Source organism: Juglans microcarpa x Juglans regia, chromosome 3D, assembly GCF_004785595.1.
Source record: "Juglans microcarpa x Juglans regia isolate MS1-56 chromosome 3D, Jm3101_v1.0, whole genome shotgun sequence".
Lineage (NCBI taxonomy): Eukaryota > Viridiplantae > Streptophyta > Magnoliopsida > Fagales > Juglandaceae > Juglans > Juglans microcarpa x Juglans regia.
Window position 1 is genome coordinate 4446952 of NC_054598.1, and position 142326 is coordinate 4589277.

The window sequence follows — 142326 nt, forward strand, 5'->3', positions numbered from 1 at the left end:
TATTGGGAATCTCAAAACCTTACGTGTATGCATCAACTGAAACAAGTAACTATGGAGCTTTTATCTGATGGGGAAAATGAATTAGAACTCATGAAGTACTTACTCAAGAATTGAAAAGAATTACATGCGCTTGCCCTCTTATATCCCTCAGCACTTCCATCAAACATCATTACCGAGTTCATAAAGCACGAAAAACCTTCCACAAAATTGCAACATGGTCTGATAACATTAGATTCTCTAGGTCATGATCTAAGAGCTTTTGATGTAGGAGGATCCAAGTCAGATGATACTGAGTTGTCAGATTGCAAGTTGATTGCACTAAAATACCTTGAGGTGGCAGATCAGTGCAAAGATGGTAGGAAATCGTGATCTTTTCTTGATTGGGGCAGTTTTGGGCACGTTTCCAAATTCGGGTCATATGCGAGATTTCCTTGATAGGGGCAGGAAATCATGAGTTGAGACTCACATGCTTGGACTCTTTCTGAAGATGGAAATAATGAGCTCTCAAGGAAATAAGGGCTGGTAAAGAAGCCGTCTTTTAACATAGAGATGGATGAACACAAACATACAACTGAAGTAATTATTGCCCTTCCCGGTATTCGATCAAGAAAGATATTTATTAAATTATAATTGGACCCTCGAAAATTATGAGTGTGAGGGACGACTCTCTCCAACAAAATAGAAAACTTTTCATCCTGCAACAAAAAATTAAATGAATTTGACAATTCCATAGATTATTACTAAATTAAGCAGGAAAAAAATAGGCAGTATATATACATCAAACAATGCGTGTGCAATCCTTGGTCGAACCCAAAACATAGCAAGATCAAGAATCTCTTTTCGGTCAAGAAAGAGAGAGTCCTCCCAAAAGTTCTTACTTATATAAAGAGAGTAAGCCAAGAGAATAATTGGCACCTTGAGAACTTATTGCAGCACCTTGAGAACTTCTTGCATAGAACGTTTCCCTTTTACTGTATTTAGCAACATGCAAAATTTTTAGCAGGATACAGATGAAAGATTCAGCAAGCTTCCAATTTCAATTCTTAATCACATTGTCTTGCTTCTTGACATCAAGAAACTTGCACGACTCAACTTGGCAACAAGAAGATGTCGAGAAATATGCAGATCTTGCTTGAGGTTGAGTTTCTGCAATAAAAATTTGAAGAATGGCATGTCACATTAACTACGCTTCAGCAGTTTTCTTGACAGGCTCATGCTTTACCGCAGCATGAACGGGGTGAAAGTGAGAAGCCTTAACCTGTGCTAGTCATTGCAAGGAACCTTCGAGAAAGAAGAATACAAGATTGAGATGTGGTTAACAGACAGTGAAATCCATTCTTGAAGAACTTGAGATCGACGTCATCATCAAAGGGGGTAAACCCTTTTTCTTGCCACCTTGTGTTCTTGCTTGTGGATACCTGAGGTCCCTCTTACTGAGATGCAACGAAAGCATCCTCAGATTTCCTTTTACATTATCTGATAGTCATGCTGCTGCTTTAAAGCTTCAAACACTATGTTTTTCACTTGTTCGAATAGAAAACAACCACATGGGAGAATGGTTTTCATCTTTCAAGTCCCTCAAGGTATTGGATCTTTGACACATAAGAGGGATACAGAGTCTGACCATCATCTATTGAACAGTTACGAATTCGAGGCCTCATAACCTCTATGATATTAATATTCATCTAGAAAAACTCAATCAACTTTAGATAGTCTGGCTTACAACATCTCCTTCTTTTTGCAAATCATTGAAAATCTATGCTCTTAATCTCCAAGACTTTCGTTGGATGGGACATGCTGTGGATTTTTATCAAGGTATGGAGGATCTTTTGAGTCATGAGTTGCAGGTCTCAATTTGCCTTTTGCTATCCACTCAATACAGGAAGAATAAAGTTCAAACCTTCCATAAGGTTCTTTCCAAAATACGAAGTGCCATATAGCTCAAGCTATGCATGGATTTCGTTGAGGAACAAAGTTATACTAATTCTCTCATTTCCCATATTTGGTTCTTGAAAGTTAATTAGGATTCAGAATTTCCAGCCTCATAATATAATAATTTGACAATATTGAAAAACAAGATGATCGATTGGAAGATGGATGAATTGCAACTCGAAATAGTCCTAAGCTGGAGCTATGGCGAATTGAGATGTTTTGTTTGTTTGTTTAATAGTCTTGTTCTCTTATATTTTTCATGCACTCCGGGTGGATTTTCACAAATCTATATATACTACACCATATTTAATGGTAACAATGATTGCATGTGGTTTTCCTTTGGATCTTGCACCCCAACAACTTTAAAACCCTATTTGAGATATGAGTGAATTTGACCTTTGTCTTGGTGGGCTCCTGCAATTCTTTCTTTACACTAAGTAGTGCACAAACTTTGATATGATCCTCATGCCAATATTGGAATCTAGTCGGGTTTTTATCGAGAGTCAGATTCAGGATACTCAAGATTTAACCCTGACTTTAGTATTGATTAAGTCAAACTTGGAAAATTCAAGTGGGATGTTATACCCTTTGCCATCCCCCCGTCCACACTCCGATAAGTCCTTCCTCAGAGATTTTGTTAAATGAACAATCAATCATTCCATGAATTAACAAGCATGGACTATTATTCCCTGTCTAAATTCAGCACATGACAGTTCGATCTTTTGTTTTCCATTAAAGTTAAACCTTTTATGTCAATTTCTGAATATACCACTCTATACTATTTCTTCAACAAATTTTCTTTTCTTCTTCTTTAAACTATCTCAAAATTTTAGTTGGCATTTGGGGTGGATCAACTTTTATGCTAAGATGAGCCTTGTAAAGGTTGTGGGCTTTGCTTAAGCATGGTTGCTTGCCTTTCTTATTTGACAACTTAGAGTACTTAACAGTAGAAAGTATGACTGCTTTAAGTGGAAACTAGGTCCAAGCATTATCCTCCCAGCTCAAAGGAACAACTAATCTGAAGCACCTCATTATACTTGGACCCTGGTACTTTTCCTTGATCGATGTAAGTAAAACAACAATTTGCTTTCTCAGACTATCGTTAGTACTTCTCCATCTTTTTAATAGAGTCGATTTCACGCTCAGCCTTGTTTCTTTTTTAACAAGTGACAGACTTGTTGCCTTTAGACGAGCTTCCATTTAAAATGAAATATTGGGAATCTCTAAACCTTACATGTATTCATCAACTGAACAAGTAACTTCGGAGCTTTTATCTGATGAGGAAAATGAATTAGAACTGATGAAGTATTTACTCAAGAATTGAAAGCAATTGCATGTGATTGACCTATTATATCCCTCAACACTGCCATCAAACTTCATTACTGAGTTAATAAAGCACAAAAAACCTTCCACAAAATTACAACATGGTCCGATAACATAGGATTCTCTGGGTTATGATCAGAGAGCTTTTGATGCAGAAGGATCCAAATCAGATGATGCTGAGTTGTCAGATTGCACATTGATTGTGCTGAAATACCTTGAGGTGGCAGATCATCACAAAGATGGCAGGAAATCGTGATCTTTCATTGATTGCTGCAGTTTTAGGCACGTTTCCAAATTCGGGTCATATGCGCAATTTCCTTGATTGGGGCAAGAAATCGTGAATTGCGACTCACATGCTTGGACTCTTTCTGAAGATAAAAATAACGAGCTCTCAAGGAAACAAGGGCTGGTAAAGAAGCCATGACTTTTAACATAGAGATGGATGAACACAAACATACAACTGAAGTAATTATTGCCCTTCCCGGTAATCGATCAGAAAAGACATTTATTAAATTATAATTGGACCCTCGAACATTATGAGTGCGAGGGACGACTCTCTCCAACAAAATATAAAACTATTCATCCTGCAACAAAAAATTAAATGACTTTGAGAATCTCATAAATTATTACAAAAGTAAGTAGGAAAGAAATAGGTAGTATATATACATCAAACAATGTGTGTGCAATCATTGGTCAAAACCCAGAACATAAAAAGATCAATAATCCATCTTCGGTCAACAAAGAGAGAGTCCTCCCACAAGTTCTTACTTATATAAAGAGAGTAAGCCAAGAGAATAATTGGCACCTTGAGAACTTTTTGCAGCACCTTGAGAACTTCTTGCAGAGAATGTTTCCCTTTTACTGTATTTGGCAACATGCAAAACTTTTAGCAGGATAATGATGATAGATTCAACAAGCTTCCAATTTCAATTCTTGATCACATTGTCTCGCTTCTTGACATCAAGAACCTTACACGAATCAACTTGGCAATGAGAAGATGTCGAGAAATATGCAAATCTTGCTCGAGGTTGAGTTTTTGCAACAAAAATTTGAAGAATGGCATGTCACATTGACTGCGCTTCAGCAGCTTTCTTGATAGGCTCATGCTTCACTGTAGTATGAACGGGGTGAAAAGGAGAAGCCTTAACCTGTGGTGGTCATTGCAAGGAATTGTTGAGAAAGAAGAATACAGGATTGAGACGTGGCTGCAACAGACAGTGAAATCCGGTCTTGAAGAACTTGAGATCGACGTCACATCAAAGGGGGTAAACCCTTTTTCTTGCCACCTTGTGTTCTTGATTGTGGATCCCTGAGGTCCCTCCTACTGAGATGCAATGAAAGCATCCTCAGATTTCCCTCTACATTATCTGATAGTCATGCTGCTGCTTTAAAGCTTCAGATACTACGTTTTTCATTTGTTTGAATCGAAAACGACCACATGGGAGAATGGTTTTCATTTTTCAAGTCCCTCAAGGTATTGGATCTTTGACACATAAGAGGGATACAGAGTCTAACCATCATCTATTGAACAGTTACGAATTCGAGGCCTCATAACCTCTATGATATTAATAATCGTCTAGAAAAACTCAATCAACTTTAGATTGTCTGGCTTGCAACATCTCCTTCTTCTTGCAAATCATTGAAAATCTATGCTCCTAATCTCCAAGACTTTTGTTGGATGGGACATGCTGTGGATTTTTATCACGGTATGGAGGATCTTTTGAGTCATGAGTTGCAGGTCTCAATTTGTCTTCTGCTATCTGCTCAATATAGTAAGAATAAACTCAATATAGGAAGAATGAAGTTCAAACCTTCCATAAGGTTCTTTGCAGAATACGAAGTGCCATATCGCTCAAGCTACGTATGGATTTCGTTGAGGTACAAAGTTACACTAATTCTCTCCTTTCCCATATTGATTCTTGAAAGTTAATTAGGGTTCAGAATTTTGAGCCTCATATTATTGAAAGACAAGATGATCGATCAGAAGATAGATGAATTGCAGCTTGAAATAGTCTGAAGCTGGGGCTATGGAGAATTGATATGTTTTGCTTGTTTGTTTTATAGTCTTGTTCTCTTATATTTGTCATGAGCTCCGGGTGGATTTTCACAGATCTATATATACTAGACCAGATTTAATGTTAACAATGATTGCATGTGGTTTTCCTTTGGATCTTGCACCCAACAACTTCAAAACACCATTTGAGATGTGAGTGAATTTGACCTTTGTCTTGGAGGGCTCCTGCAATTCTTTCCTTACACTAAGTGGTGTTGATATGACCCTCATGCCAATATTGGAATCCAATTAGGTTTTTATCGAGAGTCAAATGTTGGATACTCAAGATTTAACCTTGACTTCAGTATTGATTTAGTCAAACTTGGACAATTCAAGTGGGATGTTATACCCTTGGCCATCCCCCTGTCCACACCCTAGGAAGCCCTTCCTCGGAGATTTTGTTAAATGAACAATCAATCATTCCTGGAATTAACAAGCATGGACTATTATTTCCTGTCTAAATTCAGCACATGACAGTTCAATCTTTTGTTTTCCTTTAAAGTTAAAACTTTTATGTCAAGTTCTAAATATACCACTCTATACTGTTTCTTCAACAAATTTTCTTTTGTTCTTCTCTAAACTATCTCAAAATTTTAGTTGGCATTTGGGATGGATCAACTTTTATGCTCAGATGTTCCTTGTAAATGTTGTAGGCTTTGCTTAAGCATGGTTGCTTGCCTTTCTTATTTGACAACTTAGAGTACTTAACAGTAGAAAGTAGGACTGCTTTAAGTGGAAACCAGGTCCAAGCATTATCCTCCATGCTCAAAGGAACAACTAATCTGAAGCACATCATCATACTTGGACCCTGGTACTTTTCCTTGATTGATGTAAGTAAAATAGCAATTTGCTTTCTCAGACTATCGTTAGTACTTCTCCATCTTTTTAACCGAATCAATTTCACACTCAACCTTGTTTCTTTTTTAACAGGTGACAGACTTGATGCCTTCAGACGAGCTTCCATTCAAGATGAAATATTGGGAATCTCAAAACCTTACGTGTATTCAGCAACTGAAACGAGTAACTATGGAGCTTTTATCTGATGGGGAAAATGAATTAGAACTCATGAAGTACTTACTCAAGAATAGAAAAGAATTGCATGTGCTGGCCCTCTTATATCCCTCAGCACTGCCATCAAACTTCATTACCGAGTTAATAAAGCACAAAAAACTTCCACAAAACTGCAACATGGTCCGATAGCATTGGATTCTTCAGGTCATGATCTAAGAGCTTTTGATGCAGGTGGATCCGAGTCAAATGATGCTGAGTTGTCAGATTGCCCGCTAATTGCGCTGAAATATCTTGAGGTGGCAGATCAATGCAAAGATGGCAGGAAATCGTGATCTTTCCTTGATTGGTGCAGTTTTGGGTATGTTTTCGTATTTTGGTCATAACTTTGGCTATGGGTATCAGAATCGTACATATGACTCCAATTCAGAAAGCTCTTTTTGTCGCGCACACCATGGTCATTGAGGCACGCTCGGTGTGCACCATTTTTGAGGCCAAAATCTACTATTTTCACCTTTGAATCCCTATTTTTGTTATTTTTACCTTTTATTGTAATATTTCCTTTATCGTTTAGGAAGTGATTCTAAACTCGATTTGAGCCAGATTTTTGGCAGATTAATTCTTTTTTTACTTATTTAATTTTGGTGTGATTATTGAGATTTTGCTATTTTTGGTAAAATTCTAATATGGTCGATTTTTTGCTATTACAACCCGGTTTGTGGGTTGATTTTGTCATTCTTGGATTTTGACAATTTGAATTGGACATTAGACTCGTTTTCTGTGTTTTAGGTAATTCTCTTGTCTTCCTTCTCTATAAATTATCTGTTAAAACTAGCCTATAGAATAATTACTATTTTGTTGGGCATCAGCTTTGCAGTTGGATTTTTCAACCCTCTAGCATATGAGAATTGATTGTACCAATTCTTTCTATTTTTCGTTCATTGATAAAATGAGTCTTGATTAATGTTTCGGGGTATGATGTTCAATGACCAGTCAATGACTGAGAAAATGCCCTCATCGATCTTTTAGTTTACTGCTCAGCTATGCAAGAAGAATATCCTGATAAATTGTACCATATTGTTTCTGTCAGCATCCAGTTCTGTAACGTAGATGGGTCAATCATTCTCTTCCCTTAGTGAAGCGAAGTGTAAGAGCATTGAGCTCCCTAAAACTTTTGCCAAAGTTTACTCGAAAATCATATTTCCCTATTTTAACTACACTCATTCCCAAACTTCCTAAATCCCACCCTCAATTCTTTCTCTATTCTATTAAAATAATCTTTCATTATTATTTTTTAACTCATTTATTGTCATACTTTTTTAACTAAATTATTTGTCTTCGTTGTGTTTTCCACAATTCATCTCTAATGAGATTTAAAAAAAAAAAAAAGAATTTAAACTATTTATCTTTGAACGGTAATGTTTTCAAAAATGTAATTTTGTAACAAGAATATTTTAAAAAATCTTATTTTTCCAACTGAGCATGTTTAAAAAAAAAAAAAAAAGGTTCTCCTCATAAGTAACATTTTTTTTTAATCAAATTCTAATTGTAGCAAAATCGGATATTTTTTAATAATGAGGTTTCTTTTTTCATTTTCTAACATTCATGTTTTCAACCCTAACAATTTTTGTCTGTTTTTACTGGTGAAAAATTTATGAGTGGACTTGCTCTTCTAATCACCATTTAGTTTATTTTTATTCATATAAATATATTGAGGATTAATAAAATGGTTTTGTACCAATCAAAAAATAAATAAATAATGGTTTTATTGAGGGTTAATAAATATTAATAAAATTGGGTTTGAGGAGCTGCAGTTACCGAGTAAATTTAGGGAGTTAGTGTTGGAAACTTAAAATCATTCCCTATTTTACTCAATCGGATGTGGAATGGTTTTTGGCCAAAGCTAGTCACTTTTCCTCGTATTTTGGCAAACTGATGCTTATGCCAAGCCAGATGCGAATGCTCCCAATCGAGGCTAACTGATTCTGAAACAAATTCGTGGAAGAGAATGTATATGGAAAATCCCCAATCAGAGAAAAGTCTAGGGCTTATTCGATTTTGATGCAAATATTTGTTAGTCGATGAAATAAGCTTTAGGTGGCCACGTAATGAGACATAATTGGTGGAACTTGTTTGTTGATTACAAGCTTTCAGTTTGATGCTTTATGTTTTTTAATTGGTTATCTTCGTCTATTGTTTCTTTCTATTTGACAAAATTAGAATAGAATCAATTAATTGTCTAAAGTTCTCATGATTTTTCAAGGAGGTGCCTAGTGACTTTAAGCTCTAGAGTGAGTGGCTGTGGCAGTGCTGGGCTGCATTGAGGGAGGGTCTGGAGGGTTTGGGAAAGGAAGCGGGGAAGGAGGGAGGAGTGGACGGGCACGAGGGGGAAAATGAAAAAAAAAAAACTAACTCGGAACACTGACACTGCTCCACGTCAGTTTGTGGGTTCTTTTTATGTCTCTAACAGCCTCGATAGATTACAACGATCATGCTTAAGCCAAATATGGGCTCAGGTGAGTGCCAAATAAGGAAAAAATAAAAATAGCATATCCTCAGAATTAATACATAAAATCTACTTCAAATGACTACATTATGATAAATGAAAATCTGGTATGTTAATATTGTTTGCATTACAACATATATTTTAAGATGCTATACCAGACCCAAAACGAGATTTGCTTATAATAGTCAGCAACAAAGCTTCCTGCAAGCATCCGTTCACACAGACAGGAACACACTCAGAGACCCTGTTAGTTTAGCAAACACGTCTAGCAATCAGCAAACCCAGCCTAAGCACCAACCTAACCAATCTTCTGACAGAAGCTGCTTCCTACTTTTATCTTCTCGATGAATGGCTTTTATAATCCTATCACTTATAATCTTCATTGATAAAGGACACCTGTATCAGATCAAAAGTGAGATCTAAAATTATTTCATCATCAGAACCTGAAACTTGGAGAGAGAGAGAGAGAGAGAGAGCAGCAGCAGCAGCAGCAGCAGCAGAAGAAGAAGCAACAAAACTTTCATAAAGAGAAAAAAAAAAAAAAAAATGGCCCAGGTAGAAGTGGGGGAATGGATTTTATGGCACACTGCCATACCAATGAGCTAACCCAAAATGCTAGTGTAAAGAAGCCTTACTCCGGCAGGATTCAAAGTTCAGCTATGTGCTCGTGTAAGCAGCTAGTTTCATCACAAGTCAACATTCCTATGACAAATATAAAACCAATCGACTTTTTAGCCAGCTGGTATATATTCCCCTCTCAGATGTGGGCATCGGCGTTTTACCACATGGCGCACTTAGGGAGCAGAACCCACTGTATAAAGTGAGATCGCAAGGTATGCCTAAACACCATAACTGTACCACTCGCATTTTTGCCTGTCCAAGTAACAATTACCTGATCCAAATATTCCGCCTGCTAGAATTAAAGCTTATTTAGCTCGGATTGGGTTCCGTTTCCAGAGTTCTCCTGCAATGTCTTTGTTGATTCCTTTTGGGGTCGTCTATAGTACAAAAGTGCAAACCACAGAGTCCTCCATAACCCCCCATTTGCAAAGTGTGGAATAAAAATTCGCCCCCAATAGGGGTAATAAGGTCCCAGCAATTTGAGAAATGTGAAGAAAGTCGCAATGGCAATCAGATGCCAGGGAACTTCTGCATCCTGAAAATCAAACAAAACGTTAACTATAACAAGAAGACAACCAACCAGAACTTCCAATTGTTTTGTCCCTAGAAAAAAGTTCTCTAGTCTGAAATCGCAAAAAATGAGGCTCATCCTACCGAAATCAGCTACTGACAAACTGTGCAACTTTTGCACCATAGGGTATCTGGCTTTCGATGACATTAAAAGATATGAGAAGTTTATATTGGTGGTAACAAAAGAAAAAAAATATAAATTAGAAAGAGAGAACTTGTTGAAGTCACTGTCATCAATCAGATTTCAATGGTCTCCTTTTTTTTTTTTTTAATGTAAAGTCACACATGCATCTTGTGGTTTGTAAACCAATAATCTCACGTAGGGCTGTAAATGAACCAGTCTATTCGATAGCCCGCTCGGTACTCGTCTTGTTAAACTCGAATAGAACTCGACTCATGAAAAAAAAAAACTCGCCCGTGAAAGCAGATACCCACTCGATTAGTAAATGACACATACCTGACAAAACTCGACTCGACTCGACTCGGCTAAGATTCGTTAAGGCTCGCTTGTTTATGTCCGAGTCGGCTTGTTAATTTGATTCGATTAAAACTCATTCATATATTGATAAATATATACATACACCTATGTATATATACATATATATATATATATGTATTAACTAATAATATAAGCATAGCCCTTTTATAATTAAATATATAATATGTAACCTAATTACTTATGTCTATATATTGAATATACTTCATAGCTATATTTTATAATTTGTACAATAATTAGTCGATAAGATTTAATAATTTCATATACTAGTATGTGGGAACCATATATGAAATAGATATATGCTATCATATTATGTGTATGTATTAATATTTATGTAGGCATATAATATATTGTTATTATGGATAAATATCAACTAGTTAGATATTAATTATTTATAAATTTTTAGAATCTTATAATTCAATAGAGGTTCTACTTGTTAGTTGTACAAATGCAATATTAGAATTTTTATTTTTTATCTATCTAATTTATTAATTATTAAATCTTATTTAAAAATAAATAAATAAATAAACAATTCGAGCCAAACTCGAGTTGGGAATTTAGCTTACCGAGTTGAACTCGAACAAAGAATAAATAAAAATCTCGAGCTCGAGTATTTTGAATTGAGCCAAGCTCGGCAAGCGAAAGACCGGCTCGGCTCGGCTTGATTACAGCCCTAATCTCACGCTACACCTTATTAGGGAAAAGAAGTGCCATTTGAGCTAGAGCTCATTGGACTGTCTCCAAAAATCTATGCAAGATCTATTGGATGGAACCAAAACAAATACCCCTCAAGAAACATTTTCCTCCATTCATGTCAGAAAATGCTGCAAATGTGGCAAAAACGCAGTTTTCCAGAACACGTAGCCAATTAATCACAACGACATAAGCAACAGATGGTGCCATTTTTCACCATGTGTATAAGCATAAGAAGATGTTTCAATTGAACACTCCCACGTTCTACCAACTGATGTAAGATAATCTAATGAGCCTATTGATGCTAGATAACAATTTTACCTTGAGAAGTGGAGATATATCTAGGGCTGTCTCTCGGAATACCCCAGCAACAGCAATCCCAATGAGAACTGGAACAGGTAAAAGAAAAAGCTTTCTTTCATGTGCACAGTATGACATCTCACTAAGAGAGGAAACCGCCAGTAAGGGAACACATAAGTATTTGACAACTGCCAAAATGAGGTCAAGGATGAGTTGAATGAAATTATCCAGTGCTCTGTTCCAAGGGAATCTCTTGACTGGTTGAGGACAACCGTCCCACAATTTTCTTGCCTTGTCAATAAGATGTTCCAAGTTTAATTTCCCAGGATCGTCTGACTGGCCTGCGGACATATTTATTGCACACGATATCGAGGACCTAGTATTCTGAAATGCCCTAAATTGTTTAACACTCAACTTGCAGCTTTTCTCTTTAACATTCCGCAATGACCCCTGCTACAAAAATTAAAATAAAATAAAATTATACAAGAACGAATGTAAACCCAACTCAACCCATTAAAGCATTCAGTCTGAACTAGTTCAGCTGTTTTTGAAAGAGCTACATGGCAGAAAATAAAAATTACAAACTTCATGAAGTATCAATGCAAGATGCGGACTCTATAAATTTATTTCCTCAGCCAACATGGACATACTTATCCACGCCATCACAAATGCAGCTGATTTATTGAAAGTTGAACCCAAGACTAGCAAATTCAGCTTCAATGAAACCCAGACTCGTTCGAATTACATATCACTTGCGCAAGTTTTTAAACTCATTCCTTTACAGAGACCCGAGTTGTACCCACTTCTAACGTAACCTCCCTTTCCCCCTCTCGCTCGCTCGCTCGTGGAACCAATAAAACACAGACCAATAAACAATCAAATACCCACTTTACTTTGCTATTTAACCCGGTTCTTAAACCCACCTTTTCAGGTAACCAAACGCATCCATTGGAAAAAATACGAAGAAATAAACCTTCAAAACTAAAACAACCAGGTAAATTTTAATGCAAAAATCGACGCATGAATTGGAATAAAGTTCATTCCATCAGATAATTATAGAAAAAAGCGTTACCTTGAACCCCTGAAGCCGAGGAGAGTGACTTCTGATGAGCATTTTAGTGGAAGCATGGAGATGATTGGAAGCAGACAACAAGTGAGAGGGATATGTGGTTGTCATTTCTGAATTGTGATAAGTATGAATCCTTCTCTTTTTTGGGGAGCTTTAAAGGAATTTGGGTGATGGGCTCGCACTAAAGCGCCATGTTTGAGCGTTGGGAGCGAGGATAAGCTCTTGAAACCCTTTTCGGATCTCCAAGTGTTCGAGGGAAAGCGTTTGGATTTTGGAGTCGGAGGGTTTAAGGAGTGGAGCCTTGATTCGGTACCGGCATCATTGGCTAAATACGCGTGCACCTGCACCTTACTCGGAAAGTACCGTCCCCACCACGTCCCACCTCTGGCGTAGGTTGGAATTGGATTATAACACAACGTCCGAATTAGAGCAGCAATTAGAGAACTTTTTTATCATCATATTTTCATATTGGCAGTTCAAAATTAACCCATAGTTTTCAAATAAATTTATAAATAAAAAGATGTAATCAAGAAGTAATCCTACTTGTAAGTTGATATGGACCCTTTTACAAGTTAAATTCTATCATATCAACAATGTGGAGTAAATAGAAGTTCTCTTTTTCTGCCTTAAAATTGATCGACTCCAAACTCCAAAGTGCCCCATTGTCCACTTGTGTCTGTCAATCCGCTCATTTTCTTCTTACTCAATATATCATCGATCTAATTATGTATATGTATGCATGCTCGAGTTGCAAAGTCAATGATTCAGATCGTAATTATCATGTGCTGATTATCATCCATCAGTCTCGTAGGGTAAAAGACTTGGTATCCAAACAATAATATCATGTGGCTCATCATGCACGCTCATGCATTCATTAGGTATGTTCACCCTCAAGTAGCAAACTACCGTGCATTAAATCGGGGCATCCTCCGTTCAAAGGAGAGTCTTAATCCCAAAAAATGCACATTATTTCCTACGTTCATCGAATAAACACACATTATTTCTAATATGAGATAACAATAGTCTTTGATCTTTGATCATTATTCTTATATGCACTTCAAAACTCAGAAACCGCGAGGAACTGCCAAGAGATGCTCCGCAACATAATTTCCTGCCACAAAATCAATGAAATGCCACCTGTTAGCCTCTCAAACAAACGGGTTGCATTACAAACTCCATGTTTAAGTGCAAAAGCTTCCACACATCATGGTTTTAAGAATAAATCCACTCTTTCCATTGAGCCTACACAATAGTTTATGCATGAATTGAGACTCACATGCTTGGACTCTTTCCGAATATGGAAATAACGAGTTCTCAAGGAAACAGGGGCTGGTAAAGAAGCCCGGTATTTTCTGGATATCCCAACATGATGTTGAGATTCTGTAAAGCTTGACCTGATGCTCCCTTTACAAGATTATCAATCTGCATATATGTTCTAAAGGCTTAGCCAATGATCATCCCTAGGATAACAATGACTGTACATAAGGAGTAATTTTAACATAGAGATGGATGAATACAAACATACAACTGAAGTAATTATTGCCCTTCCTGGTATTCGATCAGGAAAGACATTTATTAAATTATAATTGGATCCTCGAACATTATGAGTGTGAGGGGCAACTCCTCTCTCCAACAAAATAACAAATTCTTCATCCTGCAATAAAAAATTAAATGAATTTCAGAATCCCATAGATTACCAAAGCAAGCAGACAAGAAATAGGCAGTATATACATCAAACCATGTGTGTGAAATGCTTGTCAAAGGTCTGTGGCTTGGTTGGCATAACCCCAGCCTTCAAAATAGAGGTCTGGAGTTTGAAACACCCCCCCAAAAAAAAAAAAAAAAAAAAAATTGTGTGAAATGCTTGGTTGGAACCCAGTCCAAAAAAATGCCAGAGGAAATGCAGGATATCCATAGTTGATCCATCAAAATTCAAGTAGCCAGCTAGTTTAACAATAGTCCAAATGGTATACCTGATAAGATATCTTCAATTGTTGGTATAAATCCTCAGTTGTTACACCAGCAGCCATTTCCACATACATAGTTGATTGCATTCCGCGGTTCTAGAACACAAGAGGATTAACACAATTCCTTTCTGAGCAGAAAGAGTTACAAAGGACAGAGAAACACAATTAAATCAGGTGTAACCATTACCATTGGCATTAGGTGTGGAGTGAAACTGATTGTTATTTTTGAATGCGCAGCATCGGAGAGTCCCTGTTCAATTTCTGGAACTGAAAGCCATATAAAGGTTATTGCTTCGTTTTATCTGATAAAAGAGAATGCACTCACTCTAGACCTTGAAAAATCATGAGAACTTTAAAAAATTAATTGATTCTGATTTTGTCAAATAGAAAGAAACAGTACATGAAGATAAACCAATTCAAAAACATAAAGCATCAAACGGAAGCTTGTAATCAACAAACAAGTTCCACCAATTATGTCCCATTACGTGGCCACCTAAAGCTTATTTCATCGGCCAACAAACATTTGCTTCAAAATGGAATAAGCACTAGACTTTTCTCTGATTGGGAATTTTCCATATCTGTAACAGAACTGGATGCTGACAGAAACAATAATGGTTCAGTTTATCAGGATATTCTTCTTGCATAGCTGAGCAGTAAACTAAAAGATCGAAGAGGGCATTTTCTCAGTCATCGATTGGTCATTGAACATCCTGCCCCGAAACTTTAACTTGTCATTAAATATCATGGTCAAACACAGGCCACTTTCTCCTAGAAAATCATGAATGTCTCTAGATCAACCAGATAACATCTCTTTAATGTTTAACAAAGTACACTCAGATTGTTATTTGTAGACCAGTAATACCATTATTTTCAATCAGTAATTGATCTTTCCATTCAACTTCTTGAAAAAGGTGCAAAGCCTTCCAATTCTCTTTTTTAGGGCAAATAGATGCCTCCAATTCAATTTTTTATGAGTAATGCTAGATACAGTCATGAGTTTTGCAAGCGCCGTGCACTCCTTTTTCAAAAGGAGTGCACGGCGCTTGTGCACTCTATGACTACAAATATCATTTCTCTTTTTTATTTGTCCTTTAAGAATAATTGCTGAACATCTAAACACGTGGTCCTAGTACACATGCAAAGGCACGATGATCCATGAATAATAATAGTACTCCATATTCATATTCAAATTGAAGATCAAAATATTACCATGGCGATGCCTGGTCATCCCATAAGAATAAATGCCTTCAGAAATTTCAGTGTACAAATTTGCCTCCTTAGCACCGCGCCCTACATGGTAAACTAGTTAGCATATGTCATGAAACCATGCATTGAGAACATTTAACTAATAATTGTCAATTTTCTGAAGGTGAACAAACCCTAACCTGCTCCACTCACACCAGATTTTGAGTCAATAATAATATTTCTATATTGAATGAGATTAGCCTGCAAGCCAAAAAGTATGCAGAAAACCATCAAAACTGTAAAGCATAGAAGTTAGCAATGGGAGCCCTAGCCAGCATCAGGTTAGTGTGACCATGTAACTCACAAACCATGCACCTCCAAATTTGAAAAAAGAAAATCAAACGGTGTGCAGTTAAAGTACTTCAAGCACCTATATTATCAAAGTTTGGTTCTACTAGTTAGGTGTCTCTCTTGCATAATACATATGTGCTTGGGTTGCAGCTTTGGGCTTATTAATAAAGATCTTATAAAAATAATTCAAATACAAAATTTTCAAACATAATCATTATAACTCTCCCAAACTTTCAAACCAGAAATAAAAAATAATTCAACTTTTTCAAATCTCCAAACAAAAATAATATTATAAAACTATATTCTAACAATATTTTAACTTTATAATATTTTTTATTCAACTTTTTCTCTCTCATTTCCCAAAACCCAAAAAATACTCAACTCAAACTATCTCGCAAACTATCTTTACTACTATTCACAAAATTCTCATCTCATCTCACTCACCAAACGAGCCCTAAATATGTTCAACTCAGAAAACTGATTTCATATTAGAATTATAGAATGATTACAGCAGCTAAGGTTCCAACATTAATTAGTCAAATAAATCGATAAATTGATTATCATCAAATACCTTGTCTAAAGTTTAAACTGTATCAAGGTTATTCAATTCAAACTCTATTTTGAACATTAAGTGTTTAGTTCTTCCTTTGTTTTCTTGAGAAGCTTCTAAGCGTATATGTTTCCTCTCCCCTTGTTATCTTTGAAAGATCTCAGCATATATATATATGTACTAAATGGGCACAATGTTCATGATTTCTTGTCTTTAATTTATTGCTCTTAGAATGTATTTAGGTGTTCTTCTGTATACTTCATGTGTACACGGGCTATGTCTATTTCATTCATATCAATAATATTTATCTCTTACTTATAAAAAAAAAAATATATATATATATATATAAACGCGTGCGCATCTATTGAACTTATTGACGTATATTTTCAAGTCTTAATTCCTATTCAACCAATCTCAAGCACAACTTTCACAAGTTGCTTTCGAAGATGTAGTGGCCAACCAATCAAGACATGCAAAATTAATTTACCCAACCATCACGAGAGAAATCAATGACAACACAGAATGGTGAACACAAACCTTTATCAATGGAACAAGAGGAAGCTGAATGGATGTTGGATAACAACCAGGATTAGCAACTAGACGTGCACTTTTAATCTCCTCTCTCAAAATCTCTGTCAAACCATATACAGCTTCTTTCTGCATCCAGGTGATGAAATACTCAATTAGATGAAAAACAAGGGAGTACATAATGCCAAGGATGGGTATGTTCAATGTTTTAATACCCCAGCCCATCCCATCCCATCCCCGCCCGCCCACCCCCCCCCCCCCCCCCCCCCCCCCCCCCCCCCCCCCCCCCCCTCTCCAAGAAAAAAATTTTGGGATAAATTCTTGACACTGAGTTTGAGTGACACTTTTAAGAACACAGAATAACAGAGTAACCCACCTGCAAATCTGGTGCTCTGTGTGCCTGACCGTACCATTCTTCATATTCAGATATATCTCGCAGCCGGAAGTCCTGTGAAATCAAATCATCAAACTTTGACATAGGCAAAACAGCCAGTTTTGGATTTAATATGGGATGCATCTAAACAAAACTGTAACAATGCCAGACTTAAATAATGGTAATGCAAAGCTTACTGCAGAAAGATCAACAATCTTCAAACCCTTAGGAAGGCCTTTGATGATTTCCTGCGATTAACAGATAATCCTACAAATAATTAGTAAAAGGAGAGAAAGACTAAGAAATGAATTTCCACTTTAGAAACATTCATTAGGCCTCGGAACTTCTGGCCTATGGAACAACCAATGTAAGGGACTAAGAAAAACCTGAGTGGTCCCATGCGGCAAACAACAAAACACAGCATCAACATCAGAAAAGTCGGCATCCTTGATGGCAACCATATCCGGTAAATCCTGAAAACATGGAGGAAGTCAACCATTGAATTTTCATAATTAAGTATTGAAAACCAAGACATAAAAGAAGCACCATCATCAAATTATGTTGGACCTCCCCTATTCAACTAACACCCTTGGAAGTAAAAGTGCAACCAAATGAAATATACCACAGACACATTTTATTCAGTTATGGAAAGAGTCATACTTGTGAGACCAGATGAGGGAACACTGATCCAATCGATTGACCAGCCTTTCTATCAGCAGTCATCAGACTAATGCCAAAGTGTGGATGGTTTGCCAGCAACCGAACAATCTGCCAGAAATGATCACCCACATTTTTACATTTTAAAGGGAAAATAAGTTGGAAATGGCTTAACAGTAGTAAATTGTCTAACCTGTCACCAACAGGTAGACATCAAAGCAACAAGGTAAAGTTATCAAATTAAAAAAAAAAAAAAAAAAAATCTCCAACTTTTGTAACATCTTTCTTAAGGAATTCATAAGGCCCTCTTGGTAACTATTTATGTATGCACAACAGATTATGTTTTAAAATTTTACATTGACAGAAATTAATATCTTCTTTCAATGCCTTTTCCTTATTATTTCTGGACAAAATGGATGCCTACTTCATTTCCAATAATGACAATTCCTCAGGAAAAATAATATTTTTTTGATAGGTAATCAAGAAGTTTTGTTCATAAGAAAAGAAGGTATAGCCCAAGTACACAAAATGTATACATGAGAGGTTCCTAACTAGAGTTTACAACCAAGAATAGAAAATCATGGACATTTAGCCCATTAAAGTCAATGACCCCCCGCCATAATAACTCAGGAAAAATAATAGAAAGATAGGGGGGGAAAAGAGAAAGGAAATCCATATATCTAATGCAATGGCATTAATCCTAGAGTTAATATTCAATTATCAGCATATCTGAGCCAAAAAAATCAAAAGCAAGTTAGCCCCATGAATAATTTATCATGGTTTTAGCTTCAAATAGCTTCTATCCACCAACTCACACCAAAACGGACACAACATAGACCCAAAGAGGATCAAAAGAACCAGCATAAATATGTTTAGAAGGGGTTGTACATGAAGCACCATACCTCAGAACCAGTGTAACCACTAGCTCCAAGAACACCAATCCGAACTGCCTTGTCTGGTTTCTGGGTTTTGGTATTCACAGCACATTTGACAAATATCTTCCCTTCCTTTCGCTTATTAACCTTTGTAATAATTGCTCCGTCCTGCATTTCGATCATATAACTCATAAAACACTTAAGTCCCAACTTTGAAACTCCATGATCTCTCCATGTTATGTTTTTTCCAAGTAAAAAGGCTAAAACCCAGAAAATAAAAACTGAAATTTACAATTTCCCAGCTTGGTAGCTAAGAAAATGGAAAAAAGAAAAGCGAAGAAATTCTTAATTTCTTTTCTTGTTCTCGTCTCTGAAAATTAAAATTAGCTCATATAACCGATGTGCTTGCATCAGGCCCAATTCATTGTACTTCGATATTCAAAATACAAAACTATAACTCTCCTTTCTTCAACTACAATTTTTTTTTTTTTTTTTTTTTTTTTCCGGGGGTGGGAGGACAAACCTTCCCAAAGCATCCAGTGCCAAAAGAAATCGAACTGAAGTTTGCAGTCCACATGTCCTGTCAGAAGCAGCAAGAGTTTCAAAACCATAGAATCTCACAATCGTCGCCAAGACCCGCACACACACACACACACACACACACATATTTATACACAGAGCACGTATATGTCGGGATAAAGAGATCTCACCTTTATGGGGTGCTTAAGAACTTGATGCAAAAATCAATTTGCAGAATAGCGTTTGTTTTGGGAGACGGAATAAAATGTGCTTTTGGACTAGCGAAAGCCCAAGAGAATCTGGAAGTAGAAAATGGATCAAGGAGCAGGTGAAACCATGAAAGTGAGTTGGAGGACTCACCCTATCAAGAAGGCACAATCGTCTCGATTTAGAGGGAGGGGAAAGGGGGAAGGAGAGGGTAACACTTCGAGAGAATGGAACGAAAAGAGACAGTGGAGTCTGGGAAGAAAGTCAGAGGTGTTTGAGCTCTGACACTTTATTATTGAGAAAGAGTCACCTTCAAACAGCCAACAGGATGCGGCGTGAAGTTTGATTTTACCCTCTTCAATAGAAATCTGACACGTAAGTGATTTGTGCGGAACACGGTAGAACCGATTTGAGGAAATCATCCTCCCGCAAGAAGCCATCTCCCCTTCAGTCACTCTCTCTTTCTCCTGAAGCCCCCCCGCCCCTTCTCTCTCAAGACCGGAACCCTATTTAACTCAGATTTCTTGAATCATTACGACTTCTTCTTTTTAGTTCTTGTGCTCCAGTGTTTCCTGCTAACTAAAAATGAATTTTCAAGGAACTGCAGACTAGTGAAAGCATGGTCGTGGCACAGCAACGGCGGTGAGGTCGTGCGGGGGAATTGTCCGTACTCAAACTTCTAAAACAGTTAGGTTTGGCTCATAATTCCCAAAATTTTTAGGATATCTTTTTGTGTTGCCTAATAACATAAAATTACAAAAAAAAAAAAAAAAAATCTAAGAAAAATAAAGAAAATTCTTCCTTCGAAGATTCAAGAGGGAGAAGAAGACAAGAATCTTGTTCCTAATCCATATTAGCCTCGGATTACTTCTGTAGTCAATACACAAAATACACATGCACTCATACAGGTACAGGCATTGATGTAGACATAGATAAATATAGTATTAGATTTGTGGAGCTTGATTTGTTAGTGTGACGCTCCGATTTGATGACCTGATTCGATAATAATGCGTCATGATTTTTTTGACAGATTTTTTTTGTATTTCGATATATATGATGCAGAATCACCAGCAAGAGAGCAAGTCGCTGCCGGCTTCTTGGCACTGGACCCGAGTCTATGGACAAATTAAGAAAGTGTTAAAGATCAAGAATCCCAATAATCGCCGGAAGAGCAAATCCCATCAAGAAAGTGATAGCGCGAGAGAGAGAGAGAGAGAGAAACGGGGGAAAGAGATGCACTGGATTTATTATTATTATTATTATTTTTTTTGTTGTCGTCCTTTTAACGTTCCTTTGGGCGGGCTTCGAGATGAATGGTGGTTGGCTACTTGGGTCTATACGTTTTTCAGAGCCAATGTTAACTACTGGAGGGCAAATAACTGGATCCCATATTTGCCGGATAGCAAATCCGGTTAAGATAATAAAGTTTCTTTGAATTCGAAATCATCTCAATTCATCTTATTTTATCATTATAATTTTATCAAATTTTTATATAAAATATAATTAATAGTTCAACATTTTTAAATTTTAAAATAATAATAATATTAAAATTAATATTTTATTTAACTCATCTAAAATTATCTCAACTCATCTTTAAATACAAACGAGATCGTAAGAGCAACAAGCTTAGCCAAATGCCAGTTCAATCTTTAAAATTTAAAGAAATAGAGATGAAATCATTTGAAATGGAGTAGTCAAATACTAGTAGGTTCAACAATAAGTTACAGTATTAAGTATTTTTTTTATATTTGAAGATGTATTATTGATCTTTAAAAGTAATATTTTATTCTAAAATATCAGATCCAACTACTTTAATATTTCCCACGTTTTATTCTAAAATGTGTTTGTTTATTAATTAGATTGAGGAAAAAAATTAGTTGGGAAACAATAATTTCAATAAAAAATAAAATTATTAATTAATATATGGTTAGTGTAGGAACAAAAATTAATATTATATTAATATTTTGACTAATCCAATGTGGGGTTATGGCTTGAATATTTTGAATTTATGAAAACATATACTTTTAGCTAAATTTTAGAGATAACTTTGATGAAATCAATGATAATAACATTATCTCAAAGAAAAGTGTAGGACAAATAGGGAATCCAGTTAACAGATAATAAGTAAGAGCATTATTTTGGGGATGGCTTTTAGCATTGGCTTCATCAAAGTCATGTCCAAAATTTAACTAAAAGTATGTATTTTTATAAATTCAAAATCATTCAAGTCATAACCCCACATTGGATTAGTCAAAATAATAATATAATATTATTTTTTTAATAATAATATTTATAATTTTTTTTTCATATTTTGCAAATATACTAACCATATATTAATTAATAATTTAATTTTTATTTAAATTATTATTTTTCAACTAATTTATTTCCTCGACCTATTTTGCAATTACAATAACCATGGATTTGATATTTTAGAATAAAATATCACTTTTGAATATGAATAGTATATCTTCAAATATAAAGAAACATTTAGAAATATTGTAGCTCATATTTGAAACTATTTGTATTTGATTACTCCAATGCAGATGATGAAGCCAAAGTCAGTGCATATCCTCTATCCATTTTTTTTCCTAAAACAAACAAAATTAAAACATGACGGATCTATGCAGTACTACAACTGGTAAATTTATTTCTTGATCAGAATTACTACAATACTCGTTCCTTTTACATCAAGCGTACGTTGCCACAACTCGAATAGAGAAATTAAGGAAATGAGAGAGTACGTAAGGAATCGTCTTATTTCATTATACTTATTCAAATGACATTACAATAAAGGATACATATATAGAAAATTTCAGTTTATTAGAACTGTTTAATTAATGGTTCATTAATGTGATTATTATTTTATATATATCTATTTTCAGAATAGTTTCTGAAGATATTCAACCAGATTCTTGTCTACTTGGAAGGCCTTGGTGAGAACATCGGGATTGATGGGAGGCTCAGATCCGAAAATTGCATTGGCTACGGTGATAACCCCCGGATTCTGACTGCTGAGACCGGCAAAGGCAATGGCATTGGATTTTCCGATATTGAGCTGGAAGTGAACAAGACCAATTGGGAATACAAAGACATCTCCGGCATTTAGAACTTTGGTGAAGAGGCGGTTTCCATCTCCGTTAGAGGTGACAAAGCCAACGTACAGTATACCCTCCAAGACAAATAGAACTTCAGTGCCACGGGGATGTGTGTGTGGAGGATTCTGGCCGTATGGTGCAAAGTCAATGCGAGCCAATGATATGCCTAGGGTGTTGAGGCCTGGTAATTCATTCACAGTAACGGTGGTGACATTCGACCCCTGTCGACCTGAGGTGTCTCCGGCAACATTTAACCCCGAGCGGAAGAAGTCTTCGGCTTTGACATCCTTTGGATCCTTGCAGAACTTTCCATTCACAAATACTGCATGTAGAAACAAAAGTTCGTTACTATCACGAAGGAACAGTAGAACTTCCATCATAATTGAGAGTATTATGTTATGCAGTTAATATCGTCTCCAAGCATAATTACAGATAAGGAAATCAGTAAAGATGCTTAAAATGATTCCCAAAAGAATGTAGTAATAAGACAGTGTTCATACCGGCAGAATCGTACTTGTCGACTGCAACACAGAAGTCCTGAAGAGGACTAGGGTCAGCGGCAAAGGCGAGAGAGCAAGCCAAAGCCAACACGGCCACAGTTGCAAGCTGCAGGTACATGAGAACGCTACCTTTCATCATGTTGGAGGCTGTCTCTAACTTTTAGTAAAAATGTTGTGTAGAACTGCTCGGGTGAGGGTTGAGAGATACGTTGCATGGAAACATGTGATCTATTTATAGAGGGAAAAGCCACTGAACCAGTCTATGTTTTTGCTTGCACGGTAAGATTAGACTTGGAAAGTCTAGCTTGAGTAGTTATAATTAATTAATCAGGCTTTTATTTTGTTGATCTTTCTCTAACCACTACACATGATGTTGAAAACCGCAACTGCGTATTTGTTCGATCTCTTCCACGAAAATAAATTTATTACAAATAAAAAAGAAATATATAGTGATGGCAAAGGAGTACGTGGATTCGGAATGAGCCTAACAGCTAGGTTGTTGGGATGATCAACAGTACTCCGACATTGATCGGTTCATAAACAGATAAACTCAATTTCCCTTCTAGAATTGACAGTACGTACTAAATTCTCGCGTTGATCCTTTCCTCCCTTGACCTATATATCTCTATCTGCATCATCATATCGATCAAAATAAGTTGCCAGGATTGGCAAGTGGCAAATGGTACTTGCCATTTTTTCTCACCTGCTAATTTACTTGACCATGTAGCCTCTCAGGACCTCGCATTTTCTTAATTTTGTCATTTTCACTTCTTATTTTAGAATAGTAATGTGAGATAAGATAAGATAATTTTAGATAAATTTAATAAAATATTATTAGAATATTTTTTTAATATTATTATTATTTTAAGATTTAAAAAAATTAAATTATTTATTATATTTTATATGAAAATTTAAAAAAATTATAATAATGAAATGAAATAAATTGAGAGTGTTTCACTATCCAAACAAATTTTAAGCGAAGAAAAAAAAATGAGAGGGAGAAAGTGAGGCTAGCTGCTTCTTTTTTTTCTTTTTATTTTTACTTTTGAACGTACAAATGTACATATATCATGTCTGTCCGATAATTATAAGAAATTAGAAGGAAAATAAAGTTGGGTTATCTTGTCGACCTTTTACCTGCGGAACTTCATCAATCTATATCATAAAGACTTCGCCTCATCCTAAAAATATATTAAAAGAAAAACTCTAGATGCAGTCGCATGGTGTAAGTGCCGGGTAAGCGCCGCTTATGTGTCAAAATAAAATAAAAACCACTGTTTTGAAAAATTTTCATTTCCTCTCTATGTTTCCGTTTCGAATCCTCCCTCAAACCCGTAGTCCCCTCCCTCCCACCCTCTCTGAGTTTTTTTTTTTTTTTTTTCAGACACCTCTCTGAGTTTCCATTTCCTTCCATCGAAGTGTCCCTCCCTCGAAGCGTCCCTCAAAGCCTCTGTAGTTCGAAGCCGCCGCCCTCCCTCCCTCAGTGTCGGGATGAAAGTCTGAGACAACCCACACGGAGCCGCCTTCGAAACCTCCTTCTCTCAGTTTCGTCTCCCTCATAGCCTCCCTCCCTTCGTCATCCTCACTTTGTCTTCATCTTCTTCTTCCCACGAAGTCTCCCTTCGTCGTCGCCGTTAACCCTTCTTCAGGTATAGATTCCAAACCCTAACCCTAGAAGAAAGTGATCAAGGACTCTGGTAATCGAAGGCAATCATTTCTTCAAAGTGAAAAGTATGAGTTTCCATATATCTTGCATTTCTTTATTTGGGAATTTTTAGGTAATAGCATTTCTTCGACTATGATGTAATTTGTTTTTTATTTTTATTTTTTATTACATGAGCAGGACATTATTGAAGTATTCATTCAAGTTCTTGTGTATATTAATTTTTGTTATCCATATTACAGATTTTGAGTCTAGACTGGGAGGTACAAAGTGGCTTAGCCCCTGGCTCCTCTGGCTTCTGGGTTTGTCAATTAAGGTTTTGGATATGCCTTGTTCGAATCTGAGAGACACAAAATTCTTCTTTATTTATTTTGTTCCTAAACTCTTGGCACTTATCTTTGTGTAAATTATAGTATCTTATTGTTTCTTCTCTGTTTGTGCGTCTGTTTGGGGTCTAATAACTGGACTAGAATCTAGGAGAGTCCATATTGGGATGGTTGAAGGTTACCTCTAGGCAAGGGAACTTGTGATTGCTCAGTTAGAATCCTTTTTGGGCTTATTCATTAATCAAATAGAATGATCCAAAGCCCCTATTTCAATATTTGTATTTAGAGTTTGCTGAGCCTTAATTACGGGTTGATTAGGCTTTGTGGTAAGAGGTTTATAACTATATATTGGCACTGATAATCAACAAGCTACTTAGGAGTTCTGAAGATTTTACAATTCTAGATCATTATTTGGAAGAAGTCTGATATTGCTAACACTTTTTTTAAAAAAAAAAAAAAAAAAGTCTGATATCACTAATAGAGCTTAAAGACCTTTATATCAAACTTAAACAAGAAAAGTTTTAAGTAGAGCTTGGTATCACAATTGCATATCATCTTAAAACCATAGGCAATGTTGAGGTGATTTAAAAAATAAGCGAACACCAGTGAGGAGAGTGTTTCAGCTTGCCATCTGTTGGAATGCATCTCAAGCTCAATGTTTAGCTTCTACTTCTTATACCAGTTAGGTATAATTACCATCATGGAAAGTCTTACCACTAGTTTCTAATTTTTCTAATCATTTTAAAATCCTTCTTAAAAATTATTATGAGTTATGGTCTGAGTATGTTTCACTAGGATTTAATTTTCCATATTGAGGTTATGATATTTTTGTTGAATGTGTCTTTTGATACGTGTGTCTTTCCATTGTGATTATGGTTCATGTTAGAATGTTGTCATCATCACTGTCTTCTTCATCATTTGCTATACGTACTTTGGGTCAACCATTTGCTATAAATCTAACATTAACCCTTATGTATAAAATGATCAGGGATTACCATACTGAAAGTATTTCAAGTAGAAATGAGGAGGTTCTGAAGAATGAGTCGGTGCTTCTTGAGCAAGAAGCTGAAATAAGGCGTTCACGCATGCTACTCCAGGTGTATTGGGCTTTTGTAGTTGTTGTTTGTTGTTACTTAGTGACTTGGTAGTGGTTTTATGTTACAGCTTAGTCTGAATGTGTAGTTTAAGTGTTAGAAGTTATTTAGCTATTTAGTGAGTGCAATGTAATAGTTGGATTTGAGTTTGTTAATCTTTTTAGCTTGCAATTATATTTGTATAATTAAAATGTTTGTAGAGTTTAAATATTTAGATTATTTGTTTTAACATTAAAATGTCTGGAACTCTTTATATTATATTATTTCAGATTTCACTACTTTTCCTAGAAGATGGATTTTCTTTCTCCATGATGATTGTAAGAAATTTGAGCTTCTGAAAGGTGCTCGAGTTAGACAAGTGAATCACTTAATTAGCTAGAATGCCACTTTGCCGTGCTGCTTGTTGCAACTTGTAATTGAATGGCCCCTAGATTTGACATACAAATGAAATCTACCGCACTAACATACAAAAATCCAGATACATGCCATAAGATAATTCTCATATTTGTAGTTTCTACTTTCTATTGCAATCTGTTCTCCCAAATTTACAAACTTTTCAATTAAATGAAACACCCACAGACTTGTACATACTAGTTAAATTACATTATACAATTAAACATAAATGCATTTGTTCTCCCACTTCTATTCTGGCCAGTTTGGGAATGAAGCTAAATTACATTATACAATTTAACATAAATGCATTTGCTCAAAGTGCAGCTACTCTCCATTGCAGCTACTCTCCATTGCAGATTCAACATGTCCTAAGCAGCACAGCCTCCACAGACAATACTCCTACAGTTATTAAAATTCATCTAAATCCATAAAGTTTCAAAAAAAATTTGCAGAAATTAAAATTCAACCATATCATTGCAGCTTCCCCTTTTCCCATGCTGACAAACTGAATCCAACACAAAATGCTGTCAGCAATTAACATTCTTCAGCCGATATAAATATACACGCAAGACATCATCCAAGACTGCATGATAAGGGAAATTGTCAATGGGCTACAATTTCAAAGTGTGAATTTAAAAAACCTGGAAATGAAAAGCTTGGAGTTCGAAGTTTGTTGTAGCATCTGTACTCTTCTTCTTTCTTTTTTTTTTTTTTTTTGGCATTTATGAGACCTTACCCTTTCAATTTCATCTGAGCAAGAACATGACAGAATAATAATAATAATTTTCAACTTGTGAATTGCACATTCTAGCTTCCGAAAGAATCAGTTACAAAAGAATTTCCTAGTTAACACCAAGCATTCTAAATCAAGGTCTGTTCCAGAACTAGAAAAACATCATCCCCTAGAATTCTTTGCATTTCCTTGACTTCTGTTTCAAGATCTATATCTAAATTAGCCAAACTTGCAGCAGCAGAACTGAAGGAATTCAACTCTTTGTGCACTTATTCCTTACAAGGCCAAAAGCTTTCATCTTCAAGTGTAACCCTTTGAACATAAAAATCGAGGTTATAAAAAGTGTAATTTTCTCTAAAAAATTATATTGATAGCTATCAAAAAAAATGAATGCATCATTTTTTCAGCTATAATAGGAATGGTTTCCGGTCAAGCCAACATACTTTCTAGGGTGCACTGCTACAATAAGCCAACAATGTGAGAGGGATGAACATAAAGTCCACAGTTGCAAGGGGGTCTGTGAATGGGAAAGGAAACTCGTGGGTTGTCGACTTATTTCCTAATCTTACAACATAAGAACAACACCCACATTCATCACCAAACAATTGTGAGAAACCGAAACCCATTTTCAGAGAATTTCTTTAACCATTGAAAAAAAAAACTTCAAAACAGAACTTCAGACAATAGATTCAAAACAGAGCAAATTCATCCAATACATTAAAAGCACAACCCAAACTGTGATTTCTTACCACACGGTGAAGAAGCAGACTAAGACCCATATGGTAGAGCACTGTGAAGAAGAAGAAGAAGACCCACCGTGATTTCTTACTGGTTTATTTACAGATGACGACGCCGAAGACCAAACACAGATGACGCTTACCCCCCATGCGACTACTCAGCCTTTTTCCTAGTTTTTTTTTTTTTTTCCACTTTCTTTCTACAATCCAAGCAACAACAACAAAGTTTTTTCCAATTTAACCCAGAGCTTCTCAGAAGAACGGAAGAAAAGGAAAAGAAGCCAATAGCATTTTCCCGCATTTCTTGTTCTGGTTTTTCTTTCTTTTTCTTTTTTTAATTGACGTGGCATTGCCACGTCGAGCCGACTGCACACTGCTTGCAGGGGCTGATTGCCCATAGCAGAATTGATATTAAAATATCAATAAAGATTTTGTGAATCATAAACTTTGGTAACTTTTTACAAATTTCAGATTTAAATCGAATAAGGAAACAATATTTTTCAATTTTGTGTGATCTGCTTCTTCGATTTCTGTTTGGGCAACCTAACGCTTGGTTTTGCTCTCCTATTGATGTAATAGTTGCTTCACCAGTTGACTTTCTGGTTCTTGTTGTTGATTCCTTATTTGTTTTTTTTCACTATTATTGCTTTGTTCTTTGCAGCTTTAATTGTTGATATGTAAAGGTTGTCATTGGGGCTGTATGTGTAATGTAATTAGACTATGATAATGGTTAAATTGAATATGATAAATGTGTAAAATCGAAACTTCTGTGAATGAGGCGAGCTCGAAATGGCAGAGTAATCCGGATGGTCATTTTTTTTTGTGAAAGTTTCACAAAGGCAACCGTTTTGCAGTCATTCGAATTGTGTTATGTGCTTACCTATGCCTGAATTAAAAATCCATTATAAGCCTCTTCTCTCAATTTTTATAATACAGTTTTGTAATTTATGTGCTTTTTTGTAAGTTTTGTTGTTCTGCTTTGATTTAGGCATGCTATTTAGTTTTGTTGGTTGGATTTCTTTGTCATTTTTTATGTTCTCCTATTTAGTTATGTTGGTTGGATTAGTTTCATCTCTTTGCTGTTAAGTTGTGTTTAAAATTTTAGCTTGTTATTCTCAAAGTTATCCTATGACTTATCCTGCTTAACAATTTAGATCAAGATTGTTTAGCTGATTAGACATGCTATTATGGAAATTTTTTCATTGGATTTTTTTTTCTTCTTTAGTTTGATTTTGGTTGTGTATCCCTCTCGGCTGTGATGATAACAAAGTTGAGTAGGGACACAGAAAATTTGGCACATACTCTATGGGAGGGTAACCTGAACGACTAATCACTACTGCTAACTGATTGTTGCAGCCATGGAGGATGTTGTCACTTCCTATGTTTTACCAATCCTTTCTTAAGCCACTTTCTTGGGTTAATTGTTTGGATATTTTTGGGGGTTAAGGGAAACTTAAGTGTAGACAACGAAAATGGGCAAAACTTCATGGCAAGGTAACTCAGATGACCAATGAATATTGACAATCGATTGTTATAGCCATTAAGGACATTCTCGGCCAATCAAGGTTTTGTAAATTATAGTTAAATTTTTGGAATATAGTTTGTACTAGTTATGCTCACTGTTTGTGTACACATTTTAAGCAAAATAAAAGATAACACTACCCAATGCTTGGGTCACGTAGTAGCACTAGCAATATCTCATGCTCAACAAACTATTGACAAAATGAGTACCCAGTATGTTATTGTTGTATTAAAGCATGTCGAAGAACTATTCATACAAGGAATAATGAGGGGGGCCGATTTTCGGTTGCCAAAACTACGAAGTACTTTTCATTTGTTGGTGATCTTATTTGCTTATATGTGTTGGTAGTTTTGTTCTATATATTTCAATACTGGTCAATTTTGCAGGTTGTGCAGCCTTATGGGTTTTTCTGTTGGTATGATCCAGAAATATTAGTATATGGCCAAAAGACAATTAACCGATTAAAAATCAAACTTCAAAAGATACAAACATCAATGGATATCTAAACCAGTCGACATCGACTAGAAATTGCTTAAGATAGGCGTAAGAGAAAATCGGAGAAAACCAGTTTCATTATAGCAATTTCGATGTCATATTTATTTGTTTTGGCAATTTATTTTAAAAATTTCTGATTAATCTTGTGGTGACATGTACTAAACTTTTGGGCCGGTGTATGGGCACTTTTAGCACTCTTAATTATAATATAGTTTTATTGTGGACACATAATGAGCTTGTGGGGTTGGTCTATGGGCAATAGTAGTACTTGTACATAGAATTGAGAAAATATTATAGATGTACACATTCTCTTTTCATTAACTATTTCAATTTTTTGAGAATGAATCTGCAGTTTATGAAGTGTGTAATTTATCTTAACATGTGAAAAAAGCATATTTATCTATTTGTTTCGTTCGGGTGTGCCTAAAGCTTAAATCATTTCGATCACCATTAGATATGGGCAAAAACCATAATCGTGCTTTTTATTTATTCGTTGCAAATAAAATACCATTGGAAAAGACGAATATTTCTTATTTTTAAAACTATAATAATTTCAAAACTATTCTCGTATCCGGGGAAAAAATCAGCTTCATGTTTAAAATTTACGTTTAATGTGATATTTCTCAACATGAGGAAAAAGACAAAAGAGTGAGTAGTTAAAATTGTGAATGAAAGTGAGAAAAAAATAAAAGAAAAATATTATTTTAATATAATAGAGAAAGTATAGGGAATAAAGATGTAGGAGTTCTTGAAAGATTAGTAAAATTTAGGATAAAATCTTAGGAATTGTATTTTTTAGCTAAAATTTAGAAAAATTCATAAGAAATGGGATGTGAATGCTCTAAGATATATGAAAAATTCTTGGGATACAGGCAATATGTTAAGGAATCAGTAAAAAAATCTTTGCTGTTCACGCAAAGAGAATCACATGATTTAGAAACTTGTCAATTTCTTCCATGGTGCAATAACATTTGCTGGTTTGAAGGGATGTACGGATAGCGTTAAGTCTATGTTCAGAGTTGAGAAGTGTAAGAGTTTTTCCAAAGCGATTTGGGCAGCTACCATTTCAGCCTGCTTTCGATCAATTTCTTCCAACCATCTGGAAGATGAGCCCAACAAACTTAGGCATGGTAAAGACAACAAAATAACAAAAAACATAATTAAGTAGTTGTGAAGTGACAGTTGCCCACCCACGCCTCTCCTCGACGAATTCATTAAGCTGCTTCTTTAGCTTAACCACCTCCTGCTCCTGATTGAATGAAGAATTCAATTTGGGATAACAAAAACTGAAATTCAATTCAAGTGACTTCTGGTAATTTCAAAATATGAGATTCTAAACTATGAAACCTACGTTGGAGCCCTGCACTTGCTCATTATCCAACATTGACTGGGATTAGGGTTGGGCAATGGGGCCTCGCACCCCACCCCCTTCCGCCTACCTCTGCATGAGTAGATCTCCGTCCGTTAGATGTGGGTGACAAGGCAACCTATCCTGCATCTCGGCCTCCAGCGGGGGCAAGTTGGAGCCAATCCCGGCCTTCATCCCCACATTATATATAAATATATATTTATACAAATTGTAGATATTATAATTTATTATAGTCGTATTCACTTCATTACATTGCCTTGACCTTCTAGGCCAACTTTTATATAGGAGGTCAAGACATTACAACATTTATCTTTTCTTTTCTTTTTTTGGGTCTTAGAACATTCCTTTGAGATGAATGGTGGTCGACTACTTGGGTGTACACGTTTTTCAAAGCCAATGTTAATTACTAGGGGCAAATAACAGGATTCGATTTGCCCTACACTTGAGCGGATAGCGAATCCTAAGTAATATCTAAGGAAAAATATTGGGAGCAGCCATTTTTGCACACCCTACGTGGCATCATCTAAACCACACATCTCTTAAATTCGAAATTAGAGAGAGACGATGAGAGAGACCGGAGATGAGAGAGAGAGATCAAGATAAGAGAGAGAACCGATGAGAGAGAGAGAGACCGAGATAAGAGAGAAAGATAAAGAGAGACAGTGAGCAGAGATGAGAGAGAGAGAGAGAGTGGAGATGAGGGAGAGAGAGAGAGACCGAGATGAGAGAGAGACTCGATGAGGGATGAGAGAGAGAACTGATGAGAGAGAGACTCGAGGAGAGAGAAAGACGATGTGAGAGAGAGCCATCTAGTGCGTTTTGCAAAAAAAAAAAAAAACCAAAAGGATGAGAAGCAGCCACGTAGTGTGTGCACAGCTATAGTGGCTGCTCTCTAGCATTACTCAATATCTAATATCCATTTTTTTCCCTAAAACAAACAAAATTAAAACGTAACGGATCAATGCACTATAACTGGTAAATTAATTTCTTGATCATAATTACTATAATACTCATTCCTTTTACATCAAGCGTATGATGCCACAACTCAAAAAGAGAAATTAAGGAAATGAGAGAGTACGTAAGGAACCGTCTTATTTCATTATAATTATTGAAATGAAATTACAATAAATGAAACATATATGGAAAATTCCAGTTTATTCGAGTTGTTTAATTAATGGTTCATTAATGTGGTTATTATTTTATATGTATCTATTTTCAGAACAGTTTCTGAAGATATTCAACCAGATTCTTGTCTACTTGGAAGGCCTTGGTGAGAACATCGGGATTGATGGGAGGCTCAGATCCAAAGACTGCATTGGCTATGGTGATAACCCCCGGATTCTGACTACTGAGACCGGCAAAGGCAATGGCATTGGATTTTCCGATATTGAGCTGGAAGTGAACGAGACCAACTGGGAATATAAAGACATCTCCGGCATTTAGAACTTTGGTGAATAGGCGGTTTCCATCTCCATTAGAGGTGACAAAGCCAACATACAGAGTACCCTCCAAGACAAATAGAACTTCAGTGCCACGGGGATGTGTGTGTGGAGGATTTTGGCCGTATGGTGCAAAGTCAATGCGAGCCAATGATATGCCTAGGGTGTTGAGGCCTGGTAATTCATTCACAGTAATGGCGGTGACATTCGACCCCTGTCGACCTGAGGTGTCTCCGGCAACATTTAACCCCGAGCGGAAGAAGTCTTCGGCTTTGACATCTTTTGGATCCTTGCAGAACTTTCCATTTACAAATACTGCATGTAGAAAAAAAAAGTTCGTTACTATCACAAAGGAACAGTAGAACTTCCATCATAATTGAAAGTATCATGTTATGCAGTTAATATCGTCTCCAAGCATAATTACAGATGAGGAAATCAGTAAAGATGCTTAAAATGATTCCCAAAAGAATGTAGTAATAAGACAGTGTTCATACCGGCAGAATCGTACTTGTCGACTGCAACACAGAAGTCTTGAAGAGGACTAGGGTCAGAGGCAAAGGCAAGAGAGCAAGCCAAAGCCAACACGGCTACAGTTGCAAGCTGCAGGTACATGAGAACACTACCTTTCATAATGTTGGAGGCTGTCTCTAACTTTTAGTAAAAATTTTGTGTAGTATTGGTCGGGTGAGGGTTGAGAGATACGTTGCATGGAAACTTGTGATCTATTTATAGAGGGAAAAGCCACTGAACCAGTCTTTGTTTTTGCTTGCACGGTAAGATTAGACTTGGAAAGTCTAGCTTGAGTAGTTATAATTAATTAATCAGGCTTTTATTTTGTTGATCTTTCTCTAACCACTACACATGATGTTGAAAACCGCAACCGCGTATTTGTTCGATCTCTTCCACGAAAATAAATTTATTACAAATAAAAAAGAAATATATAGTGATGGCAAAGGAGTACGTGGATTCGGAATGAGCCTAACAGCTAGGTTGTTGGGATGATCAACAGTACTCCGACATTGATCGGTTCATAAACAGATAAACTCAATTTCCCTTCTAGAATTGACAGTACGTACTAAATTCTCGCGTTGATCCTTTCCTCCCTTGACCTATATATCTCTATCTGCAACATCATATCGATCAAAATAAGTTGCCAGGATTGGCAAGTGGCAAATGGTACTTGCCATTTTTTCTCACCTGCTCTACTTGACCATTTAGCCTCTGATCAGGAGCTCATGGTTTTAAAATATTTACTTGACCATTTAGCCTCTGATCAGGAGACATCGCCTCCTCCTAAAAACATTTTAAAATATTTACTTGATATAATTTTATTTAAAATATAAATTTTACAAATTAAATCTTATTATTTATGTAATAATAATATGTAATATGAATGGCTATATAAACTCATTTAAAAATAGAATAACTCACTTAGAAAAATTATGTGAGTTTTCTATCTAAACATGATTTGAGTCTTTTAACATGCCGGGTGTCTTGTTAAGGGAAAAACTAAAAAAAAAAAAGCAGTTAGGGGTGTAACCAGTCTAATCTAGTCCAGTTTTGGACAAAATTTAGTACTGAACCGGTATGCACCGGTTTTGTATTTTCGAAAACTAATTACTCACCGGTTACCCTCATAAATCGGTACCTTCAGTTTTATCGGTTCCGATCCGAGTCGATCCGATTTTTCGGTTCTAATGGTATTAGTATTAGGTCATAAAATGTAATTAATATACTAATATCTATTAGTATACTAATGTATACTAATTAATTAAAGCTGAATGTAATTAATATACTAATGTATATTATGTATTTATTAAAATAAATATGATGAGAATTTATTAGGCTATAAAATGTTATTAATAGATATATATTTTATGTGTAAAGCATATGATCAAATAAATTTTCACGTTTAAGGTTAAAATTTTATATTATAAATTGTAATAATATTATCTTATATATAATTATAATTTATATTATTATATATATAATATAAAAAATCTTATATATAATATTAAAAAATTAATTTAAAATATATAATATAGTGAACCAGTCCAGTCCAATCCTAAAAAGTATAGAACCGGAATCGGACCGGCCGGTTTTGGAATTATGGAAACCGGTTCCGGACCGATTACACCGGTCCAGTCCGGCTTTTCGGTTAAATTTTACACCCCTAAAAGCAGTCATTTAAGAGCACTAGCATTCGGCTCCCTATACGTTCTTCTTTTCCAAATTTTGAGATGCATTTTGGGGAAAACTTGCATATCATCCTCCCATCTGGTTCCCTACTTTGGCTTTTTGTTTATGCGTGCTATAGTAGTTCCCGATCTATGGGAAACCATTGTACATCCCCAAACACATTTTTAATTATTTTCGCTTGTCCCTCTCTCTCTTCCCCTCCCGCGTTCACCATGTCTCGTGCCCTATTTGCTATCAACAACAACCCCTCCGACATTTTTCATGATCGGTAAGTCATTTCATTCTCTCACAAACTCACACACACAATCCCTGTCTCTCATGTCGTCAGCTCTGAGAGAAATGCTCACTCAATTTCATTTGTAGCTCTACCATTTTGGGTTTCTATAACTCCATTGTTGAATCTTGAGGTAGATCTTAAAAACCCTAGCCAAAACCGCAATATGGTTTCTGTGTATGCTTCTCTATGGTTTCTAGAATAGCAATTTTTGTACAGGTTTAGGGAATTTTTTTGTAAAATTAGTGACCAACCCATCTGCTTCTACTACTAGTTTGATTTGTGTTTTGCGAAATATGTGTTTTGCTATTCAATCTAACTTACCATTTTAGTGTGCTACGAATTTGATATGCTTATGGTTTGTTTCACTGTCAGTGACCAACCCATTTGATTCTATTGCTTCTTTGATTTCTGTTTTGTGAAAGTTATGTGTTCAGCTATTCAATCTAGCTTTCCATTTCAGCATGCTATGAATTTAACATGCTTATGCTTTGTTTCACTGTCAGTGACCAACCCATCTGATTCTACTGCCTATTTGATTTGTGTCTTGTGAAATATATATGCGTTCTACTATTCAAGCTAGCTTGCCATTTTAGTGTGCTATGAATTTAACATGCTTATGCTTTGTTTCACTATTAGTGACCAACCCATCTGATTCTACTGCTTTTTTTATTTTTGTTTTGTGAAATTTACGCCTAATTTATTCAATCTAGCTTGTCATACATTTCGATTACGAATTTCACATATTCCCATAGTTTATTTCACTATCAATGACCTTGCCATTTAATTCTACTGCCTTCTTTGATTTTTGTTTTGTGTCATTTTTGTGTAATTTATTCAATCTAGCTTGCCATTTGATTCTATGAAGAATTTCACATGCAACTCTAATGTATTTTGTTTCACTGTCAGTTACATTGCCATGTTGATTGTACTATTTGTTGATTTCTATTTTGTGTAATTGTTGCGTAATTTATTCAATTTAACTTGCCATTTCACTCTATGTATAATTTAAGAGAAATTATGTGCTTTGTAAAATCAGTGAGCTTGTTGTTGTGCTGAAAATATCTGCAAGTGCACAGAATCGTAACAAGTAGTAAAGTGTTTTAAAGAAACGGATGTCAAACCCACAGAGATTAATTATCTTATTTAGTACTGAAATTTACTAAATTAATTACTATTTAGAAAATCAAAATTTAAAGAATAAATTATCTAAATTAAACTAAAGAAAAAGAGCATTAAAATTAAGATTTTAAAGATAATAAGAATAGAACTAGAGCATTTGATTTCACCTAGTGAATCTCACACAATTTATTCTTCTTTGTTATATAATTCCAATCATCTCAAGTTATTGATAAAAATCCCTTAACTATTCAATATTTTCTCTCGAATAATACTAAAAATATCTCCAGTTAATAACTCTATATCTTTATGTAAATTTAATTAATTGGAGATTCATTAAATTCTTTTAATTTTTCTTAAAAATCACACTAATCGCGGTAAAGTATCTCTACTTTCGCTCAACTAATGGTGCTTAATCCTAAAGCTCTAATCACAAATCACCTTTCGATCTCATTGCGATTTAATAAATCGAACAATAATTAGCTAAAAATTGTAAGCATTAAGAACACAGAATAAACACTCAATCATGAAAATAAAATAATTTAGAATATAAATTGTGTGTTCGATATTAGATTATATCAAAGTTCTAGAAAATAAAATTAGCTCATAATGAAATTGAAAAGAAAAAGAATAAAACTAGTGTTATTCGTTGGAGTTGGTTGATGAAGCATGCGGCTCCCACCTCTGCCCTTCAGATTCACCTTCTCGAAAGAAATTTAAAAAATAATCTCTGAACTATTGGACTCTAAAACTCAGACTCATCCTCTCCAATTTCGTGCTAATGATATGCTTATATATGGTAGAAAGAAACCCTAAGGTTTTTCTGACTTTCACCTAACGTTTAGGACTTATCTTGGCATCCACATACGTGCTTCAGGAGTTTGAATTTTGAAATTCTTATTATGACAAAGTTGTAGCTCTTTCTAATAGCTTTCCAACCCATCAAAAATTGCATCAATAAAAAATGTGAGTAGAAAGTCACAATCAAAATATTAAAGTATATTCAGGCTATCTCTAGCGCATTTCGAATTTGAATTTCTTGTGGATTCTTTCAATGATTTCTTTTCTTCTTTCTTCTTTTTCTTTTTATTTTTTTTCTGGAAATTTTTATTTTCAAAACCCTCCTTCCATATACACAGTCCATTCAATCCATTCAAAATCGATTCTATTTTCAAATTTTAAAACAAAAGATATTCTCCATATCTGCTGCTGAAAAATTCAGAATTCTTGACTTTACAACTTCCATCTAGATTTAGAGCATCAGAATGACATATTTTAGATTTGGGATCTTCATAAGAGTTTTAGATCTCTTTCTCAAATTTCCAATGCACATAAGCTTGCTTAATTATAACTTCTAGAACTCCAGATACTCATTGAAAACCAAAATAGGGTCTTGACTGCAATAAACTTCTAGGTAGATTCATATTTCTCCGTTTCTTCTAAGTTTTGAACTTCAAAACGGCAGAACTGAGTTTTGGACTCTTCATAAAAGTTCTAGTCCTACCTCTTTGCTATCCATAGAGTTAAACAACACTTGAAACAGAGGTGTGTAGCTCTAGTTAGAACTCAAAAACCAAATAGTGTTCTGTTTTGACTAGATCAACCCAATTTCAACCTAATTCACTAATTAAACACCTGCAAAATATCAAGAATTCTCAAGAATAAAATAAACCTAAAATTCTAGATAAACAAGCTAAGAATCATGCAAAGCACTTGAATCTTGTACAATTAAGCATAAGAAAATGTGTGAATTAAATTCCCACATCACTTGCCTTTTGATTCTGTTGCTAGTGAAATTCATGTTTTGTATAATTTCTTGGGTTTATTCAATCTAGCTTGTCATTTGGTACTACGAAGATTTTCACATGCTTATGTGCTTAGTTTCTAACCTTGCCATTTCAAAATACTAGATCTTTGATTTCTGTTTGGATAAATGTTTTGTAATTTATTCAAGTGATCTTGCCATTTGATTTTATGAATAATTTCACATGCTTTATGTGTTGAAGATTACTGTCAGTGACTTTGCCATTTCGAAACACTACTGATTTGGTTTTCGTTTTGGATAAATGTTCTATAATTTATTCAAGCGAGCTTGCCATTTTTACTATGAATAAGTTCTTGTGAATTGTAAACTTTGATAACTTTTTATAAATTTCAGAGTTAAATACGAATAAGGAAACAATACTTTTCAATTTTGTGTGATCTGCTTTTTTGATTTCTGTTTGAGCAAGCTAACACTTGGTTTTGCTCTCCTATTGATGTGATAGTTGGCTTCACCAATTGTTGACTTTCTGGTTCTTGTTGTTGATTCCTTATTTGTTTTTTCTCACTGTCATTGCTTTGTTCTTTGCAGCTTTAATTGTTGATATGTAAAGGTTATCGTTGGGGCTGTATGTGTAATGTAATTAGACTGTGATAATGGTTAAATTGAATATGATAAATGTGTAAACTCACAACTTCTGTGAATGAGGCGAGCTCGAACTGGCAGAGTAATCCGGATGGTCATTTTTTTTTTTGTGAAAGTTTCACAAAGACAACCGTTTTGCAGTCATTCGAATTGTGTTATGTACTTACCTATGCCTGAATTAAAAATCCATTATGAGCCTCTTCTCTCAATTTTTATAATATTTTTTTGTAATTTATGTGCTTTTCTGTAAGTTTTGTTGTTCTGCTATGATTTAGGCATGCTATTTAGTTTTGTTGGTTGGATTGCTTTGTCATTTTTTATGTTCTCCTATTCAGTTATGTTGGTTGGATTAGTTTCATCTCTTTGCTGTTCAGTTGTGTGAATGGGCAAAACTCCATGGCAAGGTAACTCGGATGGCCAATGAATATTGACAATCGATTGTTATAGCCATTGAGGACATTGTTGGCCAATCAAGGTTTTGTGAATTATAGTAAAAATCTTTGGAATATAATTTGTACTAATTATGCTCACTGTTTGTGTACACACTTTAAGCAAAACAAAAGATAACACTACCCAATACCTGGGTGATGTAGTAGCACTATCAATATCTCACACTCAGCAAACTATCGTCAAAATAAGTACCCAGTATGTTATTGTTGTATTAAGCATGTTGAATAACTATTCATACAAAGAATAATGAGGGGGGCCGATTTTTTAGTTGCCAAAACTATAAAGTACTTTTCATTTGTTGGTGGTCTTATTTGCTGATATGTGTTGGTAGTCTTATTTCACATATTTCAGTACTGGTCAATTTTGCTGGTTGGCCAGCCTTATGGGTTTTTCTGTTGGTATGATCCAGAAATATTTGCATATGGCCAAAAGACAATTAACCGATTAAAAATCAAACTTCAAAAGATACAAATATCAATGGATATCCAAACCAATCGACATCGACTATAAATTGTTTAAGAGAGGCGTAAGAGAAAACTGGAGAAAACCAGTTTCATTATAGCAATTTTGATGTCATGCTTATTTGTTTTGGCAATTTATTTTATAAATTTCTTATTAAACTTATGGTGACATGTACTAAACTTTTGGAGTCAGTGTATGGGCAATTTCAGCACTTGTAATTATAATATAGTTTTATTGTGGGCACATATAATGAGCTTTTGGGGTTGGTGTATGGGCAATAATAGTACTTGTACACAGAATTGAGAAAATATTATAGATGTACACATTCTCTTTTCATTAACTATTTCAATTATTGAGAATAAATCCACAGTTTATGAAGTGTTTAATTTATTTTAACATGTGAAAAAAACATATTTATCTATTTGTTTCATTCGGGTGTGCCTAAAGCTTAAATCATTTCTATCACCATTAGATATGGGCGAAAACCATAATCGTGCTTTTTATTTATCCGTTGCAAATAAAATACCATTGGAAAAGACGAATATTTATTATTTTTAAAACTATAATAATTTCAAAACTATTCTCATACCCGGGATAATAATAAAAAAAAAAATCAATTTCCTGTTTAAAATTTATGTACACAATGATATTGCTGAACATGAGGAAAAAAACAAAAGAGTGAGTGGTTAAAATTGTGAATGAAACTGAGAGAAAAAAATAAAAATCAAAGAAAAGAAAAAGATTATTTTAATATAATAGAGAAAGTATAGGGAAAAAAAATGTAGGAGTTTTTGAAAAATTAGTAAAATTTAGGATAAAATCTTAGGAATTGTGCTTTTTAGCTAAAATTTAGAAAAATTCATAAGAAATGGGATGTGAATGCTCTAAGATATACGAAAAATTATTGGGATACAGGCAATATGTTAAGGAATCAGTAAAAAAAATCTTTACTGTTCACAAGAAGAGAATCACATGATTTAGAAACTTGTCAATTTCTTCCATGGTGCAATAACATTTGCTGGTTTGAAGGGATGTACGGATAGCGTTAAGTCTCTATTCAGAGTTGACAAGTGTAAGAGTTTTTCCAATGCGATTTGGGCAGCTACCATTTCAGCCTGCTTTCGATCAATTTCTTCCAACTTTCTGGAAGATGAGCCCAACAAACTTAGGCATGGTAAAGACAACAAAATAACAAAAAGCATAATTAAGTAGTTGTGAAGTGACAGTTGCCCACCCACGCCTCTCCTCGACGAATTCATTAAGCTGCTTCTTTAGCTTAACCACCTCCTGCTCCTGATTGAATGAAGAATTCAATTTGGGATAACAAAAACTGAAATTCAATTCAAGTGACTTCTGGTAATTTCAAAATATGAGATTCTAAACTATGAAGCCAACGTATGAAGCCTACGTTGGAACCCTGCACTTGCTCATTATCCAACATTGACTAGGATTAGGGTTGGGCAGCGGGGCTTCGCACCCCACCCCCATCCGCCCACCTCTGCGTGGGCAGACCTTCGTCCGTTAGATGCAGGTGACAGGACAACTTGTCCTGCATTTGGGCCTCTAGCGAGGGCAGGCTAAAGCCAATCCTGGCCCGCACCCCCACATTACATATAAATATATATTGTAATTTATTAGAGTCGTATTCACTTCATTATATTGCCTTGACTTTCTAGGTAAACTTTTATATAGGAGGTCAAGACAGTACAATATTTTTTTTCTTTTAGGACTTAGAGCATTCCTTTGAGATGAATGGTGGTCGACTAATTGGGTGTACACGTTTTTCAGAGCCAATATTAATTACTAGGGGGTAAATAACCGGATCTGATTTGCCCTACACTTGAGCAGATAGCAAATCCTAAGTAATATCTCTATCCATTTTTTTTTTCCAAAACAAACAAAATTAAAACGTAACGGATCAATGCACTATAACAGGTAAATTAATTTCTTGAACAGAATTACTACGATACTCATTCCTTTTACATCAAGCGTATGATGCCACAACTCGAAAAGAGAAATTAAGGAAATGAGAGTACGTAAGGAACCGTCTTATTTCATTATAATTATTGAAATGAAATTACAATAAAGGAAACATATATGGAAAATTTCAGTTTATTCGAATTGTTTAATTAATGGTTCATTAATGTCGTCGTTATTTTATATATATATATCTATTTTCAGAACAGTTTCTGAAGATATTCAACCAAATTCTTGTCTACTTGGAAGGCCTTGGTGAGAACATCAGGATTGATGGGAGGCTCAGATCCGAATATTGCATTGGCTATGGTGATAACCCCTGGATTCTGGCTGCTGAGACCGGCAAAGGCAATGGCATTGGATTTTCCGATATTGAGCTGGAAGTGAATGAGACCAACTGGGAATACAAAGACATCTCCGGCATTTAGAACTTTGGTGAAGAGGCGGTTTCCATCTCCGTTAGAGGTGACAAAGCCAACGTACAAAGTACCCTCCAAGACAAATAGAACTTCAGTGCCACGGGGATGTGTGTGTGGAGGATTCTGGCCATATGGTGCAAAGTCAATGCGAGCCAATGATATGCCTAGGGTGTTGAGGCCTGGTAATTCATTCACAGCAACGGCAGTGACATTCGACCCCTGTCGACCTGAGGTGTCTCCGGCAACATTTAACCCCGAGCGGAAGAAGTCTTCAGCTTTGACATCTTTTGGATCCTTGCAGAACTTTCCATTCACAAATACTGCATGTAGAAAAAAAAAGTTTGTTACTATCACAAAGGAACAGTAGAACTTCCATCATAATTGAAAGTATCATGTTATGCAGTTAATATCGTCTCCAAGCATAATTACAGATAAGGAAATCAGTAAAGATGCTTAAAATGATTCCAAAAGAATGTAGTAATAAGACAGTGTTCATACCGGCAGAATCGTACTTGTCGACTGCAACACAGAAGTCCTGAAGAGGACTAGGGTCAGAGGCAAAGGCGAGAGAGCAAGCCAAAGCCAACACGGCCACAGTTGCAAGCTGCAGGTACATGAGAACGCTACCTTTCATCATGTTGGAGGCTGTCTCTAACTTTTAGTAAAAATGTTGTGTAGAACTGCTCGGGTGAGGGTTGAGAGATACGTTGCATGGAAACATGTGATCTATTTATAGAGGGAAAAGCCACTGAAGCAGTCTATGTTTTTGCTTGCAAGGTAAGATTAGACTTGGAAAGTCTAGCTTGAATAGTACTTATAATTAATCAGGCTTTTATTATGTTGATCTTTCTCTAACCACTACACACATGATGTTGAAAACCGCAACTGCGTATTTGTTCGATCTCTTCCACGAAAATAATTTGTTACAAATAAAAAAGAAATATATAGTGATGGCAAAGGAGTACGTGGATTCGGAATGAGCCTAACAGCTAGGTAGTTGGGATGATCAAAAGTACTCCAACATTGATCGGTTCATAATCTCAATTTCCCTTCTAGAATTGACAGTACGTACTAAATTCTCGTGTTGATTCTTTCCTCCCTTGACCTATATATCCTGCAACATCATATCGATCAAAATAAGTTGCCAGGATTGGCAAGTGGGAAATGGTACTTGCCATTTTTTCTCACCTGCACTACTTGACCATTTAGCCTCTCAGGAGCTCATGGCTGCCATTTTCTTAATTTAGTCCTTGGGGAGAGTTTATTAATTCAGCGAAATTATGGTGTTTGTTTATATTGTACGTCTAAGATGATGTCTGCATCATGATGACTTTAGAGGCTAGGAAAAAATTAGAGAAAATGAAAGGGAGAAAGTGAGGCTAGCTAGCTGCTCCTCTTTTTCTTTTTCTTTTTTACGTTTCAACGTGCAATTAAATGTATATATATCAATGAACCTAGCTAGCTCGGTTTATTATTATTTTTCCCTTTAGAGATCGACCATTAACGTCTAATTTGTTTCTGCTAACGTTGTCCGTCCGATATATATCCAAAAATAAGAGGTGGAGAAAGAAATTAATTTGAATTAATATGATATATGTTTGGACGTTGTGTTGTCGATCTTTTAATTTACCTGATCGGGGAAACTTCAACAATCTAGATGATCATAAACATGACATCTGTTGCATTAGAAAGCGGCACAAGACATTATTACATTTGAGCCAGCTTGTACATAAGCCCAATTTTAATCTATCTAAACATGATTTGGGTCTTTTAAAACATTTGCAGGCTTGAAGCGTAACTATGTCATTCTAACGTTGATATCCTTTAAATTATTTTAAAAAAAATAATAATTGAGATTCTGACTAAACAAAAAACCATATACAGATTTCATTGTACCATAATTCCATGGGAATATTTACCAACTAAAAAGAATAAATATACAATACAAAATTACTCATCCAAAACGAAATTATACAGGCCATAAGACCAATTAAAAAAAAAAGGGAAATAATAAAAAAATAGTTAGCAAAGAGCTAACCACAGATCCCATAGTACCCACAAGTTTGCTTATCGATCTAGAGCAGAAAAAAAATGCAGCTTGGGATGCCCTTCCTGGAGTTCGACATTTCTCATCTGCTGAGTTTATTGGTGAAGATTGTGGCATGAGTTCCGTTAATCGGATTCTTTCATTGGTAATTCTGTTCTGTAGAAAGAAAAGATATAATGATCAGATGTTTTCATTGGTTCCTGCTCATACGCCACTAGGCTAAGGATGATGAGATATATATGTAAACGGAATGTTTGTATTCTGCTTACCTTATACTTCAAATCTTGCAATTCTCTTTCGAGTGCAGTAAACCTATTCTTCAGCTGCTCCAGGGCATCTTCGGCATCGGAGGGACTTACATTGGATACTGGTTTTGTTATTCCAACTGCCTGAAAGTTTAGTTCAATTAAAAAAGAATTTCCAGTAAAGCATGTTTGTAAGTATTGGCAAATCACTTTACACATACCTTTAGAACACTTGTACATAAACCCAATAACCTCTGTGCTAACTGAACCTTCTCCTCCTCGGTTTCCTGTTGCAAATTGAGTTTTCTGTTTAGCCTTCAACTCTATTTACTGGTTTAGCATACCCACATCTCTAGTTACTGGTCTAGCTACTGGTGCGCATGTTTGTGTTGGTTGCTGTGTAGCCTGTGTTATGTTTACAAACCTTCAGTTTGATATTCAACCGATGTTCCTCATCAAAATCAATATAGGGATTTTTCCCAATGGAAGCACGGAAGCGAGCAAGCTCTTCCTTGACACGTGAAAGAATAACCTCGGTTCGCCGCAGCTTACTGCTGAGTTCTTCATTCTGAGTTTTCAGCATGTTGTTTTCATCCTGTAACATTATTGGACTTCAATGACAAAATTGATTTGGAGATAGACATGGATGTCCAAAACCATGTGGTTCCACAAAATGGTCAATAAAACTGAAATCAAAGTATTTAGATTGACAGGCCTTGATTTTTGCATGATGATGAATGCGCTGCTGGAGGTTTTGCTGACCAGATAGCTTCTTTACTTCCCCTTCAAGCTCCATCACCTTTTGCTTACGATGTAGATTCTCTATCTACATAGATTAAAGTAAGGCAAAAAACCAGAAGAAATTAAAATTCACACTAAACAATGGTCATTTTGTTTACAAAATAGAGACTATTTCTACCTTCAACATTTCATTCTCAGTTTTGTGAAACTGATCTTGGCGCCGTAGTTTTTCCAATGCGATTTGGGCAGCTACCATTTCAGCCTGCTTTCGATCAATTTCCTCCAGCCATCTGGAAGACGAGCTCAACAAACTTAGGCATGGTAAAGACAACAAAATAACAAAAAACATAATTAAGTAGTTGTGAAGTGACAGTTGCCCACCCTCGCCTCTCCTCGACGAATTCATTGAGCTGCTTCTTTAGCTTAACCACCTCCTGCTCCTGATTGAATGAAGAATTCAATTTGGGATAACAAAAACTCACTAAAACTGAAATTCAATTCAAGTGACTTTTAGTAATTTCAAAGTTGAGAGTACCTTCTCTTGAGATTCTAAACTATGAAGTCGAGCCTTCTCAGTTATCTTCTGCACTTGCTCATTATCCAACATTGACTGGGATTACAAAATTGGAAGGGTGAGATTAGCATATTTTGAAACTTGAGAAAAAAATTTATCCAGAAGTGATCTGATACTATTGCAACATCACGGACTTGGTAACATCAAATCTACGATTGGGATTGCATAAAGAGGGCAGTGATATGATAATATTCGATGTTATATATTTTCTGCAGAATATAATGAAAGACAAAACTGATGAGAAATGATTCACAAATTTACCGCATAATTGGTCATATCCAATTTAACTCCCAGTAGGTCTCTAATTACATCATGGGTCATGCTCTCAGCAGCAGCTAATCTAGCATTCAATGCGAATATCTGCATTGTCCAGTACAGAAAGTGACTACCATGGGGACATAATGTATGGGCACAAAAGAAGAAAGCAATCTCAAATTTCCGTAGAACTCATAGAATCTAGATTGGGACGGCAAAGGTTACCTCTTTCTGCCGGCTTACTGCCAAAAATTCAAGCTCTTCAATATGAAGCTTTGCAGCAGTAAGCTCCTCATCTTTCTCAGATTTTATTTGATGTGCCAAGCCCAATCCAATGCATTTAAAAGGGGAACCAGAACCCCTAGACTTTGTGGCATACTTCTCTGACTTGTTTGATAAAGAATTCATGAGCTGGGCAGAATGTCCTTCAGGCCTGACTTGTTCAGCCATGGCTTCCAATGCCTTGAACTGTTAATGAATTTCATAGTTCACATCATTGTGAGGCGATTTTAAAAGAAATAACGAACTTGTCCTACGAAACCACATCTCTTTGCATCAGAAAAGACATTAGTTCTATAAATGCCACGCAACCTCTTTACAGCTGAACAATGAAATAAATCTTATGATTTCTTGCATACCTTTTGCTTATAGTCACTAGCCTGTGCTTCAGCATGCAAATTTAGCTCAGAGAGATGTGCTTTTAGTTGTGTAATCTGTTAGATAATGACAAAAGCATAAGTTTCTAATGCTAAATCCCCTTCAAAACAATTGGCTATGAAATTGGTTTAGAAAACTTGGTTTAACTATGGAGGCTCAGAATGAAGTTATAAATAATTGTACTAAAGACGCAACAGAAGACGTCACCTCTGCATCCTTTTCTACTATGTCCCTCTCAAGAATTTGCATATGCTCAAGGGCTTCTTGAAGGTTTTTCTCTTTCTCATCTAAATGCCTATAGTTTAAGCAACAATTCAGCAACCATGCATAACCTAAAAATATCTACAGTCCAAGTGAATATTTAGAATATTGATTTCACCTTTTCATGTCTGAATCAGCATTTTTAACATTATGCATCTGATCTTTTACAGCATGAAGCTCTGATTCCAGCTCTTCTCTTTGCAACCGTTGGCGTTCAGCTTCTCCTTTAAGAATGTTGACCTAGACAGCCGTAATAAGTGAGGCATAATAGAAAAAAGTAATAGCTCATCAAAGGATCATAATAGTTTACACGACTTTCTTGTCTCTTTCTTTAATTCTAGTTGGCTGTTACCCTTGTATGCTCCCTGCGTTCTTTAATAATAAAATCTTTTATTACTTATAAAAAAATGACCTTTTTTATAACTAAACTTACCTTGTTTTCCAATACATTTATTGTACATTCTAGCTCTTCAACAGATCTCTCTAATAGCTTCACTTCTGTCTCTTTGTCTTCAGCATAGACCTTTCTTGATTCAGCCATCTGATGTTGAGGTAACAAATTAATATTAGGGAACTCGAAAAAAAAAGTGATTCACAAAGTAGAGGTTAGAATGTACCTGTTGAGCTTCCATGGCAATTGCTTCATTTTTGTCAGCAAGTGTCTTTACCCTCTCAAACTTTTCTTTCCAACTATTAACCTCAATCTGGAGAAGATCCCTCTCACTAGCAAGTTCATTCATACTGCTCCCAAGGGATTCGATCGAATTATTCATTAGCCCAAGAGCATTACTCATCTCTGTACACTCCATTTCCAAGCTCTCAATTATATTTTTCTTCTCTGTCAATTCCTCGTCTAAAATACTTTTTGCTGCCAAGGCATCGTCAATACGAGCACCCAGCTCCAGATTTTCTCCAGAAAGCATTTCTAGAGACTCCCGTTCTTTTGAGAGATCCAACTCATGCACAGAAATTATGTCAATTTTATCCCGCAACTGATCTTCAAGCATTTGGATTTTAGCAAGCGCCAGATCAAGCTCACCTGTTTTTACTGCAAGCTCATCCTCTAATGCCTGTACAGAAACCACCATTTCCTCAATCTCATCTTTTTGATCTTTTGTATTAGATGCAGATTCTTGCAACAAGCTCAGATCAAATAAAAGTCCTTTTAAAACATCTTCCTTTCTTAATAGCTCAGCCTGCAGATTCAAATTTTCTGATACTAGCTCTTTAGCATGGCACTCCAAGCGGTCAAACTCTTCCATGAACTTACACGTCCTCTCTATGTTTTCAGATATCTCTTGTGAGATTTTATCCACAACTGAAGAGCCTTTTCCATCCAGTACATTAAGTAATCTGCTACCCATGATGTCAAGAGTTTCCACTGTATCAATGCATTTCATGATGTTCAAGCTCGAAATGGAGAAGCTTTCATGCATAGTATTCTTGTGGGAGCAAATTTCATTTCTTAAGAAAGCATTCTGTTCCTCCAAGGATTTTACATTGTTGACATAACTTTGACAGTCCCGTGTTCTTAAACATAACTCTTCAAGAATGACAGATTGAGAATGTTGGAGCTCATTCATTTCAGCGTTTTTCATTTCCAGCTCAGTCTTTAGACTGACAATAACAGGCTCCAACGAGATTATTTCATTTTGCAGCCTCTGATTTTCCTCATGAAAGACATCTATGCGGCTCAAAGATGATTCAAACTTGGAATTTTTCCCCTCTAAGTCTTGAAGTACTAGCCTGTTTTGAGCATTTAACTTCATTATCTCACCTTTCAATGACTCATTCTCATCTGCGAAACAGCTCATTCGGCTTAACTCTGCATTTTTAATGTCCAACTCATTTTGTAGTTCGCACAAAAAAGTTTCCATCGTGCAAATATTCTTCTGCAGATCTTTGTTTCTTTCATCAAGGGCAGACATTTGACTCAGAGAAACTTCTAATGCTCTTTCCTTTGTTTTGAAATCATGCAGTAGATTTTCATAGTCCGCTTCATGTGCTTGAACCTGGTTCAACAGCCTCACCTTTGTTTCGTTGACGTCGTCAAGTTCAACTTTCAATCTACCATTCAAAGAAGTAACATCCTTTAGTGACTGAATGCCTTGGTCAGTCACTTCCTCCATCTGTGAAATTCTTGAATTACTGACATTCAGCTTTGACAATAGATCCTTTCTTTCCAATGTTGCCTCTTGAATTTGTTTTTCTAGAAGAGAAACCTGGGATTCCTGGTCCTGTAGCAGTTTTGTTTTCAACTCTGCATCGACCTTGGAAAAAATTATTTCTTTCTTCAAATTCTCAAGGACTGAACAACACTTGATATGCTCTTTTTCTGCATCAGCTTTCTGCAAAGCCATCTCTTCTAGTTCTGAAACCAAGATAAGTGACTCAAAGTCTTTAGAGCACCAACCTACCATGAAAAGATCAGCTTGAGATTCAAGAACCATCTCTTTATATTTCAGTATTTTCTCCTGATCCAGAAGGCATGCCAAAACGTTATTGTTACTCAGGTCCAACTCCTTCATTAAAATTGAAAGCTGCGATCCCATATCATTAGACCTTTGCAGCATCAACTCCTCTTGGAGCTGCAGGTCTGATATTTGTTTCTCAAAAGTGGATACCTTGACTCTAAGCTCCCCAGTTTCTTCTTCTTTCCTTGAGATTTTATCAAAACTGTTCTTGATGTCGGCCAGGAGTTTCCCTTTGAGGATTCTACACATCTCAAGCTCTCTTATTGACTTAAAATTTCTTTTCCTCAAATCAGCTATAGCAGAGTTTGATTCACACAGACCGTGTTGAAGCAAACCATTCTCTGTATTCAGCCCTGTGACTGTTTCCAACAAAATTCCCATATGACACAGGTGAGACCAGACACCCTCAAGCCATGAATGCACCAACTTTGTGGAGTTTACCAGCAGAGACTTCATGCAGCGGAGGTCACAGCCTAAAGACATTAAGTTTTTGCTTAGTGTAGTCTGGAATTCTGTGATGGCACACTCAATCTCTGAAACCAGATCCCTTGTTTCCGTGAAATGTGAGCCAAGCTGCTTTTCAAGATCTTCAAATTGTTGATTCTTCAGATCATTGATGTTCTGCAAGCTCTGAACCTCATCAGTTAATAGACTCCGGTCATTGATTAATCCGACTTCGGTTTCCTTAAGCCTTTCTATATCAAGCTTTAATTGTTCATTTGCTATCACCAGTTTATTGATCATAATATCTGCATCTTTCATAGTATTTTGGGCCTCTTGAAATTTGGCCATGATACAAGAAGCCTCTGCGGCTTTCTGAGCTGCAACCATCTTTGCACCACCAACCTCAAGTTCAAGCAACTGTAACAGGATGTCAGCAAAAAGTTTTTGAGTGATGAAAAAAAGACAATAATTAACAGATTCTAAATGCATAGTCCAAAAACGTGAATAAGGGAGAGATACAGATGGACAGAGACAAAGCACAAAACAGGGAACAATATAAATTCATATTATCACCGTTCATTATCAATATCAACAAAGGTACATTTTCCTCATTGGAGCCTCCCAACCCCACCCAGACATACAAAAGACAAAAGGCAAAAGAACATTACAAAGTCGGTCATCTCCATAGTAAGTTGGCCCCTAGATGAAGACTAACAGAGCACAGATTAGAGGAGAGTTTTTTGAGACAATAAATGGCAAAAATCATGAAGGATTACCTCTTTAGTCTGACACCATTGAGAGCCAGCTTCTTCCACAGTTTGTTCAAACACACTTAGCCTATTACCAAAAGCTTCCGTCTTGAGTATATATTGTTTTTCAAAGTTACTCATAGCTGCTTCCATGGCCAGTACCTGAGTTGTAAGACATTTCATGCTTTCCTGACTGCATTTCTCAGATACCTGCATCTGTTTTTTCTCGTCATGCAGCTTCACCATCTCAGCTTGCACCTCCTTCAGGCTTTCAAGGGCCGATTCTATCTCCTTTTTCAGAAGTATAATGGTAACATCTTTATTACCCATATCCCTGCCAATTCTTCTAGACTCCAGATTTTTGTCATCATAGGAAGGGCAGCACACACTCTTCCCTACTCTAGAATATTCAGATGTATCCAGTGTCAGGTCTTCAACACAATTTAAGTCTCTGTCACTGACTTGATTTGTTTCAGCATCTGTCTGCAACAATTCCAGATTAGCAATTATTTATATAAACGTCCTCAAAAGACCAGAACTACCACATAGATGTGAATTAACTTCAAAGTTAAAGCTGCCTACCAGAAAGCAAGAAGCTTACCGGTCCTTCACCTTCACCATTTCCATCAAAAGACGTACATACTTCTTGTGAATCTTTCCTTGCAGGACTTCCACAATGCTCCCCATACGAGCTCATGCATGACTTGAGTGTGGATACACCTGATTGTAGCTCAGCTAGTTTCTCCTTTGTCATCAAAATGTCAATCTCTTCAATAGTTTTTAGCTTTTGCTCCATACCACAAGAACGCTCCTGCTCTTCAGAGATTTTTTCTCTAAGCTTACCACAGGTTCCCTCCAAATCTTTTACTTCCTCTCTCAGAGACTGTATCTGCTTATTTGCTTCTTCAATCATCCCAGCTTGATCATTAATAAGAGCATCCTTCCTCAAGTTCATCTCTACTGATTCACTAAGCTGGAAATCCTTGTGCTTTAATGCATCACGATAACTATTATTCATTTCTGATAGTCTATTGACAATCACAAAAGCAACTGTTGCACAACCAGATACTTTTCCAATCTGATCTTCTGCCCATTTATTTCTGTCCTCCAGCTTTTGTACTGTAGATGTCTTTGTAGTCAACTCTGACATCAATTGGAGGATTTCTTTCTCCTTTTCACTGCACTCCTGCTGGTGTGCTTCAGTGATAACCATTGCTGCTCCTCTCAAAGACTTCAGCATGCACTCCACATCACTTCTTTTATTGTTTGCATCCTCTAAACAACTCCTCAGTTCTTCAATCATTAATTCCTTTTCAGAGATTATTTTAATCATCCTGCCAACTTGGTCAGATATCCAAATCCTTCTATGTGGAAAGGAACTTGATATAAGTTCGAGCTGATCAGAAGCATTGATGAGTGCGTCATGCCCATCAGCAAGACTTTCTTCAATCTCACAAGTCAATAGATCCCATTCTTCAGATAATATTAACAGTTCCCTATCTTTCTCTTCTAGCTTTTGATTCAAGCTTTTGTTATCTTCAGTTATGATGTACAGTTTTTCCTGAACCTCTTTCAATTCGGTCTCCAGAAGTGTTCCAGCCGTTTTCATCTCCATTTCTTTCAAATGACTATCTTGGACTTGGAGCTGAAGTATCCCAAGTTCTTCCTGCATACAGACAATCACTTCAGCAGTTTCAGCTTCAGCCTGCCTGCGAACTTCATCCATTTCTTCTTCATTTGACACCTGATGTGCACGGTCACCTCGGTACCAATTATTCAGTCTCTTGGCCTTTTCAAGAGAGGCTTGCATCCTCTTCAAGTTTGCTTCTAAGGGGGAATTGTCACGCTCTGTATGGGTTGAAGGTGAGTGAAATTGCAACTCTTTAAAAGCAAGCTGATCCTTCAAAGCCATAATTTCGGGCTCCTGTTTACTCAAAAGCTGCTGATAATGACTGTTAGTATTCCTCAGTTCCTCCATCTCATTGATCAATAGAATTTGCTGTGATTCAAGAGCTTCAATGATGGACTTCACCTCTTCCAATTCCCATTTTGCATCTTCATATTTTTTACTTGTTAGTAAAAGTTTTTCCTTCGCCACCTGAAGATCTCTATCATAGCATATTGCCGTTTCCTCCATCTCACGACAAGTTGACCTCTCTTCTTTGATAATGATCTTTAATATATCCAGTTCCAGCTGCAAATTGACCATTTCCTCTGCGTGTTTTATCAGCAGGGATTCATGCTTCCCTTCCAGGTTCTCACTCTGGACTACCTTGAGCACCTCATCTTCTACAGCTGGACCATTTATTGAATCCTGAAACAAAATTTCATACACTCAATATTTGGAAGACACATTAGCACAATACCTAATCTTCTTGTAAGTTGGCATGACCCAAAGTGCAGGCATATCTATTACAAAGTAATCCTTAAGAAATAACCTTCTCATAATCTATCTACTCTTGGATTTTCTTTTATTTTTTTCCATAAAGTTAAGGCAGCTAAGTTAAAGACAAGCTAAGAAACATAAGTACCTTTATGGTCTTATTGACGCCATCGTGCTCATAGCGTTCATATCTGATATTCTCTAACATGGTGTGTAGGTCATCTAATTCCCTGCAGAATATGGGAAGAAAAATTTGCATGGAAGATTAAAGAAGTTACTGCAAGCTTAGAGGCTCCAATCGGAAAATACAATGCTAAACGGACTTGAAAATGGATTAAAAATGAACTTGGATAGGAGGATCAAACTTTCTTACCTTCTGAGTTTTGCATTATCTTCTAAGCAAGAGTTTAATCGGTCCCTGCATTTCTCTAATTCTCCAAGAGTATTTTTAAACTGAAACCAATGAAGAGGAATTGTGAAATAGATTAGTATGTAGTAAAGAGGAAACGTGTAACATATAGAGACAGAAAGTGCGACCTCCGGCTGGAAATCATTTTTTTTATGCACATAGTTTCCTTTATTAATGAAAGAGCATTGCTATTCATAAGCCTCACACACCACACACCACAATTTTTTATTTTTTTATTTTTTTTTTAATTTTTTTGGTTTTATTCTTCTTAAAACAATTGAATTCTTCTACTCATCATCCATATACCACACATTGGTAAGAGAAAAAAATTAAAAAAATACAAAAAAGATGGTGTGTGGTGTATGAAGCTTATGAATAGAATTTTTCGTGTGTGGTATATGAGGCTTATGAATAGAATTTTTCTTAATGAAAACTGACTACGAAGACCAGAAAGAAAAAACAAATGAAGGACATTTTTCACTCAGAATTAACTCTTTTTTTTTCATAACAAGAATCAGGTAAACCACTTTGTAATGAAAGTAACCAACCTCGGGTTGCATATTAGAATTAAGATCATTATGCTGCTTAGAGCTCCCATCAATAAATTGAAGCAACTGCAAACAGAGGTCTTTTAGTTGATACAGGCTCCAAACATTCCCAACCAGAAGGGGGAAAAAAAAAAAAACCGATAGATACTATTAAACACCTGATCCTGCAGTGCAGATACTTCAGACAAGAGTATCTCTCTCTCCCCTTCTTCATAGAACTCTTGAAACCTATAAATTTCATGAGAAAAAAGTAAAAGAAAAGGTAAAGTGCTAATTACAATAACTTCTTATCCAAAAAATAAAAAACTTTTTTATAAGAAACTTCTCATCCAAAAATGAAAACACAACAACAGCACCTAGAATAATGATGGTAATAATAATGATTGCAACAATAACTACCTTCTAAGTTGATCTAAAAGCCTTATATTCTCCAAAGCAAAGCGAGTTACTTCAGGATTTCTATCAACTTTAGCTTGAAGCAACTGAATCTCCTCAGAGAGTGCTCTGTTCTCTTCCAGTAGATAAGCATCTGCAGGGACAGAACCTCCAAGAAGTGATTCCATTCTCTGAATTTTGTCTTCCCTAAACCTGAGCATCATTTTACTACATCTGGTATCTTCCTCTCTTTGACGAACCTGAGATGTAATTGGTGGTAGCCGTTAGAGCACTTTTGGAAGTGAAACAAACTCCAAAAGGAAAAAAGGGGTCCAAAAAAGAACAATACCAGGCGGTTCAACTGTTCTACTTCAGCCTCAAGTTGCTTAATAGAAGTTTCAGCCATCTGCTCCCTTCTCAAGGAACCAGCGAGTGTTGTCTCCAAAGATTTCAACTGATTCATTGTCAATCAGTCGCATGTTATGATCAGTAATATAAGGAAAACCAAATGCATGGTAAGGTTCAGATTGACACATCACACTTGAAATAACAAATGCAATGAAAAATAAAAACATAAAAGAATCAAAGATTTACTTTCTATCCATGATGCCTACACATGGGGTACATATAAAGAGCATACTATGTCTTGTACTTCATATCAAACTGTCACCATCCACCTTAAGTTTTTTATTATCCTTGTCATAGGCCAAAAACTTGTTGGTCACATATGTACAATGTCAACACTCAACAAAGACTAGTCACTGTGGTGATTCCCGTGTCCAAATCCATATATTACACGGCCAATGAAGACATATCACATGAACATAAAACAACTTCAACACAAGGTACTCCAATCAAATTCTCAATGTCATCGTCAAGCTTTGCTTTGCATAAAGCGGTCCCATACCACATGACATTACCAGAGAGGTACACTAACCACATCCATGTGATCACCTATAAATAATGGTCACTATTGAGTCTCCCACATGCCCTGGTATACCCCAATTTAATCTAGAAGCAACCAATGTGAACATTAAGATATACCAATATAATGACTTCACAATTCAATCCAATCCAATTGGGTATCCAAATAACAATAATAATGATAGTGAAAATAGGGAATACAATTTAAAAATAAATAAAAATAAAAAAGGAGTCGGGGACAGAGGCAAACAAGGACAAACTAATAGCATTATCCAACCATCGCATATCAATCCTTCTAACTTTTATATGTACAAGTTCCATATCATTTACTAAGTTTTATATGCCAGAAGAAGCAAATACCTGTTTGGTAGATAATCTAACAATGCCCTTGGATGCATACTCAGGCAAATCATCAATCTCCATATTCACGTCGTGAATGTCATCAATCTCCATATTCACATCGTGAATGTTTTCCATACAGGCGTTTTCTTGTGCTGTTGCTGTATCTTCAATAGTTGTCAAACCAAATGACAAAGATCTGGAGACATTCTGACGTTTAAGAATAGAAAGCTCCTCCTGTGCCAAAATTACTCCATGATATCAAACACAAATCATTTGACACATGAGAACTTAAAATGAAACAGAAAATTCAATATCACCTTTAGAAGTCGTATCTGGTGTTGTAGTGCAATAACATCTCCTGTAGAATCTTCATTCACAACAGCCTGTACCATGTAGAGGAAAAATAATCGGTCAAGAAATAGATGGATGTCTTTGAGAAATTCCGCCATATAGCACTGATAACGGAAGAAGTTTACATTATTCTGAATAAGTTTTGCTCGTTGGGCAAACTTAAGAGTGTTCAGTGTTTCAGATGCACAGCTGCAAGAAAAATAAAAGAAAAGGTTCATAGCATTGATAATCAACTGTATGAGTTGAAACAAAAGAAAATCAGTTAAAACCATGTGAACTAACCAGATAGAAGGGCTGACATTCGCAATTATCATTGTCTTCGAGTTCCCACCGAGTGAATCCTGCGTTATGTTTTTTTCCATGTCTAGCATTATCATCGAGGAATATAAAACTAATGAAGGAAAAGAAAAAGGAGTTGCAAATAACCTGAAGAAGAAAAGTTAGCCTTGAATCTCTGTAAGGAATATGTCTCAACTTCCCATGTGCAACATCCACTAGAACCATTATTACATGACTGCAAAACGCAAATGCATATCCACATGGAATTTATAAGGTAGGGCTAAATCAGAACAACAATGACAGGCATTGGAGCATTATGGTAATTGTAGTAGTACCCCAGAGTAGACAATGACTTATTAATGTTAGCAGCTTCCTTCAAACGCTCACCCTCAGCACCTGAAGTTTTCTGCCTATTATTGTTGGTAACTAGATTAGCAAGGGGAACATAAAAGAGTTCGAACATATGCCAAATTGTATGTAGTTGAACATGTTGGTTATGATGATTTACCTCTCTGAACCAGCAAGATCAACTAGGTTTAGTCTTGCAAACCGTAGGTTAGTTGCTGAATCTTTTTCCCATCTACTCTCAATTACGCATGTAAATACACTGTGCGACCGACTACTCTCTCTATTCATATTTGTCGCTGCAACTCTCCGATTTGAAGAACCCTATGTGCAAGAAGCCACAAATTACCATGTTTAAGAAAGCACAATACTAAAGCAAGATTGTGGATGTATGCTCCTGTATGCATGCTTGCACACCCAGACGCACCCACCCACCACACACCAACAGCACAAAAATTAGCTGCATCAAACTGAATATTGTAGTTCAAATATGAGTAACCTGAGTTAGAAGCCTTAGAATTTCGCTGACAGTCTGTACTTCAAATTCAGAGAGATTTTCAACATAGACACCCTTCTTAACATCCTCCCGGAGCTATTAAAATATGAAAAACAAAACAAATATTAAAAATGGCATAATGGAAATTGCATAAATGTACACTAAATGTCATACACTTGGAAAATAAATAGGATTACCATCAAATTAGCAGATGAGGGATCAAGGAGGTCTGTAATTTGTTCGTTGTATATCTCTAAAAAAGAACACTTGCAGGTGTACTTTAGTTTTTCATCTTTTCGAATTTCCTCTTCCTATCATAGAAAATGATTGAGAAGGATATGCTCAACACAGTATACATGCTTAAACATATGCTAAAATGTGAACCAACGAAAAGAGCTAAATTTACCGCCTGGATCCTTGCAAATAAGAATTCAAAAATACGTGGAGTCATTCCACGATGTGGACTGGGCTTGATTTCTAAATCATCAATCTCTCCAAGCATTGTATATGTCTTCCCACTTCCAGTCTGCATGACCAAACTTGCTCAATTCTAACAGCTTTTTTTCTTATAAGCTCAATTCTAACAGATTTTTTAACTTTAAAAGAAGAAAGTGATGCTATGCTTTAGTAGTTTGAAACTAAAATAAGTTGTATCTTGTTGGCCTAACTTGTTATGGTTAAGCCAAAAAAATCACTCTGTTATGAGAAATTTACAGAATACTGAATGTATGTCCCTACATTCAATATGTTCATCAATTGCAAAAATTGGTTAGACAAGGCAAACTTTTTCTGAGTCCTTTCATTAAAAGAAAAGAATGGCTAAGGAAGCTATGGCATTCAGGATTTAAGGCAGATATCCTCGCCTTTGTGTATTTTCACAAATCATTAAACTGAAAACTGAAGCAGAGCTAGCGCAAATGAAAATTAAGGCACTGCTGGAGTTGACTAATATAGATTGGGCTTGTGTAAATGAGTTACGGGCTACTGTTAGAAATATTAGAGAGCACTAAATTAAGAAGATCAAGCATCCAAAACAGTAGATATTCAAATCAGTTTGGGATAAAATTTTGGGGCAAATCATTAACACTTAATTACCATGAGAACAAATCCAACACCCATGTTGGTTGATATGAGTATCACTTGATTTTTACTAAACAATTAATCAAGTAAGCAAATCTCCATCTTAATTGAACAACTCTCGAAGGGATAAAATTCTAACCTAGTGGATTCATAGTGCTGCTACCAATCATATATACAAGTTACATGTCACACGATGTTAGCGGACATCCTATATTTTGGTAAATACCTGACCATAGGCGAACATACAGCTATTGTACCCCGACAGGCAATTCTCAACCATCGGTAGACCAACCATCCTAAAAAGTGTTTCCTGCAAAGCCAAGAATAGACAATACAAAACAAATGCATTGAAAACATAAATCATTTGTCATATATCATTGAAAACATATAAAATATGAGAAAGAAAACATAAATCATTGATCATTTGTCATCTCTGATCAGACCTGTTCCACTGTTTCACATGCTACATGGTCAAATGTAAATCGAGTTTCTGGTTGCCCAATCCAAGCAATGGTTTGAGCACTTTCTTGCTTCAAGCACCTGTTGTAACCGTGTGTACTCTTTTCCATGCTATTGAGAGGACGGACTCGTATAAGAACCTAAAAAACATCAAATCCCACTTAGCATAACTTCCAAACTATAAATTAAAGATTTCAAATTCAACAGACCAAATTGAAACTTCCCCTAAATTATAATCAGAAAATAAGAAAACACTCACGACTTCAGTAATAAGAAATCCACTACCTATTTTCTTAATCATTCAAAACAATATGTCCCAAATTTGGAGAACAATGAAAGCTAAAATTGTGATCCAAATGAGGCTTACCTGTACACTGTGTTCCATCCAGAATGAAGGGTCTTCCTTTAGATCAAAGTGAGGCACTTCCATAGTATTAACAGCAGTAGCTGGACTACAAGAAATTGGTAACCCTTTATACAATGCAGCAAAGTTTCCAGTGCGAGTACTGGTATGTCCATCAACCCTACTCCGAATCCCAGAACTCGGAGGCTTACTAACACTCTTAGACGGTGTGCTCTGCGTTGAATTGCTTTCAGAATAACTAGAAGCACCCCTTCCCACCACCCGACCTGGCCGAGGAGTCATACTAACCAAACCCCCATTTACAGTTCCAGCCCCTCCTTTCACTTGGCCCGAATAATTACTTCCATCATCACGGGAATCACCGGTAATCAAACCGGGTTCGTGCTTTTGAGCCCACGCGAATCGATTTTTGGCGGAAAACCCAGCGCCATGCTTGTCCGGAGTGCGTAGAGGCAATGTAGGATCCGAACTTTTGCCTTTGGCCTTAGTTGGAGTCCTCTCAACCTTACTCCTAAACCCCACTTCCTGTTCCTGCCTAGCCATTTGAATCGGCTCTTGGATTGTGTTTAGGGGAGGCCTCGACGAGTCGATTCCGGTTTGAAACACCAAAGAATCCCTGGGGTTTTCGGGCACATTCTCAATCTCCTCGTTCTTACCGGAATTCCGGCGCAGGAATTTGAAGTCTCTCAACATCCTAACAAGAAACGGGAATGCATGTAAAATCATGGGACAGAAATAAACTGAATGTGAATGTGAAATGAAAAGCTAGGAAGGGTAGATGTGGACTGTGTGAGGGTGTGCGTACCTGAAAGAAGAAATTGAAAACAGAATCCCAAGATGTCGAATCCGTTGATTTCCTGAAATTTTACTTTGCTAGAAATGGTGGCGATTATGCAGCTGGTTTTCTTTCCAGGGTTTTGGTAAAAACCTCGTAGCAGATGTCGATTCAAGCATACATCTTCGTGATCTCTCTCTCCACTCTCTCTCTCCCTCTCTCTCTCTCTATCTGAAGTTTCGAAGGTTCTTGGGTTTTTTTTTTTTTTTTTTTTTTTCCTTTATGGGCTAGTGGAACAGAGAGGGGGGGAATTCTCAACGGACGGCTGAGATGTGATCTGGATTTGAAAATGAAGCTAAGAGAAACATATCGCCGCGGCATTGAGTTTTGAATTGCAAGGGCTTTTTAGTCAAAAAGGAGATCTTGAGGGCATAATAATGAATCAAATTTGAAATTTCAACGGCTAACTCTGAGCATGACTTTGGGCTGTGGACCTATAAATCTTTTTCTTTTTTCTTTTTATTCATTTATATCCTTATCATTGCTCAATGTAATGGTCGGAAGAGTATGGGATGGGATCAGATGCTTCCGAGACTAGGCCAACTCTGGTCTGAAGTTACCGTTAGAACAAGAATAGTAACGTTATATATAATCGTAGAGTATGTAAACGTTGCGTAATTATTTTAAAAAAAATTAAATTTATTATTAAAAAATTAAATTTTTTTATGTAGATTTCGTATTTATTCTTTTTTTTTTAAATTACGTGACATTTACACGCTCTACAACTATAAATATCAATTTTCCATAACAAAAGAGAAGATAGAAATAGAGGGGGAAAGAAATAAAGAGAGGGAGAGTGAGGAAAAAAAAAAAAAACTTGTTGCATTGATGAACATGCTAATCCAAATTTGGGTTGGTAATGTAGTGAAAATGAAGATGCATTTATAGGTAAAATACTTAATTAAAATCTTAAAAAAAAAAAAAAAAAAAACTCTATCCCATTGTATAAAACAAATTTAAGGTCCTGTTTGAATGTTAACCTGAGTTTAGATGAGTTGAGTTCTTTATAAATAGTAATGAGTTGAGATAATGAAGTGAGTTTTATGGGGCTTACCGAATATAAGTTTAAATGTGTTTAAATGTTAAAATAAGAGTTTAAATATATTTATGAAAAATTTAAAAAGTTTGTGAGTCCTACGTGTAAAGAGATTTTGAGTTGAGATAGCTTTAGACCCCGTTTGGATTCAGAAAGTGTTTCATCTCATCTCATTATTATAAATTTTTCAAATTTTCACACAAAATATAATAAACAATTCAACTTTTTCAAATCTCAAAATAATAATAATATTAAATAATAATAATATAACAATATTTTATTCAACTTTTATCTAAAACCATCTCATCTCATCCCTAAATCCAAATCAATCTTTAGTGATTTAAAAATTAGATATTTAAATATTAGACTTATATTAAAATTAAACTGAACTCAGCTTAAAAGTTCACAACTTCAAAAATTATAATTTTAAAGTGTTCGTATAAAGTGTATATTTTTTCTCACCAATTCTATTATAGGTACCTGTCGTTGGGTACCTATTACAGAATCGTGTGACGTGACATTAGCTACATGGCACGTCACCTTTATATTATTATTTTAATAAAAAAAATTGAAAAACAAAAAACAACTTGATTTCAAAAACCCATCTCATCTAGGCGCCAAACACATTCCTATTTTGCATCTCAAAACTTTTCTTCATCATCTTCAATCTTTGGCCATCTGAGCAATGAGCATCAACCATCTCATCTTCGTGTTGTTGAACCTGTGCCGCTGTGCCGTCGAACCCCATCTGCATCAGTGGTTGATTTCTAAAAGAGAGTGCCCTGGGTATGAGCATTCTCTATTTTAGGCAATTCTTTTTTTTTTTTTTCTATATATTTGGCCACCCATCGGTAGAGTTTTACCTTTCTGCAGTAAAGAGTAGTTTTTTTGTTTTAGCATAAATATTATCTGACAAATTACAAGGTTAACCGAAACATACGTTGTTATGTGTGGAAGTTAAAATATGGTTGTTTTAATTCCAACGAAGCTTGATGTTTATATTGGGGTTTAGAAATTAAAGAGCCAAAGTCTTTGTATGTCAGATTGCAGATGAATAGGGCATGCGAACAAGAAGATGAGAACAACCTGTGACTCCCTTATTGTTTCGTCTTCTTGCACGTCGGTAGGGCAGCTTGATTGTGCGTAAACTTTTGGCCACCCATTATACCTCTCTGGGGGAATCGTATTCGTAGCAAGTTTGAGAAGCTTGGAGGTGTGTTCCGTGTGAAGTGAAGATTAAGATTCATAGCAGTCTTAAATGGATGTTTCGATGCGAGTTCAATCCTATAGGTAAAGATTGTATCGTCTTCTTAAGGGTGGAGTTTGATTTCAAAAATAATACTGACTTAGAAACGCACCGTTTAACTAAGGGTGCAAATGCACCATTTAACTAATGCCGACTTGGAATTCCATATATGCACGGTGTCCTCGTCCCCAGGTGAAGGTAGTTTTTTTGTTTTCTCATTTTAACCTCTCGAATTTAAATAAAGTCTACAAAAAGTCTTTAAAATATAATATAATAAAGAAGCCTAGACATGATTGATAGTGACAAATTCGAATAAAAAGGATGAAGATTTTTAGACTTGTTAGATGAGTAAGAAATTGGAGCAGTGATACTCTGACAACTCCTCTACCATTCATACTTTTATATAATTTAAATACATCAAATCTAAATCTAAATCTAAATCAAAATATATATGTTAAAAATATTATTTTATTATAAGATTGTAGAAAAATAGTAAAGTAGCTGTTATTTTATCATTTCTCAATAAATTATACCAAATATGTTAGATGAGTAATGATTTGCATAAGATCGGAGGCAGGCTTTTTAAAATAAAATGAAATCTCATTTTTTTAAAAAAAAAAAGAAGAAGTATGGAACCACCTCCCACTTCTCAAGCAAGTGAATTCGGACACCCATCCATGGAAGAAACCTCATCTAATCTACCACTAAGGGTGGTGACTTAGTGGTCCATGAGTTTGTTAGTAAGTACTAAGATCTCGTTTGTTTTCACAATTATTCTGAATTTACGTTAGATTTAACGATATTAGTAGAAGGAATGAGGGATTGGAAAGTTTTGAAAGTTCGAGAGTCTATTTTGATGAAATTATTAGTTCCAGAAGCATATTGTGAATTGAGTAAAAGTTCAATGAAACAAAGTGTAATTAACTCATAAAATAAACAATTCGACATTTTCAAATCTCAAAATAAAAAATAATATTAAACAAATATTATAATAATATTTTATTCAACTTTCAACTTTTATCTCAACTGATCTGATCTGATCTGATCTGATCTCATTTGCGAAAACGAATGAAGCAATCTTGGTGTCAAATCCCGCAACCAGAAGTGCTCAAAATTATTGGTGACCTATTGGCTCATGGATCATTGATGCTCTCGTGGGGTTGGGGTCAGGCTATGACTCAAGTCCCACTTGCAGGGAGTGCATGTGGTTCTCGCCATCTAGACCCCTCCCGTTTGGCTCTCCAGCGGGTTGTGTGTTACTATGGTCACGTCCTGATAAGGAAACCATCTTTAGTTGTCCCCTCCAACCCCTTTTACAAACAAAAAAAAAAAAAAAACAACTCATCTATTCTAAAAATTTTAGGAGATATACATTCTTTAGAGAAAAATGTTTTAGAATTTTTTAAAAAAACCCTACAAAAGTAAAATCATACACTGGCGTAGCTTGATATGAAATATTAGATTGTAAAACTATTTTTATTGTAAAGTAAATTTAACGTATCATATGAAGTCATATTAATTTATGAGTTTATTTTTATAAGACCTATTTGTGATTATAGTATTTCTCTTCCCTAAAACATCAAATTATAAGTTATTGGATGCAGCTGTGACTTTGTTGTGAAGGGATCAACAATTTAACAGTTTTGCTGTTTTCCCATAATTGAGGATAAGTTATAGTTTGCAAAATTAAAGATAAAGTCAAGGGCCATCCCGTGCCTTGTGAACATGAAGAATATGCCATATCTCTGATTCCATATTTATTTTCTTGTTTGGCAAAGACAGGGACGGAACTTGAGGGTGTGTAAGCAGCATACTTTGAGGATAAACGTCTCTTCGAGATACCCAATGGCCAAATTTAGAGTCTGAACCATTCACTTTCTTTCTTCACCTTAAAAATCTATATTTTCATAGATATCGGATTATCTACATTAATTGAGTTCCTTACCCAAACCTTTCATGTTACGAGAAATTACACGAGAGAGAGAGGGGCGTAAGTGCCCAGAACACCCTCCTAAAATGGTTTTTTACGCGCAGTAACCTGATGTACTATAAATAGATGTTATAGAAATGGATAAAGAAGAGTGACGCGGAGAAGAGACAGATCTAAGAACATCATACCAGGATCCTGTCTTTTTTTCTTCCTTTTTTTTTTTTCTTCTTGAAGTGATGGTGATTCAGAGGCTGGAGATGTGCATGGAACTTATTAGAATGGCCATTGAGTTCGTGATGGTTGTAGCCGAAGCAGTTGGCATAGTCATCCACCAGAACGGTACCGCCCTCCACCTACGCCCACCGCCAACACCCTACCCTGTTTATGGAAATCTCATTCCTTTTTTGGGCCTCCTTCCATAGTTCTTTTATTGCTTGCATCTTCTTGATCTCTTTTTCAGGCACCCTTTTGTATAGTTTCTGCTCTGCTCCCTGCTTCTTCTTCTTCGTCTTCTTCTTGTGTCCAATGTGTAGTTACAGGCTGAATTGAAGCTTCATAGAGATACCCATTTTCTTCTTCTTCTTCTTCTTCTTCTTTATTTATTTATTTTTTATTTTTTTGTGAATTTGGTGTGGACTTGAGTTGTATGATTCACACATTTTAGTTCCTGAGTAGCCTTATTGCTGTAGCATCGGAAGTGTAATATTAATGCTCTTTAATTAGATTGCTTTCATGTGTTCTTCATTCACATTTAATACCTTATAAGCAAGTGATTGCATTATCCCTTTTCCCTTAAATGTCATGTAATGACACTAAAATGGCATGATTCTCGCTAAAACTTCAGGGGAAAACACATGAAGTCATTTTGCGGCAAGATTTAAAAATGGCCGTTAAAAGACAGACGCTTGTGAGTACCTATTTACTATTTAGGCGTATTGTGTGTAGTTTTGTGATAGGTGTGATCGTGTTTTTTTTCCCCTGTTAATTGTATTTTTTTTGCATGTGTATCAACTTGATTGGTCGTGACATGAGAGTACTTTTTATAATTCTATGCATGAATTAATTTGTAAATAGGATGCATCTCATGAATCTAGACATCTTAAAAAAAGACAAAAAAAAAAAAAAAAAAAAAAGGAGTGCTATCTACCGCTGCAAAGAGATTAAAATTTCATAAATTAACTAACATGACTGAGTATGATTTGTCAGATTTGTTTTATAATAAAATAATTTTATAATATAAAAAAATTATATCAAATTATATAAATTTATGAGATTATTTTTATATAATTATTTTATAATTAGAGTATTATTCTTAAGGGGAAAAAAAAAATCGCTATCCCAAAATGCTATATATATCCAGAGATTCCCTTACGAGCGAAAGGACGGTGAAGAATTGACATGTCCCAAACTTTAATCAATTTTGTCCATTAATTGATGGGTCCATTATCGAAGATTTTAGCTTGAAAATCCCGTTGGCAGTCCACGTGCCACATAATACACCAACCAATCGTTTTCAATCATTCATCAACGTCTTATTTATTTATGAAAAACACTATGCTCACAGAAGATCTAAATCTTCTACCGAATTTTTTTTATCCTTTTCGCTTAATGATTAAGTAAATGTTTTTAAATGAATATGTGATTTTTTTATTTTTAAAAAATATCTAAATACTTCAAAAAAATGTGAAAGAAAAAGTAAAAAAAAAAAAAAAAAAAGAGTTGTAGTGTTCGGTAGAGAATTTCGGTCTTTATTTATTTTCTGATCGTGAGCAAACTAATTATAATAGTTAAATATTTTGAATTGTTAGATAAATTATGCAAATTACACCACACAGAGAGTGCTCCGCCAACTTGTAAATAGAATCTTTTATAAATTATAGATCATTTGTTAAACGTACTTCAAATAATATTATCTCGAGAAGGATAAATATCACAAATAGGTTCTGTAATATGAAGCAAATTACTCATTCAAGCTTATTCCATCATATTTATTTACAGCATTACATGAGTGTCATCGATCTCTGAGATCGATGAACGGCACGATCATGTTTCCCGAGTCTCTTTTATATATATATATATATATTACTTACAACAAGAAGCTGAATATTACTGGTAGGGAATGATATGACCAGCTAGCTACCTCCAACCAGTTTACATTTAGATCCTGAAATGATAAATTTGGATGTTTTCAACGTTGAGTTTCTGGAAGTTACTGCGCTTTCTGTTTGTTATAAACTTTCCCCAGCTGTATGCCCTATACTTGGCAGGGCTTTGCTCATTCGTTAGCTCCTCCAAAGGCTTAACCATGGTGTAGTGTGCCGGGTTGAAGAAAAATGGAATGGAGAACCTTTCCCTCTCTGAGTTCACCATTGCCCTGTGCTCCACGCTCTCATATTCATCATTGCTCCAAACCTGAATCATTTCCGTTAATTCTTTGAGCGAAACCGGCAAAAAAAAAAAAAAAGGACCTCCAAAGGCATGCCACAATTCACATTTATGGATACTGATCTTGATTGGACCAGTACTGAATAGGATACTTCCAGTTTTGCAGTTTTGACTTCAAGCATGCAACTTGGTTATCCAAGGTGCTCCAAATTGTAATCACCATAGAATTCTTTCGTCGTATAAGCAAGAATATAACAATTAAAACAATGATCTTCTATGGAGATCTGAAAATGATATACCTGGACAATGTCACCAACGTTGATGATATAAGCATTTGGGGTGGGTTTGACCCGAACCCACTCTCCATCTATTTTGCGCTTCACTTCCAATCCTCCCACATCATCTTGAGCAAGGATGGTTAAGGCACCGCCATCCTTGTGTCGACCAACACCAAGGGCTAATTCAGGGGCAGGGCAGGGTGGATAGTGATTGAGTCGGATAAAGCTGGTTTGGTCTTTGAAGAAGCCACGGAAGCTATCTGCCGGCAGGCCTAGGCTCTGGCCCACAAGTTCCATTAACTTGTAAGCTAGTTTTACCAGCTCTTGAGCATATTCTTGGCATGCCTCCCTGCTCATTGCTCGAGGGAGTCCCTCCATCAGATCACAGTAGTCACATTCATTGAGTCCCTTGAATTGGGTCTCAAACTACTATACTCTTTAGTGAAAAAAACACTACTGTTTTTCACATAAAATCATTTTTTTTTCATTTTCCAGTTGTTTGCATGTATTAGCAACAATCTCTATTTCCCCCTTCTCCAAACCGATAAAAATATCATATTTCTACTGTTATATTATCCCAATATTTTCTGAACTTGGTATAACATCCTAAATTACTTCTAAAACCAACAAGCTGGCGTTTTGTACTACCTCTATGTGCTTGCTATGATCAGGGAACCATTCAAACTCGTAAAGCTCAGATAGAATCAAGAACACTACATAATACTAGGGAAAGGCTTAATTTATAATTATGCAGTACGGCACGTTAGTCAAGCATCATAATCGGATTATCGTCATGTAAGTGTTTCTCTAAGTCAAAATTTTCAATCTGCAGTAGTTATTATAAGTAGGATTTTAAGGTTAAATCTAGAAAAGACTTCAGGAGGATGTGGACGGGTGTTAATTAACTTTACCTTATCTCAGGCGGGTATTCAGGCCACTGATTAATCCACTCTGTCACCTCCTTGTCATCAGGCTCATGGGAAGCCGGGATGAAGGTGGGTTCCTCTATAGTAAAATCAAAAACCTCCTTCCAGTCCCTTACGTTCTTGGTGTGCTCAGTGTCGTAGTAACCCAACACCTCCTTCTCATTCCTTCTGACCTTCCTCTTGTCCTCTAAACTCTGTGCAAAGAACTTCCTCGCTGCAGCCTCAATCCTCTGGCGCTTCTCCAAGGGCACCCCGTGGTTGATCACCTGGAAGAACCCCATTCCTTGCATGCTTTGCGTATCTCGCTAACAAGGCCTTCAACGGCAGAAGCATAGCCGGAGGAGAGTATAGGAGAAAGATCGATCAACGGGATGCCTTCGGCTTCGGTGAATACGATTCTGGGTCTGTGTTCTGGGTCTTGGAAGAAAGCTGGATCAACCTCTCCCATAGTTGGTGATTTTTGTTCGTGCAAAGACGTGGTTAATTTTCTTTGTTCTTTCTTATCCAGTACCCATAGCGTTGCTGGAATGGTGGGTTTTATGGAGGGAGATTGAGTTTGATGTGCAATGAACTGGGACGGATTTTCGGATTGTGTACGGGTTTTCGGGTTTTGTATACGTGCTATTTTTTAAGGTCGTACGTGTGACGTTTGCGCTTGCCTAAGTTTGACACCTCGGATATTTGGTAGCACTCCAAAAATCAGTAGTTTTTTTTTTTTTCCTTTTAAATTCTTAGAAGACACACTTTCTGAAATTACATGTTTGGTATTAAGTAGCGATTTGGATTTAAAGATGGAATAATATAGTTTTAAATAAAAATTAAAAATTAAAAAAAATATCAATATTATTTTTTAATATTATTTTATTTTAAGATTTAAAATAGTTGAATTATTTATTATATTTTGTATAAGAATTTAAAAAAATAATAATAATAAGATGAAATACTTTTTAAATTTAAACTGTTCTAATACTTTTATATAACAAAGCCCTCTCATCGTTTAAACATAAAGTAAAAAAATTGTGTTTTGACAAAAGTTTGAAACTAAGGCTTCGTTTGGATCATCAATCCATCTCAACTTATCATTACAATTTTTTTAAATTCTAACATAAAATATAATAAACAATTCAATTTTTTTAAATCTTAAAATAATAATAATATTAAAAAATTAATATTCTAATAATATTTTATTATCTCAACTCAACTCACTTCAACATCTAAACGCAATCTAAATGTTATTATCCAACTCTATTCATCTTATTATGTTTAATAATATTGGGACTAATTATTATAAAAATAAATAAATTAAGAGTTATAGTAGGATAATGATGTAATATATGTTGTGGGAAATGATTGACAATAATGATGTGTTGAATACAATGTACAACATATTGACGAGGTGGTAGTGACAACGAGGCTGCTTTTTCATTTTTGTTGGCCAACATAATTTGGTGGAAGACCGACGTCAATGATGACGACTGCAACAAATTAAAGAATTGTGATAAACATATAACATTTTATATAATATTTTTTATAACATATTATAAAATAAAAATATTTTTATAAAATGATGTTAATTTTATAAAAGTATATTTTTTTTAAAATATTGTTATATAAAATATTATATAAAGTATTGTATGTTTATTATTTTTTCAAATTAAAATGGAACTCAATCAAATCGGCGTGAACGGTACAAGACAAAGGTAAAAAAGGAAAAAAAAAAAAAAAAAATAGTCGTTGCATTTGACGATTGGCGTGACGTGCTTGGATGTTGAGTTGGAGATGGATCTCAATACGATCACTGCATGCAAAGAGGCATGCGTTTTGGGTCACCACCGCCCAATTTGCCTGGCCACAATGATCGCCGACGTTTACCATGACTTTGTAACTATCATGGTGCTGTTTTCTTTACTATTCTTTCATAAATATTGCCAACAAATTTAACTCACACATTTCTCGTTTATGTCTCCTCAAATCTATAGATTTTTAGATCCTGTTTAGATATAGAAATACTCTCAATCAATCTTATTTCATCTTATCATTATAATTTTTTTAAAATTCTTATACAAAATATAATAAATAATTTAACTTTTTTAAATTTTAAAATAATAATAATATTAAAAAATAATATTCTAACAATATTTTATTCATCTCATTTCAAATTATCTCATCTCACTATTCAAACCAACCTTTAATATTACTATTGTGTCAATAGTGAGAAGAATGTAACCTTCACCCCGAAAGACGTAGAACTACTTGCACCAAATCCATGATGAAAGAGAGTATCTTTTGTGTGGGAGGTTGGGCAGGACTCGTTCATGTTCATAATTTCAATTAATTTGTGGAACTAAAATCAACCACTTTCAAGGCATAAATGTACTAATGGGCCTACAGTCAGTTTGTCCGACCCTTTTAACTGGCAATGCTGGCCCAGAATTCACGATCTGACTATGGACATTTATAGGCCTTCTGAAACCAATTACTCATGAAATGGGTCCTCCGAACAGTCTGTTCATATTGGGCTCCGTTTTGGACTTTTGGCCGGGATTTGTTGCAACTCTCTCTCTCTCTCTCTCTCTCTCTCTCTCTCTCTCCACATCCATGAGAGTCGTCCTATTACTTCTCTCCTCAGTCATGGTGGCAACCATGCATGATATCACGGTGCACTTACTTTACCTGATCCACCACCACACGCGCTATTGAAAAATCATAACCTGCATACCTACGTTTTGACGTTTTGGTCTTCCAATTCCAAAACTTCATCATGCAGAATGTTGTAATTAATTTCTTACTCAGATGGAAAAACATGAGGGAAAACAAGTGCTATCTCTTCGTCCACGCACATCAACTATAGTCCATATACGTACGAGTGGGTTCAAGTACAATTGTGGATTCTAAGTTTAATCGTGCACAGCGTGCAATGCATGGTGAGTTACATAAATATATAAGCTAAAAGCAACCTGCAATTTATTTCATTAAAATCATATGTATGACGGTACAATAAGTCAAACAATATAAACTAATTAATTTCATCATCGTCGGAAAAATCAAATAGTTATATGTTCATTTAATTAATTGTCGTCCCACCAGAACTGTTGCTGAAGGTAGTTAATCATGTTCTTGTCCACGTGGAAGGCCTTGGTAAGAACATCAGCAGTGATGGGAGGATTAGATCCAAAGACTACGTTGGCTATGGTGATAACTCTAGTATTATGGCTGCTAAGACCGGTAAAGGCAACGACATTGATATTTTCCATGTTTAATTGGAAGTGGATGAGACTAATTGGGAAGACAAAGATGTCTCCCTTGTTCAAAACTGGTGAAGAGACGGTTACCTTCTGTGTTGGATGTGACAAAGCCAACACGCAAAGTTCTCTCTACGACAACTAGAATCTCAATGCCACGAGGGTGGGTGTGAGGAGGATTTAGGCCATATGGTGCAAAGTCAACACGAGCCAAGGATATCTCTAGAGTGTTGAGGCCTGTAATTTCATCCACAGTTACAGGAGTGACCTTTGAGCTGAGTGGATTCGTGGTATTTCCGGGCATGGGTAGTCCCGAGAAGAATAAATCATTGGCAATGGCAAGTTTTGGGTCCCTGCAGAACTCTCCATTCATAAACACTATTGCAGAAAAATAAGTTTGTTAAATGTTATGACCCCAACAGGTTTATGTTTGGATAGTGAAACTGTTTCATTTTATATAATCTCATCATTACAAATTTTCACACAAATATAATAAACAATTCAACTTTTTCAAATCTCAAAACAATAATAATATTACAAAATAATATTACAATAATATTTTATTTAACTTTTAACTTTCATTTCAAATTATCTCATCTTATTTCACTATCTTAACCGCAACATACTTCCCATAATATCGGTAGAAGTTAAACATGTGATGACAAAAGTGAGAGAACCCCAATGCTAATTCAAGCTATTCCCAAAATAGAGATAACTATGTGTACATACAATCAGCACTGAAACCGTACTTGATTGTAACACAAAAGTCTTGAAAAGGACTAGGATCATAGGCAGAGGCAGAGAAAGCCAAAGCCAAAGCCAAGATGGCCACAGTTACAAGATACAATTGGGAACGCCTTTCATCATCTTTGAGGCTATCAGTGTTCAAGCATTATGTACACTGCATGCAGACCACAAGGCATGGCCACCACCCAGAAGCAATACTGCCAAAGTTCCTCACGTACTGCATGGAGACCATTCAACACATAATGCACAGCCACCACCTCGTACGGATACTGCCACTGCTACACAACAACACTCCACGACAACCTCCAGAAGAATTTCAGTCTGCAGTGCTTCATCGACCAATCATCCATTGTAGTTTTTCTCCTTTATTTTCTGTAAATCTGTTATCGAGTATATTCCCTTTTTATACATTTTGTACAAGTATATATTGAGAGGCAGTGCCTCATTGTAAATTTGAGATGATAAATACAAAAGAAATATTATTCCCATAGAATTGTTAGCAATCAGTATTCTGTGAATTCTTGCATGCTTTGGGTGCATGAGGGGAGTTACTGAATCGGTCTCTGTCTTAACTTGCAAGGAGAAGGTAAGACTAATTGGTACTAATTCTTGGTCAGTTTTTAATAAATTTGTATATTTTTAAAGGGGAGAACCATTCTGTAACCATTACAGCTCGCAGATATTGAAAATACCATCCAAATTCGACTCCTTCATTAATTAATGTAATTTTGCTTCGGTCAATCCAAAAACAAACGTCTTAAGTTTACGTGGATGGTAGATTATTATATAGTTTGAATTAAATGACTGATCAAGGACCCTTCCGTGTGAATTGACTGTGTCCGCAATATTCTTTTGGTAGATATATGTGGATATTGTTGAGTACGTAGTGATCAGGAAGATCATAAGTACTATATATGCGGCCTTTCTTCACACGCAAATTATGCTAATCTGCACCGCGATTGATCGTGATCTAGATGATCATGCATGTTAGTTGGGAAATCGATTTATACATTTCAAGTAATTATAAATTTCAGTACTATGATCTGATCATGATCTAGAGTTCTACTATTTACGTACGTACGAGTCAGTGCATTAAAAAATTAATTAACCAATTGCTGCGAGGCTTGATATTATAGTTATAAAAAAAAAATGAAAAAAAATATAGTATCAATTATAATATTATTTTTATTTAAGTTGATGTTTTCTTTCATTTATTAATGAAAAAACATGTAATTATTACTCCAGTTCAATGTCTAATTATTCACCAACTTGACCTCAACTAAAAAAAAGAAAAGGACTAGCTTGTTCCGAACGGATTATATGTTCCAATGTTTTATATCTTATTACCATTGCCATGCATGCAGACAAACTTGGCAACAATAATATTAACAATTCCTAATTAAAAAAACAGCTAGAAGTACTGAAAAAGAATACCCAAATGCTCGTATACGTATGTTAGAAGAAAATTATCCTATAAAGGTCTCTCCCAATCATTCTAATAATTAATTAATTAATTAATTAACTTCATTCTCTTCAACTGATCAGCACAAATAAAAAAAAAATAAAAAATTCATTCTCTTCTATATGATCAACACATGATTTTCTCTCAAAATCTCTCTTTCTTTGCAATCCAAACGCCAATATTTTGCTGCAATATTAATCCTGATCTTCTATATGTCAAAGCAAAGCATCATAAACAAATATATATATATATATATATATATTTATATATATGCCAATTGCCAGCGTCCTCCCGATCGAGAAGGCTGGCCGCTGAACAAAAAAAAGCAAACGCCATAGCCATACCAGCAGTATCACATGTCCATGATTTGCACCACTTTTATTATATAGTTTCATCTTAACAACATATACATGATTTATTTTGCTGTCGCAGAGGTAAACCGACGAAAGGAGCTAGCTAGCATGCAACAATGCGAGCGAAGTCCGGATATTATAAAGATTGCGGAAACTTAATGAACTTTTTTTTTTTTAATAGAGAAATGATTCTCCATTTCATATAAAATATATTATTTTATATTATTTGAATCCTGATTCCTATCCATTACTTTCAAGTGTAATATATTTTTCATTCGTGTTATTATTTATTTATCTTTGTATTTTAATTTTGCCTTAGGGAACGATAGGGGATATTATATGCATCAGTACGACGTGGCACTTATTTAAGCTGTGATCATATCTCTCGATCGTCAACGTATTCAAAATGCAATTAAGTTCAATCACGTCTCACATGAGCTCGTTCATTATAACAAAGAGAGTACTGTAAATAAACAACCATTTTATTTCAATATAATAATTTCAATAACGTTACAAAGCACTTAATAATCAATGATCAGTACACCATCTAATGGTTTATTGCTGGTAATATTACAAATATATATATATATATATATATATATATATATATATTGAAATCTATGATTTTAGTTTAGGCAATTATAACTGCTTCTGAATATGTTTAACTACGTTCTTGTCCACTTGGAAGGCCTTGGTGAGAACATCAGCATTGATGAGAGGATTGGATTTAAAGACTGCGTTGGCTATGGTGATGACCCCAGGATTCTGGCTGCTGAGACCAGCAAAGGCAACGGCCTTGGTATTTCCCACGTTCAACTGGAAGTGAATGAGACCAATTGGGAACACGAAAACGTCTCCCTTGTTTAGAACTTTGGTAAAGAGTTGGTTACCGTCTGCATTATTGGATGTGACAAAGCCAACATGCAGAGTACCCTCTATGACTACAAGAAACTCAGTGCCACGAGGGTGGGTGTGGGGAGGATTTAAGCCATATGGTGCAAAGTCGATACGAGCCAAGGATATGCCTAAAGTGTTGAGGCCTGGCAATTGTTCCACTGTCACAGCAGTGACATTCGACCCTACTTTATTTGAGGTGTTTCCGGGAATGTTCAACCCCTTACGGAAGAAATCATTAGCGGTGACAAGCTTTGGGTCCTTGCAAAACTTCCCATTCACAAATACTGCAGAAAGAAAAGGTACTTCGTTATCATCGCTAAACACATCATGTTGCACAGAATTAAAATGGAATCCAAGCATATTACATATGTGTGTGTGTATATATGTATTCGGATTCCAAATTACAAGAGCTAGAAAACCAGTTCTCCAGAGTATAGCAATAATAATGCGTACGTACCAGCAGAAGCAGGATTGTTGAAAGCAACACAAAAGTCCTGCAAGGGACTGGGGTCAAAGGCAGAGGCGAGGGAACAAGCGAAAGCCAACAGGGCCACAATTACAAGGGCGTACTTAGGAACATCCTTCGAGTACTTCATCATATTTGAGGCTATGATCTATCTCTGCGTTCTAGTATTGATCTGTGTAATTAATATTGCTTGGGAGCAGGGAATGAGAAATGTTGGATGGTCACATCTCTATTTATAGAGAGGAATTAACTGAACTGGTCCATATTTTTTCCATAAACGTGTAAGACTTGTCAACTCTTTAATCTGAGGTTATCGACTATTATTATTTTATTTAACCACTACCGCACACATACATTGAATTAAATGCAACCAAATTCGACCCCTTCAAATAATGGAACGGACAGTGCATGCATGCTGCTCATTATTCCACTAGTAATATTAGCTATAAGTTTTAAATAGATAAATTTTATGTAAATTTTTTATAAAAAATTGAATCTCATTAATAAAAAATAATTTATTTTTATAATTTTTTAAAATAAAATCTATTTTTTTACAACGACTTGCGTAGAATTTTCTACTTAAAATTTATACATATCATTTATCTTCCGCAAATGAGTAGCTTTACATTGACCCAGCCGAGCTGATGGTCTCGAAGTCTCAAACTGACCCTGCAGTACTCATGACCGAGCACCACGCGGTACGTACGCAACTATAACAAGTTTCCCATTGTGAACGTACCCAGGCCATCTCTTCAAATATATATATATACATAGATCATTATATATATTACAAGGATCAGGGTTTTGCGTAAAATCGTCAACTTATACGTACGTACGTACGTGGTTAATTTTGAAAAATACTTTAAATATTATATAATATCGCATCTTTGTATGTAATTGTGCCATTTGTCAGCTTGTATATATATAATACTAGTCCACACACACACAAACACAGAGATATATACCGGGCCTGCTTTTTGTGATATAAAATTAATTAACAAGTGAATGCGATAACAATGTGAGTTTCCATGGTCTAAATCATGCATGTGCGTCCACGTACATACGCGTTTAATTAAATATTCTGCCTTTCTCACCTCAATATATATATATATATATATATATAATGATTGTAAGTAAGAATGAGCTAGCCTTTCTCACCTAGCTAGCTCAATATTCTTCCATCATTATTAATTGATTTGAATACGATAACATTATATAATGTGAAGACTACGTATACGTGCTTGGTCTAAATGTGCGTCCTTATATATACATTACTTGCGGGGAAAAAAATCACTTTCGATCTGTTCCATTCTCACCTCTCTAATCATATTTCTCAAGTTCATTAATCTACGTCGCATTAATAGATATACACTAACATGATGATGAGTACTACGTACTCTGGTTCATTAATTAAACTCATAAAACAGATATCAGCTTAATTAGACAGTCTAATTAACACCAAAATTTAATTTCCTGAAGTTATCTTTAATTTCATCCGTCGTTGAAGCAAATTATAAGTACGTGATGAAGACAAAATAAATGAATAATGCACGGCAGCGTACGGTGGGCTTTCTTTTACAATTTCAATCCCAACAGCCTAATTTGATATTGCTGCAAAAGTGAAGGGAAGAAATTAAAGGTTCAAGGCATCGAAATGCAGGCACTTCTGGAAGGAAAGAAAAAGGATACGTACATGATGATGTTGGCGGACTTCCTCCAACTGGCTTCCCTTATTTTCTCAAAATTTTGTGAATAATAATAAAATAGTTTGAGTTAAAAAGTTTAATAAGTTTTAAAAAATGAGAGAAAAATTAAAGTTTAATAAAAATATTATAAAGTTAAAAAAAATTGAATATAATTTTTATTTTAGAGTTTGAAAAATTGTATTGCTTTTTTTATTTTGTTTTAGAGTTAGTAAAATTGTAATGATTAGGAAATATGTAATGATTAGATAAAAAAAGTTAAAGGTCTCGTTTGGTTACGTAGTTCAGATGAGAAGAGATATTTTGTTGAAAGTTAAATAAAATATTGTTAGAATATAATTTTTTAATATAATTTTTATTTTGAGATTTGAAAAAGTTTAATTGTTTATTATATTTTGTGTGAGAGTTTGAGAAAGTTGTAATGATGAGATGAGATGGCTCTGTGTATCCAAATCGAGCCAAAAGATTTGAAATTGAAAAATATTTTATATTTTAGTGATGTTTGGAAAGGAAATCCTGAAAAGTAAACGTACCCTTACTCACATTTTGGACTGGGGATAATGTCGTTCCCTTGGTTTCTCTTCCTCCAATAAACGATATAGCAGGTTCATCATCAGATTGGGTTCTGAATAAAGTTAATGGGTTTCAGCAAATCTTGGTGCTTTCACATGGAGAATATATATGAAGACCAATTTAAAGCACTACTCACTGCAATTGAGACGAGCCACACGCTTGAAACCAAATCAAATTTTAAGAAAAACAGGGACTTAAAGCGTCTTTCATGAACAATCAACTACGATGCTAAGAGAGGTAGCTCAAGTCGAGAGAAGACTAAAGGGAGGGCATTGTGAAGACGTTCTCGTAGTGAGATTTTCGGGTAGAAGATTAGTTTTATGGGAAACAGGAGGCTGGGGTTGGCCGGGAGGTGTGTTACATTAATCCAATTTGGGCTTAGTGTATTTTAGGTAGGTTTCATGGGTTTTTTGAGTCATTAGGGACTCTCTAGTATGGTTAAGTGTTTTCTTATATACGTCTAATATACTTGGTTATTCTTATATATATATATATAATATTTTTATTAAAAAAATTTTAAAAGGAAATCTTGAAAGTTATTTTATATTTCAGGATTTCTAATTTCTATCTCATTTACTAAACGTAACCTTACTCACATTTTTACATCAGCAATTTTCACGCGCTATATACCCCGATAAAACACACACACACATACACACACATATATAAAAGCTAAAGCAACCGTTTTATTTTATTTAATTATCACGTTACAATAACGTAGCAAACATATAAAACATCACATTATTAGGATTTTTTAAAATTTTATTATTTTTTATCACTCTAATTAGTTAACATACAATTGATTTTTCTTTGAAATGATTGACTTTAAAGGTACTTAAAACATGTGGCATCTATTGGTGTGATTATTGATGACAAAAGTACCATATATAGATATGAATGGCCGTATCATTATTCTTACATTTTTAAATTTTCATACCGTACGTCTATTAATGCTTCAATGTACGTACGTGTAGTTAATATTACGTATATTTCTCTAGCTAATTGTCTGGCCAGGACTGTTTTTGAAGGAAGTTGACCACGTCCTTTCCCAGTTGGAAGGCTTTGGCGAGAACATCAGGATTGATGAGAGGGTAGGATCCAAAGACAGCATTTGCTACGGTGATAACTCCAGGATTCTGACTGCTTAGACCGGCAAAAGCAATAGCATTGGTCTTTCCCACATTAAATTGGAAGTGAATGAGACCAATTGGAAACACAAAGACGTCTCCTGGATTTAGAACTTTGGCGAAAAGGAGATTATCATTGGCGTTAGACGTGACAAAACCAACATAAAGACTACCCTGTGCGACCGCTAGAATCTCAGTGGCACGAGGGTGTGTGTGGGGAGGATTCAGACCATTTGGAGCAAAATCAATACGAGCTAAGGATATTCCCAGAGTGTTGAGGCCTGGTATTTGGTCTACTGTCGCATGAGTGACCTTTGAGCCGAGTGGATTCGTGGTGTTTCCAGGAATGTGTAGTCCCGAAAAGAAGAAATCATTGACCGTGACAAGCCTTGGATCCTTGCAGAACTTTCCATTCGTATCTACGGCTGAAATTAAGAACATCAGTTCCTAAATATTGATTGTTATAAAAATTAAAATTAGTCATGCATGCATGCAGTTTCATAATACATATATAATGGATGAAAAATTAATTGTACATACAAAGAGGTCTCTTGATTGCAACGCAAAAATCTTGTAGTGGACTGGGGTCATAGGCAGAGGCGAGGTGGGAGAAAGTGGCCAAAGCCAACATCATGAGGGCCACGGTTACAAGAAGGCCGTACTTCACCTCATGAACACCTTTCATGGTCATGAACTTTGAGCTGGTTCTCTCTATCTTTGGGTATTCTGTGGGTTCTGATTAATGCTTGGTGTAGGGGTGAGATATGCCCGTATGGGGACCTGTCTATTTATACACGGGAGTGATCATGATCATCACTAGTACTCAACCCTTTAAATTTTATCATGTGTTTCCTTAGCCAGAAATTAAAAGATCAGTGCGTTAATTAATTGTGGGTACTGATCGATCGACCACTACGTACTGCTGGCACATGATATATTGAAAATGTAAAATATTAATGGACCACTCAATTAATGGAAACTAAGTGCATGCAGTTCTACTAATGTTGCTTTTGTCAATGCAAAATAATAATCTTTACATTACATTGAGAGTGCATATATAGATCATTTGGAATTGAAAAGGCCTACCTAGCTAGCTAGGTAAGCTTGCTGAAGCACCATATACTATTTGTGAGATATATATATATATATATATATATGTATTATATATACATACATATATATATATATATAGTGGGTTAGTGAGTACCTAGCTTATTACCACTTCATCTGATCCCACAAGTTAATGGAATTAGTCGTGAACCTGCATAATGATCATGCGTACATTCCGAGGAATAACTTACAAATTTATATATTAAGTTATAAATGCTGGCTTCATGTTAGCATATATAGCTAGCTAGCATGTGACAATATTATTCAATAATGATTTATAAAATAATCTAAATCTAGTATTTTGATCTCTAAAAATATCTCGGTTGATCGAGCGATGGAGTACTAGCCTGCTAGCTTTTGGGTAATGAGATGAGATAAAAAAATTGTGAGAATTTTAAGAATATTAGTGAAATGGTTTGAATTAAGATATTTTATTGGATTTTAAAAAATGAAAGAGACAAAATTGAATAAAAATATTATAAAGTTAAAAAGTTGTTTGAATATAATTTTGTTTATATTATATTTGTTTTTAAAATTTGAAAAAAATTGTATTATTTTTTATATTTTATTTGAAAGTTTGGAAAATTTATATCTGATTTTGTGTTTACCTAATGAAGTAGTGATAATTATAAGATAAAAAAAAATTAAAAATTTGAAATTGAAGAATATTTTATATTTGAGTGATATTTGGCCAGGAAAGAAATTTTGAAAATTTCATCTCATCTCTATTGCCAGACAAGGTCTTAATCTTCATTCCCATATATGGTCTTCTTTCATATATTGTGCTTGAATAAAGAAAAGATCAACAACTATATATATATATATATACACACTAGGGAAAAGCAACGTGCAATGCACGTTTGCTTAGTTTATATTTAAATTTTTTTTGTTAAGAATTAATTTTTTATTAATAAGGATGTAATGTTTTCGGTTAATTAAATAACGATGTAATATTTATGTAATTTATAAATAATTACACGTTATGATATATTATAAAAAAAAGAACATTAATAGAAGCTATAACATGATCCTATAGATAAACATCGCCCATAATTTTATGAAAGTTGTTTGAGATAATTTTAAATAACAAATTATCTTGCTTTGCATTGAAAGGGTTCAAAACAAATGATTCTAAAAATTTTCAACTTTCTTTTTTTCAATCATTTTTTTAAACATTTTAAATATTTTTAAAAAAATATAAGAAAATCATAAATTCATTTAAAAACACTTACTTAATCATTAAGTAAAAAACAAATTTTAAAAAAAAAATGCAAACTTTAGCAAAAATCTTTAGATAATAATAGGTCGGTAAGTATAATAATTACATATTTGAATATATTAGAAGACAAAAAGATTCGTTCAAAATTAAAGTCAAGATACATTAGAATAACATAGACAAATAAAAATAGCATCATTGCCGCCACAATAAATACTACCATACCATCACACTAAAAGAACGCATAACCAAGATTTTAACATCCAAGCATAAAGTAATTAAATAAATACACAAAGTAATTACAATATGTTCATAAAGTAGAAAGTGCAACAGCATAAAATTAAAACAGTCCATAAATTAATGCAAGTTTAGCAAATAAGCAACCTTTAAAACAAATCCAGTTAATTCAAACCATATGGCTTTTAGTGATAAATCAGTTAATTCAAACCCAATTGCACTAAAAAAGTTCACCAACCTGATTTAAAACAAAGCTCATTTTAAAAACTAACTTGTGGGAGCTAAAGCCCACGAAAATACTATTTTTAACGCACTTTGTTAAATTTTTGTGTAAGCTTAGTTGCTATTGCACCTCTTCCAACGCTTCTCGCACGCTCTTATTATTGGCCCATACAGCAGACAGCACATAATTGTAGTCCTGAAAGGAAGCACATCCCTTAGTTATCACTTTTTTGTATGAATATTATGGCCTAACGGCCCTTTGTTCGGCTTGGGTCCTACATGTTAAGGAAAGAATACCCACTGTCATAAACACCAGCTCAAATGAAGAAGAAAATCTTCCCATCAATAAAGGACACAACCAACGGCAAAAGGATCAGAAGCACTCAGCAAAACAATGGCACCAAATACTCTGCAATGAAGGACACGGCACACGGCAAATGCCTCAGGAGTACTCAGCAAATGCATCAGAGCAGAGAAATGGAATACCCTTGTAACATAAATGTATTACATCATACACGTGTCACCAGTGTATAAGGAAAGTTTGTTATGGCTCTGTGTATAAATACATGTAAATATAAAAGGAAGCTGCAAGTGAAAAGACTGATATTATTCAATATATTTCGCCCGTTGAGGCATTTCACAAAACACCTTTTAGGCTCTCCAATTCTCATGCTTTAATACCGCTGAATATGAGATAATACAAGAGAACCACGGACACACACACACACACACATACACACAGAGGTGTTTACCCAGCACCAATATGCAGGAGATGTTGCAAAAAAGAGACTTTCGTCAAGGTTCTCCTCGATATATCTCCTGCTTAGGTAATCTTTACTTGATTTTGGAGATGCAACTTGACAATTGGGCTCCAAAACTTGCATGGTGTTGATTTGAAGAAGCAACTGTAACATAAAAGGTTCAAAATGGCCTCGATGCTTAGAGTACTTAATAGTGGTAAGAGTACATATCTAAGCATATCAAGAGATGGCATTGGCAAAGACTCTGACCTCATGATGGCTTGAATATCTGACAGGCATGCTACGTTGCAATCATTTACATTCACAAAATCATCATTGCAGCTTTCTTTGGCAGACTACAAAATTACAGAACAAAACATTTTAATTCGAATCAGTGTGATATAAAAAAGGAACTAAAAGAAGATTTAGATGGTAATGTGAGGTGAAATGCAAGAGAGAAAAAATGCAACGAGATGAGGAGATGGCATACCTTATAGAGTACATCTGATATGAGTGTGAGCCTATGGGAAAATGGGATCCTTGAATTGTCATCGATAAATGAATTTGTCTTTGGGTTCCCAAGCACATATCCGTGACAACAGTTGAATGAGCATCATGTTTAGATTACTGGTCATACACTCTCTTCCAGAGATGCCATCGTCTGTGAACTACACCAACTTCCTTACCATTAATCTCTGCATATATATTGAGCTGGTCATCCACCAAAAAGGCCTGCGAACCCTGAAGAGCTCATTACCCATGCCATTGGTTATATAAGCGACAAAAGGGAACTCTCATGGGGAAGACGAAGCGAGAACGATTAGTATGAAGAGGCGGTTGGTGCTCGAAACGTTATTTTCCTTTCTCATAAATATTCTTTTACAACAACCAATGAGACGAGTGAGGTTGGATGCCCAGACAGATTTAACGAAAGTTAACAAAAAATTATAATTCCGTTAAAACAAGAAATTTCCGTTTGATAGGATCTTTATATATATAAAGAGATACACACTAGCAAGGGCACGTATGCCCAGTTGATAAATATAAAAATTAAAATTAAAAAAAAAAGTACAAAATAGTAAATGAGAAGGTGAAAAAAGAAATTTAAACAAAAATTGAACAAAACATATAAAGTGAAGAAAGAAGTATAGGCTTTACATACAATTTAGTGTGTTAATTATTTACGTATATAATTACAATAGTGAGAAGTTTAAGAAGAAGAGATTTTGAGTGTTTATGACGTAGTTTGATTTATAGGATGGGCAGAGAGTACGTTGAGTTTATTCTAGCGCAGTTGTTCATGTTGATTCATTTATGTGCGTAAGTACATAATCCATTCATTTTCTGAAACTGTAGTTGCAATATTTGCTAAATATGGTAAGTACTCTTGTAATAATAAAAAAATATAAAGACATAATGCATTAAATATTCTACCTCACCTGTTTGTTCGAAAAGATCAACAGTTGTACAATTCAATATTTCTTTTGCTATTAATCCAAAGATAACAACCGCTATTCATCTGGTATCTTCATCTACTTCTAGATAGACTCGTCAGCTAAAATTAATGAGAATATTAGTAATTACGTAATTTTAACAATTATTATGTTATATTTATCATGTAAGGAATAATCATTTAAAATGATAAGATAAAATGATTTACCGTGACTATGAGATGCTCATGTTTTTGCGATTATAACACATAAATTTTTCGTTACAGTCATATCTAGTTGTTTTATTACAATTTGTATGGGACATGTAGTGGAACTTTAAAGTGAAGGAGATGTTGCCGATCTGGGCTGTGGGAGGACTTTGATGTCCCTTGAGATTGACTGCGTGCATTGGTGGCTCACTGTGTATCGTAAATTTCATATACGGGTCGTCCTGTGAGTTATCTCTTTTATATCAAAGCTCCACTCCCCCCTGAATTCTGCGTACTTTATTTATTTATTTACTTACAAAAGTAAATTGATTAATAATCACTATTCTGCTCACTGCTAAAAAAAATTATTGCTATCACTTGAAAATCAGAGAATTCAATAAATAAATGAATTATTACTGATTTTTTTGTCCCTTACTCTCTCTTCAATGTCTGCGCGCTGAAAAATTGGAAATAACATTTCATTATTTCTACAGACTTTAATCAGATATTTTAATATGTCAAATTTATTTTAGAGTATTTATTGTATTATTTGGTATGATTTTTTATTTTTTGTAATAAATAATTACTTAAAGTAGGTGGGATTATGCCGTAGAAATGATAGCTCCTGAGAAGTAGGACAACCATGTAGAAATGTTTTTAAAAATAAATTTATATAATAAGTTAAATTTATTATTTAAAAATAAAAAAATAAAAATTTATAAATCATTTGGAAATACTTTCCCTCAGCTTCTTAAGATGTTATTTAAGTTAACTGTTTCATTATTTGGTAGGGTTCTGTACTTCTATTATATGAAATTATGAATCATGGAATACAATTAAAAGATATCTATATTCCATTTTTCTTTTTTTCTTTTCTTTTCTTTTTTTAAGAAAAAACAAACAAAATCATAATGGTTTCTAATATACGTTGAAATGAATTAAGTGTAGGAAATAATTAATGTGGGCATGCATTGTTTAGGTTGAATTAAAATCAAAGTGAAAAATATAAGATTTGGAGCAGATATTTCCTCTTTTTAAAAAAATAAAAAATAAAAAACGAAGATGATTCCAATAGCTCTAGGCCTTGGATTTACCATTTGATAAAATGAGGGAACCAAAAAAATGAATCTAATAAAGTAAGAGTAGTGGTACATCCCCGAGGGATGTAGCTCGATAACCCACTGAGAAAGGTAGAAAAAAGTTTTTTATTTTTTATTTTTTATTTTTTTTATTCATTTTTTATATTCTTAAATATTTTTTTGAAAATAAAAAAATTCACAACATTACTAAAAAATACTTATTTAATCACTAAGTAAAAAAAATTTATTGGAACACAAATTTGAGACCCACATTCCGTGAGTTTATCATTTTTCATAAAGTAATAGATAGAGTGTAGTTTAGCACTCCTATGTAATATAATTTTTTAAAAATATAAAAGATTCTTTCAAATGTAACTTGTTTTTATATTTGATTCCTTATTTTGTATTTTGTTACATGAATTATGGAGAGGAAATTATTTATCACTATAAACCTTTTAAATTAATTTATCTCTTTTGTTATTGATTTTTTATTAAAAAATATAATATTTAAATGAATGAAGAAAAAATAGATAAACTGATATATAATATATTGTAAAAATTAATAAATAAATAAATAAATTTTGATAATATATCGATAGAAAAAAAACATTAAAACTACAGATTTGATTATTTTATTTGATCTATTATTGACATTAGAAGAAGAGAAACCCGTGAGAGAGAGTGAGAGAGCGTGAGGTGGAGGAACACCCGTGAGAGAGTGAGAGAGCATGGGGGAGCTGGGTGGCTAGGCTGGGCATAGGGGTAGCTAGGGGAGGTCGTCGGTGGGAGGAGGGGCTTCTAGTGGTGGTGCGATGGCCGTGGAAACGGCTGACGGTGGCGATAGGGGGAGAAACTCGTGGGTTTCGTGCGTGGCCTAGGGAGGAGCTACGGGCTCCGAGTCAAGGGGAGACCCTTGGTGGTGCTCGGTGGAGCTGGAGGCTGACGACAGCAACACCACGCACCGCCGTGAGAGAGGGAAGCTATTTTGGGTGGGGGAGAGAAAGACTCGCGGTGGCTGGGTCCATGAGAGGTGGTCGCTGGTGGAAATGGGAGCTCGTGCGGTGGTGGCTGGTGACGAGCGGCGGTGGGCTACTATGGCTGGGAGGAGCCGAGAGAAACGCAAGGGGAGAGTGGCTGTCATCTAGGGGAGAGGGAATACATTGGGTAAAATGAAAATTTGGGATAAAAGCAGGGGCAAAATGGGAAGAAAAAATGTTAGACGAAAATACTGTTCACACCTCATTTACACTTTATATATAAGTAGAAGTATATATATATATATATATATATATATATATATATATATATATATATAAAGTGCAACCAAGAGGTATATAGTAGGCTCTTTTAATTTCTTTTAAAATTCAACAAAATTTGTGAATGCGTGAATGCATGCATTGGGTACAAAACTAATAATGCTTAAGTAGAGGAAATAGAAATACATGCACGTTAGAAAAACTAAAAAGGTACTAACTTTGAATAAATTTGTAATAATTGGTCAGTTAAATATAATATATATAATCTACTAATTCTAATTTTATATCTAATTTAATTTATATATATTATTTTTTGTAATGGGTTTAAATTAATGGTACATAATATAAGATAAATAAAATATATAAGATAATTAAGCAACCATTTTTATTTCATTATAATAATTTGTTCCATGACGGCATAGTACATGATAGGAAAAATTAATAATTTTATCCGTACCGTCTAGTGGTTCATTAATATGGATATTACATATATTAATTATTAATTGTTGTCCCCCCAGAACTGCTTTTGAAGATAGTTGACCACATTCTTGTCCACTTGGAAGGCCTTGGCGAGAACATCTAGATCGATGGGAGGCTTTGATCCAAACACTGCGTTGGCTATGGTGATGACTCCCGGGTTTTGGCTGCTCAGCCCCGCAAAGGCAATCGCATTCTTTTTTCCCACATTCAATTGGAAGTGAATGAGACCAATTGGGAAAACAAAGACGTCTCCCACATTTAGAACTTTGGTGAAGAGACGGTTATTGTCTGCATTCGACGTGACAAAGCCAACGCTCCAGGACTACGAGAATTTCAGTGCCACGAGGGTGCTTGTGGGGAGGATTCAGGCCATATGGGTTAAAGTCAATCCGAGCCAAGGATATGCCTAGGGTGTTGAGGCCAGCTAATTCCTCCACAATCACGGGAGTGACCTTCGACCCGAGTGGGTTTAAGGTGTTTCCAAGCATGTTTAGCCCTGAGTGGAAGAAATCATTGGCATTGACGAGCTTTGGGTCCTTGCAGAACTTTCCATTCACAAATACTGCAAGAAGGAAAAAGTAGAGTACTGTTATTTTCACATATAGGGGGGTACACTTCATATATAATAATGGTTGATACTATGTGATCACGTGAAGAAACATTCCAAATGATTCAAATGATTAAAAAAGAACATCATGATCATGTTAATAATAAAAATGATGCATGCATACCAGCGGAAGCTGAACTGTTGAGTGCAACACAGAAGTCTTGCAGAGGAGAAGGGTCATAGGCAGAGGTAAGGGAGAAACCCAAAGCCAACAGGGTCACAGTTACAAGGCACTTGGGAAAACCTTTTATCATCATATTTTGAGGCTATGATGTATTCCTTTCAGCGTTCTATATGCTCTTGCTCAAGTGAGAGGGGTGGGAAATGTTGCAAGGGAAACATGTCTATTTATGGAGAGGAGTACTCACAGAATTGGTCTATGTTAATTTTCACTTTTGCAAAGTCATTATATGAATATTTCAATAATTAATTGATATCGATGAACCATTCTCTAACCACTACCGAAAGCTTGCACATATTGAGAAAGCAACCATTTTCTAGCTAGCTCCATATTAATGAACTTCACAATGATATTTGAAATCAAAATGTGGCTGAATTGGCCTTGTAACGTCTAATTGGCTTTTCTATGAGCAATTTGATCATCACCCTTATGTCCTCATGATCAGTGAAATCCTTATCATGACTGAAATTTTCAGCAGTGAAATCAAGTGGCTGCATATGCAATTAATGCTTATAATTATATGCAATTCTTGATGATCATTATATATAAGTACTTATAACCCTTTCGAAATGTTAAATTAATTGATGATGATATATATTCTCAGTTAGTCTCATTATGCTATTACATATATACTAAGTGGTACTTAATTATTAGTATATTTTTCATCGTTAGTTAGATTTAGTGGTTTGGTTGAACTAACCTGCATCCAATTAGGCCTGAATTAATTTCTAGTTCTTCTTTAATTGAGATATTAATGTGCAGGTAGCTAGCTAGCTAGTACTTTTCAAAGGAGTACGTAATATTATTAGTGTGTGTATATATATATATATATATATATACATACTAGGACGGTAGCAACATGCAAAGCACGTTTGCTTAGTTGGGTCAAACAATTGTTTTACAAAAATAATATGTTTTTATAAAAAATTGATTAATGAATAATTTAATGCATAGGGAAAAAAAAAAACAAATTTTAGCAAATATTTTTGAATAATAATAACTTAGTGAAGTATAATAATTACATGTTTGATAGATTAGAAACCAAAAATGTTAGTTCAAAATATATCATAGTTTAATACAAGTTTAGCAAATTGATCATACAAAACTGTTAAATGGCGCAAAACATATCTCATATCTATGACTCACTCAGAATGACTTGTTGGCCTAATCAAATCCATGGTTTTACCCTCTATACACGTGTTGAATATAATTTTTTTATGAGTAAGATGCAATAAGTAAGTTAGTAACAATACAAAGCATATTTGCTGAAGGGAAATATTCTATTGAAAAAAGAGTATATTATCATTGTCCTAGCTCTGGGAGTTCAATCAACACATCCAACAGTTAGTACCCTAGCATAAGATCATAAGATCAGTTAAGATCCAGCTTTTAAGTTATATGATTGTAGATAATGGTAGAAATTATCATTGCAGATTACAGATTGAGACATTGATAGTGCCTAAAAATAAAAATTGTTAATCACCAATTTCTACTATTGCTTGATCTTACTAAATACAACTACATCCAATCTACTAGTACAACTGTTGACAATAAACCATATTCTAGGCAGCTGTAAAAATCCATATAGAAGGATTTATCAATTCACTCCCAAATTACTCAAAGATTATTATCATTAAAAGATAAACAACAGCCGCAAAACTAGCAAAAGTTATACAGAATATACAACAAAAAAAAGGGCTTATGAACATAGTTTGAACTATCTCATTGAATCTAGCATACAGATTTCTCAACCACATTATTCGGTAAATCCTTATTGTTCATCAGAAAAATTTTCTCGGCGTTAACAAGATTTGGTCTAGGATCTGGAACAGTCATCATAGCTTTCTTTCGAAGAACTGGTCATTTGAAAACTCTTAATTTCTTACAAATCTCGATGCTTTAAAGGAGCAAAACTATGCATGAAAACAAAAAAGATTGAGCATGCAGTAATAAAAAAAAAAGGAGCAATTATCATTACAAGTTTGACAAAAGCGATACGAATGGAATGCTTGTAATCTCCTAGGCCAAAAAAAAAAGATTATCCCCATTAGTGCATTTCTTGAAAATGCTAATCCAACCATCCAAGCGTATCAATAAGAAATAAAATTTTAGAATTATATTAGAGGGATGATCACAGACCTCTCCACAGACTAATTCAAAAAGGAGTCTGACATCGGCCCGAGAAACTTGTGCAAAAAAATTTTGATAAAGATAATTTTGCAAGCACGCCACAGACCATATAAACTCATTAATCCAAACAGTATAAATCCATTTAGTTATGTTTCATTAATTCCAACTCATTAATACAAACTCATTAATCCAAATATCATAAATCGGTTTACTAATTTAAAAAAAACTACACATGAGAGCCCAACAATAGAAAATGCACGAAAATAAAAATCAGAAACTCATTAATCCAAACAGTATAAATCTATTTAGTGATTTTTTTTTTTCAAATATTTTTTAAATCCCTTAAAGCAGCAACTTCTATCAATGCAACAAAAACAAATAATCATAAAATACAAAAGTAAAAACCATCTTTTTTTCCAAGAAGTTGCAAATCAAAACCCAATAATAGAAAAGACAAATGAAACCAAGAAATCAAATAAATAATAAAACATACAAATCCAACAAAATATATAAAAGAAAGATACCAACTATTCTTAAAATAAAAAACACAACAACTTCTATTATGCAAAAATAAAAAATAAAAAGCATCTATTTTTTTCATACTGAAAAAAATATCTACCGTAACATACAAAAAAAAAAATAAAAAATTGAAAGACATGTTTTTTCAGAAATCTGGAAATCAAAATAATAGCATCAAACAACCAAAATAAAGTAGGACTCGATAGATCAAGACATCTCCAACATCATAATAATAAAAAAGACAAACCAAACCATGAAACCCAATTGATTAATGTAAAAAAATGAGTAAATTAGACAAATACAAACCTCAAAGCAGCATAAACTTCAAGCAAACAAAGCAAATTCTCTACAAAATCCAAACCAACAACTTTAAAAACAAAAAATTCCAAACATTTAAAATTCAAACCATAGAAAGTCGCTAAGGAAATCAAAGAGAAATACCCAAAGACCACGAATTTAAAAACAAAACAGAACAACTTCTATTAATGGAAGAAAAAAAACAAAGTAAAAGCCATCTACCGCAACATGCTAAAAAAAAAAAAACTGAAAGGCATCCATTGTTTTTTAAAAAATACATATCAACAAAGATGAAGTAAAAAGTCACTATCTCTTTTTCACTCCAATAATCTCTCTCTTTGTTATAAAAAAAAATCACTTTCCCTTAATTAATGCAATTATTTTTTATAATTATTTTAGTGGTTAATTTTTTTTTTTTTTTTAAACTGTCCAGTCTAGATATTTCTTTCAACAGCTGATCTCTAGCATCCATTATTGCCATTACATGATAGCATCCATTTTCACTTTTAAAAACTGTCTTTTTTCACTTACTTTCTCCCTTATACTTTCTCTACTATTAAGAGTGCGTTTGGATGTTGAAATAAATTGAGTTGAGTTGAATTGAAATGATAAAATATTGTTAGAATATTATTTTTTAATATTATTATTATTTTGAGATTTGAAAAAGTTAAATTGTTTATTATATTTTGTATTGAAATTTGAAAAAATTGTAATGATAAGTTAAGATAAATTGAATATCTAAACTAAGCCGAGTACATTTTGAAGATACCTTTTTTTTTTTAATCTTTATTTTGCAGCAAATATGCCATAGAGATTGTTTGAAGCTGGAAAACAAACTTTTAGATGGAAGCATCTTTAACAAAATATACAAATCCAACAAAATATATAAAAGAAAAATAACATAGCAACTTCTTTTAATCCAACAAAAACAAAAAAATAAAAAGCATATTTTTTCTTCATACCCAGTAGAATATGTATCTACCACGACATACAACCTCAATGCAGCAGAAACTTCAAACCAAACAGTCCAAATCTCCTGCAAAAAGCAATAACCATCTGTTAATTTGAAAAATAAGAACATAAACATATTAAAGAACACCAATTTTTTTCATGTAAGTCATGAGAAAAGAACTTTGGGTTGTGAAAGAAAAAGGTTTATAGGCTAAATTATTCCGATTGGTGAATCAACCTTTTGGCATTGCCTAAATGAAATGTCCAATTCATAGAGAAAAATGACTCTGCAATTGGTTGGTTGTGGACAACATAAACGTGTTATGAACCAAGCACTGCCGATCTTCCACCGAGCCACTGGGAGAGTCAAGTCGTCAATATATATTAATATAAATAAAAAATGTGCACAGATAGAACTCATGATATATGCATAGAGCTAGAGAGCTAAACTTTCACTCGACCAGCTAGCTATTTAATTGCCAACCCCTTGCATGCACTTACGTATAGATATATATATGTATAAATATATATATATATATATATATATATAATACAACTATATATCATCAATTACAAGGATTATCAAATTATAGCAAGCAATTAGTAAACGTAAATGTGTAAGTTTGACATAAGTAGTACTGTAGCACCCTGAGAGTGAGAGTTTACGCATGCTCATGCAACAAATTTCTCTTTATAAGGCCAATAGAGGGAATAAAACACTGTACAACAATGTGTGTCATCAAAACAGAAAATATTTCGTTAAGCCAATTATTATTTTCCTTTGATCTCCATATATCCTTCAAAAACCAAACCAATATAATTCAATAATTATTTAAACCAAAAAAAAAAAAAATCTCTATAACCAAACAAATCTGAAGCAACATGGCTAAAAGAAATAAAAAAAAAACACTAAAAGAATGCAAAACATTAATTGATTTTACATTGTGACACTTATCAAAGTGAAATACTAATAATGACATATTACATATTTAATATATGAAGAAGTTACAATTTATTTCTTCACGAATATGTATAATTATAGTACTTTACCTATTATTATTACTCTTAATTAACATAAGTTATAATCAAACACCTATTTATTTGTAGAATAAATAAGTAACGTCTCAATTTTAATAATATGAACTATAATACTAAGTGTTAACTAATTTGACCATATGATTATAATGTAAAACCCCAACCTTTATATGAAGAAATAAATAAACAAATTCTAATGTAAATAAAATTGAAAATTACTTTTAAATTCTGAGATTTTTTTTATAAGAACTTTTAAATTCTGAAATTAATTTAAGGTTAATAATTTATCTACCCTAGTATGTGGATAAATTAATAGAACGAAAAGCTTCATATAACAGGAAACATTATATAGAAACTCTTTTTGTCCCTTATGCATTAAAAATATCAATATGTACAAATCTAAGGAGAAGAAGCCATTACTCCAATGTGCATTTTCACCACTTCAAACGCAGCACAAACTGAGGAAAGCAAAAAAATAGAGCCAGTTTAATAAGCAATAATTTGAGAAACTCATCAGCTTAATTTTAGATAAAAACCCAGACCTCTGGATTAAACATGAAAGGTACCCTAGGGTCATGGGAAGGATAGTGAAGCATGGGCACATCGGCACGATTATTAAGTAGTGCTCGATCTTGTGCAAGCTCCACAGATTGTTCACAATTTTCTTCAAACTTCTTAGTTGCAGAAGGGTCTGCTCAACCTTTTCTTCCAACAAGTTTCCCCATTACTGAAAACAAAATAATCCCAAACATAATATTTACCATCATTGTCAAATTCATAAAAGTTAGGAATTAAAAAATATTGCTTATCAAAGAACAATCATAATCATAATCATAATCATAACAATAACTACAGCCCTTTTTAAAGAGAGAAGCTCCAACTTCTCTCTAAACACCCCAAACCGAAGCCAGCTAGTGGGAGGAAGAGCTTCGGCTCCTTCTCCCTCCCTCCTTCCAGTCCAATCTTCTAGCGTACTCCCTTCCTTTCTATGTGTGTTTGTTTGTTTGTTTTTTTTTTTTGTTGTTGTTGTTTTTTCAGGCCAAGTAAAGGAGAAACGTCGATCTGAGGTTTTTCGGTGGCTAAACTCATACACGCGCCCCACCAGAGGATTCATAACCCGCCGATCTTGCAGAAAACTGAATTAGGCGCCAAAAGGAGCGACACATTGCACCCATGCGCAGGTCAAAGTGCACGCGTGGCGCCCATACGCCATGACAAGATTTCTTCCATTGATGCCACACGTGGCGACTCTGGGTCGAGCGACTTCGGCACCTTCAAGATCAACCGCCCGGCATACTCTCAGAGTGGCGGGTGTCCTTCACGCGCCTTCGCAGCCTATTTTTTTAGTGTATTTCATTTTTTCTGCAGTGTTTTTGCAATGTCTGTAATTTTATTTCTTTGTTTGTGTGAGAAAATAAAATAAATAGCCTATTAGACTTTATGTCCATAACAGAAGAACCCCTCATCTTTTGGAGGGTGGTGGTTTTCCTTCTCCTCATTTTAGGAGGATGGGGGTGGTGTTTATTTCTCCTCCTTAGGAGGATGGAGGTTGGATACCCTTTCCTCCTTTAGAGGTAGGGGATGGTTTATCTCTATTTTATACAGAGAATGATACTCTCAAACAAGAGTTTCTAGAAGTTAAGACAATATCAGTCGCAAAAAAATTTGTGTGCGGAGAAGTTTACAACAGATGACAGTTTGGCTTGTATCTTGAGTCACAAATGTAACTTACTTCCTTCATGGAATGAAATGGTGTCTATTTCTTATAAAAAAAAAAATCATAATCATAACAGTAATAAGAAATCATGCAAGCCGTAAAAATCAATACTTTCATAAAATAATAACCATATAAAAAAAATTAGTTTGAGGACAAAAAAATTATCATTCCCATCCGGTTGGCTTGCAATTAGGCCCGATCAGGAGAGAGTACAAGCAGCACTCGCAGAGGCGATGGCCTTCGTTTGGCTACAAAAATACAATAATAATAGCAACCCATGGAAGCATCGTCAACATCAACAACTATTACACTAACCTCTGCAAGGCAAAACACACAACTTTAAGAGTACAATTGCAATTTCAACCGATATTAAATATTTTAAAAGTCTCGCCTTAAATGGCAAAACAAATTACTTATATTATTCCACTCAATCCTACAATGACCATCATTCATTGACAATAACCAAAAAAGCAATGGATTTTTGCCATCGAAGTTTACTCTAACCAGTGAAAGAGCAGCTACAAGCCGATTTCCAGTATTATCCATTTCAAAAAAATCCAGACTTTGTAAAACTAAAACCCAAAGTACACAAATGAAAATCCAACATTACCTCTTCTTCTATTGCTTCCATTTTGGTGAGAGCGGTTTGCGTTTCGGCCATTTTGGTGACTGCTGAGCTGTAATGGGTCCAAATATTCTGCCCCATCTAAGGCACAATGGAAGAGATTGAGAGGCCACGGCCTTCGTTTGGCGACATATCATTTCTAGATGTTATTCACAAAGATCATCTACATTAGAGAAGTGAGAGAGAGAATGTTATAACCAAACCCTCATGATCATAATAGAGACCTACTGAAAGAGGTAAAGGGCAACGTATCTAGGAAAAATCGACGGTGATGCGGTGTGAGCGAGGAGGACGCCATGCGACAGCGAATCTGAGTGGCTGGTTGAGATCCATGGCAAATCTGAGTACTGAGTTGCAATGGGTGGTAGATTTGAGTGCTGAGTTGTAATGGGTCCAAATCGGCCGCATCTAAGGCACAATGGAGGAGATTGGGAGGTAATGACTTTCATTCGGCGACATCGGCTGCAGAGAAGGAGAGAGGGCTCTGGGTGAGGTGTGGCACATGGGAAAAAGGAGGAAGAAGAGAAGAGAAGAAATAAGAAAAGAACTTTAGGGTTTTAACAAACGGAAACACTATAACAACGAAATAAAAAAACCCAACACTGGAAAAATAAACCTGAATAGAAACAACAAAGACACAAAAATCAAAAGAAGAGAGAAAACGCAGAAAAAGAGAGAAGATGAGAAAAAGTTTACTTTCGGATGGAAGATTAAAGAGAAGATGCAAAGGAAATAGATTAAGACAAAAAAGAAAAGATAGAGAGAAAAAAAACACTCAAGCTGCCGACCACACAACTGCACCAAAAGACAATTATACCCTTAAAATATACGGAAAATGCACAGCACCTATGTATTGAACATCAGGATTAAAAAAAAAAAAAAAACTGTTCATCACTGTTGTTAACCAATAGGCGCTTATCATCATAGTATATGTATATATATATATATATATATATATATTATTATCACGTGAGGGCAAATAAGTTTACGCATTTCTAAATAAACAATAATTCCATATATATAATCGGTTCGTTCTAGTCATGTATATAGTATTTAGTTTTTCAAATTGATCGAGTACGTAATTACTCTAAATATAGCAGATCTAGAATATTATATATATATATATAGACAGTACCCATAAAAAGTTAGGAGTTTAAAGCAAAGCATGCACGTTTTATTATATGATCAGGCTTATATAAATCATCATGATCATGTGACGTAGTACGGCCAGCTAGTTAAATTAATTAGAACTGGTGGAACATGTCAAAATCAAACTAAAAAAGACGTACACAATCCTTGGTAAAATAAGATCATATAAAGCCATTTTCAAGGCTATAACGCCTAATTATCAGCTGCATGCATGCACATTGCCACTGACGATCCATGTGATAATTATCCACTAGAAGAAAAATAAATTTTTATAATTATTTAATTATGATAAAAAAATTATTTATAATTAAAATAGATTAATTTTAATTATAAATAATTATTTTACTAGAATTAACTTATCATAAATAGATTCTTGTCAAGTCATTAATACAAATATTGCAGGAGTCCATCCATGGCCAATGATGATCAGTGGTACTACAATTAATAATGCATCCAACATCCGATCTAGCATCTTAAAGTGTGGGTACGTACGTAGGTTAATTAACAAATCAGATCCACTCATGCACTCGTTCTTTTTTTTTACCTAGCTAGCTAGCTTGATTCGTACGAGGTTTATTAATTTGATATGTTATTGCATGCAAGTTCTTACGTACGTACGTACGTGCATGTATTATAATTGAATTGGGACAGTCTTGAGTATTTTTTAATTATATACTTGTGTAGTTGTTGGTTTATCTCTCCAGATTTGACAATCCAATATTTCTATATTATATGGAGAAGATCTTAATATATATATATATATATATGAATACTTGCATTCTTATTTGCAAGTAGTTATATATATATATATATGATCATGATCATGATGTGATTCTCTTTGCATGAACAGTAAAAAATTTTTGCTCTTCTATCACGAGCGATTCCTTAATGAGTAATTTGATCCGTAACACACCTTACGTGTCACGATTTAATTACTTTTTTTTCTTCCGAAAACTCGTTTCTCTCCTCACTCTTTTCCCCTCTCCTTCAAGTTTTTTAGTCGTGTCCCCGTCGCAATCCAGATCTGTCGTCACCGCCAATTCGGCCTCCCACCGTAGCCACCGACCACCACCACCAAGCCCGTCCTCCTCCCCAGCCCAATGCTCGTAGCTCCTCTGCACGCACGCCCGTAGTTCAACCCCACGCACCCACGTCGCGGCTCACATTCTGCCACTTACAGCTGCGTGTCGCCGCCCACGAGCACGCCGGACGTCCACTCCTCAGTCATACCCTCCTTTCCTAACCCACATCGACTGCCCACACTGACCGTTTCTCTCTCCCTCATGAATCCTCTCTCCCTCATGGCCAAATCTACACTGTCGGTCGCCGGCATGTTGGCAGTCCACCTCGACAGTCGACACCCAAGGATGGGCGAGGGGGGGAGTCCTTGGTCGACACGAGTTTGGGGAGAGAAAGTAAAAATAAAATTTGAAATGAGAAGGAAGTGGGTTTTGTTGGGTGTGTTTTTTGTCATTTTACTATGGTGTGTTTTAAATGATCCCAAAGAGTGGGCTGATGACAATACTTTTTCTTCCTTAATATACCGCGTAAGAATTTTTCGTTTACCTGAAGCTTAGAGCATCCACATTGGTCTATGCATATGTATATGCAAAGTCATATTTATATAATATGACTCTAAAATCATCTACATTGACTTATACATATCCAAATATTTAGATAGCTATGAACAATGTTTATCTAAATTTGGATAACTACTATTCACTCCACAAAATATATTTTAATCATTATTTCTCTCTGCTCCCTCTCTCTCTTTCACAATCCTTTTATTTTCTCCATCTTTTAACAACACAACAAACATTCACGTGCACATTCATTTTATTATTATAATATATTATATATTTTTTTCATTTTATTATATATTTAATATAATATATAAAAAAATTATATATTTTATTATTGCATTTGTATTATTAATTTCAAATGTATGTAGTGGATGCTAATTATAAAATATATATATAAAAAATTGATTTTAATAAAATATTAATAATAATAAAATAAATAATTTTATTATTATTTTGTCTCAAATATGCATAAGTCAATGTAAAAATTTTACTTAAATGGCAAAGTGATTATGTAAAAGATATAATTTTACATATGTATATGTATAGATCAATATTAATGCTGTTAGAACGACTGCTTTTTGTTTTTTGTTTTCCCCTTAAAAAGACAGTAACCGGCCCGTTAGAAAATTGGGCTTATGAAAAAGCTGGCCCAAGTAATGATGTCTTGTACCGCTTTCTAATGCAACAGATGTCATATTTATGATCATCTAGATTGTTGAAGTTTCCCCGAGCAGGTAAAAGGTCGACCACACAACCTAACATATATATATCGAATTAATTCTAATTTCTTTCTCCACATCCTATTTTTGGATAAAGTCATGATGATGCGGACATCATCTTAGACGTACACTATAAACAAACAACAAAATTTCGATAAATTAATAAACTCTCCCCAAGGACAAAATTAAGAAAATGCCAGTCATGAGCTCCTGAGAGGCTAGTGCATGCTACATGGTCAAGTGCTGCATGGTTAGAAAAAATGGCAAGTACCGTTCCCACTTGCCAGTCCTGGCAACTTATTTTGATCGATATGATGTTGCAGATAGTAAAGGGAGGAAAGGATCAACGCGAGAAGGTACTGTCAATTCTAGAAGGGAAATTGAGTTTATGAACCGATCAATGTTGGAGTACTTTTGATCATCGCAGCTACCTATACCTAGGCTCATTCCGAATCCACGTACTCCTTTGCCATCACTATATATTTCTTTTTTATTTGTAATAAGTTTATTTTCGTGGAAGAGATCGAATAAATACGCAGTTGCGGTTTTCAACATCATGTGTAGTGGTTAGAGAAAGATCAACATAATAAAAGCCTGATTAATTATAAGTACTATTCAAGCTAGACTTTCCAAGTCTAATCTTACCTTGCAAGCAAGAACATAGACTGCTTCAGTGGCTTTTCCCTCTATAAATAGATCACATGTTTCCATGCAACGTATATAATCTCTCAACCCTCACCCGACCAATACTACACAAATTTTTTACTAAAAGTTAGAGACAGCCACCAACATGATGAAAGGTAGTGTTCACATGTACCTGCAGCTTGCAACTGTGGCCGTGTTGGCTTTGGCTTGCTCTATCGCCTTTGCCTCTGACCCTAGTCCTCTTCAGGACTTCTGTGTTGCAGTCGACAAGTACGATTCTGCTGGTATGAACACAGTCTTATTACAACCCTCTTTTGGGAATCATTTAAAGCATCTTTACTGATTTCCTCATCTGTAATTATGCTTGGTGACGATATTAACTGCATAACATGATGTTATTTCAATTATGATGGAAGTTCTACTGTTCCTTTGTGATAGTAACGAACTTTTTTTTTTCTGCATACAGTATTTGTGAATGGAAAGTTTTGCAAGGATCCAAAGGATGTCAAAGCCGAAGACTTCTTCCTTTCAGGGCTAAATGTTGCCGGAGACACCTCAGGTCAACTGGGGTCGAAAGTCACCCCGTTACCGTGAATGAATTAGTAGGCCTCAATACCCTCGGCATATCCTTGGCTCGCATTGACTTTGCACCATACGGCCTGAATCCTCCACACACACATCCTCGTGGCACTGAAGTTCTATTTGTCTTAGAGGGTGCTCTTTACGTTGGTTTTGTCACCTCTAACGGAGATGATGGAAACCGCCTTTTCACCAAAGTTCTAAATGCCGGAGATGTCTTTGTATTCCCAGTTGGTCTCATTCACTTCCAGTTCAATACTGGAAAATCCAATGCCATTGCCTTTGCCGGTCTCAGTAGCCAGAATCCGGGAGTTATCACCATAGCCAATGCAACCTTCGGATCTGAGCCTCCCATCAATCCTGATGTTCTCACCAAGGCCTTCCAATTAGACAAGAATATAGTTGAATATCTTCAGAAACTGTTCTGAAAATAAAAATATATAAAATAATAACCACGCGAATGAACCATTAATTAAACAGTTCGAATAACTAAAGTTTCCTATATATGTTTCCTTTGTTGTAATGTTATTTGAATTATTATAATGAAATAAGATGGTTTCTTACGTACTCTCTCGGCCTTACCTTAATTTCTCTGCTTGAGTTCATGTAGTAATTCTGAGGGAATTATAAAATTACAGTACGTTTGTAGTAAATAATTCCTTGTTCCGGTGGATCTTGCTAACTATATATATGTGTGTGTGTGAGTTGATCTACTAGGTACAATCAATTTTTTGTATTCCTCGCGCATTTTACTGATGTAATTGATTAAAATAGTTATTTTATATTAAAAAAAGATGACGTAATCAATCATATTAATAGAGTACACAAGAGTGACTGTACATAAAATTTTTGATAACCGATTATCATAACCACCCACAAATAAATAAAAAAACTATGGAGCCAAGGGTGTTCGTTAAACTACGAGTCGGTGGCCCTTCTCGTGGCTAACGCGAACTACTCCAATGTGTTGGAATTCATTCTACTGCAATTACCTAAGAACAACGTAGAAAGAAAGGGTCGAAGAAAGTTAGCAAGAAAAGGTTTATTCAGAAACAGTAGAATTGCACATTAAATGCATGCACAGGTCCGTTACATGAATTTGGCTTGTTTTAGTTTGGCTCTTGTATTACACAAATTTGTTATCACGAGTGTTTCAAAAACAAGGGTTGGGGGAAAAGTATATACATCAGCAGCTACAAATGCAAAAAAAAAAAAAAAAAAAAAAAAAAAAAAAAAAAAAAAAAAAATTGAAGAGGGTAGTCGTCTGAAGAATCCTCTAACCAATCTGCAGCCATATCTGCAAGAATAAGCAGTTGGTCCACACATTTCTACAGAACAAATTAAAAGGCCTTAGAAACATTAATCCATTTTCCCCTATATAAACCTGCCCAGTAAAGCATTCCAGAGAATTATTTCCTAGTAATATAAATTTATTTATTTATTTTTGGAATATAAATAATTAACTGTTAAAGCGAAGTTAAATTGGATGAAAACACTCGACTAGAAATCAAAGAGATGTAATTTTCAGCTGACTAGATGATAACAATTATTTTCTAGAGAGCTATTATTTATCACAAACAAGAATCAATAAGATAGTTTATCATTGGGCTCTTTTTTCTTTATTTATTTTTTTTTTTTGTACTAAAAAAATATAAAGAAAACATTCCGGATAACATATGTTTCCATCTAAGGACAATGCTACTCGGCCACCCAGCTTTTACTGCTGGACTGACTGCTAATTTTAACATTTTTTAAACATTTAAAAAAATATATATACGAATTCACTAGTGGTGACTTCTTTAAATATTTAAAAATAAAATATAAAATATACTAACGGTCAAACCTAGCTAGGAGGCAAATCCAAGGGGCCAACTAGCATTTTCCGCTCTCTTTCTATCTCCATCCATCTCCAACAATTAGGTAGAATAGGTAGTGGCCTAATTTTGCTGTACAATGTGTAACTAAAAAAGCATGGCAAAAATATAAATAAATTGAACAAAATTCACTTTTTACATGACATGCACAACCAGCATTGAGTTGCCGGCAGCTCACATAAATTCTACATCATCATGTCGTTCTAGGATAATGGTGGCAAGAGCAAGTCTATATGATGAGGATCTTAGATTCCTAACCAAGACATAGATCTCCTTCCTCCGCTTTGTGGACATGTTCTTCCACTGCTCCTCTCTAAGATGAGCAAGTAAGACTGCCTCGCATAAAGCCTCTGCTGCTGGCTTCTTGCTGGACACAAATCAGACCGGATATTGTTATTACGAAAACATAATACAATGGAAGACAATTACAAGTACACAGTTGTATATTTTGTAGAAAAAGATGCATATACTAACCTCCCTCGAACAAATCCAGTTGTCACAAAGCCGATTGGCCACCGGTGAACTTCCCTTGCAACATCTTCTGGTATGTGGAGTTCCCACTTAGCAGAAGACTGCTCTTTGAAATATGATCTGACAGCAGATTGAGGCATTTGAAGTCCTCCCTTGTCATTCTCCTGCCTGCACAAAACAAAAGTTAAAATACTTTCAAAATAATAATTATGACTGGAACCATACCGCGCAAAATATTATTCGTTTACATATACCGGGTATATACACTAAGCGAAGAAAACTTGTCATTAACAAATCATATAAACAGAGTTTGCATTACGGAGATGAGCATTCTGATGGCACAAAGGCATAACTCAACATATCTTTACAACTTTTCAGACAAATCTTGCCTTAATAATTAGCCAGGCATACGCATTTCATCAAATTGGTCTCCAACCCATGAAGCCTCAAATGTACAAAGGGAGACATAGTCACATGAAAAATTGTTTGAGAACTCTTGCAAAAATATATCCATATTCTCGCATGTTAGAACTTCACTATTTTCTAATTCAAACAATCAAGATAAATTTTGAAATTTAAATGACACCTTATTACGGGAATAACTTATTAAACTAGAAAAGAGAAGTTTCAAAAATTAACTACCTTGAAATAAACAATGATACATCCGTAAGTTGAGGTGCACACACAACTGCTCCCTCTTCAAAAACACCTTCCTTGTAAGCATGGAGAAGAACTCTAACAAAACATAGTTTACGATCATAACTAGATTGGGTAACTCCCTTTAGGCTGAGGCCAAACATGCTTTCATCCTTCATTAACTTAAAAATGCTCGTCTTGTGGTCTGGTAGTTGAGGAAATAGAAGCAAATGATCACCTTGGATTTCTCTCAAGAAATCAGTCAGCACAGAGCACGTCCTTGCTACCATTCCATCAAATGAATTGCTATGATGAACAAATACCGAGCTAGCACACTTTCCAGAATTAGAGATGGCCAATGAATTCCCATCAATGATATCTTCCTCATTATAAGTAACCCTATTTCCAACTCTTCCGGGTCCTTTGTTGAAAGCAAGCCGAATGGTGTCCCATGGGGGTGGAATGGGAACTTTCCAAGGTCTGACATCAGGAGGACAACGTTCTGCTTTTTTAGTAGACGCAACATTTTCCATTGCCATAAAACATGAGTATGCATTGCAATCAGGAAAATCCAAAGGAAAAAATGGCAACCCCATCTGTAAGAGAAAGAAGATTACTATCAATGATTTATAACCCGGTACTGAACACTATAGTTGAAAGGTTCAAGAAGACTTACTTCACATGCAATCCAGTGCTTCTCTCTCAAACCTATTGCATGAGCCCCCTTAGAGACAAGAGGAGCCCAAAAGGCCTTGACCCAACTCAAGGGGAGCACAATGGACCATCTAAAAGAAAATAAAATAAACACATAAGAGGTATTAAATATAGAAAGAAAAAAAAACAGTAGTTAAAATATTTCAAGCACATCAAAAAAATATTTTTTAATCATGTTAGCATGCATTAAACAAATGATACGAATAACAATAAATAACCTTGCATTCAATCTGCTAGTCATAATGCTTTTCATCACGTAAAAAATTAATGATGGATACAATATCTTTATATTCATAAAATAAGTTTTCACCAGTGAAAGGCTGAGTACGTGCTGAATCTGCTGATGAAAAGGCCAATCACAGAAACTAAGGATCTTAAATTTGAATTGCTTTTCATATTAGCCTTTTCCACATTTTAAGTATGGGCACACCAAAATTTTTAATTAAAACAGAACTTTCATAGATAACTGATCATTTTACACTGATGATGCACAGAGACCTATTCCATACCTGTAAGTTAACATCCGCAGTTATGCACATATTTTTTTTATATAAGTAAAGAGAGAGATTACACACTTATAGAACTAGATATAGGGCCAAAATGGAGCAGACGTAAGCTTGGAAAGCAAAATCACATATGAAACGAGTGACAGAAAGACAGAGACTTTACTAGGAAAAAGGAATTACCCGATAAACAAACCCTTTTGGTCATTATTTTTCAAAAGCATAATAGGACAGGATCTTGAGCACTGCACCTTGGTTGGAGTGTTCAACATTCCAGAATTTGGAGCATCAAGGCAAAAGTTTTCCATCCGCAACCTATGTTTTTCCATGCACAACATACTCTCTTCCACAGGGGGACTTACTCCACTGCCACTCTCCCATAAATCATTATTATGAATAATGTCATTTTCTTCAGGTTTTGACCAAAATGATAAGAGCAACTCCCCATTCTTGTCTACTATTCTTGCTGATGCAGCAAGCTCTTTAGCTTCAGCTTCTGGTACACTGGACATACAAGTAGAAAGTGATTTAGGAACATCTGCAGTTCTTGTCTCAGACACTATGCGAGGATCCCAGACTCTAAGTGACAAAATTGCACGAGTACAAAAATCATCCTCATTTTCGGGTACAGAAGACTTTTCAGATTGAGAGTCTCTGTTGGACTCTGCAGCTGAATGTTTCTCCAATTGCCAAGATTTTTCTGAAAAACTGTACAGCAAATCATCCCCATGAGCCATCTCAAACTTCTTAACTTAATGCAAAATGTTTCCATCTTTGAATTACTCACCAAGTAACAGGATGTAATATCTTTTGAAGGAGCTGAAATGCCTTTAATCCTGATACTTCTAATTTTGCAAGTTGACCTTCAAGTGAAATACAATTGATCAAGCAGCCCCTCTCATCCATCTGAAGATAGAACAAATGAAACAAAAATAATATCAATATTACAGGAGCATGTGACCTAACACTAGCCGGTTCTCTATTTGACTATCTATGAATCTGGACAGTTGGAAAATCAACTGCTGGAAGACATAAACATCTTGGTGTGACATAGTACAACAAAGTATGATCTTGTTTGAGCATCTTATGACATATATTCTGCATGATGACAGAAAAATTTAAATATCGACAGGAATGTGTTCTTGACTGTAATGTAAGGAGCCCTCAAAACACATCATTCACTCACAGGTTAGATGTCTAGAGTACTTCAATCACATCCCAGAGTAACAAGATATATGTAACATGTATACATATATCTTGATATAGCACTGGTACGCATTATAAACCTGTTTATCAGGAGCTATGAACTTGGTATAATGTAGCTGAGGACTTCCCAAGTGACACCTTATTGGAGGTTGGGAACTTCAGCCCAAAGAGTTTCGGTAGGCTTGGATTTCAAAAATATTGCAAATATGATAATCTTATAACAAAATTTAGAATGTGTACCTCTTTTTGGCAAGCTAATTTTAGAGCATCAAGTCCTTCACTCACAGCAGAAACATGTATCCACACCCAAATTTGGCGAGAGGAAGAACAACGCCCACTACTCTCTGACCTATTGCCTCCATCACTATTATGATTCATAGCATCACTCTCCTGGCAAACAGATCGCCACATATAGGTCACAGGAGCAATTGACTGAGAAACAGGTGCTCCAACATGACAAAGCTGCAAAGAAAAAGGAGTTCATATATCTTATTCCTCAAGTAATACTTATTCATAAGAGGGTGGTTCATGAGATTACCTACCATCGCACTTCCATATATGGAGCCAGAAATAACAGAGTGAGAAATAGCTTCAGAAAGAGCTGAAGGGGAAGGCGCCATCACCATTTTTAGAACCGACATTAAAGAATCCTAGAAGCATACGCCAAAGATTAGATTATGAATCTCACAACAGAATATAATTGCCCTGCAGTTTTATTGGGCTCATGGTGTTTGAACGACTCTAATGAGAACTGATCAAAGATGGTGTTTCCTCAATCAAAGAGGTGTATTTTAAACTAACAATTTGAATAGAATGAGGAAAGAAACTCTCAACTATAAAATAAAAACTAAAAATTAAATGGAATTAATGTTTACCTCAGGACCCTCCAATTGGACAGCAACATGATAGCTTGCGTCATGTACAAGGACCCCTTGTTTAAACCACTTCAAGACTGCCCTAGAACCTCTTCCTCTACATGATAATACAACTTAAAATCTAAGTGAGCCAGTAAAAGTTAGACACATATTGTCCCTCGTATACGGAAGAGAACTAAAAGAAGCTTAAAACACATACACAAACTGATTTTAAAAAAAAAAAAAAAAAAAACATGTGCGCGCACGCATTTTTGTCAATCCATCCAATTCAAGCTCCTCCAAAAATCAAAGTCAATTAAACAGAACAAATAATAATAATGCATTACCTGCCCTGCAGACCCAAAGGAAGGTAAAAACCCCAGAGCTTTGACATTATGAACCGCTTCGTATGCCAGACATGTGTTCTCAACCTCTTCGTACCGTCTCCAGAAGTACAAAAACCTGTTTCTGGATTCATTCGGAGCTCAACTCTCCGACGAACGTGCCGAGGGACCTTCTTCTTATTATCTTTCTCCAAAGCACTATCCTTATTAACTTCTCCTCCTCCCTTCTGCCTCCTTCTGCATCTCTTCCTGGCAACTTGATTGTTGAATGAAGTCGTTCTCCGTCTCTTATTCCTCTGAGACCCAAAATTATTATTCAATCGATCCGCTACTATTGAGTGAAGAGCCTCAAGCTCAGGACCTCGAGACTCTGTAAATTTCTTGATGTTGATTTTGCGTGGAGTTAGAGTCGATTGAGAGGGTTTGCTTCCTTCAAATGCCATCATCATTCACTAAAACTTAACTTGCCGAAATTCCAAATCCGAAAGGCCTTCATTTCAGAATCAAAAAATCAGAACGTGGTCAAACTGATAAGATTTAGGCGCAAAAGGCAACAACAAAAGAAAAAAAGGCAATCTTTTTTAAACAACCTAATAAACCAAACCAAGGTGTTACTTTCTCCTTCTCTATTCAACACGAGAAAATTAGGGTTTTTCAAAAAATCCCTCTCTGTTTCCGTTTCCAAATCATTTTATAATTGGCAAAAAAAATAATGAGACTGCAAACGGTCTGGGTTAGGGTGCAGCACAAATAATTCGGGGGCTTGAGCTCACCACATTTTAAGCTAAACACGTCCTGTTAAGCTAAACGGATTAGAGTTTTAAGCCCTAACACAACTCATTTAGATAGCGGATGACACGACATGATCCGTTTTGACTCGTTTAGCAATTAATTAGAAATTGATCAACATGATACAACTCATTTCAATCCGTTTCATAAAAGATAAAATCTATATTGGATTTCAATTGAATGGCCAGGCTTAATATATAAATACAAGAAACAATATTGGTTCGATTTGGTCCAGATGAATCAGTCTTTTGGTTGTGAATTGCCGACACCAAGAACAGAGCACCATAATACCACATGTTTTAAGCTTTACGTGAGTAAAATAATCATAGAAAATAAAAAAATGCACAAAAAGCCTGTGCTTCAGAATCAAAGCTGCGCATTATATTGCAGGGTTCAACAACTTACCTTGGGCCTTGGCAGAGACGGTAGAGAGGCAGAGAGGGGCAACCGGCAGAGCAAGTAGACGTAGCGACGGCAGACACAGAGAGAGAGAGAGAGAGAGAGAGAGGCAGACGACGGTAAGAGAGGGCGACCGACGACAGACAAAGACTTGAGAGGGAGAGAGGGAGACCGTTAGAGACAGTGAGAAGCCGGAAAGACGGCGGCCGTGAGAGGTGGGAGTGGGGGCGGCGACACGGCGTGAGAGTGAGATTTGAGAGAGAAGGAGACCGAGAGAGATGGTGAGTGAGAACTGAGAAGCGGGACAGGGAGACTGATGCCTCGTTTGTTTCTATCAACTCATTTAATTATTTTAATTATTTTAAATTCTCCCGTTAAATTAAATAAATAATTTAATTTTTTAAAATATTAAAATAAAAATAATATTAAAAAAATATTCTAATAATATTTTATTTTATTTTTAATTTTAAAAAAAAGTCTAAATGCAAGCAGATTTGGAGATCGCGCACCAACCTCCACGTAGACTATTAAAACAGTTCGTTCTAATTAAATGAAAAGCAAGGTTTCTTGCTTGCATGCGGAAAGGTAGGAAATTTAAATGAAGACGATAGTGAAAATTTAGAAAGGTTTTAATGAAACGGTTGGTTTGTTGTCTCTCTCTCACTCCATTCTCTACAAATCTGATGAAGACATCTCGTTCTCTCTTTTAAAGAACTTGGTTCCAAATTAAGGGGGAGCTCTTAACAGCAGAGAATAACGTTCTGGTGATTAGTGGGCACGAAACTTTTTGAAAATAATCGAAACTTGAGGAAGCTGATAGAGAGCATACTTTCCTATCTCAATCCTATGGATATGTTGCAAGTGGAGATACTAAAAAGGTTGAGATGTGATGATGATAACCACGAACTCAAATATGCATTGTTTATCACATAAATGGAATTACAGCTGGAATGAGGAATGCAGGTTAAGCAAAGTCTTTTGGATTAAACATGACTGAAACTCTCACCCTTTGTTTTTCTATGTAGTTTTATGTGAATGGGGTTATTACTTTATGACAATCAAACATCATCATATCTGTATTTGGGATTAGGTTTAGCTGAAAGAGTTGTATCTTTTGGATTATGCTAGATAGTAGGTATCCATGTTTGTTTCAATACTAGCAATATAATAATGACTTTGTTGGTCACCAAATGAGACATAGCTACGGGCTGGAGAATATAGGTCCGTTATTTAACGAATGGGAGATTGCTTAGGGATCTGATGAAGATGAAGGGGATTATGTTTCGCAGACGATGTCCTCTGGCCTCTCAGCATTTTGTGTATGTATTTTCTTTCTCTGCCTTTTCTGTTTTGTTTTTTTTTAATATAATATAAAAAACCATGTCAGCAATCATTGCACAATCAGTACACAAGATTGTTTGTACTTAGAAGAACCGCTTAAATTTTAATCTCAATCATTTTCATCTTATCTCATTTTAAAGTGAGACGACGGGAGAGTGACTTTGATAGATATGTTACGATTGTAAGGTTTTTTATCGTTAAAAATGAGATAATTGTAATTTTGAGTTAAAATTTAAATGGATTTTGATTTTGAATTAAACATGTTGATTTTTTTATTAAGCGGTTCTTATTGGATAACCCATTAGGACTGGAACATATTTACACCAAATCTAAATGTTCGAGTTGGATTCAATATCACATATTACCTTACACCTTTACAAATTCCACAATATCCCAAAAAATAAAAATAAAAAAATAGTTTTCGGAATATCAAAATATAAAGAATAATGCTAATATGTCCTCTTATTTTGTCTCCTCATTTTGACTGCTTATCTATTTAATTTATTTATTTATTTATTGATTAAGGAAATGATTATTAGTGTATTGATTTTTTTTAATTTTTTAAAAATATTTAAAGATGTTAAAAAAATGTGAAAAGAAAAATAAAAAAAACAAAAAAGAAGAGTTTTGCCTAGGCAGCACGCCCAGCGGTCACTGCTGAATAGCAGCCGAGCATCGCTCAAATATAAAAGGGTTAATTACACTTTATCCTTTTGAACTTTCACTCAATTTACAATATGCCTCCGAAATTAATAATTGCATCAAAATATATCCTTAAACTTTTAAAACTTCCCAATTCCCCCTTCCGTCTACCAGAAACGTTAAATCTAATGAAAATTCACTGCACGTGCTACTCATGTGCATAATATTCACTGTAAAGATATAATTTTCATATAATTTATTATCATTGATCATATAAAATATAAAATAATATATGCTATCAATTAATAATAAATTATAAATCATTAAATAATTTTTTTTAATTTATATATAGTTAATGAATATTAAATAATTCTATTGTGTACATAAATTATTCATACTTACTTGCAACTTAGGTATAAAATAAATTTATATATAGTTAATGATTTATTATTAATTGATAGTATATATTATTTTATATTTTATATGGTCAATGATAATAAATTAGATGAAAATTATATCTTTACAGTGAATTTCTATTAGATTTAACGCTACTGGTAGACAGAAGAGGAGAATTGGAAAGTTTTGAAAGTTCAATGATTTATTTTAATGCAATTATTAATTTCGAATGTATATTGTAAATTGAATAAAAGTTTAAGGGGCAAAATGTAGTTAACTCAATATAAAATTGGGAAGATTAGAGGGAGATGCGTGATTGTTTTAATATATTTGTGCAATCTGATATTAAGGTCTCATTTGTTTTTATAGATTAGATAAAATAAGTTGAAATAAAAATTAAAAGTTAAATAAAATATTGTTAGATTTTATTTTTTTTAATATTATTTTTATTTTGATATTTAAAAAAATTAAATTTTTTATTTTATTTTTTAGCTAGGAGCTGAAGAGTTTTCCCGGAACGGATAGATTGCCCAGAACATTCTATGGACAGTTGGACTTGTACTGTTGAAGGCACTCGCTCTCCATTTGAGAAGCACAGGACGGTCTTACACGTCAAGGTTCTATAACCTTGAAATTTACTAATTTTAAAAAATAAAATATAATCCAAGAAGATAAATAATATTGACAGTTATAGAATCTGTAAATATCGTACACTATTTTTTTAAAAAAGTAAGAAATATGAGATTCATATGAAAAAATTAAATTTGTAATGGTAGATTTTCTTATTTTTCAAAATAAGTATGTAACACTTGTACAATCTATAATTGTATCAAGCATTATTCATCCAAAAATTTGTAATTGGATACTAGGCTTCCACAATTGTTCATCCGAATCAAATTTTTTTTCCTGCTCGATCTAAATTTTATTCGGGCTGATTAACATGGCTACGTGAATTCTAGTTTCAAAAATTCGGACTCTTTTAAGTATCAACTCAAGGTTATGAAGAGAGTAAACCCGAGCGGGTATTTGGACCGCATTACAAGCTTGAGTCCAAATTCAAGTATGGTCAGGTAGCTGTGAAAACCGATGAGATTGGCGCAATTTTGGCGCCAAACCGATGTCACACCGACGTTATTGGGTGATACTCAAAACTGATCAATTGGGAGAGAGAAAACTGATAGTCTTGGTCTCGACGTGCATCGGTGTGGTTCTTTAATCTATCGTTGGCGTCTCTGTGACAGAGGAGGGAAGCTGCATCGTCTACCATGAATCTGAAAAGAAGAGTAGTAGAGGAGAAAACAAAAGAGTGAGGAAGAAGAAGACGTGGGAGAAGAAGAAAATGGAGGGTGTTTATTGATCCCATTAAGCCAAACAGCGTCGTTCCATTATTATTATTATTATTATTATTTTCTGTTTCCAAGCCCTAAAACGACGTCGTTTCACTCATTTAAGTGAAATGACGTCGTTTTTGTATAGGTATAAAAAAAAAAAAAAAAAAAACTTTTGTCGGTCGGTTCAACAGCTAGTCTGAGTCGATGTTGATTGGTTTTGCCAGTTTTTGTACAGCCCTATGGTCAGGTACCCAAATTCTTACCTGGGTGAATAGTTCCATCCTGCAGGCACCAACGCGACAACATTTTCTCGTTTGCTTTTACAATTATTTTCATCTCATCATTAAAATAAGTTTGGATGGTGAAATGAGAATTTTTGATTTTATATGAAAGTTTAAAATATTATTTTTTAATATTATTATTGTTTTGGAATTTGAAAAAGTTGAATTGAGATTTGAAAAAAAGAAAATGATGAGATGAGAATTTTGTGTCTCATCCTACTTGCCAAACAATTCAAGTAATATGTTTGGCAAGTGAGATGAGACATAAAATTCTCTTCTCATCTCATCTCATTATTATAATTTTTTTAAATTATCACACAAAATATAATAAACAATTCAATTTTTTCAATCTCAATTCAACTTTTTCAAATACTAAAATAATAATAATATTACAAAATAATATTTTAAACTTTCATCTAAAATCAAAAATTCTCATCTCACTATTCAAGCATATCCGTGAGTAAAACATACTTTTCAGTCTTCTGCAACCAAAATACACGAATAAAATCCCAATTATAAATCATATATTTTGATGATTTTGTTGGTACAATCATCAACAAAAATGGTGAACGAACAAAGAACGTCACAGATTTTGTTTCTCCGAGTCTGGAACGATACAAAGTCCCAGTCAGATGGGAATAACTCCGGTAGGCAGATGGTGTAAAAATGGAAGAAGATTTCTATACACCCTAATTTTCTACATTTTTTATACAGTTGCAATAAGAGAGACTAAAAGCTACTTTCCACATTCTAGGGAAGAACAAATGAATTATACATAGCCATGGCAAAGCCACGAGTGTGATCTAGCCAATCTTGGAAAGGATCTCAATACTTTCAGCTTCATCAACACCAACACGATAACCATACACTCACAAATATGGATACAGAAGACGTATCAATTAACATTCTATATATGTTGTGGAATACTCATCTTCTCATGAACCTCACAAACAAGATTCCGCAGCTCGGGGAAAACTGATATGAGTATTAGTTCTAGTATCGAATGTGCAAGGTACTTCACACAGATAGAAGACTGCAATTTACAACAAACCATATTCATATTCTTGGCGATGAACAGAAAGTATAAAACAAAGATTAAAAAAATTATAGAAAGAACCGGTATCGAGAAGGGATAAGAGCTGCTTAACCTGAGTGAAATAATAAATGTCCCTCGCACAACGCCTGTACTGCGTATGACCAATCAAACTGACTAAAGCTGTTGGAGCTCCATCTGAGAAAAAAAAGTGGAGGCTAATGTCAACTCATTACTTCCTTGTCAAGCTTGCTAAGAGTAGTTTGCCTATTTCCTAATATCTAGAACTTTTTTTATGATCGTAGGTCCTTCAACATGATATCAGAGCCTGTTGGGATCCCCGGGGAAGTCTCTTCCTTGTAACATGTACACTGCCCACATTTCTCCTAGTAGCTTGATTAACATAAATGGTCCTCTTCCAAGAAATCACGTAGATAGAACAAACCACACAAGAAAAAGTCGCAAGTCTCATGAATCTATGAATGCTCATGTACGATGTGATACATACATATAACTCCCATCTTCACGGTTATTGCCAATTTTTAGTCCTATATTTCTTTTAGTGATGTCTGGATATTCCTCCCTCAATTGCTTGCAAAATGAAATATGATATTACAAAAAGAGAAATGATAGTTGTAATCGTGAGTGCGCAAACGTTATGCAATCACTTTGAAAAAAGTAAATAAATACGAGACCCACGTGAAAAGAAATTAATTTTTTAATAGTGGACCCCACTATTTTTCAAAGCGACTGCACGGTGCTTGAGCATTCCACTACTGTATGTAGCATTACTCTAAAAAAATAATATTCTAACAATATTTTATTCAATTTTCAATTTTTATCTCAATTCATCTCATCCCAACTCGCTATCCAAACCTCTCCAATTCTCAAACCTGAGACAAGCAGTCAGCTTTCACAGCATCAAATATCGAATGGCAATTGAGAAGTCTGGAATTTTTTTTTTTTTTTTTTATAAGTAAAATGGAAAATATAAATGGGAAAAATAAGAATCATAGCCTGAAAAAAATAAGGAAACCATCTCAAAATAAATAGACCATAAGTCCCATGATAAAGGTAACACGTCACAACTGAATGACTTCAAAAGAACACCAATCAAATGCTTAAAAGAGAGCGTTACCCACCAAATAACATTTTCTTGACATCACTTGCTCTGCGAGTGGCCTCAAACTGTTGTTCAAAAGACAACAAGGTAGAGACTTTAATGCCACCAAATTGATTTGTAGCTTGAAAAGGCTTTTTATTAGCTTCAGAATCATTGCCATTACCCTGAGTGTTCCCTACTCTTCGGAAGAATGTGCCATCAGGCCAGAGAACCTAAAAGAAAACATAAAAAAAGATTTGCATATGGCTTTTCATATTTATCTGCTGTGTCCATCCAATTGCATCTGTTTTACTATAACAAATAACTTTTTTGATAAATTACAATAACAAATGATTTTATCGAGGCACAGAAAAGTTTAAGATCACAATACAACTTGAAACAAGTAATGTGAAGCAGGAGTGCATGTAATCTAATCACTTGTTCTCATCTCTGCGCAGCTAAAAAGTAATCTAATTTCAGCTTCAAAAAAAGTCTCATATGTGGTTAATTGCACATTATATTTAAAAAGAAAAATGGCTAAATAAAGAAAAGAGAAAAATATCTGACGGAATTATATACTTCAATAACCTTACAAAAAATGTCCTAAAAGTTATATTCTAATAATCCAAAAAAAAAAAAAATCAACATGTTCTGCATGAATGAAATGGTCAAGACATTCTACCTCTTCAAATGTCAAGGATCAGCATACTTATCACTTTTTGAACTATTAGTTCTATTGACCAATCTACATTCTACAGCATTCAATTTGTGTACAAACTTTCAGTTTTAAATGTTTTAATCTGCAGATTTAAAGTCTAGACTGGGAAGTTGATAAAATAAAAAACTTTAGCATAATTTTGTGTCTCAGAGATGCCATCAATTGTAATGTCGCAATTCTGATGCCACTCCATTTACTTTCCATAACCTAACCTTTCCAAACATACCACTGTTTCCTTCAGTCTACCGATGTGGATACTTGACTGCAGGCCTCATGTTCTATGATGATTCAGAGTATCAGCTGACTACAGATATAGATCTCTATAACATCAGTATTAGCATCCCAGAATCACGATTATAGTCATATATACTATATGTATGAAAAAGGTTCAGATTATTTTTTTGATAATTAAAAAAAAAAGTTCAGATTATTCCTTGAAGAATCTCTAGATATGATTGTCCATTGAGCGAGTTTCGATAATTCATTGGCAGATGGCGATGTATAACTAAATGATATACATGCAGGAAATGATGTTATATGCAAACATTAAATATCTGGAGCAACAGACCTTAGAGATCAAAACCAGGTCATGCACCCATCATTTTACCAGATAAGCTTATCATTAGTATTGCCGGGGGGAGGTTGAGGTTGAAAAACAAACATGTAATATGCTTACATTCAATGTGATTTCAGTCATTGATTTCTTTAAATATTTCACATGGCAAGAGACTCCCAAAGTATGACGCTTTTGCTATGAAACAAGACAGAAACATGTCAGTGTGTAACAAGCATACACCCACCAAATAAACAGAAAGTAGACAAAAGGCACCCAAAAAAAGAGAAAAAAATGAATCCAAAATTGAGAGCGATGAAGGTGAATGAACCTGAAGAGCCAAGAGAATGAAAAGTAAACATCAGGCTCTTACAGCACTCATGTAATGCATGGCATGCTTTATTTGCACATGCAGCTCCAAATGCTGAGTTCGTAAACATCTATACAGAAAAATGATGACATTTATTTTTGGTTCAATCCTTACATCTTGAACCCACCGAATCCCTTGAGCAATAATGTCATCTCTCTGCAGCCAATGAATCTGCCGCAAGAGCCAGTCATCAATTGCATCTTGCATTATTAACTGTAAAACTTGTTTCGATATCCAAAAGACCTGTCTTCTGCATTGCCCATAGGAAGTTTTATGGATCATTAAGTTATGGTAATCAAACAAATGATAGCATTATGGCGTGCTATAATCTTTAATACAATTACATCAGTCTAAAAGACCAACTTTGGATGAAGGGCTAAATGATAGACATAAGAAGTTAAGAACCCTTAAAAGATATAGATGAGTTTTTACAAACAGGAAGTATAACAACAAAATGGTCGTGCCTGGGAGCAAGATGAATGATTTTTTAGGAGATAATGATAAAAGAAATACCTACACCAGCCAATTGTTTCTAAAATAATACAAAATATGTAATAAAGGATCAGTTGAAAGTATTTATCAGGTAAAAAAGTTGAAATTATAAATTGAATGGGAAAAAAAACACATCCTCAGGCAAGAAAATAGCAGGGGGAAAATCTGGTAATTGAAAACCATGCCAAACAAGACATTCACAACATAAATTAAATGCCATAGTTGATCACAGTAACAGCAAGAGATCTAAATGAAGAATGTAGAGCAAGATAAAAAAAAAAAAAAAAAAGGTTCATGTTCACACACAACACGACATTGATACGATGCATGAGCATGACTCCATGGTAATATGACTGAGTTAAAAATAAAATTGTCATTAAGGCATAATATTGTAATATTGCTCACCTCAGCCAGCCTCTTCTCTTGAGCTGAAATATATTGTCAACTAGATTCAACAGGGGAACACTTAAATTTGTCGGATTCCACTGCAACAAAATCCGACCATAAAAAACCATAGAGTTTTAAATGCAAAAAGAAGTACATGCGAAAACTAGTTGGGCACAGGAACTTAAGATAAATAACACAGGATACACAAGGTATCTTTTTTTCTGATTAGTAAAAAATTATTAATATCAATAGGCGTAGCCAAGTACATTGGATGAGGATACACAAGGTATCTTGACAGTCAGATGCGACACATGAATGAAAAAGGAAATGAACTCAGCTAAAGTCATGATACCTCACGTGGCATTCCAACTGGGTCCTCCAAATGATCCAAGGTTAATGGGAGACTTGCTGCTGGAAATCCACCCCGGCGTGTTCCAGATTTTGAGGCTAAATCATGTCTCTTCTCAGAACTGAAGTTTAAAGGCTCTTTGGCATGTTCGATTGTCTGAGGTGGAAAACTCTTTGAGTTCAGTTCATTGTCAGAATGCCACCCATTGGCGTTTGCACGACTAACTTCCTCTTGACCGTCATTTTCATCCTTGTGCCCTTCATAATTATCATGAGAGCTATTCGAGGTTCCCACAGTATTATGACTTGATACGTGTCTATTTATCACATTTGCATTCCCAGACAAGTTCTGGACAAATGTTGAAGAAGAGGCTTCGTTAGAGGGTGATGGAACAACAACTTTAGGCCTTAAGCCATCTGAAACCCCTTTGAACTGGCGTACAATGTCATCCACCGCATCATCCACATTAACTGTTTAAGTTGTAAAAATTAAAAACTAAAAGAAGTATGTAGAAGGATAATGGTAAGCAAAGGAAAAATGGTCATAGCATCCAAATAGATCAGGATCAACATGTAGTTTATAATACAAACAATTATCATCACAAACAACTACAGAAACCATGCATGTCGGGTTAAAGAAATATTGAAGGTAAAGTATTATGTTTTTTTCCCCTAATGAAATATCTACTAAGAAAATAAAATGAGAATCTGATGTTCACACAAGGGCTCCCCCTCAAACAAGTGGCCAGAGAGTGAAAGAAAAGCACAAATTTGTACAGCTAATCAGCCTCTCTCACTGATAGATGGTTCATACAATTCAGGATAATGCATCTAAAATTTATCTGAAACTACGCGAAGAGATAGCAAAATTCCTTTTTCTTTTGATAAGTAAAAAATTAGATAAAAAATTCTCGTTTCCAGAAAAGCAAGAACCAAAAGCACATAATTTTTTTTATTTTTTTTATGCCAAAAGCAAATAATGATCTAGACTGAAAAAAATAAAATAAATAACCACAAGTAACAGCCAATTTTACAAATAGAAGGAAAACATCTATATGGCAAGTAATAAATGGGGAGTGAAAGGCTTAGAGTAGCACATCAGAACATAAATCATTATTATCCTGCCTACTAGATCATTAAGACCTGAGTCTTAAGTCTTTCTGCATCTCATGGATGCTATTAATCTTAAGGACTTGAGCTGTTTGGTTGGCAAGGGCCATTCTTGTATACAACATATATCCTTGGGTTCATGCCATTCCCTTTACTTTTGGTAATGACAACCCCCCACCCAAAAAAAGAAGGGCAGGGGAAGAAAGACTACCGTTCATACTCCTCTAAAAAGAACTGTCAATTCAAGACCTCTGTTACATGGTTAGCGATACTGAGTTCCTAATTATGTACTAGCAAGACAACCACCAACAGTAATTTTTTATTGACAATGACTACTTATATTTTACCATAAAACAACTCGATAAAACTCGAATCCAATTTCCCAGAGTGATAACTAAGATATCCATCAGCAGTCAATCAACTTGCACGGCACCCAAGCTGTATAACAATCCAACAAGCAATTCAGAGACGTAACAGATAATACCATCAGCATAAATTTGCATACCACCACATAAAAATGATTACAACCTAGACGCAGGAACAGACAGGGTGAAGCAAATACCAGGAAGAAAAACCACGTACCTGCCAGGGTTCTCATCACTGAGGAAGCTTTTCCAAAAGCGTAATTCTTCATAAAAGAATGTGTTTTTAAAAGGTTTAGATATCAGCAGGTTATTCAAATATGTGTGCCCACACGAATGCATGTAAGAAATCTCAAGAAGATGCACACCTTTGAGGAAACACTCAAAAAATCCCACACTTCATGCTGTTCAGCAACATTAGCAATTGACAAGAGATCCTGGGAAAGACTGCAGAATCAGGCAACAAAATCATGTACAAGAGAGCAGTAAAACAAAACAACAAAGAAGGGGCTACATATTACTTGCAGATATTTATCAAGCTGAATGCATCGCTGATGAACAAAAGTGTCATCTGTGTTTGATGAGAATATCCTTTTAGGAGGCAAATGCAACATATAATTAGGGATGTCTTTAAGATGTCGATGCAATCGCTCGAAATTCCTGTATCTGCAGACCATAAAAATACTAAGTCATGAGAATGATTAAACCCAAAGGAAAATCCAGACATGGATGGAGGGAAAATCCAGATACGGATGGAGCGATAATAACTTGAAACTAATAAAACAATGTAGTAACAACATTAAAATTAGGACAGATGAAAATGCAACCTTCTTTTGACAAACCAAGTCTTATTTTCTGCATCTGTCACCCCAATTGTATAAACTGCAAAAGAATTTGACCCAAGTTTCTCAAAATATGCTCCCATAACCTGTAGAGACAGAACCGGACAACACAAGTTAGACTAGAGTAAGCATTTATATATATATATATATATATCAACTAATGCAATATTATTAAAATACGCAAGGGTGCAACCCTAGTACTTAAGAAGTATACAAGAGGAAACGTCCAATAGAGTAAGCATTTACATCGCAAAGACAAGAAAGCATCTCAATTTACATAGTCGATCTCCTGATGATTGTCCTGGCAGCTCATATTATAAAGTTGTACATCACGTGGTGTTTACAGGAAAAGAATGCTCACCCGGCACTTGAGCTTGGGAACTTGTTGTGCCTTGCTGTGAAGCACCATATCTGAAGCACTCCTATCACTATGCCTGCCAAAACTGGGGCCGTAGAACTCTGAAATAATGAGCCCTTTACATTCTCCAGTTAATTTCGATTCTGTATCTGGTTGGGCTATCAAAGCAGATGTGCTATTTGATCTCTTAAGCCGATGTTTATTAGCATCAGTTGCAAGAATACTTGTATGCTCCAATTTATCAACAAGATTCCCTCCCTCAAAATACAATTCCCTGTTGGGCTCTTGAGAGAAGTCTTCCCCGGTTTTTCTCTCATCACTTAATAGATCATCAAAACGCAGTCCTTGCCTTGCCTTCTTTATTGCTATCTCATTTGTTCCTAGAGGCATTTCGTGTCTGTTGACTAACATTTCCTTTCCCAGATCTTTACTAAATATGGCACCATTTATTCCAGAACCCTTTACTAGAGGATCTTGAAAACCTGCTTTAATATCCTTCTGCTCTTTCTTTTTATAATTTCTTCCTTTTGTCCACATGTTCTCAAGATTTTCAGGTAAAAGAACTTCAGTTCTTCTCTGGGTCGCAGCCTCCAGCATTTGTGCCCATTCGGCAGACTGGTAATTCATAGTCTTTTCTGTGTTATATTTAAAAAATGTTTCCATTTGATTGTCAATTTTAGTCAAAGTCATATCAGACCCTTGATTAGAGGATGAATATTCCCTCAAGGTAGAATCATCATCACGTAAACCCCCTGCTGTGAGAGGATGACCGTGAGTATGAGCAGCTGCATTGGTTGACTGATAACTACCTTCCCAAATAAGGCTGTCATCTTTAGCAGCAAGTAAAACGTATTCAATCAATTCATTGACGTAGCTGATACATACGCACACACAAATGTATATAAGCATAAATTAGATGCCAAGGAATTTAATATATATTCTACAGAACCACTGAAAATTCTATAATAATGAATAATCACTGCATTTCTAAAGAAAAAGGCTGAAAGCACCATGACATATGTAATATTACAAATTGGTTTACAGAACAGAGATTAAAAAAAAAATGCTTAAAAACAACAAATGGCTCCTCTTTTTTTTTTTTTTTTTTTTTGGGGGGGGGGGGGGGGGAGCTTTGAATACTACTGACTGTAAAATATTGAATGAATCATTTTTTTTTTTTGATAAGTAAAATAAGTATTATTAATCCAAGAATGGGCAACAACTGCCAATTACAAAATAGACATGCCCTATTATTGAATGAATCATTCAAGAAACTTACCCAGGGGTTGCAAAATCCATAACTGGTTGCATAACCAAGCAAGTTATAAGTTCCCGAGCAATAGATCGAATCAAAGGAGAATGAACTTCTCGTGGTCTCAGTACCAGAGCTAGCACTCCACCTATTAGCTGTTGAAGAACCTTCAACAAGATATAAAGCATCAAGTGGATTTTTTTTTTTTTTTTTATAAGTATAAAGCATCAAGTGGATTCAAAAGATAAAATCGAAGAATAAAATTTTTTTCCATCAGAACTGTCCACTCACACCTTGTACTCACTCTCAGGAGATATCAATGTGGGATGAAGCTCCTTAGAAGCCATTAGATGGTGTTTCAATCTCTCATCTCTCTCCTCAGAAGAAAGTGTTGCCATAACTTCAACACCTATAGCAGCTTGGTTTCTTCTGAAGAGGTCCAAGTGATCCCCTATTAAGTCAACTATATCCCTGAAACATTAGATTCATTTAATTCTAAAATCAAGTATCCAGCTCTTTTGTCCCCTGAAAAGTTTCTTAATGACTCAGATTCTTTTCTTCTACCAGAAAAGGAAATCAAAAAGAAAAAATACCTTGTATTCATTAAAAAAATACCTTGTCAGCAAGTCAACAAGGTTTAACTCTTTAACCCTTCCTGAGATTTCACCGAGAGCATCCATGATTATGGCATGTATATGGTCTGGGAACTCCCTGTCTGGAGTAATTTCTGAATACCACATATCCACTACAAAATCCTTTAATATTTTATCAATAAAACCAATCATTGCAGCCTCAACAATAGGAGAATCAATTTTCCTTTTCCATTTTGGCGGGGCAGGCGTAGAATAAAGGCGTGAATCATTTGCTGACAACTGTTTCTTCTCCAAATGAGATAAGTATGTTTGTAGATGAAATGATCGAACTTTCCAATGGAAATCTACCTCATTAAGAAGAATGCGTAGTGCAGAAACAAACAGAATTGATATGGGTACATTCATCCAAATTGACTTACTTGTATCTGCGTGGAAAAAGACAGTTGATGAACGACAACAGACACTACATCAGCGGCAGAAAAAATATAAGTTATATGAGACTAAGAGAGCAAAGGTGTCACTGAACTGAGCCTAAACAAGCGTTTGGCCTAGAGGAGTATAGTTCTTTACAGAAAAAATAAAAATAAATAAAAATAAAAACTAAATAATTGTTCCCGAATATATCAAAAACCAAACAGAGGATTAGATACTAATTCTTGATTCCAGTCATAAAGTAGTAAAATAAATTTAAAATGGGATGAAAATTACATGTTTCCACATCGGTTGAAAGTTCCTGCATAAAGCTTGCAGTATTTGATACACGGAAAAGCAAGATCAATAACAAAGAATTCTAAAACATTGTAAAATAAAGACACGATAGTGTTTAGCTTAGCATTATATGTAGCCAGAAGCAATACGCAAATCGCTGTAAAGCCAAATTCAAGCACTTACGCGTTAAGAAGTAGGAAACTGCGAAGATACACAGGGCCCACCAGACCGTTCGAAATTTAGCCTCCTCAATTAGATCCTGAATGGTCTCCATCGGCTTCATCCTATCAAAACTCTAGAAAATTTTAAAAATCCGAGTCGCCAAGGCAAAACTAAAGATTTGAAATCGCGCGAATTGAAGAATCCCAAACCGGCAGCATCAAATGCAATCAGGGATGCCCCCCGGTAGGGTTTTGGTGGGTGAATTTCTTAGGTCCTCGAGAGCAACGGCAAATTGAATTTCTGAACAACGGAGAGAAGGGTTTCAATGGGTGGGTCGTTCCCTTCGGTCGTCTTACTTTCTGCCTCAGTTGCTCTCCGGAAAGAGGGAGAGGTACAGTACAAACGGCTTTTTTGCCAACTCAGCGTGCATAGAAATTGTTGTATCTTGTGACGTTCATGAATAATATCATTCCATATTTTCTTATATCTGGTTAACGATATTTTAAAACATCATATAAAAAAAAAAAATTTATATACCACCTTATTTTTATTTGAGTAATACAATAGCCACCGTTGACAGGTAATAATATCAGCAAAAGAACGTTCTCCTTTGCTTCCAGACATGCAGAGCTCCATATTCGTGTACAGTCAAAAAAAAAGAGGATTGATTCCGTAAAAGATGAGATCAGTAAATGGGAATTCTATCAGGAAAAGAATTGCAATAGCTAAATGATGGTGTGAAATATCGGTTAGCCATAAACCCCCAGTTACTGGACCCGCTAGCGTATTTTATGTAATTTTTTTTATCTTTTTTTACATACATTTTTTAATACATTTTTTAATACTTTTAACTATTTTTAAAAATAAAAAAAATCACAATATTATTAAATAATATTTTCTTAATTACGAAATAAAAAAAATCAAAAAACAAATCCTAGCAAGAGCCGGAAAGACTAGTATCGTTCTTTTCATTTTACTATTATCATTATTAAATGATCTTTTATTGAATATTTTTTTATCATTTATTAATGATGTGACGCCCCGACTCTCACATACAAAAAAAATAAGGGAATCGAGACGTCAGGATGGTGACAACACGGTCACGCATCCCAACGAAATGTGCTCAAGTGTGTGTGCAACATGCAAAGGTGCACAATAAAAGTCGCAGCGGATAATATAAATAAGTCAACTAAGTACCAGAAATTTAAATACAAATATTCAACACAATTTATCTTTAAAAATATACAGTCATCCCAAATATAATACAAAAGGTAAATACATAAATTGATAAAAACATAACTCACTAAACAGGAGCAATCCCAGATCACTCCTCCAACGGAGCCAAGCTAAGGCTCGTCATCATCATCTGCATCAAAATCTGCGATACCATAAAATGGTACCACAGGTAAGTATAAACCAAACAACTCTCGGGATAAAAATACATTAATGCAACCAACAATATAGCAAAATACATTTAGCCATAAAATACCATTTTTTCCCAGAAAAATGATTATTTCCAACATACGCCAAAAATCCCATTTTGGCCCAAAATATCCGTAAAACATTTTCTCATAAAATGATTCACACAAACAATCCATTTATCGGACACTGTAGGCGGGAATCGCAGGCGGGACTCTACCACCGTCTCTGCTTACCACCATCCATACCGCGTGCACCGTAGGCGGGAATCACAGGCGGGACACAACCACCATCCCTGCTTACCACCATCCCTATCGCGTGCACCGTAGGCGGGAATCACAGGCGGGACTCTACCACCATCCCTGCTTACCACCATCCCTATAGTTCCTTTACACACAATGAATACTTAACAGAGCACTGTAGGCGGGAATCACAGGCGGGACACAACCACCATCCCTACAGTCTCTTTTCCTTTTACTCACATGAGAATCCAATTCCAATAAACACATGAACATGTATGCAATCATGCGAAAACCCAGTTTTCTTTACAAACATGATCATGCATGCAATATGCGATGTACATGAACAAGCCATAACCAACAACCACAATTCACAATGCAAACAAACACACAACTCCGTCCACAATCCATCCGACCCCCGAAACTCCTCAGACTCAGTCCGGCAAAACAAACCAATTCACAGATAATATGTGTTAGTGCAAAAATATATTTAAATCACGAAAGTTCTTTAAGGAAAATACTTACAGTGCAATATAACAATTTCCGAAGGATCACGAAGTTGCAAGTAGTGATGTCTGAGCAACACCACAGTGTAAAATACACTGTGGCCGTGGGTCACAGATACCCACTTTTCAATGAGGACAAACGAAGACCCAAAAATGGTAGGATAGGGCCTAGAGAGGTCGGTGAAGCCAATGGTGGTGGTGGTTTGCCGTGGGTGGCGGCGCAAGGGGTGGTTTTAGGCTAAAAATGCACAAATCGGAAATAGGATTGGTGGGGCTTCACCGGTGACGGATCGGAGGTGGGGTTGGGTCCAATGGGTTGCCAAGAGGTCGGGGATGAAGTGGTAGGAAGATGGTGGCCAATGGCGGTCGACGGCGGCGCAACGGCGGAAAGAGTGCCGCGGCATCATGGGCTTCGTGGGCTTCGTGGGGGCTAACGGCTGCACGAACGGAGGTGATATTGGTAGGGTGAGGTCGCCGGCGGCTGGGGAAGCTAGCGGGCTGGGCGGTGAAGGCCACCGCCGGCTCACGGCGGCGCTGGCGTGAAAGTGGCCCGCGGCTTCGTGGGGTGCGTGTGGGCTACCGGCGGCGAGGTAGGGGCTGAGATTTGGGGGGTGAGGTCGTCGGAGGGAGGGGAGCTGGTCGGCCGGGCGGTGTCGACCACCGCCGGCACACGACGGCGGGCTGGGGGAGAGGAAGAAAGGACGAAGAGAGAGGGAGGGAGAGGGAGTTGCGCGCACGGGGGAGGGGAGAAATAAAGAAGAAAAAGAAAAGAAAGAAAAGAAAAGGAAAGAAAGAAAAATGGAGGGAAAAGAAATGAGGTCCAATCCTCATAACTTGGGTCACAAAAATGATCCAACGAAGATGATTTTAAAACCACAAGTTAAATAAAATAATTTAAACGTAATGGTAAAGTCAAATTGAAATAATTAAATCCCACAGTAATTAATTTAAATATTAAAAGCAATTTAAATGCATAACAATAAATAAATATTTGGAAAGCACATAAAAATAATTTTCACCAAATTAAAATCATAGAAATAAACTTACTAAAAATCCAACCAATTTTAAAATAAGAGGATAAATTTTTGAACAATAAAAAATAATCATTCAGTAAAAATACACTAAAATACGGGGTGTTACATCCTCCCCCTTAAAATAAAATTTCATCCTCGAAATTTGTAGGACCAAACATCACTCTAAAGCAGGATACCCAATACAACCAGAACACTCTTAAGAAAATCACACAACCTCTAACACCCAACGGGCATGGGTACAACTTGCATAACTTTCCAAAACCCAAGAATAAACCACACATGGCATCCATTACGAAAGGTAAGATTAGACCCATACCTGCCATAACTCCAGCGTCCTGAGTCCCTGGAATCTCGTCGCCAGCACTACCAGGAGTCACCGCATACACCCGAGCCTGAACTAGTTGCCTCTGATTAGTCCTACCACCGCGATGACCACCCTGATTTCCTTGGGTCCAATTAGGGCACTCACGAGTAAAGTGTCATGTCTGACCACACTCAAAGCACTGGTTCCAACCCTGACGACACTCGCCCTCGTGGGCTCTATTACATCTACCACAAACTGGAGCTCGGCCCCCAATACGTATACCGGAAGCTGCCTGCGCTCTGGCCCCGATCCTTTGCACAAACTTCTGTGGCGACCCGGAGCTGCTCCCTTCACCATCAACGTTCAGTCGCTTCTTACCCGGAGGGGAGCCTACCACAGCACCTCGCTCTCGCTCAGCAATTGAGGCCACATTGACCAACCTCTGAAAGTTCTGGATTTCTAGGCATGCGACCTGCCTGCGGATTTGAGGGCGCAACCCTTCTTGGAAACGTTCAGCCCGCATCTCTTCCGTAGCAATGAGGTGAGGAGCGAACCGTCCAAGCTCCATAAATTTCCTTGCATACTGCTCGACAGTCATGTCTCCTTGAACCAAATTATTGAAATCCCGAGCCATTTGCCGTCTCACCGAAACAGGAAAAAATCGATCATCAAATTCTTTCTTAAAACTCTGCCAAGACACAGCAGCCAAGGATCCCAACTCCATCTCTAAAAGTGACCGCTTGGTCTCCCACCAATTTGCCGCTTCACCTTGCAGCATATAGCTCCTATATAATACCCTCTGGGCCTCAGTGCATCCACAGACTTCAAACGTTCTTTCCAGATCTTGAATCCACCTTCTAGCCCGTAACGGATCCTCTTCACCAGAAAAAGCAGGGGTCCTATGCGTTAAGAAGCGCTCATAGGTGCACCCGGCCTGCATCGCCCTGAACTGCTCTCCTTGCCGTGGACGAAAATTCTGCTGAAGAAACTCTGTCATCCTATTCAACGCCCTTGCCATGGCATAATTTCCATCACCCCTCGGTAATTCATCCTCGGGCTCATTAGCTTGCCTTCTTGGTCGTACCATTTTCTTGCCATAGCGTAACCCTTAACCCCACTATCAGCTTAAAACAAATTAAAAAATATAATTATAGTAAAATAAATTAAAATACAACAATATCACATAAAATAAAATAAAATAAAACCAACAAAATAAAATATCATAAGACAAAAGGAATAAAACAAATGAAATAGTACACAAGAAAATAATTAAAACAAGTAAAATTGCCTGTCATATAATAAAATAACTAAATAAACTAAAATAACAAAAATAAGATAAATAAACAAACAATTAACGTACAATAAAATAAATAAATTAAATTAAAATAATATACTCCCAACAAAATAATTTCAAATCAAAATTTTAAAATTTTCTGGTACTACACCTATGGGACATGTGGTTTTACCCAGAGCCGAACTGCTCTGATACCACCTGTGACGCCCCGACTCTCACATACAAAAAAAACAAGGGAATCGAAATGTCAGGATGGTGACAACACGGTCACGCATCCCAACGAAATGTGCTCAAGTGTGTGTGCAACATGCAAAGGTGCACAATAAAAGTCGCAGCGGATAATATAAATAAGTCAACTAAGTACCAAAAATTTAAATACAAATATTCAACACAATTTATCTTTAAAAATATACAGTCATCCCAAATATAATACAAAAGGTAAATACATAAATTGATAAAAACATAACTCACTAAACAGGAGCAATCCCAGATCACTCCTCCAACGGAGCCAAGCTAAGGCTCGTCATCATCATCTGTATCAAAATCTGCGATACCATAAAATGGTACCACAGGTAAGTATAAACCAAACAACTCTCGAGATAAAAATACATTAATGCAACCAACAATATAGCAAAATACATTTAGCCATAAAATACCATTTTTTCCCAGAAAAATGATTATTTCCAACATACGCCAAAAATCCCATTTTGGCCCAAAATATCGGTAAAACATTTTCCCATAAAATGATTCACACAAACAATCCATTTATCGGACACTATAGGCGGGAATCGCAGGCGGGACTCTACCACCGTCCCTGCTTACCACCATCCCTACCGCGTGCACCGTAGGCGGGAATCACAGGCGGGACACAACCACCATCCATGCTTACCACCATCCCTATCGCGTGCACCGTAGGCGGGAATCACAGGCGGGACTCTACCACCATCCCTGCTTACCACCATCCCTACAGTTCCTTTACACACAATGAATACTTAACAGAGCACTGTAGGCGGGAATCACAGGCGGGACACAACCACCATCCCTGCTTACCACCATCCCTACAGTCTCTTTTCCTTTTACTCACATGAGAATCCAATTCCAATAAACACATGAACATGTATGCAATCATGCGAAAACCCAGTTTTCTTTACAAACATGATCATGCATGCAATATGCGATGTACATGAACAAGCCATAACCAACAACCAACAACCACAATTCACAATGCAAACAAACACACAACTCCGTCCACAATCCATCCGACCCCCGAAACTCCTCGGACTCAGTCCGGCAAAACAAACCAATTCACAGATAATATGTGTTAGTGCAAAAATATATTTAAATCACGAAAGTTCTTTAAGGAAAATACTTACAGTGCAATATAACAATTTCCGAAGGATCACGAAGTTGCAAGTAGTGATGTCTGAGCAACACCACAGTGTAAAATACACTGTGGCCGTGGGTCACAGATACCCACTTTTCAACGAGGACAAACGAAGACCCAAAAATGGTAGGGTAAGGCCTAGAGAGGTCGGTGAAGCCAATGGTGGTGGTGGTTTGCCGTGGGTGGCGGCGTAAGAGGTGGTTTTAGGCTAAAAATGCACAAATCGGAAATAGGATTGGTGGGGCTTCACCGGTGACGGATCGGAGGTGGGGTTGGATCCAATGGGTTGCCAAGAGGTCGGGGATGAAGTGGTAGGAAGATGGTGGTCAATGGCGGTGCGACGGCGGCGCAACGGCGGAAAGAGTGCCGCGGCTTCATGGGCTTCGTGGGGGCTAACGGCGGCACGAACGGAGGTGATATTGGTGGGGTGAGGTCGCCGGCGGCTGGGGAAGCTAGCGGGCTGGGCGGTGAAGGCCACCGCCGGCTCACGGCGGCGCTGGCGTGAAAGTGGCCCGCGGCTTCGTGGGGTGCGTGTGGGCTACCGGCGGCGAGGTAGGGGCTGAGATTTAGGGGTGAGGTCGCCGGAGGGAGGGGGAGCTGGTCGGCCGGGCGGTGTCGACCACCGCCGGCACACGGCGGCGGGCTGGGGGAGAGGAAGAACGGACGGAGAGAGAGGGAGGGAGAGGGAGTTGCGCGCACGGGGGAGGGGAGAAATAAAGAAGAAAAAGAAAAGAAAGAAAAGAAAAGGAAGGAAAGAAAAATGGAGGGAAAAGAAATGAGGTCCAATCCTCATAACTTGGGTCACAAAAATGATCCAACGGAGATGATTTTAAAACCACAAGTTAAATAAAATAATTTAAACGTAATGGTAAAGTCAAATTGAAATAATTAAATCCCACAGTAATTAATTTAAATATTAAAAGCAATTTAAATGCATAACAATAAATAAATATTTGGAAAGCACATAAAAATAATTTTCACCAAATTAAAATCATAGAAATAAACTTACTAAAATCTCAACTAATTTTAAAATAAGAGGATAAATTTTTAAACAATAAAAAATAATCATTTAGTAAAAATACACTAAAATACGGAGTGTTATAAATGATAAATATGTCACATCTTAATTAATAAAATAAAAATAAAGTAAGAATATTAAGTATAACATTATTCTGTTTAAATAATCACTATAGTCTAAAGCAATAATGTCCGCCCAAGACAATAGAAAAAGTTGGCTGTGTTTACTTTAGTAGCAGTGCCACTTTGACAAACGTGTTGAGGAACGTGGACGGACAAGGTGGCCATGCTCATATATATCGATGCCAAAAAGAAAAAAAATTATGATTTCAGCCAACAAGTTTAAGGTGGCCATGTCCAAATACGAATCTGGGCGGAGACGAGTTGGATGGCTATCAGCCCATCTCTCGCTCTCTATTTTTTCTCTATAGAGCAGCGCTCTTAAAAAAATCCAGATCAAAGGAGGAGGATTAGAGCTTGGCTCCTCTCTCCCTCATCTCTCTTTTCTGTAATTTTTATTTTTATTTTTTATTTTTTTAGTTTTGTGTGTATTTTTTTTAAGGTAGAACAAAATATCGATCTATTATTTTTTGGAGTCTAGCAACTACCACGCACCCCACTGTAAAAGTCACAAGGCGTCAATCCTTCATACGGGTGAAAATCTCGTCAAATGGAACGGCGTGAAAAGTACACGCGTAATATCCACGCACCGCTGCAAAGGAAGCTCTACCGTCGCTACGCTCAACATTAATGGTGCCACTACAAGGGGAGTTCTACCGTCGCTACGCTCAACATTTATGGTGCCACTGCAAGGGGAGTTCTACTGCCGTTATGCTCAACGTTTCTAGCGCCACTGCAAGGGGAGCTCTACTGCCGTTATGCTCAACATTTCTAGCGCCACTGCAATGGGAGCTCTACCGCCGCTACGCTCAACATTTTTGGGACCAGGGCCATCAATTTCCTCAGACTTTACTGTCGGTTGTACTTTCAGGATGACGCGTGTCCCTCACGTACCACTACAGTTCTTGTCTTTGCTCTTTTATTTTCCTCTAAGGTTGAAAATGCAGATCTACAGCTTTTCAAACTGTATTTCGTTATTTTTCCACGTATTATTTACATTTTCTGTTATTTCTTTTGTTTTAGGTTAATAATAAAAAAAGAAATAATATTTTAGACATTTTGTCCATAGAGTGAAAGTCATCTCCTCCTCCGAAAGATGAGGTTTGAAATCTCTACTTTAGACAGAGTGTAGTCTCTCAGACGATCTGTCTATAGAGAGTTATAGAAGTTAAGATCATACCAATCACAAAAGAATGTGTGTATTGGTGGAGCCCCAACCGTGAATAGTTAACTTATAATATAAATTTTTTCCTATATGTATCAGTTACAGTTGTAACTTCACCTTCATAAATAAATAAATCTATTTTCCATAAAAAAAATATTGTAACGCTGCACTAGAAAATAAAAAAAATAGTGTAACACTGTAAGCTTTGTTCCAGTCTTTTTTAAAAATTGTGGATCCAATTAAAAAAAGTTATATATATATTTTAATGATGAAATCTATTATTTTACAAATGAATTGTCATGCTTTTATATATATATATATATATATATATATGAGATTTATATAAATTATTATTCATTAAAAAAATTTATTTTTATTAGAATTAATTACTTTTTAAAAATATATAATAGCCATATGTTTAGACATTTTTCGTTAGAAGAAAGGGAAATAATTTCATAAAATTAAATTTATAAATTTACTAAATGACATATGTTAGATGGAGACTTGGAGTAAATTAGATTATAAAACTGTAAAAATATATAAGTCATTTTTGTGGGTTCGCTACAACACTTCTCATTGTCTCAGATTCTCTTCGTGATAATATATGACACGATTCGTTAATCTAACATAAACACGACACGATAAAAGCAGGTTAGGATTTAGCCTTAACAGGTTCGGGTCAAAACGGGTTGACCCGTTAAGATACGATTACTTAACGGGTTGATAATGGGTCAACCCATTTTGACCCGTTAAGTTCAAAGTTAAAGTTACAATTATATCCTTATACTTAAAAATAAAATTGTTAGGATTTTAATTTCGATATTTTTATTATTTGAATTGTAATTTTAGACTTGTACTTAGTTTTATATTTTTTATAGATATTATGATTTTAACATTTATATAAAATTATGTTAAACTTAACTAGGTCAAATAAGTTAATTTCAGATTTGTTCAACCCATTTACATAAAAGGGTTGATACGACACGACCTGTTATATGAATGGATCGTGTTAGGATTTCAAATTTTGACACAATAAATTTAATAGAGCAGGATAAAATTGATCTATATAATATAATGCAATAATTCTATAGACAACCGACCCGTATCTCCGCTGCGGCATCGCGTCCGATGTGGCAAAAATAAAAACGGCAACATTTCGTTTCACTACAGTAGAAAGGTCTCCTCTGGTCTCCATCCAATTTCGCCCCACATTTTCTCTTTCTATTTTCTCCATCTTCTTCTTCTCCATCCCCACACCTCTCTTCGTCTTAGACACATTCATCGCTCTATCTCACAAAAAAGTCACAAACACTGCTGAATCCACGATGGGTCTCTTCTCTTCGTCCTATCCACGAAGCCACAGAGCCACACCCATAAATCCACTGGTTTCTCTTCGTCGTCACCCCCTTTCGAAGCCCATTTTTTCTTATTTTCCACCAAGATCTGAAATCTCCTTCCCACAGAGCCCTCACCGTCTTAGACTATCTTTAATGTCAATCTCGTTGTTAATGTTAGAATTTTCCAATTCATCAATGGGCTCTCTGCGTTTCTCCTATCCAAAACCTCCCAAGCTTTCGAAAGATAAGACCTTGAAGTTGCAGTTTCATCAATAGGCTCTTCTTCCCCATCTTTCTTTCTGAATTTTTGTAACCCCGGAATGAGTGATGCCAAGCTCGAAGTCCTATCTTCTTCTGAGAAAACAAAACCCAGATCCATAAACCCTCTTCCTTCTACCACTACTTATGACCTTTTTCTTGGATGATATTTCGGATCTGCGGGTATGATTTCCTCTGGTTCCGTGACTTCTTTTTCTGAAATGATGGTTTGGAGCTTTGACGTGAGTAGGACCGAATTTGGAGACAGAGAGCCATCGTCGAAGCTTGCTTTGGAGCTCAATTGATCACTCATGGACCTTTTATGGAGAGTAGGGTTGTGCAAAAGCTCTGGCTTTTTTTTTATTTTTCCTGAATTGGATTTTCTGGGATTGCATGATGAAAACTGGATGAATCCTATTGATTTGGTTGTTTCTCAAAAATCTCAACCCCGAACCAGCACAAATCAAAGAGCTTCATGACCTTCTCTGTATCCATAGATGGCTGACGACTATGAAGCAAAAATGAAGATTTTTGTGGTTGGTTATGCCATGTGCGGAATTTAGGCTCCATATATATACCCAAGCTTTAGAAAACTTTAACTGGTTCAAACACGTTTTGCTTGTGCATAAATAAACTTATAACAATACTAGATCCATTAAAAATTTTAAAACGAAATCTGAATAATGTCTGAAGAATAATGGTGACCAAAGATGCACGACAGTGACGAAAGATGGAATGCTCAAATCTCCCTCTCTGGTTTCGCTTTACAGCATCCAACTCAAAGTACAGCTCTTTTCATTCGATTTCCTCATTTTCTCTTTTTTTTTTTTTTTTTTAATTTTATCGGATGACATGGCATACTGGTGTAGCAGCGGAGACGCAAGCCGGTTGTCTCTAAAATTATTGAATATAATATAATATATATGTCTGAATATTACACGATTTGACAATCCCACTAGGCTGCCTTTTAACTGCTCCAATAATCAGGCGTTCAAGATAAATTCCGCTCAAACCACAGTTTTCTAACGACCACGATCCACCCGTCGTTTTTTGAGTCACGAAGCAGGGCATATAAGTAACACTATCCCATATTAAAAAAATCTAAAATTTCCACGCAAATATCTGATCCTTATCCTGTCTGCAGCGCGCCGCTGATTACCCTGGTATAAAACTGTATCTTTCCCCAATACTTCCTCGATCTAATCTTTTATCTGTGGGTCTGATCCGTGAGATACTGGCATTGCTTTATGTGTTTGTTTCTGTCTGGTTGCGATGATAAAATCAGCCCTGCTTCGTTCTTGGCCTTCTCCTCTGCAACTGGAAGCCAAGGATCTTCACCGTACACAACCATCCTCTGCAAGATTTGCTTCCACTGTAACTTGCTCTTCCAGAGACCATGCTTATATTCCGAAACTCCAGCCCTTTAGCCGATCCAAGTTCGAACGGGTCGTCAAAGATCCCCCCTTGATCGAGAAGTCCGAAAATGAGCTTTCAGGTATTCTTCTATCTCTCAAGCTGTAATTTGTTTCCGAGTTTTATAAGGTTTTGTTTTTGTTTTTGTTTTTGTTTTTTTTTTTTCGCTTTTTGTAGATTTGAATGGAGGTTTTTTATTTCTTGTTTTTGTGTTTGACCCATGTGAAAGTCTTTGTTTACTTGGTTGGTTTCTTCTTTATTTGTTTTTGGATGTTGGTTATTTTGGGTAGTCATTTCCATGGCTTTTGGTTCTTCTTTCAGATTATTGTTCGACGCTAGAAGGAGATGATTCTTATAGCTGTTGGAGGGCGTATTTCGAACTCAAAGATCTTGAAGTAAGCTTCTTCTATGAATAATAAATTAAGCAAACCCTGTTTTAATGCTTGAGAAAACAGAGGAAACGCACAGATAATACCCAGAGCCTCGTGCTATATTATATATTATTTTAGTTTCATAAACGTTCTGTTTGATTGCCGTGAAAACGGAGGGAAACAGAAGATGAGAAAACACCTCCAGGCATGCGTCTCATATGAGTGGGCCTGATGCTGGAAAAGAAAGTGAAGAAATAGAATACGAGTTCCAAAAAATCAATACAAAAAAAAAAAAAAAAAATTGATGATTTTTTCTTGATCATGATGTTCATCAGAGGGAGTCGCCAAAAGAAGACGTGGAGAAGCTGATTCTTCAAACAGGGGGCGTTAAATCCTTAATCGGGTGCTTACACGGCATTGCAGCAATGCTAAAAAATAACAAGAATGCCGGGTCCAACATAGCCAAGCCGTTGAACGAGGAGAAAGGAGGAGAGAGACTCTGTCCAATCCCAGATGGATTGCCGAAATCACTATACGAGGTCGAGGAAGAAGAGCGAGCTAGAATGCCGGATTCGCCATTTACCCGGCTGCTTAGAACCAAAGGTCGGTCCCCTGCATGGTATTCCCCCGTCCCTGACCATGAAACTGACTGATTTAAGCAGGGAGACGTGAGCAAGTTTGTGTCCAGATTGTTAGTTGTATAATTACTTATCAAGTGGATGCGCGTGGTTAAAGATACGGGATTTTCACGTGGGTTGTGAGGCTTTGAGATTTGGGATGAGTTTCTTGTAGAATTATCATAAAAAGTGTTTGGTCTGGTTTGTGGCAACCGCCAACTGCACGACAAACAATCTCATTTCTTGTAATATGGAATTTCAAAAACAAGTATAATTAATAAAGTTTGAAGTTTGAAGTACTTCGGGCAAACCTGCAAACACATATACGAACCTATAGGGAAACATATTTTACAGGGACCATTTACCTCGTCTCGTGTTTCTCTTATAATATAGAAGGTTTCTGGTGACATGATGTCCTCTTTCGTTTTATGTAAACCTTTTGCCAAGGAAGTTTGGCTGTCTCATTTAATGCCATGAGACCCAGCTGCGTAAAACTAGTACAAAACTAGGAAGGCATGGGGCCAGAGAATCGGTATAGAGTCTAGACCAAGTATCTTACTAATATTTGAAGCAATCTCACATGGGGAACTTTCAAAAGAATTTTAATAAGAAAAAAGAGCCAAAAGCGTATTGCTTCTTGGAGGAAGTGAGTAATTTTCACTGGTACACGGAATACTTCAGCCAATTTAGAACTCACCATAAACACTGCTATTACCCCGGCAATGCAGGCTCAAAAAGGCATGCCATTTTGGCCGGTGATAGTATCACGAATATCGGAGAACAGACCATAAAGGGAGTACTGTCGAAGATTTTCCACCTCATACCATGAATTTAGCGTATCAAGATTCTTATCTGTTCCAGAAAATGTCAATTGTATGCTCAAACTGCAATCTGTAGGCCCACCACTGCTTAAGCATTTAGAGGTTGGCACTGCACAACTTTGATTGTTCAGGCAAATAGAGTCCCCAGAGCATGCATCACACCCAAAGTTCTTCCAGTACAGATTTTGAAGAGTGCCTTTTTGGAATTCAAGAACCTGCAGTCAATTTAAACCAAAGTTCAATGCTACTCCCGGAGAGAGTGGGAAGAGAGGAAAAAACAAGCAAATGTGATATGGAGTTTACCAGAGTGAAACTAATTATGGTGTGACTTGTATCAGCAACCAATGTTGGTAGAGATCTTGCTGCATACTTCTGTCCAGCAAACGCTACCATATGCCCACCAGACAACACCTGGGAATTTCGGAATTTCATGAAATCACATTGCTGATCAATTGTTGATTTATATGTTCTCATGATACTTATGTAAGGCTTCACAGAAATTCGTAAACAATCCAACATGAAGACAGACATGCAGAAAGCATCACAAGTAAAGAGCTGCAAATGGTACAGGGGTTTATGTTTGGTGATGACTTCAAGAGTGTTCGATTCTAAATGACTTTGATTACGATTTAGGATCTTCAATGCTGTTATTACGGTTGCATGTTTGAAATTTCTTTTGTGGCACGTGCGAAACTCTTTGTTTCAAGGCATGGTTCTTTTGCATCTTACATATATCCATCAAACTCGAACTCATGAAAAAATGAATGCACGTGATGCTTGATATCAAACATGTTCTTAAGCAATCCCCAAGAGAGGAAATACTAATCATGAAGAAAGGAAAAAAAAGAGGGGCAAGACCATAAAGAATCAAAGATCTAGCTAATGACTTTCTGACAACTAACACTGAGATCTCTTATGCATACATCAAAGAAACAGTAATTTACGTGTGTTTCAAAGAGTCTCGTAGCAAAATAAAAGCTTGGAAAGCTTCTGGAAAAATAAGCGACATGCACATGAACTACATACCGAATTGAAGGTGGTGCTGTTAATGGTAAGATAAGAGATCTCATCAACTTTGGGCCTGAATAGAGCAAGTTGAGCACTAATGCCTGAGAGGGAGAGACGCAGATCGCAAGGAGAAAGTTGAGTCTGATTGAAGAAGAACGCATCTCTGGCTGCAAATGCAAGACCTAAGGTAAAACCGTCGAATTTTTGAACTTGTGCATCAGCGCAGGGACTGAAAACATTGTTTGTATCAGCTCCTTCTGCTACAAACATCATCACGATCATCGTCATCGCAACCATCATATGTGTTACCAATGCGATTGACCTCATGTTAGGTGTCCCACCTTCACCCATCTTCACCTAAGGAAAGAAATATCGCTTACATTTCTGCAATTTCAAAGCAATGAACAGAACTGCAGAACTTCGCAGGAGATGAAAACAAGGCTAATGGCAGCACTTATGTATACCATTTGCATCCTCATAAACAAATTGATATGTGAAATGATGCCTATATGTCAACAGGAAAAAATGATATAGCATATGATCAAAACTTTGCAATCCAATGAAACAAAACGAACACAAGACAAGCTACAAAACCCACTTTCTGAAACGCATGCGCAATAATCTCGACCCAAGAACAAACCAAAAATGGGAGACAAAGGAGCCTTCTAAGTCGCAAATAATCTCCTGAATTAACCTTCTATCAAAGCTCAACAAGTTACCTTGTAGCCAGTTTCTATGGCTTCTATGTGAATATTCATCAGCGATTCTGCGATTAAATGTAAAAAGTAGGAAATTTTCAAGAACCCCAAGATGAAAAAATTAATGTTTTAAGGTTTAGTACAATATATTTGCGTGCTATTGTTTTCATATCCCTCGGAACTATTCAATGAAACAAACATAAGACGCGCGAAACGGTTGCATCGGCAGGCCAGTTGGATCTTGTCCCTCGACGGTTATGGAAGTTGGTGTTTCACATTGGACAAGATTATTTATTTATTTTTTTAATAAAATCGACAAGATTTTATTTTTGGATATCATTACAAAGGTGCCCTTTATTAGGAAGATTGAAGGTTATATATTTTGCCTCTCTCATCCTTCCATCTTACAATATTTATGTGTTATTGATAGATGTCAAGACAAAGCAGTGAGGTCTCGTACATAACATTTTCCATTGAGAAAAAAATAATAATATTGTTTATTTCAACATTTATTATTCTAATCACATCAAGTGATATATTGTACATTAAATGACTATTTATTATTAATAATAATTTATGAAATCAGCATTACTCATAGATTATATATATAATCCACCATCTTTTCACTCTCTCCACAAAGTTGAAACAATATCTAACAATAGTTTAGAAGAATAAAAATAGCAATTGAGACATGTTTGAGTCATTTTTCCAATTTCTTGGTGTTTTTGGTGGAATATACAGGTGACTCGCGAGGATCATCCTTTGGACGTCTTGATCTAAGAATATATCATTCTCTATTATATAAGTAGCTATAAAACGGCTGAAACGGAAATTCGCGTTTTCCGTTTGCTCTCTGTTAAATAGCCGTTAACTTTCTACAACAAAGCCTTGAAGACCGAGATTCATAGACAGCAGTGAGAAAGCATAAAAATGGCGAAGATATATGCCATCAGCTCACAAGAAATCTCAAAATATCACAATCTGATGATGAAAAAGCATTCAGACACAAATCTGACAATCTGTAAAGAGAAAAAGCATGCAGGAAAAAAAGTATAAAAATGGTATAGACATAACCTGTAAGACATAAAAGATAAAAGTAATAAACTTAAAACATCTTAACAGTCAACCCATAAAGATCTGAAACTGTTAAAAGTGACTAAACGATAAAACAATCTCTGTTTTCAAGGTGCTGCTGTCAGATTTCTGCATGCAACCTGCATGCGTATGATACGTTTTCCCTTCTGCAGGTTGCATGTTCTGCAGGTTGCATGCGTATCGAACATGTAAAACATTGAAAAAGTTGTGAAAAAAAAAACAATCAAAGTCTAAAAACATTATAGCAGAACACGGGAAAAAACAAAAAAAAAAAATTTCATTTGTTCTATGAGTGCAGGTTGTAAAAAAAAACAATCAAAATCTAAAAACATTATAACAAAACACAGAAAAAAAAAATTTCGTCCATGCATGCATGGTCTCAGGAGTTTTTTTCCATATTTGGTTTAGGAGTTTTTGAGTTTTTCTTTTCTGATGTCTGGGTTGGTTGGTTTTGCTGTTTTTAATATGTGAGATAGGTCACCTGGGAGGAGAGGGGATTGCCCTTTAAAAGATAATGGGTTTTGACAGGAGAAACCAAGCCACCAGACATTTATACAGCCTGATATTTTCATAGGTGAAACCAAACCACCTGATATTCCGAGATTGAGGATCAAACAATTGTTTAAGGTGTTCATCTTTGGCAGTGTTCAACCTTTTTTGTGTTTTTGACTTCTCATCTATTGTTTTCTCTCCTATTTTTTTCCTTTACTGGTTTTGATGTTTACTGTTGATTACTTTTCAGCTGCTTTCCCAGTTGTCTAAGGTGTTCTTGGCTGGAGCTGGAGATTTCTAAAGCTAGAACTTTGTGGCCTTTGATCACTGTGAGTGCATAGTTATTTAGTGTAGTGTTTTCTGATGGTGAAAGTAGTGCTTTTTCTGTTTCCTATTTCCTTTTCTTTGTTTACTGTGTCTCCAGATTTTTTTTTTTCCTTTTTTTTATCTGTTTCATCTTGACTTTGTTTTTTCTTTTTTAGTTTCAGATTAACACATATTTTCCCCAACTTGCCATTCTACTCAACTTGCCCAACTAAAAAAGAAGAAAAAAAGTTGAAAAACTCATAAGAACAGAAAATAGAACACATATTTTCCCCAATCTGTTTCATCTTGACTTTGTTTTTTCTTTTTTAGTTTCAGATTAACACATATTTTCCCCAACTTGCCATTCTACTCAATTGATAAAACAAATATTAGTAAATACCACTCTCAATCTACATTAAAACCAAAGTGCTAATCTGAAACTAAAAAACAAGAAAAAAAGTTGAAAAACTCATAAGAACAGAAAATAGAACACATATTTTCCCCAACTATTCAACATCCAGCCGAAAGTCAAATCTTGTTCATAAACAAAATCTGAACTATTAAAAGAATCCAAACAATGGATCAAAGAATCCATTTAAAAACATAAAAAAAAAATCTAATTTTAATACAAGAAAATATAATTTCGAAACCACAAAAAACCTAAAAAAATTAAAAAGAATGAGAAATACAGGGCAGATTGAATCATTTAGAAGCAATGTTTCGCGAACTGAAATCCATGACAGAGATAAAGTAGTGTCCAGTCAGTGCTCTTCAACACGATCAATACGGAAAAAATAAATGGAAAAGCAAGAATGGAGAAAGAAACAGTGAAAAGAGAATGGCAAAAAGGAAGAAAAAAACACAGCAAAATCCAAACAAAACAGGAGTGTATAGAAAGTACCTTTAGGATCCAAATCTTGCAGAAAGGAAAAAAATAGGAATCGTAAGAAGTATACCCAACGAAGAAAACCAATCAAGATATACCCAAGAATGAATCGAAGCTTTTCTTCGACGCTTCACCTTCGATGTTCCTCTTGCAACCCTCCCATCAGTCGATGTTCCTCTTGCAACCCTTCGAGAATTGAAAAATGCAGCCTTCAACTCTCCCATCAACCGTCCAATAATTCCTGAGAACCAAGAAATAACTGTTATTAGCAAGCTACAGCTGTTTGAAGACCCTATTTGGTTGCAGAGAATATCGGGAACACAGATAATAGAAACAAGAAATAGAAATGCCCGAGAACAAAGGAAATTAGAAAAATGTAATTTCTGTAAACACAGCAACAAGAAAAACTACAAAATAAAAATAAAAATAAAAACTTTACATCTGAAATAATCTAATATTCAGATTTGAAGAAGAGAAAAAAAAAATAAATAAATAAAACTCAGATCAGAAGAAGAAAAAAAAAAAAAAACTCCACCTTTCCCATGAAGAACAACCGTGTTCTTTGTTGGCTGACATAGGCTGCATTTTTCTTCATTTTCTTTGAGACCAAACATGGGAAACGTATGTAGAGAGGAGATTTCAGAGACACGGTTCAACAATCGTGAGAACAGACGTCTAAAAATCCTAACAAGAAAAACTACAAAATAAAAATAAAAATAAAAACTTTAGATCTGAAATAATCCAACATTCAGATTTGAAGAAGAAAAAAAAAAAAAAAACTCAGATCAGAAGAAGAAAAAAAAAAAAAAAACTCCACCTTTCCCATGAAGAACAACCGTGTTCTTCACGATAAGAAAGGGAAAAAAAAAACTATTCCAACTGATATGCATATTATACAGACAAAAAAAAAAAAAAAAGAACTATACCTAGATCCAAACCAAAAGATTATCGAGAAATAGAAAGGAGAGAACAAACAACCAAGAAGAGATTCAAATCATTAGATCTGAAATAATCTAACATTCAGATTTGAAGAAGAAAAAAAAAAAAAAAACTCAGATCAGAAGAAGAAAAAAAAAAAAAACTCCACCTTTCCTATGAAGAACAACCGTGTTCTTCACGATAAGAAAGGAAAAAAAAAAAACTATTCCAACTGATATGCATATTATACAGACAAAAAAAAAAAAAAAAAAAAAAAAAAACTATACCTAGATCCAAACCAAAAGATTATCGAGAAATAGAAAGGAGAGAACAAACAACCAAGAAGAGATTCAAATCATTCGCTATCTGAACGAGTCCGATATGCAAGAGATCTACAAGAACTTCAAAATCAAGACAGATACATTTCGCAAGAGCCCAGATGTTTGGACTGAAACAAAAATGTAAACCCAGATCGGCGGATGAGGTAATTCCGGGAGAGGAGATTTGAGAGAGTGAGGCGACGCAGAGACGAGAGACTGAGGCGAGAGAGTTGAGGAATGGAGTGAAATGGGAAAGTGCGGCGCGGAGGGGGGGGGGAAGAGAGAAAACGATAGGGTTTTCTCTATCTTTAGCAAAACGACCGCGTTTTGCACTTTATGATTTTGACACACGGGCTGGTCCCTTCCCACACAGACCTTCGGCCCAACAATAATAAAAACTCACCCAAATATTACACAACCTCCCAACATAGAAAGCCCAATCCGAAAAACCAAGATACTATATAAGAAAAAAATATTTTGATACAAAATACACAACAATTTTTACAATAGTAAAATAAAATAATGAAAATGATCTTAATATAGGATACACAACAGCTTTTCCAATAATAAAATAAAATAATGAAAACAATCTTAATAATAAAAAAAATTAAAATTAAATAGCCAATAATAATATAAAATATTATTAAAAGATTGAAATTTATATATTATTGTGATGCATGAGGCTCAATCTGAAAAATGAAAATAATGTATATAAGAATAAAATATTTTGATACAAAATACACAACAAGTTTTACAATAGTAAAATAAAATAATGAAAACGATCTTAATACAGGATACACAACAGCTTTTCTAATAATAAAATAAAATAATGAAAACAATCTTAATAATAAAAAATAAATAAATAGCCAATAATAATATAAAATATTATTAAAAAATTAAAATTTATATATTATTGTGATACAGGAGGCACAATCTGAAAAATGAAAATAATGTATAAGAAAACATCTTAATATTAGATACACAACAGCTTTTACAATAATAAAATAAAATAATGAAAGTGATCATTGTAATAATAAAAAAAACGAAATTAAAAATTCAATAATAATATAAAATATTATTAGAAAATTCAAATTTAGCTAATGTAATCTTTGCAATAGTAATATAAAGTAATGAAAACGATCTTAATAATAATAAAAAAAATAAAATTTAAGAGTCAATAATAATATAAAATATTATTAGAAAATTGAAATTTATATCATATATTATTGTGAAGCAGGAGGTCCAATTTGAAAAATGAAAATAATATATAACAAAATACCTTAATATAGGATACACAATAGCTTTTGCAATAATAAAATAAAATAATGAAAGTGATCATAGTAATAATAAAAAAAATGAAATTAAAGAACCAATAATAATATAAAATATTATTAAAAAATTGAAGTTTATATTATTGTGACAAAACAGGATAAGTGTAGAAAAAATTATCTTGTCTTCATTGAGTTTAGGATTAATGAAAAAGTTTTGAATAAAATACTAGAAACAAAATTCAAAAGTGGTTTTAATTTTTTGGCATCATTCCAAAATGTTTGCAAAATACATATTTGGACAATCTTCTTATGCTTATATGTGTGTGTATACAATACAATCAAAACTTACAATATTTTTCCTATCTACACAGGAATTATCCTCCTTATCAAGAGATCTAACTATATAAAAGACTCTCCACTGTTGGTTTTGAGAACTGTAAGTCCTTTTTTTACATATTTTAGTGTGTACTTACTAATAGAAAATTAATTTTGAGAAATATTTTATTTTATGAATTTCGATGTGTGATATCAATCTATGCTTTTTATAGATTCTCTATTCATGGTATTTTCTTTATTTTATGTGTTATTTTGTTTATATAATTTAAAATACACCATGTAGATGTGTATTTTGCATTAAGCAGTTGTTAATTATTCATTTAGTCTTGGTTGTGTGGAACAGTAT

At 35.3% G+C, this 142326-nt stretch overlaps 12 protein-coding genes, 3 long non-coding RNA genes and 4 pseudogenes across 24 annotated transcripts; 3 read left to right on the top strand and 16 right to left on the bottom strand.

Annotated features, from left to right (window-relative positions):
* Positions 1–8892: 8892 nt before the first annotated feature.
* Positions 8893–12874, bottom strand: LOC121254479. Of its 2 annotated transcripts, none has more exons than XM_041154537.1 (4): positions 12575–12874; positions 11524–11955; positions 9715–9978; positions 8893–9218 (listed from the first exon to the last, which is right to left on the bottom strand). In XM_041154537.1, the coding sequence occupies exons 1-3, from the start codon at positions 12677–12679 to the stop codon at positions 9742–9744; spliced, it is 774 nt and encodes a 257-aa protein (XP_041010471.1). In that variant the 5' UTR covers positions 12680–12874; the 3' UTR covers positions 8893–9218; positions 9715–9741. The 2 variants fall into 2 exon arrangements, with proteins under 2 accessions (XP_041010471.1, XP_041010472.1); XM_041154538.1 differs by having other exon boundaries at positions 11524–11952; positions 12575–12873.
* Positions 12875–13417: 543 nt separating this feature from the next.
* Positions 13418–20565, bottom strand: LOC121254478 (probable N-acetyl-gamma-glutamyl-phosphate reductase, chloroplastic). 2 transcript variants are annotated; one of them, XM_041154536.1, is made up of 16 exons: positions 20094–20515; positions 19768–19875; positions 19581–19637; positions 19085–19225; positions 18186–18293; positions 17912–17998; positions 17723–17773; positions 17529–17600; positions 17162–17281; positions 15924–15984; positions 15748–15828; positions 14726–14805; positions 14545–14634; positions 14097–14225; positions 13848–13993; positions 13418–13682 (listed from the first exon to the last, which is right to left on the bottom strand). In XM_041154536.1, the coding sequence occupies exons 3-15, from the start codon at positions 19632–19634 to the stop codon at positions 13886–13888; spliced, it is 1182 nt and encodes a 393-aa protein (XP_041010470.1). In that variant the 5' UTR covers positions 19635–19637; positions 19768–19875; positions 20094–20515; the 3' UTR covers positions 13418–13682; positions 13848–13885. The 2 variants fall into 2 exon arrangements, with proteins under 2 accessions (XP_041010470.1, XP_041010469.1); XM_041154535.1 differs by having other exon boundaries at positions 19768–20565.
* Positions 20566–22525: 1960 nt separating this feature from the next.
* LOC121254480 (germin-like protein subfamily 1 member 13) lies at positions 22526–23584 on the bottom strand. Its single transcript, XM_041154540.1, has 2 exons — positions 23379–23584; positions 22526–23200 (listed from the first exon to the last, which is right to left on the bottom strand). The coding sequence occupies exons 1-2, from the start codon at positions 23515–23517 to the stop codon at positions 22662–22664; spliced, it is 678 nt and encodes a 225-aa protein (XP_041010474.1). The 5' UTR covers positions 23518–23584; the 3' UTR covers positions 22526–22661.
* Positions 23585–32672: 9088 nt separating this feature from the next.
* Positions 32673–33965, bottom strand: LOC121254481 (germin-like protein subfamily 1 member 13). Its single transcript, XM_041154541.1, has 2 exons — positions 33644–33965; positions 32673–33464 (listed from the first exon to the last, which is right to left on the bottom strand). Exons 1-2 carry the CDS (start codon positions 33777–33779, stop codon positions 32926–32928), a joined length of 675 nt encoding a protein of 224 aa, XP_041010475.1. The 5' UTR covers positions 33780–33965; the 3' UTR covers positions 32673–32925.
* Positions 33966–42097: 8132 nt separating this feature from the next.
* LOC121254482 (germin-like protein subfamily 1 member 13) lies at positions 42098–43155 on the bottom strand. Its single transcript, XM_041154542.1, has 2 exons — positions 42955–43155; positions 42098–42776 (listed from the first exon to the last, which is right to left on the bottom strand). The coding sequence occupies exons 1-2, from the start codon at positions 43091–43093 to the stop codon at positions 42238–42240; spliced, it is 678 nt and encodes a 225-aa protein (XP_041010476.1). The 5' UTR covers positions 43094–43155; the 3' UTR covers positions 42098–42237.
* Positions 43156–44297: 1142 nt separating this feature from the next.
* On the bottom strand, positions 44298–60321 carry LOC121254483 (kinesin-like protein KIN-12D). Of its 2 annotated transcripts, XM_041154543.1 has the most exons (38): positions 60064–60318; positions 59262–59952; positions 58879–59034; positions 58662–58745; positions 57762–57881; positions 57553–57666; positions 57359–57451; positions 57023–57183; positions 56850–56924; positions 56662–56749; positions 56518–56576; positions 56361–56424; positions 56202–56267; positions 55903–56118; positions 54968–55072; positions 54643–54878; positions 54402–54471; positions 54244–54309; positions 53660–53739; positions 53435–53516; positions 51505–53217; positions 50931–51386; positions 47854–50571; positions 47670–47777; positions 47355–47476; positions 47183–47270; positions 46957–47031; positions 46544–46786; positions 46325–46423; positions 46025–46099; positions 45871–45929; positions 45668–45779; positions 45464–45574; positions 45173–45343; positions 44970–45035; positions 44773–44892; positions 44470–44659; positions 44298–44434 (listed from the first exon to the last, which is right to left on the bottom strand). In XM_041154543.1, the coding sequence occupies exons 2-38, from the start codon at positions 59949–59951 to the stop codon at positions 44379–44381; spliced, it is 9207 nt and encodes a 3068-aa protein (XP_041010477.1). In that variant the 5' UTR covers position 59952; positions 60064–60318; the 3' UTR covers positions 44298–44378. The 2 variants fall into 2 exon arrangements, with proteins under 2 accessions (XP_041010477.1, XP_041010478.1); XM_041154544.1 differs by lacking the exon at positions 44298–44434 and having other exon boundaries at positions 44512–44654; positions 60064–60321.
* Positions 60322–64686: 4365 nt separating this feature from the next.
* LOC121254484 lies at positions 64687–65226 on the bottom strand. Its single transcript, XR_005938651.1, has 2 exons — positions 65055–65226; positions 64687–64895 (listed from the first exon to the last, which is right to left on the bottom strand). It is a non-coding gene; the product is annotated as an uncharacterized LOC121254484 (long non-coding RNA).
* A 1030-nt stretch (positions 65227–66256) lies between these two features.
* LOC121254485 lies at positions 66257–68482 on the bottom strand (annotated as a pseudogene).
* Positions 68483–70962: 2480 nt separating this feature from the next.
* LOC121254221 lies at positions 70963–72233 on the bottom strand (annotated as a pseudogene).
* A 2036-nt stretch (positions 72234–74269) lies between these two features.
* On the bottom strand, positions 74270–75266 carry LOC121254486 (germin-like protein subfamily 1 member 17). The gene is made up of 2 exons (XM_041154546.1): positions 75053–75266; positions 74270–74879 (listed from the first exon to the last, which is right to left on the bottom strand). Exons 1-2 carry the CDS (start codon positions 75192–75194, stop codon positions 74338–74340), a joined length of 684 nt encoding a protein of 227 aa, XP_041010480.1. The 5' UTR covers positions 75195–75266; the 3' UTR covers positions 74270–74337.
* A 3069-nt stretch (positions 75267–78335) lies between these two features.
* LOC121254488 (germin-like protein subfamily 1 member 17) lies at positions 78336–79149 on the bottom strand. The gene is made up of 2 exons (XM_041154547.1): positions 79005–79149; positions 78336–78883 (listed from the first exon to the last, which is right to left on the bottom strand). Exons 1-2 carry the CDS (start codon positions 79147–79149, stop codon positions 78336–78338), a joined length of 693 nt encoding a protein of 230 aa, XP_041010481.1.
* A 7313-nt stretch (positions 79150–86462) lies between these two features.
* On the bottom strand, positions 86463–87307 carry LOC121254489 (annotated as a pseudogene).
* Positions 87308–98685: 11378 nt separating this feature from the next.
* Positions 98686–99743, top strand: LOC121254490 (annotated as a pseudogene).
* Positions 99744–101066: 1323 nt separating this feature from the next.
* LOC121254491 (ribonucleases P/MRP protein subunit POP1) lies at positions 101067–107291 on the bottom strand. The gene is made up of 11 exons (XM_041154548.1): positions 106977–107291; positions 105786–106273; positions 105460–105556; positions 105127–105234; positions 104825–105046; positions 104166–104284; positions 103562–104086; positions 102838–102946; positions 102168–102757; positions 101529–101693; positions 101067–101421 (listed from the first exon to the last, which is right to left on the bottom strand). The coding sequence occupies exons 2-11, from the start codon at positions 106229–106231 to the stop codon at positions 101229–101231; spliced, it is 2574 nt and encodes an 857-aa protein (XP_041010482.1). The 5' UTR covers positions 106232–106273; positions 106977–107291; the 3' UTR covers positions 101067–101228.
* Positions 107292–111466: 4175 nt separating this feature from the next.
* On the bottom strand, positions 111467–121783 carry LOC121254492. 7 transcript variants are annotated; one of them, XM_041154552.1, is made up of 16 exons: positions 121373–121781; positions 120504–120906; positions 120182–120359; positions 119916–120055; positions 119445–119510; positions 118640–119234; positions 118264–118364; positions 117958–118102; positions 117805–117873; positions 117657–117702; positions 115969–116435; positions 115635–115714; positions 114852–114987; positions 113137–113329; positions 112110–112192; positions 111467–111994 (listed from the first exon to the last, which is right to left on the bottom strand). In XM_041154552.1, exons 1-16 carry the CDS (start codon positions 121470–121472, stop codon positions 111869–111871), a joined length of 2928 nt encoding a protein of 975 aa, XP_041010486.1. In that variant the 5' UTR covers positions 121473–121781; the 3' UTR covers positions 111467–111868. The 7 variants fall into 7 exon arrangements, 5 of the variants coding, with proteins under 5 accessions (XP_041010486.1, XP_041010483.1, XP_041010485.1 ...); XM_041154549.1 differs by having other exon boundaries at positions 118640–119510; XM_041154551.1 differs by having other exon boundaries at positions 118640–119510; positions 120504–120944.
* LOC121254494 lies at positions 111955–122063 on the top strand. The gene is made up of 3 exons (XR_005938654.1): positions 111955–111966; positions 119251–119254; positions 121932–122063. It is a non-coding gene; the product is annotated as an uncharacterized LOC121254494 (long non-coding RNA).
* Positions 122053–124854, bottom strand: LOC121254495. Its single transcript, XR_005938655.1, has 3 exons — positions 124843–124854; positions 124656–124664; positions 122053–122130 (listed from the first exon to the last, which is right to left on the bottom strand). It is a non-coding gene; the product is annotated as an uncharacterized LOC121254495 (long non-coding RNA).
* A 7678-nt stretch (positions 124855–132532) lies between these two features.
* LOC121254499 (CCG-binding protein 1) lies at positions 132533–134128 on the top strand. The gene is made up of 3 exons (XM_041154558.1): positions 132533–132923; positions 133163–133236; positions 133548–134128. The coding sequence occupies exons 1-3, from the start codon at positions 132701–132703 to the stop codon at positions 133863–133865; spliced, it is 615 nt and encodes a 204-aa protein (XP_041010492.1). The 5' UTR covers positions 132533–132700; the 3' UTR covers positions 133866–134128.
* LOC121254498 lies at positions 132972–136705 on the bottom strand. Its single transcript, XM_041154557.1, has 3 exons — positions 135677–136705; positions 134954–135061; positions 132972–134865 (listed from the first exon to the last, which is right to left on the bottom strand). The coding sequence occupies exons 1-3, from the start codon at positions 136007–136009 to the stop codon at positions 134560–134562; spliced, it is 747 nt and encodes a 248-aa protein (XP_041010491.1). The 5' UTR covers positions 136010–136705; the 3' UTR covers positions 132972–134559.
* Positions 136706–142326: the final 5621 nt, after the last annotated feature.

What these genes read in the sequence shown, in the direction of transcription:
- LOC121254483 (XM_041154543.1), bottom strand. Translation starts at nt 59,951, where the DNA reads ATGTTGAGAGACTTCAAATTCCTGCGCCGGAATTCCGGTAAGAACGAG. An exon ending in AAGTCATTGTCTACTCTGGG is followed by an intron (nt 56,750 to 56,849) that starts GTACTACTACAA and finishes TGCGTTTTGCAG; the next exon opens with TCATGTAATAATGGTTCTAG. An exon ending in TATGTACAAGTGTTCTAAAG is followed by an intron (nt 44,893 to 44,969) that starts GTATGTGTAAAG and finishes CTAAACTTTCAG; the next exon opens with GCAGTTGGAATAACAAAACC.
- LOC121254499 (XM_041154558.1), top strand. Translation starts at nt 132,701, where the DNA reads ATGATAAAATCAGCCCTGCTTCGTTCTTGGCCTTCTCCTCTGCAACTG. An exon ending in GTCCGAAAATGAGCTTTCAG is followed by an intron (nt 132,924 to 133,162) that starts GTATTCTTCTAT and finishes TTCTTCTTTCAG; the next exon opens with ATTATTGTTCGACGCTAGAA. An exon ending in TCGAACTCAAAGATCTTGAA is followed by an intron (nt 133,237 to 133,547) that starts GTAAGCTTCTTC and finishes GATGTTCATCAG; the next exon opens with AGGGAGTCGCCAAAAGAAGA.
- LOC121254481 (XM_041154541.1), bottom strand. Translation starts at nt 33,779, where the DNA reads ATGAAAGGTAGTGTTCTCATGTACCTGCAGCTTGCAACTGTAGCCGTG. An exon ending in CGACAAGTACGATTCTGCCG is followed by an intron (nt 33,465 to 33,643) that starts GTATGAACACTG and finishes TTCTACATGCAG; the next exon opens with TATTTGTAAATGGAAAGTTC.
- LOC121254492 (XM_041154549.1), bottom strand. Translation starts at nt 121,472, where the DNA reads ATGAAGCCGATGGAGACCATTCAGGATCTAATTGAGGAGGCTAAATTT. An exon ending in CTTGTTGACTTGCTGACAAG is followed by an intron (nt 120,360 to 120,503) that starts GTATTTTTTTAA and finishes CTAATGTTTCAG; the next exon opens with GGATATAGTTGACTTAATAG. An exon ending in TTTTGAGTGTTTCCTCAAAG is followed by an intron (nt 117,703 to 117,804) that starts GTGTGCATCTTC and finishes TCTTTTATGAAG; the next exon opens with AATTACGCTTTTGGAAAAGC.
- LOC121254488 (XM_041154547.1), bottom strand. Translation starts at nt 79,149, where the DNA reads ATGAAAGGTGTTCATGAGGTGAAGTACGGCCTTCTTGTAACCGTGGCC. An exon ending in TGCAATCAAGAGACCTCTTT is followed by an intron (nt 78,884 to 79,004) that starts GTATGTACAATT and finishes TTTCAGCCGTAG; the next exon opens with ATACGAATGGAAAGTTCTGC.
- LOC121254498 (XM_041154557.1), bottom strand. Translation starts at nt 136,009, where the DNA reads ATGGGTGAAGGTGGGACACCTAACATGAGGTCAATCGCATTGGTAACA. An exon ending in ACAGCACCACCTTCAATTCG is followed by an intron (nt 135,062 to 135,676) that starts GTATGTAGTTCA and finishes CGAAATTCCCAG; the next exon opens with GTGTTGTCTGGTGGGCATAT. An exon ending in CCATAATTAGTTTCACTCTG is followed by an intron (nt 134,866 to 134,953) that starts GTAAACTCCATA and finishes AATTGACTGCAG; the next exon opens with GTTCTTGAATTCCAAAAAGG.
- LOC121254491 (XM_041154548.1), bottom strand. Translation starts at nt 106,231, where the DNA reads ATGATGATGGCATTTGAAGGAAGCAAACCCTCTCAATCGACTCTAACT. An exon ending in CAAAAGGGTTTGTTTATCGG is followed by an intron (nt 102,947 to 103,561) that starts GTAATTCCTTTT and finishes ATTTTCTTTTAG; the next exon opens with ATGGTCCATTGTGCTCCCCT. An exon ending in GTATCATTGTTTATTTCAAG is followed by an intron (nt 101,694 to 102,167) that starts GTAGTTAATTTT and finishes TGTTTTGTGCAG; the next exon opens with GCAGGAGAATGACAAGGGAG.
- LOC121254486 (XM_041154546.1), bottom strand. Translation starts at nt 75,194, where the DNA reads ATGATGAAGTACTCGAAGGATGTTCCTAAGTACGCCCTTGTAATTGTG. An exon ending in CAACAATCCTGCTTCTGCTG is followed by an intron (nt 74,880 to 75,052) that starts GTACGTACGCAT and finishes TTCTTTCTGCAG; the next exon opens with TATTTGTGAATGGGAAGTTT.
- LOC121254479 (XM_041154537.1), bottom strand. Translation starts at nt 12,679, where the DNA reads ATGACAACCACATATCCCTCTCACTTGTTGTCTGCTTCCAATCATCTC. An exon ending in CTCGGCTTCAGGGGTTCAAG is followed by an intron (nt 11,956 to 12,574) that starts GTAACGCTTTTT and finishes TAATTTTTGTAG; the next exon opens with CAGGGGTCATTGCGGAATGT. An exon ending in ATATATCTCCACTTCTCAAG is followed by an intron (nt 9,979 to 11,523) that starts GTAAAATTGTTA and finishes TTTGATTTTCAG; the next exon opens with GATGCAGAAGTTCCCTGGCA.
- LOC121254480 (XM_041154540.1), bottom strand. Translation starts at nt 23,517, where the DNA reads ATGATGAAAGGTAGCGTTCTCATGTACCTGCAGCTTGCAACTGTGGCC. An exon ending in CGACAAGTACGATTCTGCCG is followed by an intron (nt 23,201 to 23,378) that starts GTATGAACACTG and finishes TTCTACATGCAG; the next exon opens with TATTTGTGAATGGAAAGTTC.
- LOC121254482 (XM_041154542.1), bottom strand. Translation starts at nt 43,093, where the DNA reads ATGATGAAAGGTAGCGTTCTCATGTACCTGCAGCTTGCAACTGTGGCC. An exon ending in CGACAAGTACGATTCTGCCG is followed by an intron (nt 42,777 to 42,954) that starts GTATGAACACTG and finishes TTCTACATGCAG; the next exon opens with TATTTGTGAATGGAAAGTTC.
- LOC121254478 (XM_041154535.1), bottom strand. Translation starts at nt 19,634, where the DNA reads ATGTGGACTGCAAACTTCAGTTCGATTTCTTTTGGCACTGGATGCTTT. An exon ending in TCCCTCATCTGGTCTCACAA is followed by an intron (nt 17,999 to 18,185) that starts GTATGACTCTTT and finishes CCATGTTTTCAG; the next exon opens with GATTTACCGGATATGGTTGC. An exon ending in CTCCACACCTAATGCCAATG is followed by an intron (nt 14,635 to 14,725) that starts GTAATGGTTACA and finishes CTTGTGTTCTAG; the next exon opens with AACCGCGGAATGCAATCAAC.